The sequence below is a fragment of the Pholcus phalangioides genome, unplaced genomic scaffold, assembly GCF_987345545.1.
Source record: "Pholcus phalangioides strain wild (caught in Gottingen) unplaced genomic scaffold, Ppha-v1.0 ptg000024l_1, whole genome shotgun sequence".
NCBI lineage: Eukaryota > Metazoa > Arthropoda > Arachnida > Araneae > Pholcidae > Pholcus > Pholcus phalangioides.
In genome coordinates, this window is record NW_028301616.1 from 22,667,602 (window position 1) to 22,795,103 (window position 127,502).

The 127,502-nt window shown below is 35.2% G+C and overlaps 1 long non-coding RNA gene across 4 annotated transcripts; it reads right to left on the reverse strand.

The window, feature by feature from the left end:
- Positions 1–2,839: 2,839 nt before the first annotated feature.
- Positions 2,840–104,021, reverse strand: LOC149069002 (uncharacterized). 4 transcript variants are annotated; one of them, XR_016195123.1, is made up of 6 exons: positions 103,880–104,021; positions 77,065–77,135; positions 73,458–73,541; positions 22,215–22,364; positions 5,747–5,844; positions 2,840–3,030 (listed from the first exon to the last, which is right to left on the reverse strand). It is a non-coding gene; the product is annotated as an uncharacterized LOC149069002 (long non-coding RNA). The 4 variants fall into 4 exon arrangements; XR_016195122.1 differs by having other exon boundaries at positions 77,062–77,135; XR_016195121.1 differs by lacking the exon at positions 77,065–77,135.
- Positions 104,022–127,502: the final 23,481 nt, after the last annotated feature.

Genomic DNA, 127,502 nt, shown 5'->3' on the forward strand with positions numbered 1-127,502 from the left:
CAAAAAAGCGCGACTTAGAAAATGTGCTAGCATCTGAGTGACCAAAACTGTGTATAAGCACGAATGTGACAAATATGTGACCTAGAGAGCTAACCAGGTCAGTGAGTGAGCGACCAAAAGAGTGACACAGATACAGAAGATAATTGACGAGAGGGTGGGGGGGGGACAGCTTTTCTTTACCATTCATTTTTGCGTGTGTTTGAAAAATAACCCCATCAAATCATAAATATGAGCTCCAAATCGATTCATGTCATGATTCATGTCATACCCGCCTCTTCCTCCAACTTCACTTGTGTGTGCTTGCGTGTGTGTGTGTGTGTGCCGCGCGCACGCGGCCACATCTATACGGCTGTTGCCTCACAGTGAATATTCAAGAACATGAACATGAGCGTTATCCGAAAATACGGAAAACATATCCTTTAATACAAATATTATTTATTTTTGACAATCGAACAAGAAGCATAGAAATAATTAATTAATAAATAGCGAATATTCAATTATTCGCCAAGAAAACATTATTCCGGTAAAAATAATAATAATAATAATACGGTATTGTTCAACATCAGGAATCGTTATAACATGAATAGTATAATATGTTTTTTGCTCGTACATGAGAGCTTTAAAATGATAACATGTTGACGGAAATTGAAATAACATCGTTGGAATTCCAAAAGAATGAATTCGCATTTAGTTGCATGAAATGAAAAAAAAGAGAGAAATAGATATTTTCATGTAATTTGGAAATAGTCCATAATTATTTGGTTCCATAATTATTAATAATTTTTCTAAAGAGATGATAACGATAATAATAATAATGAAATTCCCAGTTTTGTTATCGCTTAAAAAAAGTGATGAAATTCCTACAAAAATTTAGTTCTTTTTACACATTTTAGAAATTTCTCTCTTACGTCCATGTTCAATTATCTCATTATCTAAGGAGAAATAATGTCTTATATACATGATAAAGAGGGAAAACATGAAGCATGTGGAAAATTATTATTATTTTTTTTTTGGTAACGCTGTAAAGAATCTAGAAGAATATACCACAAAAAATAATTATTATCATTATTATTATTTCTAAAAAGACAGCGGACACGGAGAAATAATGACAAATTCAGAAATTAATTAATTAATTAGTATATTTTTGACAGTATACAAAATTCGTAATATTGTTTATTTTTTGGATATTTTTGCTGTAATGTGATGAGATTGGAAATTAATTTTGTACGTGAGAGAAAACAATTATTTAAGTAATTAAATAATAAATATATTGTTAAAATTAACGTGGAAATTTCGAGAAAATTCCAGGAAAAATAATTACCGGGATGACGTCGTTTAAGAGAGAAAACAATAATTCAGAAACTGTAATTATTTGTAAAGATAATATAACAAAACAATAATATTTGATACTCACGTCCCACGATTATAGTAATTATTGTTTTCTACGCTGCAATTGTTAATTATTTCTCTTTATTTAAATTAGTTTATCAATTATATAAATTAATTAATATTTATTATTTAAATTAAAATTGATTTTTTTCCTTAATGAACATTCATTTACAATGTTTATAATTTTTAAGAATTATTTTAGTGTTGTAGGAAATTATTTAATTAAATCTCACTAATTTAATTAATAGTGTAATTAAACTAAATTATTTTCATGCATTGTGTGTGGCGTGTGTTAAAACTAAATGTGATTTTGTATTACGTACAAGGGAGTAGCGGGGGGACGGACTTGGGGGTCTGGTTTCCCCCCGCCCCCGCAATGTGAGAAAATGGCCGAAAAAAGAAAAAAGGTGGCCAAATCTATTGTTGTATCACTTTGCTCACACGCTCTCTGTCACTCGTTAAGTCACTCCCATGCTCACACACACACTCACATATTTCAACACTGTTTTGGTCCCTCACATGCTTGCTCACTGTTTTGGTTACTTCTATGCTCACACACTCTAAGTCTTTAAAACATGCTTGCACACTGTTTTGGTCACTCACATGCTTGCACACTGTTTTGGTCACTCACATGCTTGCACACTGTTTTGGTCACTCACATGCTTGCACACTGTTTTGGTCACTCACATGCTTGCACACTGTTTTGGTCACTCACATGCTTGCACACTGTTTTGGCCACTCACATGCTTACACACTACATGCACACACACACTCTCTAAGTCATTCACATATTTCAACACTGTTTGGTTTCTTCTATGCTCCCACACGCTCGAAGTCTTTAAAACACGCTTGCACACTGTTTGGGTCACTCACTGACACGGTTCCTTACTTTATAGGTCACTCTTTTGACCATTTACACGTTTACACATGCTCTATTTCATTTTTCTGGTCATTCACATGCTTGAACACGCTCTAGGTCACTCTTCTCCTCGTGATGAGTGATCACGTGCTTGCAAACTTTCTAGGCCATTCGTTTTGGTCACTCACTGACCCAGTCCCTCACTCTTTCGGTCGCAGAGGCGGATTTTATTTAGGACCATACACAAATTTTGCTGCCTTTCTCCCATTCAACTAATTTTCTTGGCTGGCCATTCCTCAAATTTTCCGCCCCTCTGAGCTTGCTGCCCAGGGCTCTAGCCCGCTAAGTGACCGCCATAAATACACCACTCCGTGTCTCACAATTGCTCTAACTATCTCTAATTATTTTTCTTTACTTAAATTAATGCATCAACTATAATGGATTAATATCCATTGTTAAAAATATTTATTTTTATTTGGACTTGATTCCCAAACAGTGCGTGGCGGCATTTCGGTTTCCAATTTGGAATCCGGGATGTACTGAAAGATATTTTGACGTGAAAATATCGCTTGGAAATAAGACAAGGACAACTACGAGACGCATTTGAAGTTTTAATCTCGTTCCCCATAGAGTACTGCAAATACAAAATCATTTACGAATTCCTGTGATGATTTATGAACATTATTTCAATCAATACTACTTTGCTGTAGAAACCATCAGTTTTCTTCCATCATGTTGACATGATCCGGCTTCGTCTTGATTATTTCATGAACATATTCAGCCTGGAAAAAAAAAATCATCAATTATTTTCAATCATCATCATTAAGTAAAAATTTTGTCTGATTTTGGGGAGCGGTAGAACGCACTCCAGAGGTCGCTGAAGTAGGAAACTCATATCTTTGCTAACCCTGTAGTTGTATGCAAAATCGTACTCCTAAGTACGCGAATTCGACACATCGTCGGTCCCACGTATAGCGTATATCTTTAGGGTATTACTGTCAGTGGCGTATTTATTTACACTGGGGCTTAGCGGGCTATAGCCCAGGGTAGCGACTTCAGAGGGGGGGGTGGTGAAATTGAGGAATGAGTGGTCTAGAAAATTGGTAGAATGGGAGAAGAGCGATAAAATTTGTATAACCCTTAATAGGAGAATGTGCAAGCACGTGAGTGAGTATACAGTGACCTATACAGAGCGAAGAATCAAGTCAGTGAGTGACAAAAAAAGTGACCTAGAGAACGAAAGACCAGGTCGGTGAGTAACCTAGAGCGTGTGAAAGCATGTGGATGTCCAAAAGAGTGACCTAGAGAGTGTGTAAGTAAACGTGCGAAAGATCAAGAGTGACCCCATAAAGCAAGGTACCATGTCAGTGAGCAACCCAAAGAGTGACCTAAAGCGTGTGCAAATATGTGAGTGATCAAAGCAGTGTGCAAGGATGTTGGTGATCAAAACAGTGTGCAAGCGTGTGAGTGATCAAAACAGTGTGCAAGCGTGTGAGTGATCAAAACAGTGTGCAAGCGTGTGAGTGATCAAAACAGTGTGCAAGGATGTGAGTGATCTAGACAGTGTGCAAGCATGTGAGTGATCGAAACAGTGTGCAAGGATGTGAGTGACCAAAACAGTGTGCTAGCATGTGAATCAGTAAAAGAGTGACTTGAAGCGTTTGAGCAGGAGTGATGAAAAGAGTGGCTTAGAAACACAGTTGTACTTGCAAGAGTAGAGGAGGACAAGAGGGGGTTATAGCAAAGGGCGGCGAATTCAAGGAAAGGGGTAGTCAAGAGAATAAGACAGAACGGGAAGCAGCAAAATTCATGTAGGCAAAACCATATAAATGCGCCTCTGATTACTGCACTGATTATCTGAGGCACAACCAGACACTCATACAGTATTTTGACAGCTATAAACTTTCAATTGAATATTGAAATATATTATTTGTCAAGATGAAAGACACTCGTTTGATGTCTTTCTATCTGCCCGTCATTCTAGGGATAGTGATGGGAGACCACACCGCTCGCGACAACGACCGCAATAGCCATTTCCACGACATCTGAGTGGATCCCACTCTCTGGTAGGTTACAATTGAAGAGGAGGGGGAGCAGCAGTTGGCGACGCGAAAAGACACTTGTCAAACGAATAGGCATCTCTACATATACTTTCACCACTTTGCTGCTGGATGGGTAAATTGCAGGCAGACAGAAACTGTCTGCCCCCGTAATAAGCGCATTGACAACTTTTGACAGCGGTCGGGGGAATACATGACGGGGATGAGACATCGTCAGAATAGACACATATGGATACATTGATATTCCTGGTGGAGAATCTCGCCTTACAGTACTATTATTATATCCCTCTCGAGACTGCACAGTCAAATAAAACGGAACACATCACTGACTGATCTTTCAGATAAAAATTCTGAGTGACTGCCTAGCGAATTTTTATATTATTTAGGGTGATTTAGATGTGCTTGAAGCTATCAAAAAGGTAGAAATACAGTCAAACGTCGGTTATGACGACAACTCGGCTAAAACGTTGGTAATCGACGGCTACCACCGATTTCTATAAGTAACAACGTTAATGAACTTTGATTACAACGTTAATGAACTTTGATTACAACGTTAATGAACTTTGATTACAACGTTAATGAACTTTGATTACAACGTTAATGAACTTTGATTACAACGTTAATGAACTTTGATTACAACGTCGATGAAACCGCAAAACGACGTTTCCCTCACCTTTCCCAGTAAAATACATTTCAATTCACTGCAAAATAGCTGTAGCACTTTTATTTCTTGTCAATCTATGAGCAAAATTGGCAATTTCACTAATAATAGGTAACATTTTTACCGAGAATTGGCAATGACCTGTATTCAAAATCCGAATTTTCATGCGAAGATATGGCTACCCCCCTAATCATTCAGATGACAACTTCATGCATAGTATTCGTTTGCATCTGATTATATCTTCGTTGTCGTTATAACCGAGTTTAATCGTAATAAAAATCAGGCAGAAATCTTGAAAATCTTTCTATATCATTCTGTTTTTCTTAAAAACAATTTCTTCTTTGCACATTATTTGAGATCAGACATATAATGCTACTGAAATCATTATAAGTTGGAAAAAAAATTTATTATTGCTATTATTTGTTATTGTTATTATTATTATTATTATTATTATCCTCAACTTATACTCAAAACTTAGATTTATAGGTTCTTTATTAAAATCCTTAAAAAAAAGACACACATTTTCAAATAAATTCTACTTTAAGAAAACAATGTTTCAGTTTCCATAGTGTTATGTTCGGTTTCAGTAATTACATGAATGTAAAATGTTTCATAGCATTTCTCGAATATCAATCTCACCCTATGCCACATATAAACATAATTATGTCTCAAATTAGCTCGAATTTTAGGTTTTTGATTTCAAATGAACTCATATATCAACGATATGCAAATGATCATTCAGCGGATTTTAATTGATAACGAAAATTTCCAACTTACTGGTAACTTTCCACTGGATATTAGCAGTGCTTTTCGTTTTGAGTTTCCTCCAAATGGCTATTGTCTCGATTGGGAACAGCAACGCTTTTCCTCACGATCTATTGAAAAATAAATTCATTAACAGTTCTGTTGAGAAATGAAGCTCATGATTCCACAAGATTATGGTACGAACTACCAACACGAATGAAATGAAAATATCAAAAGCATTCAATAAATATAATTCCTTGCTTATAATCCACGGATAATATGTTAAAAATTATCTGAATTTCTTAGAGTATATTATATGCTGCCGCATCTTATCTGCATTCATATCCATTCATTCATTCATTCGAACCGAGCACAACTCCGGTCTATCGCCCTAAGCAATTTACCCCCCAAAGCGGAATATGCCGAAATGTGCGACGTACGTCGCAGAACAACCAGTGCTGTTGCAGAACAAATCTGGAAGAATTTTAGGAAAAGTGTAGAAAAACGCTTCTATGTATATATGTATATGCGAATTTTTACCGCAGAACATTTTCAGTCAGCTGAAGGCTCGTTGCAGAACATCGCAAAAAAATTCTGCTTTGGGACAATTTACTACCGATTGAGTTGTGCCGGCGTCTTACCCCCAGCTATTATTCCGAGAGTTTACAATAGAAATGAATACTTGAAAAAAAAAATTTTTTTGAAAGATTTGTAGATATGGCGTATAGTGTGGAAAGAAAAATAAACATTTGTTCTGCAAAAACATGACAAATTGCTCCTTAAATTTTTAAAGAATTATTTCATACACCGTAGATTTCCAACTGGGGTTCCGCGAGAGCTTTTTTTTTTGGGGGTGGGGGGGTTCCGCGGAATCAAACGTCATGGATTTATTCTGTGGAATCAATCCGTGACGTTTGATTTACGTTTTGATTTTTGACAAGTAACTGCAAAAACCTCAGAACCCGGAGAGCTTTCACAGGATAGAATTTTCTAGTTATTGGTACAATTAAAGCTATTCTTTATGGGAAATTTTGAGGATAAAGTATGTAAATTAGGCAGTGGAGCATCAGCATATCATTTTACACTAGATCCTTCATTATGTCAAGACGGGCTTGAGGATATCACTTCAATTAAAGAAATATCCAAAATTAGCCCAGGTTCTGTGTCGGACAGTTATATAACCATCAAGGGTTACGTGGAACGATTTCATAATCATCAGGGGTTCCACAGAACTGCATCATAGTCACTAAAGGTTCCGCGAGAGCTTTCACGTTGGAAACCCCCCGTCATATACAGTCAATCTTGCTTAAGCGGGAGATATCAACTGTTTCAGCACATAATATCCGATTAACAAGGTATTAAATTATGCCGGATTAAAATCATTATCATATTTTTTATCGTTCTTCCAAAAACACAAACATTTATATAAGTAGAATCGGTAACATTCTATCAAATGCAATCCATCACGTTATTGGTCGTATTTTTCGAGTTTTATAAATGAACTTTTATGATCCTTTATAGTGTTATCCCAGCCTAAAAAAATCCTGAAAAAGTTGAAAATGACCAAAAAATGAGAAAATATGCATTTAAATAATCACAATTTAGCCTCGTGGCATACTCTGTGGAACACGGGGAGTTGTTTCTGAAGGACCCAAATAAAAAAAAAAAAAATAATAATAATAATCACAATGCAAAAAAAAGCAGATATGCTTTTAAAAAAAAATTTTGTTTTCTATTTCTTATAATGCATATTCATTTGCAAAAAAAATATCGCCACATATGTGCATGCTGCATATGCAAAAACTTCTACATATTTTTTCTTAGGCATTTTTCATTTCTAAGTTGTTGCAGCTGCTCTGTAACGAAATACCAAGTAACAAAAGGATTTCGACACTATTTCTAAAAAAATTGAGCGTTTTTTACGTATCCCTAGGAATAGTCTTAAAAATAAAACACTTGATATTTGGAAAATTCGAACACATCTCTGTTAATTCACTAAATTCTACCTGCGTCAGAAAATCCGATATTTAAACCGATAAAAATACAGAGAAACCTCCTCTTAACTAAAACCCCTTAGATGCGGTCGCACTTCTTTTACGTCAAATAATGTTTTCTCTTGTACTATAATAAAAGTATGCATTTCAAACCCCTGATCAACGGTCACCCCTCTTTAACGAACGAATTTTTTTTCCCGCCGGTTACCGCAGAAGAGAGGTTTTACTGTATTATTAGCGCGATATTTATCTGGAAAATTATAAAAAAGTGATTACGCTTGAATAAACCTTCAAAAATATGCACTTATACTAAAAATTCTTTGATTCTATGCATTTATATACATTAATACTAAAAAGACCAAGATACGTAAATGCATGTGCACTCCGGACTCTATTGATAAGTATGCATTTGAAGATGTGTCGAACGGTATGTGAGAGGAAAAAAACTAAAGACTAAAAGAATAATCGTATCAAACGACGATTTTTTTGGCTTTATCAACAATTAATTCATATTTTTAGCAGTAAATATTGATGGATTTGAAAATGGATGCGTAATTATTTCAAATAAATTATAAGAAAGAAGTGTGTAAAAATTGAAGTAAATTGAATGATATTTGGTTCGCGCCAGGGACATTATGAATAGCAGTTCGTGATGAAAAACAAACACAAGGTGAAAACTAGAAATGAAGATATTTCTCGTAGAGAATAATCATTTTTCGATTATAGAAAATCGTAGTAGAAACTATTTAAGAAGCGGATTTTAATGCTGTTTGTTGAAAAATATTTTACGCAAATTTTGCGGGTTTTTTTGTGGGATAAAAAAAAAAGCATTCGTAATTTTCATACTTTTGAATGTCAAGTATCTCCTTAAACGGAACAATGTGGTTAAACGGAAAAGCACACATTGAGAAGTTTTGGTATCGGAGGGTTTCATTTCAAAAAGCGGAGTACTACAGGGTGTTTCAAAAAAAAAATCATAACTATTTAGCTTCTAATCCGTTTTGATCCAATAATGCATAGGTAGAAACAGGGAAATCTCGAGTTTCTCTCACGCAGTTGCCGACAGGTAGCGCTATCGCTGTTCCTTCGACCGCCACTTAAGTGTTTGTCAAGATCGGCCCAAGTCTTTTCCACACTTCTTTCGAAATCCCAGGCTGTGGTCTCCGGTCCTTATGTGCCACTGGGCGCGCGTGCAATTTTTCTCCCTAGACATTGGATTCAGTCACCCATTTTTGTCAAATGGCTTATATGTTGCATTGAGTTGATGGCTGTCTTCATGGGGAGAACGACGCGAGTAATTCGAAACTTGCGAGCACGGGGCAAGGGGAGCCACCACTATAAATCTTTGCTAACTTTTCCGACACAACTCTGCCTCTTTTGAGGTAACGGAAGTAAGGTGCTTTGCATCAGTCCGGGGCTGTGAGTAGTTCTATCTATCTATCTACCTATCAAGATCGGCTTTTCCCAAAGTTAGAAACCGATTCGGATGACTTCATTTTCCAGGAGGACGGAGCACCACCACATGGGAGCTTGGACGTTCGAGAATTTTTGAACAATCGCATTCCTAAACGATGGATCGGCCGTACGAGACCTGACGATTCAGTTAAACACATGGGCGGAGATACGGGGGGGGGGCATTGTCCCCCATCGTCAAAGGTGGAGTCAACTGTATATATGTATATAAAAACTGACATCATTATCGTGCCCACCACCCACCGGACTTCCAAGTCTATCTCCGCCTATGATTAAACACCACTGGCCTCACAGTGTGTGGTTTCTTCTTGTGGGGGGGGGGGGGTTTATAAAAGACTACGTTTATGTTCCTCCCCCCTTTCAACTGCATTAGCCGAACTGAAGATACGCATAACAGCAGCAGAGGATGCAAACATGCTCGCAAAAGTTTGGGAAGAATTTGACTACCGTATAGACATATGCCGTGCATCCCAAGGTGGACATATTGAGCACCTTTAATTTTTTTTTTAATGTAAAATGTGATACATCTAAACACATGCAAGTGAATCGATATATATGAGTTAATAATCAAGGGGTAATTATGCCCGTACTGACAACCAATCAACGAAATTAATGATCATAGTCGAAACAATTTTCACAGTCATATATAATGTACATGTTAATAATAGTCATAAACAATAAAGCGGCAATTTTAATTCAAGTACCGTATTCGCATAGTCTCGTGATATACATTTAAAAATAGTCTTCAATGGTTAGTGATAGCAGCAACGTAACTAAATAATTAATTTTTAAATTTAGAATATGAAGCTATATTTGTTAATTCGAATGGCAAGGCATTGTAAATGTTGGGAGCTAAATGGACGAGGTGTTTTTTAAATATCTCTTTCCTATGTAAAGGGATTTCAAATATTTCACCTCAGAGAAATGGATTTTTTAGGAGTGCATAAATTCTTATTTTTTTATGAAATGTCAATATCGATTTGTAGACAACCAAGTGTCGTAAACCCAAGATGTCTTTGACGGTAGCACCAGAAGTCAAAATCGAATAGTTTAAAAAATCTATTTTCAGAGGTTATGATAGAAAATAATTTGGTTTTTTAATCACATTCCCAAGTTGTTATTCGATATTGTAATGAAGATTGTATCCTTGCGTAGTATAATGTTCGTAAAAAGGAAGGATGGACAATTTTATGAAGATCGATCGTCGCCAAATTTTGCATATATCCCAAGTGAGACCCGACTTGAACGATAGGCTACTTTAAAATTTCGTCAGACCAGAGCAAATGCCCCAAATGGGCAAAAAACTGTCCGGCAACAATGGTTTTTGGGCCTCAAAAATCACTTTCCGAACGTTTACTTTGGTTACCGTGGTTCCCTAGCGATGAGTTTAGGACGTGTTTATGCCTTTACAATGGTTTGTCATTTCTTCAACGCTGTCAGTACATGTATAATATTTATGCCTTTATAATGGTTGGCCACATTTTCAATACTCCCAGTAATGAGGTTTTTTGAATGGCGTCGTTATCATCATCAGCATCGCTTTGAAGGTCAGGGAAAGGGTGATCCTCATAGAAATCAGTGTTGAAATTGCCGATTTTAACGTAGAAATACAAAACTTTGGTGGGGGGTTTTCTGTCACATCAATAATTTTAAAAATTGTATTAAATACTCGATTTTTGAAATATCGAGTTCGCTTAGAGATATACGAAGCCCAGGAGATTAAACATGAAGTAATCAGCCGGGCCTACTTTCGAGTTGGATATCTAGGCAATAACATTGATTTCAACTTTTTATTTACGTCTTCTCAAGCATGAAAATTAATGCCTCCGTATTGTCTTTTGATATTAAATTGCATAAATTCATGTGGGTTAGGATATTTTAAAATTAATTATGGGCCCGTAGAGTACATTTAAAAAATTCCACAGCTTTAACTAAGCATTTTTGGAAGCTGAAACAGGCAGAAATAGATAACTTGAAGGTCAGGGGGAGGGGGAATCGAAATTCCTAGCGCCCTTAAAAAAGGAAAAGAAATATATATTCATTTCTACGTTTCCTTAAATCTAGATTTGTTTATTTCATGAGTCGCGCAGTAAGTCGCCATATTGGTTAACTTAGGCACGGTTTGCATGTTCCTCAAAGAAAGAGAGAGATAGCACGTGATCCAAAAAGCTTCATTGAAGAAAACCCCGGGCAACGCCGGGTATTATAGGTAGTGTTCAATATTTTTCGTAACATATGGTATTTCGAATCGGGGGGTGATTCTTTTCGAAGCACCCTGTATTTCGTCACCGATTAACCACTTGCCCGATGGGTTTTTAATTTTTTCTGCACAGAAATAATGTCAGGTTTTTACAATTTTTTCGTTCTATTCATATGTCTATGACTAGGACTAACAAACAACTACAAAAAAAATCATATTCAATTTTTTAAATTCAAAAATATTAAAATTTTGATTCACTTTATATCACTTTGTTTTAATTAATTTTTTTTCAAAAACACTTATTTTAGTTTTTTCTGCATGGAAAATATATAAATAATCTAGTTTTTAGATAGATTATGTGACTGGATTAGATTTTGTATATCTATGTAATTAAATAGCAAGATTATATCTATAGATGTCATTATATAATCCTGTTGTCTGAAGCTTTTGTGCAGATTTATTTAATGCTTACTGTTGGAAAGCGCCCTCTAGGGGCATAGATTACGATGCCCATGCTATGCACAGGCAAGTCAATTTTGTGGAAGAAGCGGACGCTCGTGTTAGACTATGGCATTTCAGGCAAATAGTTAAAATTGTGTTTAATTGTTAAAAACCTGGATTTGATTATCGGTAAATAAAATTTTTCACATACGATTAATATGATAATAATTGTTAATTAATTAGATACTTTTTATGTAAAATCCTCTCTATGGGTTCGTCATCCATCGGTTTTTTGATGGATGTTCTTCAAGATTCTCGTTAAAGGAGACATTGTACAAGGCAGTGGTTCCTGACGTGGGCGATGAAAAGTTCCAGGGTGTAAAAGCTACGGGTATAAGGGACCATTCAAGTATTACGCCAGCATATTTTTAGCCACTTTTGACCCACCCCCCCCTTGTCAGCAAAATTTCGTCAGCAGCTTAGAATATTTCATAACTTCAAAAAGGGAGGTTGATGACGAAAGCAACCTTCAACCCCACCTTGTCAGCAAATTCGAAACCCTCGATGCTGACGTAATTCTTGAGTGACCCCTAACATAGGATCCTATGGGCTGGATTGCGATGGGAGAAAAAAATTTCTGAAGAAGGGGGGGGGGGGCGATGGGACAAAAAAGGTTGGGAAACTAGTATAAGGTGTTCTGTATGGGGGCGTTCAAGTATTACGTAAGCAAAGTTTTAGCATTTTTTGACCCCCCACGGTCAGCAAAACTCTGACCCCCCTCCCCCCTTGTCAGCAAAATTTCGTCATCAGCTCTGTCCCCTCTGAATCCTATCACCATATTGGTGGGATTAGGGACACAAACAGGTGGGGAGGGGAGCTCGAGGCCCCCCCCCCCCCCGATGTTATTTGAAGGCTATGAACTCATTTATTTTTATGATAAATTCAATATGGATTTATATTTAATAATAAATTCATTGCGACCCACCATCTAAAAGCCATATAATGATAAATCGCATAAAGGCCCTTGGACCAAATATAGCCCTGGTAGTTATCTGATACGGCCTACCCTCCTCAAACCTAATTTTGTAAAAATGAACTAAGCGGCACATTTATAGATCGCTTAAGTGTCCCGTGGTATAATCCCAAAGCATTTAAGCGATCCGTGACGCATTTAGAGATCCCTCGAGTGACATGTGACGTAGCTTTAGAGTATTTAAGTGGTCCCCAGCGCGGTTCTACATCACTCAAGTTACCCGCGGCACATTCTCAGATTATTTAAGTGATCCGCGGTGTACAATTACTGATCGCTTGAGTGATTGCGTGGCACATTTCCGGATCACTTGGATCCGCGAAACATTAAGAGATCATTAAATTGGTTTCTGTAGGGCACTTATCAACTTACTGCGGCCTTTAGCTCATCATCCGTCCGTGTCGTAGAGGTTTAGTTTTAATTTCAAAATTGCTCAAATGGCGTCCAAAAATTAGCATGTACCAGTTTTGAGAGTGAAAATACAGTGTGTAACAAAATGAAAAATCAAAATTTTTATACGGTCCCTGTTGGGGATTTAAGCAGAGATATATATATATATCATTTGGAAGCATGGACTACTCATCAATTAAACAATAATGACTATTTAACGTAAAGCAGAGATTAACATGATCACACATGTGAAAACAACACGCGACCATTTTCGAATTAAAATACCTCAGGGAATATTGCACTTGGAAACATGAAATTTTTCTCATAGCCTTAGGAGATACAGGGCAACAACTTTCTAACGGGAAGGTAGAGGACATAGGGACCGTATAAAAATTTAGATTTTTTTTAATGCTGTATTTTCACTCTCAAAACTGACGTTATAGTAATTTTTGAACGCCCTTTGAACATTTTTTTAAACTGAAACTATACCTCTACGACGGACGGTTGATGAGATAAAGACCCACATTAGCACTTACAGGACACCCTTTATATGGTCTAAAGCAGTGGTTCCCAACCGGGGGTTCGGGAGAGCATTTTTGCGGGTACGAGATGGGAAAAAAAATTCAACGTGTTTATTCAGGAAAATTTAAAGATGATAAAAAGTGAATTTTTCAATTCCTAAAACAAAATATGAACCACACCAATATTTTGACATTTTACACCAATACTTTGACATTTTACACCAATATTTTGGCATTTTACACCAATATTTTGACATCTCATTTTCTGACTTCTGCTCACAGAAAATGTGTCACACGAATTTTTGCGTTGTAAAAGTTTCTTTCTCCATTAGCGATCGTATTTGCTTAACATTTCGATTGGGGAAAAAGTAGTACCATTGCTTACTTAGACCAGGGGTTCCTCAAACTTTTTCCACCCACAGCGCCCCTTACCCTAATGAACGCTTATCCGTCTCTTCCCCCAGATCAGTTTAACAAACAATCTCTTCAGAAAATCTTTGTCATGCCTCCACTCAGAAACGCCCCTGACAAAGATCGACGGTGCACAGTTCGAGAATCCCTGACTGAAATTATTTCGTGGTTTGTTTACATTAGTACTTCGTATTACAGTTGAATTTAACGTTTTAACGAACACCGGTATAGCGGAAATCTCGTTTTAACGAAGTGATTGATCCGGTATCTTGGAGTTCGTTATAACGGAATTCGACTGTATTAGCATGTTGTGCTTAGATTCTCGATACTGTCTGAACACACATGACTCAGGAAGAACGTAAAAAATTCAGTCAAGTGTCAAAGAAACGTTAATATACAGTTGTTGCGGCTGGAATCAATATAAGTTGAAAACTATTCAATGAAAATGTTTTTCTTCTCCAAATCCCAAAAAAAGTTTTGAAAAATAGTATGTTTTTTAGTTTCGTTTTTGAATTGATATTCATAAAAATGAAGCCAAAATTAAATATTTAGCCGAAAATTCATTAAACAGTAAGTAAAAGAACGCATAGAAATTAATTATTGGATAATTAATGTAATCAATTACACAGAAACAAAACCCAGAATTGTTAATAGATAAAAAAACGAACGTATTATCCAACGGAGTACGGGAAGGTACGAACCGCATTGCTCTGGGGGTGCGGGAAGGAAAAAACGGTTGGGAACCACTGGGTCTAAAGCAGGAGTTTCCAACGTACAATTTCTCGCGGAACCCTTGATGGTTATAAGGCTGTTCAGCGGAACCCTTGATGATAACGAGGCTGTTCAGCGGAACTTAGACAAATTTTTGAATACTTATCCAGAATAAAAATTGTCCCTACTGCCGCCCCAACAGTATCGTAGCCCCCAGGGCAAAATAAAAGATGGCTTAGGCGCCATCTCTTAATCAGGGGCTTACTTATTCAGGATCAACACAAAAAACAGCTTTGCGAATATCGGCAGCGAGAAAGTTTTCTTCTTTGGAAACTCTCTGGGTTCCCGGATTTTTAAGGGTTCCGTGGCATTTGATCATGTGGAATCCCAAAAAAAACCAAAAAAAAACTGTTACGGAACCCCAGATTTTTATGAGTGTTGCAGTTGTCCATCATCATCATCCTCATCAGCCATCCCTCGCAGTTCTGATTCTCGAGTTGATGTATCTGTGGACGTTCGTAAATGGCAAACTGCTGTGTAGTAGACGATCCTTCGCCCCGGCAGGCACATGCCAGAATCTAAAAACTTGAATCATCTAATCTGTCCAGTGAGGAATATATTTTGAGAATCAATTTTCCTTAAATTACATTGATATTGTGCTATTTATCATACGTACGTGCTTAGGTGTTATTAATACTTTTCTTCCGTTAATGTTTGAAAAATTATGAAAAAAACTAAGCAATAAAGATATGCAAAAAGTTGTGTTAGCATATCACACGGTTCTCAACCTTTTTTTACTCTTCTTTCACCCCCCCACCTTTGACGCTATGGGGGGAGCCCCTCATGCCCCTCATGCCCCTCCCCTGCATCGCCGCCAATGGTAGAAATGACCTAAGTGGCACATTTTCAGATCGATCGAGTGACCCGTGGCACAATGCACAATTCCAGAGCATTTAAGCGCGTCTCGCGTAGCACATTTTCAGTTCACTCAAGTGGGCCCCATGGTACATCCACAGATCACTTCTTAAGTGACCCGTGGCATAGTTCCAGAATACTTAACCGGTCTCCGTAATATCAGGAAAGTATCTCGTGGTTCTAAATACAGCAGTACAGATTCTCGTGGCCAACACTCTTTAGCAAGTTTCTGTTTTATAATTAAATCGCGCGCGCGGACATTTTTAATGTTAACTAGCTATTTTCTCAAAATGGTCAGCGGGCCACGGCAAAATTTTCAGAGGACCCACATTTGACCCTCGGGCCATGGGTTGAACTACTCTGCTATATTAGAGTATTAAAAGTATTAGAGTACATAATACTTTTTTTTAATAATAAAACTTTTGCGTTGAGCATGAATTTGTTTTATTCGTTTGAGGCAACGGAAAAGAAACAAAAATTACACTGCTCAACACCAGGGCCGGAACTAGGATTATCGCAGCACGGGCAAACATGATTTTGCCAACCCCCACAACTTTAAAATTCGATAATTCTATAACGGTGCTCTTTGTGCCCACCTAAAACGGCTGCCCCCTAAATGCTTCCGCCCGGGGGCAGTTGTCCCCCGACCCCACTAATTCCTTCCCAGCTCGACACCGATTTTGTTCTCGAAGACATCCCGGTAATTTTAGGATGATTTTGGGGGCACTGACTTCGAATCTGGCATTGGTTTTTGCTGGATTAGCTCTAGTTTTAGAGATAAAGTGAAAATTAAATTTTCCAATGGTTATACCATAAGCAGTATAATAATCACATTGAAACTATGCAGTTCATCATTGGCGAGTGGCATCATTGTCATCATATTTCAGTGGTTTTAGAGTCGATTTGGGTGTTGTTTCAGAATTTGCCATTGGTTTCGTTAGATTAGCTCCAGTTTTTGATACAAAAGTGAAAATTAAATTTCACTGGTAATACACATGCATCGTGCAAATCACATTGCAGAGAATATACATTATCTCAAACACTAGATCCAGTTCCACAAAACTAGCACCGGTTTCGAAATCATCAGCAATCCCAATATACCATAAAACCATTAAAATTTCTTTAAGAACATGAACATTTGTTTTGGGCGGGCAATGTCATCCATCAAGACATCATTACTTCATTGACATATTTTACTTCCCCCGGGGTCTACCTTATTAATACACGAAAAAGAAGCTTCCTAATCCTCATTTTTGACATGTTTAATTTTTAAATCCGAATGTGTGTATTTAACCCAGAATCTAAAAAAACACACGATTCCAGATTAAAACCCGAATTCCTTAAGAAAGTGATTTACCGAAAAATGTCAACGCTTAGTCGACACTTCATCAGCGATAATCGGTTTGCTTTACTTTGGGATGTCGCAGGGCTCTTTACTCTCTACTCTCTCTTCCCGTTTCCTCCGGTTTTTCCTACCTTTTTTTTTTTTTACCTACTTTCTCCCGAAAACCAAACTGTTCTTTCCGTTCTAATAAGTCCTTCGGTTTTTATATTTACTTACACTTGCTTTATTTTATATTTTTTTTCCTTTCGCTGCTCTTCCTCTCAGCCCGATACGGATCTCCAACATCCATCCAATCTCTCACTTATCCCGCTTTTTTTCCTGTTTTTTTTACCTTTATCTCGTGGGTGGAGCCATTCTTTTTGTCTTGAATTCTTCCGGGCCACTTTACTATCCCTTCCACACCGCCCGATAAATCGCTAGAATGAACTCCCCGAGAGTCAGGTCAACTTCCACTCTATACCCCGGGTTTATATATATATATATATATATATATATATATATATACGCACACGCGCGCACACATGTGCGTGTGTGTGTGTATACCCCGGTGTATTAAAGGTAGGTGACGATGTTTGCCAGAGTGGTATTGAAGCGGAGGCGCACGTACACACTTACACACACATTGTGCAGTGGATGGAAGTTACCAAGATAGAAAGAGGTGTTATACATAGCTCCCAAGGTATTCCATGAGGGACTGGGTTCCTTCTCTCTCTCTCTCTCTCTCTCCCATCGATCCAACATCTTCTTTCCGCCATCCCTGCGACTCTTTTCGGCACCCCTGTCGTTCTTCTTGACTTTACCACGGTAGCTCTCTCTCTCTCTCTCTCTCTGACTCTGGATTTTCACCCATTTTTACCTTATTCCCTTTAGTATGAGCGCCTGTTACTCCTCACTCCATGCTTTACCCTCATTGACTCCTCCCGAACCACTTTTCGGTGGAATCCGGGACTTCCCATACAACCCCTCCCCCCCCCCTTCTAAGCCTTCTCTCCGGGAGAACTCTCTTTTCTCTCTCTTTCTCTCCTGATTTCTCCGGGACTCTTTCTCTCCTTACCCCTCCCCCCTCCTCTCTCTCTCTCTCTCTTGTTTCGACTAATGTATTTTTCGTGTCGTATTCGAAGTAGAGACACGTGTATCTTGAGTCTCGAAGGTTCAGCAAGTTTCTCTCCTGTCCAGCCCGTTGATTCGTGACAAGGATTTCCACTAAGGAAAAACCCCCCGGAACTTCCAGGGCGCATTACTTCCAGGAGGTACCCATCACTGGATTCTATCCACCCTTACCACGCTTTTTTTTTTAGTCTATATATATATTTTATCTGAGCCTTCTTCACTTCTTTTAGTCTTCGGCAAGTACTACCATCCTTAGTACTTTCAACCAAACCATCTATTCCTTTCACGCCCCCCTCCCTTTTTACTCCAATCTTCCTGGGGGCCTTCCCACAGGAACATCGATGCTATTCTCCTCCTTCTGTACCTTGACCGATTCGTCCATGTTCTTGTTCAAATTGGCTCTTTGGAAATTTTTTTTTTTTCCTTTTTTGGTACCTCCTCCAGCCACTTTGGATCCTTTTACACTTTCTAGAAGAGTTGTATGCATGGAGGTGAGCAGCCATCACACACGCTGTAGGTGAGTCCTCTTCTCCTGTTATACTGCCTACGCCAACCTCCGCGTCCCCGCACTCGATGCTACTTATTTGATTCCGCCGGACCTGGAAAAGATTCATGGACCAGCAGGCGTTTGCGAATTGAAGTTCCTTGTCTACAGAGTTGTCGAACGCGATTCAGGAGCCCATGCTGTACACGTGTACTTGCACTCGTTCGACAAAAGCACAAGCTGTACCTGACCGGGAGCAAGAAAAGAAGAGAAAAAAAAAACGTTTCCTGCCATTTATTGGCTGTACGTTGTTATGAACGGCTCCCTCAATGCTGTTCCGTTGATTTCAAAAGTAAAATCCACCGTTGCACTCTGTTTCTAAGGATAACTGATTTGAATTACATTGAAAGTTCCAGTATTTCTCAATAGTTGTACGCTAAAATATGCCTTTTAGGAAATAACCATACAGTGCAGCAGCGGTTTCTCAACCTATGGTCCGCAGGCATTCTTGGTAAAATTATTCACCCGTTGTAATTGATATTAGTAACATCCATATGGGTGCAAATAAAAAATAAAACCTTCATACTTAAGTTCACCATACATCACCGAGAAAAAACGCAGGAAATTGTGATCCTAAATACTGGATATCACTAAATTTTGCCAAAAATTGTAATTTATTGCTTTAAATGCAACTTGATAATTACTTCTAAACTTACAGAATGGTGTAGAAACAAAGGGCTGCTAGAAATAGCAGTAAAGAAAAATGTATTTCACGAAAAAATATTCAAATGATCTGATGGCAATATTTCATTGAGTATATACAGTATTTCATACTATAAAAGTTGGGATCATAAATAGTAATCCGTAAAATACGGGACATCGCCGATTGTCATCAAAAACATTTCCAGCAGTGGGAACAATCATCAGTCGTTATTGAAATTCCAAAAAAAAAAAAATTACGGACAAAACGTTAAACCTGAGAAACATGTGAGATAAATATTTAGAATTTTTTCCCATAATTATCATAATTTTATTTATACACTCATTATGAATACGCTGTGTACATACGACTTCAGAAAAATAATATTACAAACTCAAATATGTTTCGTTGAAAAAAAAGGGACAAATGTATAAAAAATGTGGAAACAACGAAAATGACAGGAATGTCCCGTAATACGGAGCGCAAGTGGTCCGTCAAATTGTTTCTGGTCCATGTTTTCAGAAACCTTTGAGAAACACTGCAGTACAGGATCTATTGAGAAACATCATTAAACTGAAACACCTTTCGCCACCTATCAAAGAAAGAACACAACTGTTATGATTCTTGGGTTGAAATTGGTGGCCGGTTTTTGATTAATGTGCCGCATGAAAAGATGCATTATACTATGATATTAATAAGTATTTTTTGAGCAGTAATATGGATAAAGTTATCAAGTTTACCTCAATACAATACTTTAGCAGTTAATGTTTGTGTGCAGTAGAGTAACGTTAGTAAACCTCACAAAGTATTAATTCCATTTTGCATGGTATATGGTATGGTTAATTTCAAGGTATTTTAAATTTAAATACCTTGTGGATATTTATTAACGTTGTTTTTTACAGCAAATAAGCAATAAGTGTTAAAATTTCGAGGGGAAAATTCATAACTTGACTAATATATTAATGCTTATAATGTATTTATTGATATCATACTGCAGCGTTTATTCTCACGCAATACATTAATCAAAAACCGGTCACTAAATTCAATCAAAGAATGATAACAATTGTATTTTTTATTTGATAGATAGAGGAATGATAACAGTTTAATGAAGTTTCCCAATATAATAATCCTGTATATTGTATATAATTTTCTAAAAGGCATATATTTTGGTTGAAAAACTTTATTTTTACCCGTTTGTTGGTTATGGACAAAAGTAACTAAGAAAGGCATTAGAAAATACAAAATTATTTACTTCATTGATTTATAAATTAGTTCTTTTTCATTAGTTCTGAAATTTTTGTTTTTAAAAATTCAAAAACTATATATTTCAGTAATTATGAATTTTCACCAATTCCGAAATTATTTCTTTCATTTATTCCAAAATTATTTTGCATTAATTTTGAAGTTATTTCTTTCATTTATTCTAGAGTTATTTATTCTATTTATTCAAAAATTAATCCTTTTTCCCATGTTTTTTCAATTATTTTCTAAAAATGATCGACAAAAAGTTTCGAGGGCCATGCGTTCAATACTGCCCTGGTTTTAAGATAAGCTTTTTGTGCAATGAATACGAAATTTCAAGACTGAGAATTTCTATAGATTTAAGTTGATATCAAAATTAGATTCACGAACGATTTATGAGAAGTATCTGGAATTATTATTATTATAAAATATGACTTGTTTAAATAGATATATTTATTATATGAAACAAATTATTAGGTGAAAATCTTTCTTAGAAGTAGCATTCATGGGACCTCTGTTTTCTCTTAATAAAACTTAAATGTCTCTGAGTTTCATATTCATTTCGCAAAATAAATGTCCAGTTTCTGATTCTAAAAAATGTATGAAAAATGTAATTAGTAATGCAATTCTGTTCTTCAAGATGGTTATTTTTTAATCATTTAAAATGGGAAAATAAACGAAACATCTGATTTAAAAATGTAGTAAAGTCTTGAGAAGTATGTTCACACACAAAAAGAAAATTAAGTTTTTAAAGACATGTACATTAATAAAAAATACTGTTTTATGAGAAAGTCCACTATGTTTCATTAATAATATTTCCAATATTACTACAGCGGGAAATAATTTTAATTTTTCACGTATAAAATTGTGAAAAAAAAAATGTTTTATGATTAATATTAAATAGAAATAGGAGCGAAGGATTCCTACGCATTCATTTTTTCGATAAATGTTTAAATATTCTAATAAACAAATATTTAAATAGTCTATTTATTATGTCGAAACTGATTCCTTCAGTTTCGGCATAACATCCAGAAAATTCAATTTCTCAGTATATTTCAGGCCGAAAAAATACCATCTCTTCATTTAAACAGTCTATTTAACAATTATTTGAATATTCTAATAAACATTTATTTAAATATTCTAATAAACAATTGTTTAAATATTTTAATAAACAATTGTTTAAATATTTTAATAAAAAATTGTTTAAATATTTTTATAGTGAATTATAGCATTAAAAATACAGTAGTATGTTAAAAATTCATGTTTTTTGAATGTTCTAATTAGAACATAGACATATTTCTGAATAGAAATAGGAACGAAGTATTAATTCGCATTCAATTTTCCGACAATTGTTTAAATATCCTAATAAACAATTTATTTAAATATTCTAATCTCGAATTGTAGCATGAAATACAAAAGTAAGTAAAAAATTCATGTTTTCGAATACTATATTAAATCGTGCTTAGTTTTAAATCTATTCGGTGGCAAAATATGAATTAAATGCTACAAAAAATACTAAAAAAAAAGTTATTACTTTTCTCAAAAAGCTGCTTTTAAAAATGTGTTGCATCGACCAAATATCATTGTAATCCCCATCACTAGTAGCCAGAAATAGACATCGGTATTGGAGCGCCACCTATAGGCGAACGTACGAAACCTTTTCTCGCTCTCCGGCTCGTGTAACCTGAAAAGAAACAAAATTACAAATTACGAAATGAAAATCCGATGCTAGAAAAAATTGGAATAATTCATTTTGTTTATCTATAAATATAGAATAAATTAATATTCATTAAAATTGTTTTAATAAGAATAATTAATTTAATTTGTATCGTTATATCTCCTTAAATAAAATTCTAAAACTCTAATAATTGGAATTTGTTTCTAATTATTTATGTAAAGAAATTATTATTAAATTTAATTATTATTAAATTAAATTAAGTTTTGCTTCCTTATTTTTTTTTTTTTTTTACATTAATACATGTTAAAAAACGTATTGAAGAAATAATGATGCGAATTTTTTATTGCTTGTACTATGTAAGAATTGTTATAAGAGTAGAGCCTGAATTATATGCACTAAAAAAGTGGCAAAATATGCTCTAAAAACCTGCAAATACACTAAAAAAGTGGCAAAATATGCTCTAAAAACCTGCAAATACACTAAAAAAGTGGCAAAATATGCTCTAAAAATCCTGAAAATTTGAAAAATTCCGGAAATATGTACCGAAAATGGGAAATGTGCATAAAAAATTCACCTTATTAAAATTGCAGACATGTTTCTAAAATGTATATTTTCTATTCCTTAATGCACATTCATTCACAAAAAAATAGTCTCACATATACATACTGAATATGCAAATAACTTCTACATATCTTTCTATTTAGGCCGGGATCACACTATAAAAGTTTTATTAAAGTTCTATTATAAAATTTGCAAAGTTCGACCGATTAGCCCATCGGTTACATTCGAACGAATGCTACCAATAGGATTATTGTTTATTTGGTTTTTTTTCAAGTTTTATCAAATAGCTTTTTCAAACTTTTAAAGTGTAATCCTGGCTAATAATAGAAGAATTTTGACACAATTTCTGAAAAATTGAACAGTTTTGATCTATCTCTAGAAGTAATCTTACAACAAAACGATTTATATTTGAATAATACAGTACTACAAAATCTGTAGTAGAAACATCTCTGTGAATTAACTAAATCCCACCAGCGGAGAAAAAACCCTGGTGTTATGGAAATAGTATAAACAATATTTATTTGAATAATTATTGAAAAAAACAGATTGAGAAACCAACGTTCAAAAATATGCATTTATTCTGAAAATTCTTTGATTTTATGCATTTAAATGCATTAATGCTAAAAAGATCAAAATACCTAAATCAAAATGCTAAAAAGATCAAAATATCTAAATAAAAATGCTAAAAAAGATCAAAATCATATATAACTAGAACCCAGATTATATGTGCATATGAATTTGCATATTATCCGGGCTCTAGTTATAAGAAATGATTTTAAAAAGTCAAAATGATTTTAAAAGTCACTATCAAATAAGTTGATATCAAAGAGATAACTTTCTTTACGTTTTCTGTATACATTTTTTGAATATGTCTTTGTGAATCCCACACACATCGGAAGATGACTCAAAATTCGATCAATCAAATCAATATATTAATAAAAGCACATAGTGGACATTCAAACCCCATAATCTAGATAAATATGTAATTTTTTTAATCAAAAATCAATCAAATCGAAGCATATACAATTATATTTAGAGTTTTTGGAACCCCCCCTTCGACCAAGTTCCCTTGAATTTTCAAATCCAGCGCACGAAATTAAAATTTTAAATTCTCTTCGTGGTAGCCACGATCGACCCTCAAGTTTCATAAGTTTTCTGAAGTTCGTCATAAGTTTTTAACAGTGGATTTTTACGATTTGTAGTTTTTCTGAATAATACATAAATAATGAAAAAATATTTTATCACCATTAATGTTGAAAATATTCTCTGTAAATATTTGGTGATTTTTTTTTTTTTTTTTGTCGGCATTCCCTTTCCTCTTAAAATTTTATTGAATTTTTTCCCATTAATGATTGATTTCTAAGGATCACACTGTAAAAGTTTTAAAAAGTTCTTTAATAAAACTTGAAAAATGGCACCAATAATCGTATCGGTTACATCGGATCGAATGTAATAAATAGATGCACTTATTGGTTAAATTTTCAAGTTTTGTAAAAGATCTTTTATCAAACTTTTATAGTCCAATCACGGCCTTAAATGCAAGAAAATAATGCAAGAAATAAATGTTTAAGACAAACTGTTCCGTTCACGGGCTGTTTTTTCACTTGGGAAAATTTTTGCGGACTATATGAGAGCTTATTAACTTCTTTGGTAGCAAAATAGAAATCAAAATACTAACGAAATCAATTCGAACTATAGTTTTAATTGATGCAGAAATCTTTCTAAGGCCGGTATTACACTATAAAAGTTTGATAAAATCCCTTTTATAAAACTTGAAAAATCTAACCAATAAGGTTATTGGCTACATTCTAGAAAATGCAACCGGTGACCTTATTGGCTGCATTTTTCAAGGACTTTCACCAAACTTTTATAGTGTAGTACCGGCCTAAAATAGTTAATATAATCTAGTGATACTCAACCTTGTGTGCCACCCACAGTTTCCCTTACCACAGTTATCGTTTAGCCGCTATTGCGCAGAATCGTCTAGAAAATAACCACGTCTAAGCATTCGATAAGCACACTTAGATATCTACATATATATCACTCACTTTTTATAATCAAATAGGTACAGTACCCGGCACTGTGCCCGGGTTTTCTTCAATTACTGGGACGATTGAAAAAATGACAAACCATTACAAAAAGGAATAAACTATTATGCATAATACTGGCAGCATCAGAGAAGTTACAAACCATTGTAAAGGCGTACACACAACATTGTATATAAGCATATACATAGCATTGTATATAAGCATATATAACATTAACACAACCCATACACTACATATATGAAACTCAATAATAGGGAAATACGGTAACCGAAATAAACATTCCGAAAAGTATTGTTGAAGCCCAGGAACCACTGTTGTTCGACGCCTTTTCTGCCCATTTCGGGCATTTACTCAGCTTTCACAAAATTTTAAAGTAGCCTATTGTTCAAGTCGGTTCCCATTTGGTATATATGCAAAATTTGTCGACGATCGGTATAAAATTGTAGATTTGTATAAAGAACACACGCACCCACAGAAAATCAATTTTATATACATAGATAATTCAGAGACTAAGGGGGTAATCTTAGTCCTAAGCCCCCCAAGTCATGCAGGGGCCCCAAACTTTTTATTTTTTATCCTGTTCATATCGATCTCTCCGCGTAAGAGCAGGCCGGCCTTCATCACGATACTTACATAACATGAAAATTCAGACACTTGTCTTTTCCACTTCAAAATACGGAAGAAATGGCAGCACCCGTATAACGCGAAAATGCCCGAGTGGCGCAGTGATAAGATGCTCGTCTTCTGCTAAGAAGGTTACTGTCAAGGTCCATGCCATGGATTGGAATCCGGACAAGAACATAAAAAAAAACCTCTTTACCTACCGAGCCCGGAGCTGCCATCGATAGATGGCGCCTTCATCCCCGACTCCACTGGTTGGAAATTGCAGTATGACGATATATATGACCTATATATATAAATATATACATACAACTATACATCATATAAGTATATAGTTGGTGTGCGGTATAGTAGTGAAACAACACTCACAAGCATAACTCTAACTATATAAATACGCTAGGGCCCCACATATATGTATATACACACAGAACCCGTTCCTGCGTGTACCAATTCATTAGAAATTCCCCGGAGGAATACTTACGAGGAGCATGTACACTTATATATAGTAAGTAGTAGTGTGCTCATGTGATTGACTACTTTTTTACGACGTATTTACACAGTGTTATTTTTGTGTGGGTTTTTTTTAAACATTTATGGACATCCCAAGTTTTGCTTGTGTCTTTTACATACAGTCACAGTCTCATCTACACAAAATACACGAATGGGGGAAAAGAAATTGTTTGTGTGCACCCCAGGTACACCAACTCGTTGAAACGGCCTTGGATGAATTACATAATTGATCTCCCGCGTTCACTTATATATAACATTGACACAACCCTGCCTCTTTTGAGGTAGTAAAGGTTAAGCACCTGAAGTAAGGTGCTTTGTATCAGTCAGGGATTGTGACAGGGCCGTCATTTCAATTTTTCCCGGGGGGGGGGGGGAAAGCAAAGTACATGTACTTAATCTATGTATGTATATATTTGTGTTATGTGTTTCTATGTATATATAATGGTATATATATATACCATTTTTAGTGTATTTTCAAAAGCCAGGTAGGGGGGCAACGGCCCCCCCCCCCAAATGATGGACCTGGGTTGTTAGCGGTTCTATCTATCTATCTATATATATATATAACATTTACAAATACACGGCTACAACAGGCAAAATGCCCATCGAAGTGGCTGGAAAAAAAGATGTCCATAACAAATATGGAGATGTCATTTTTTTCTAAAATACATCAACAAAAATAAATTCAATTATAAAAACTATATAAGTTTTAATACGTGATAAAATGTATAATACACTGTCCATAAAAAATATTTCTGGTTGCCTTATCACACACACACACACACACACACACACACACACACACACACACACACACACACACACACACACACACACACACACACACACACAAAGTGTATGGATAGTTTCTCGATTTATCCCAATATGTTTAGCGTATTTCTTCTTTAAACATGCCAATTGTGTTAGAATTCATTATCCCACGGGGGTAAGCTATTCCATTTATTCGCAACCCCATTAGGGGGGAAAACTCCCTGCGACAACACAACCTGGAGTTGTCCCTTACCAATCGATACTGGCGTCCCCTTGTCGAAACAGTCGAATGACTGCGTATTAATAATTCACGGTCCATCCTATTCTTTCCGTTGAAAATTTTGAACACTTCGATCATGTCTCTCTTCATATCTCAAGTCTTGCGTACCAACAAAAACAACGCGTAGCTCTCGTCTGCATCGCTCCCCCCCCCCCTTAACCAAGTCTATGCCCCTCTGTAGCCATGGTCTAATAAACCTTTCGTCATACTCCGGTCCAGGACGAACTAAGCCTCAGAAAAGCGGAAGAATGACTTTAGGAGAACGCGAAGACACCTTTGTGAGAATGAAACCGAGAGTTTTGTATGATTTTTTCACCACCGCTGAACAATGTTCAGAAAACGTAAGCCGTTCACCAATAAGAGTACCCACATCGGTGATCCTCGTTGCATTTGGAATAATAACACCATTCACCTCGTAAGTGAAACGTGGGTTGTTCGAACCAAAATGAGCGACCATGCACTTGTCAACGCTAAACGTCATGCTCCATTCATTTGCCCATGCTCCAATCTTGTTTAGGTTGATCTGGAGCAACTCCCTGTCGCTTTGATTCCCGACTATCCCCAATTAGCTTCATGTCATCTGTGAATTTGCTAACAATCCCATCGATACCTTAATACCTCGTATATCCTGTATATATTTCCACGATATGATACGTATGCTTAAAATTGCTTTTCAGGCAAGATAAAAATCTAGGGTTGACAAGATTTTGTGTATCTATCGGTCAACCCTCTCACTGGTTAGTTATTTCGTCAGTTAAAGATTTTTTTTTTTCATTTTAGCAATGACAAGCCCAGATAAAGTGAATTCCGCTTACGACGTTCCCACTTAGCCCGGCTTATTTTCATAGTCCAACTCCAACTAATACTCGTCGAGATTTCTCCTTTAAAGCTCCCCTCTAACAATGTTTTCCCACGACGGTTTATTGGAAAACGTTATAAGCGGGATTCACTGTATTGTGTAAAAATGGTTCCTCAATGCAACTCATTTTCTATCCTTTTTACTTTGCACCTTCTGGAAATTTTAATTAAGCTTACTTACTTCTTGAAATTAGGTGTGCCGTTTTGCGTTGGAAACAGAAATCACTGTTTGTTCAGTGATTTCCGCTATACCGGGGAAAGGGTTAAGAGGCAAAAACTAACGCTATATAAGAAAGACATAGGGGATGTTTCTGAAAATCACACAGTACTATAATTACGATTCGTATGGCAACACCATCGGCAATTTAATTTTTTTTATCAATTTTACGAAACCGCGTGACGTCAAACTCCGTCTGAGATTGACTGCTCTGATGTCTGTGCAAAATAAAATATTGATTCTATGCAGATGTTTTTCCCTCTCCAACGATTCTCTCTCGAACTGACAACGAAAAAGGACAGACGTAATCGGTAATTTTTTCCTCACCTTTTTACTTATATAATGCTTACAATTTTGTGACTGATTATTGGTTTTGTGAATGTTATTCCGTCAAAATGCATATCTTATATGGATATTTGAGCCTTTTTTTTCCGGGTATGTAGGCTTTTGAAATTCAACTTTCCTCTAATTTCCAGGAAATATTAAGAATCGTGGTACGACATTACTACCAGAGAAATTAGTGATACCAGGAATATTTTTACAAGAAAATTGCTTTATTTTCAACTCTGAGAGGATCTAAAACAAATGAAATATTTTAGTTTTTTTTATGAATAAAAGGGTTTCTTGTCAATCCACTATTTGAAGGCTTAGTAAATTTTGATTTTTATGAAATGCGTACGTGCATTTTTAGAAGTTATAACGCGTAATATTTCAAATTATGTTCATGCCTGATTGTAATCGCACAAGAACTTTTAAAGGTTCGTTGAATCGAAGAATTTGTTAAATGGGAGTTCGTAATATCGGGCCGTAATCGTGAAATTTGTCCGATGAGAGTTCATTATTTTGTTATACCGAGGTCCGTTAAATAGGAGTTTGTTTTGTTATGGTCCGATTGTATTCGCACCAAAACTTGCGAAAGTTCGTTAAGTCAAAGAATTTTTTAAATGAGAAATCGTTATATCGAGGTGCGGTCATAAAATTTGTTAAATGGGAGTTCAAAAAGGGGGGTACGATCGTGAAATTTGTTGAATAGAAGTTATTCGAGGTTCGTTATATTGAGGTCCGATTTCAAAATTGGTCAAACAGGAGTTATTTCGTTGTATGGTCGGGAAAATTCGTTAAATCAGCGATCGTTATATTCGAGATTTCATTATGCTCAGACTCACAAGTACGGTCATCTAAATTATAAATCCTATTACGTCAATGGGACTGATTTACCATTTATCATATTTACAATGGCGATTATGAATAATAACCGGCAAATTTGATGGGTTTAGTATGATTTATCAAGTTTATCAACGATGCTTAAGTATCGTGCATTATCGCCTGTAAAAGGGATAATTTTTTAGCCCCTGTCAAATTTACCAACGCGCTGGGTGTACTGCGCATAATTGCAGGTAATGAATTGAGGGAAATTTATTCAACTTAAAAAAATGGTGGGCGATTATGAATAATAATCGAATTTGCCTCATTTACCGTAGCATACATATTTCGTTTGAATATGCCTACTGTTTAATAATTTACAAAGATACGCGCCTCTAAATCGTGTGTTTTTCGCAATCCCAATAGACAATATTTCATTTTTGTTTAATCATCCATATATGTGCAAAGCAATTATTAGTATTATTATTTAGAAGTTATTAGAAGCCATTTCTTGGACTTATCTAATCATCTGTGCAATACCGGGGTTCAAAGAAAAATAGGTGTTTTTTCATAGGTGTTTTATGAATGCTTTAGAAAGGTTTTCTTTCTGTCCAATTGAAAAATAAATTCATAAACATTTCAACAAATTTAAGGGAATTTTTTTGCATAAGAAAAGCGTAATGTCGAAGCATTTCGCCAATAATTACAAACTAAACAAAATGGGGTAGCATCAGGAAGATATTGTGAACCTAACTATATCTCATTAGTTTCTCTAATCATATAAATTGTTTTTATTAAGCTTTTAATTAAAAATTTCTGCATGTTTAATATTCGAAAACTCGACTGAAATGAAGTAGAAAGAAGGAAAAAAAAGCTCACATAATAGTAGCGTAAGTTATAGAAATGCTGGAAATAAAAAATCCCCAATGAAAAAATGTATTCCAGAATTAATGAAAGATGTAATTTAAAAATTACTTTTAGGAATATTACTTTTATTCAAGGAAACAGTTATTTTCCGGATATTATGCTGAGGTGAGCTCGGAAAGAAAAGTCATCACGTCTCCGCCGGGACTCGAACCCAGGCCCTCTTGCATACCGGGCAAGCATGCTACCATCTACACCACTGGAGACACATGAATCTGCCTTCCTAATTTCACGCACTGTGTCGTGAGGCGCTGATATCTCTGGCTGAGAAAAAAGCCATCTATATTACTTTTATTACTATTTAGAAACTATTTTTTTACTATTTAGGAAAATTTTATTTTTAAAAATCACTTTCAAAATTAATAATAGAAATGATTTGATTGATTGAATGATTGAAAAAAAAAATTCGGAATTATATAATGGGAAAAAATTAATTTTGTAATTCCATGAAAATCCGCAATCAATGAAAAACATTTCCAAAATTATTGAAATAAATATTTTCAGAATTAACGAGAAATGTTTCCGATATTATTGAAAGAGATATTATTTATTATGACATGAATGTCGCTCTCCACTTGTTAATACAAGATATACAGAAGACTGGATGTTGTGAAGATATTTATTATTTGAGATGTTAATTTTTTAAGGAAGGAAAAAACTCATTTCTGTCTGACCACTAAGCTACAGAGGAGATAGAGATTTTCCTTCACTAGAGCGTATATATGCCGGCAATCGAGGGACCCGGGTTCGACTCCCGGTAGAGGCAGAAATGAGTTTTTTCCTTCCTTAAAAAATTAACATCTCAAATAATAAATATCTTCACAACAACCAGTCTTCTGTATATCTTATATTATTTATTAATTATTGTTACCGGAACAATATTCAACATTTTCAATTGTAAGATATTGTAATGTTACTGAAAATATAATTTTACATGAAACCAAATATTTTAATTCTTTTCCTCAGCTATATTGAACTTCTTAACAACGGCAATCTCCCACAATAACAGCCACATTTTCTGAATCCCGTAAGTGGGAGGTCTCATTGTATATTTATTCAATAACAAGGCTATTTCCAATCATGGGCCTTCATACCACCGAATTCCTTCGAGATGCCGCTAGAAATTAAGTATTTGGATCTTATTCCCGAGGGTGCTTCGAAAAGTTCGAAAAGCCGAAAAGTTTTGAAACCCCTACAAATCTAATAATGCTACAAATACACCAAATTAAAACCACTCTATACAAGAACGAATTTACTCAAACACTACAATAATATTCACATCCAAAATGATAGGAATTTCTACACAACAGAGGCGACAACTAGAAAATCAATTCAAAACAGTTTCCATAAATCAAAAAAATAAATCTCTTGAAAAGTAAGAGACAAGGGAATTTTAATTCTTCAAACCAGGGATTAAATTTGATAATTAGACTGAGCGTGTGAGCTGCCACGCATTAAAAATTTTTCATCATCTCAAGAGCCGCATACGAAAGACATAATCAAAAGTGGCATAGTGCATGCATTATAATCATTACAAGGCAATAGAAAGGGAAGCAACAATATTCCACAACAATCGACATTAAAAAAAAAAAAAAGAGACTAGAATCGAACTTTTTGTGGTTGGTGATGTCCATATGTCCCACAAATCGTCCCGTAAATTAGGTAAATAATCGTGTAAGAGGACCCCTCTCTCATTGTTTATACTTTGGAAACAATCAATTAATTCTTCGAGTAACAGTCTTTTGAACCAATGAAAACATATGGGGGATGCTACAAGTTCCGCTACGGTAGGACCTTTTCCTGGACTATTCACAGAACTATAGGGTACCACAGAATTTCTCTGACACCAGATGCCGCTAAAAGTTAATACAGCGTTCTGATTTTATACGAAAGTATGCTTCTAACAAAAAAAAAAATGTTTAAAATCCTTATAAGCTCATCAGTGCTAATAATTCTTTCAAAATACATCAACCTAAAACTACTCTGTACAAGAACGAATTCACGTAAACACTATAATGATATTAACAATCAAAATAATAGGAATTATTTTTTTATCGATAAACTCGATCAGGGTATCGATGGAATTACTAGCAAATTCGCAGATGATGTGAAGCTAATGGGGGTAATCGGGAATGAAAGCGATAGGGAGTTGCTCCAGACCAACTTAAACAAGATTGCAGCATGGGCAAATGAATGGAGCATGACGTTTAGCGTAGATAAGTGCATGGTCGCTCATTTTGGTTCGAACAACCCACGGTTCTCTTACGAGTTGAATGGTGTCACTATCCCGGATGCAACTAGAGTCACCGATTTGGGAATTCTCATTGACGAGCGACTTAAGTTTTCTGAACATTGTTCAGCGGTTGTCAAAAAATCGAATAGAATGCTTGGTCTCATTTTCAAAAAGGTCTCTTCGCGTTCTCCTAAAGTCATTCTTCCGCTTTTTCGAGGCTTAGTTCGTCCTGGACTGGAGTATGCTGTAAGGTTTTGGAGACCATACCTACAGAGGGACATAGACTTGGTTGAAGGGGTGCAGAGAAGAGCTACGCGTGTCCTTATTGGCACACAGGGCTTGAGTTATGAAGAAAGACTTCATTTTTTGAATATGTTTACATTGGATGAACGCAGGTGTCGAGGAGATATGATCGAAGTGTTCAAAATTTTCAATGGGATGGATAGGATGGACCATGAACTTTTAGTACACCGCCAATCGACTGCTTTTACAAGGGGACACCAGTATCGATTGGTGAGGGACAATGCAAGGTTATGGTGTCGCAGGTTATTTTTCTCCAATAGGGTTGTTAATAAATGGAATAGCTTACCCCCGGAGGTAGTAAATTGTAACACAATTGACACGTTTAAAAAGAAATACGATAAACATGTTGGGGTAAATCGGGAAGCTATCCATTCTTAGAATAAGACAACCATAAGTATTCTTTATGGGCATTGTATAATATTTTATCATGTGTATATATTGTTTGTAATTTGTGTTAATTGCATTTTTAATTGGGTTGCTGTATTTTTGAAACATATGACAACCATATTTTTATGGGCATCTTTTTATCAGCCACCTCGTTGGGCATTTTGCCTGTTGTGGTGTTGTATTTGTATTTGTATTTGTATTTGTAATTTCAACACAACAAAGACGGAAATGAGAAAATCCATCCAAAAAGTTTCCATAAATCGCAAAAATAAATCTCCCAAAAAATAAGTGTCAGACGTATTTTTTTAACTCTTCAAACCAGGGATCAAATCTAACGTGTGAGCTGCCATGTATTATATTAAAACTTCATTACCTCAAGAGCCACATGCAAAAAACGTATAATCATGTGACGTAGTACATGCATTGTAATCATTACAAGGCAAGAACAATATTCCACAACAATCTGCATTTTTTAGGGGGGAGAGGAAAGAGGCTTGAATCGGAGTTGTAGTTAGCAATAATGTTCACGTGCCATAAAACCAGGATTTTTTTTTCGAACACAGTTACCGAATAGTTATCAGAAACCTCGAGTCGCAATGCGATCGCGTTAAGTAACGTGCAGTGTACGTACAAAATGATAGGAATTTCTACACAAAAGAGACGAAAACTAGGAAATTCATCCAAAAAAGTTTCATAGATCACGAAAATAAACCTCCCAAAAAATAAGAGACAAAGATATTTCAACTTTCCAAACCAGGGGTTAAATCTAATAATTGGATTGAACGTATAAGCTCCCGTGTATTACAAATTTTTCATCATCTCAAAAGCCTCACACAAAAAAGCGTACAATCAAAAGTGACGTAGTACACACATGTATTACAATCATTAAAAGCAGAAAGGGTATGAGCAATATTACGCAACAATCTACAAAAAAAGCTAGAATCGGGCTCGTAGTTGGCAATAATGTTCATGTGTTTTGTCGAGCAACACACAAATCGTCCCGTAAATTAGCGTATATAAGGACGTATCTCTTTAGAAAGAATCAATTCTTCTGGTAACAAGGAAATATCTCTACTCTATTATGGAATCACCGATATCTGTCCTTTATTATGGAATCACCGATATCTTTTCTACATTATGGAATCACGCCTTTTGAACCTATGCAAATATGTTTAGAATGATCCGTGTTCCGTCAGAAACAGGACCTTTTCCCCTGGACCATTCACGGAACTACAGACCCACCGAATTCCTCCCGAGACCTAAAAAATTTCCGCTAGAAATTAATTAATACACTTATAACATTAATACTTGTATACTTAACATACTATATCTTAACATTGTATTCTGATCTTATACACGAGGGTTCTTCGAACGCAAAAAGTTTTTGAATCCCTAATAAATTCTCTCAAAATCCATCTCAACCTGAAACCACTCAGTACAAAAACGAATTTACGCAAACACTACAATAACATTTATATCCAAAATGATAGGGACACAACTTATTTCACCACAACAGAGACGACAACTAGGAAAATCCATCCAAAACAGTTTCCGTGAATCACAAAAATAAACCTAAAAAGAGACAGACATATTTCAACTCTCCAAACCAGGGATTAAATCTGATAATTAGATTGACCGTGTGAGCTGCCATGTATTACAAATTTTTCATCATCGCAAGAGCCTCACACAGAAAGCGTATAATCAAAAGTGACACAGTACACACACGTGCATTATAATCATTACAAGTGTAGAGCAATACTCCACACAACAATCGGCAAAAAGAAAAACTAGAATCGGGCTCGCAGTTGGCAATAACGTGTCTTGTCGAACACCAAGACCACAAATCGTCCCGTAAATTGGCGTGTATATATAAAAAGGACCTCTCTCTCTCTCTTTAGGGAGAGAATCAATTCCTCTAGTAAAAAGACAGACGTTTTAAAATGGAGGACATGTTAGAGAGAGTGGGAAAAAGAGAGATACTTTGTGACGTACGCGGAATATCAATTAATTTTTTTATATATATATATGTATAATAACTGTGACGTATAACCTCGGCTTTCTAAAAGTGACCGAGCACTTTTTTTTTCTGCTTTTTTTACGTATCATAGAAATTTTCGTTTCCTGTGGCATTCATCCAAGTGAAACGTAGGTGTATGTACGCATGCGGAAAAGTCTGACATTATTATCATTATAGATATGTAATTTTTTTTTTTTTGATTATTATTACCATTTTTTTTTAGTATGGCGTGGTCTATTGCTCCTCCTCTAAAAATCATCATGATCTCTCTCTCTCTCTCTCTCTGTGTATTATATATCTCCGGCTCGTTTTGGTGTCATTATTATGAGTGCGGACGACGTTGATTGGTTGACGTCTGGCCATAAAAAAAAAATGACCATTTATTATTATTTTTTTTAAAGAGACATGATCGTGTTATGGATGGGTTGTAACGTGACTGAGAATCGGCTGTGACCACAAAATGGCACCCTTGGTGTGTATGAGAATGTATGGTAATGATTTTTGCTATGGAGATATTTGATTTGGTGGTTGATGATATATCGGGGGCGGAGAATCGCAACCATTCTGAAGAATCTGGGATTATATGAGACGAGGTATTTAAGATCTGATAGCAGGTGTCAAGACACGGTACTTGTATAAGGTAATAAAGACATGACAGAGCAGGTGTCGAAACACGCTTTTCGTATTAGATAATAAAGACGGAATAGTATGTGTTGAGATATATGATACATAAATCAGGTAATAAAGACATGATAGTAGGTGTGTGTGTAAAGACACAATACACCTATTAGGTAATAAAAGACTTGTATATTCTTCGAAGGTAATCAATACATGATTATTATTTTTAAAGAGACTTGATCGTGTTATGGATGGGTTGTATCGTGACTGAGAATCGTCGCGGACAAAATGGCACCCTTGGTTGTATGAGAATGTATGGTAATGATTTTTTATGGAGATATTGTATTGGATAGTTGATGATATATCGGGGGCGGAGAATCGCAACCATTCTGAAGAGAAGCTGGGATTACGTAAGATGAGGGATAATTAGAGGTGTTTAAGACATGCTACTCGTATTAGGTGACAAAGGCATGACACTAGCAGTTGGTAAGAAGGGCACGATTCTCGTTGTTGGTAATAAAGGCACGATTCTCGTTGTTGGTAATAAAGGCACGATGCTCTTAGTAAGTAATCAATGCATGATACAGTAGGAACCTGTCGATAACGGACATCCATGGGACCGGAATTTCTGTCCGCTAGAGAGGATAATATACAGCGACATATACATTGGAGCCCAGTTCCACGGGATCCAATAGTGTTTGTTAACGGGAGGTGTCCGCTAATTGGGAGTGTCCGTTATGGGAGGTTCCACTGTATCAAGACATAATGCTCTTAGTAGGTAATCAATACTTGATAGTAGGTATCAAGACATATTAGAAAAAAAGCAAAGCATAATAGCAGGTAGCAAGGCACGACACTCTTAAGTACGGTAGTAATCGAAACATGATTATAGCAAAGTGTAAGACATAATACTCGTAGCGGACAATCAGGGGGGATGATGCTTGTAGTGGACAATCAAGGCATGATGCTTGTATTGGACAATCATGTCATTGCACTCATCCCGAGCCATTACGAAATGATACTCTTAGTAGAGGCACGATACTCTAGTGGGCTTTAGGAAATAATACTTGCAGTAGCGTCGAAAGCGTTATAAACCTGTGGGTGCTTGGCTTGAGCTTTATATGGCATATTTTTATTTCTGAATGAAATGAATTCTGGGGTGCTCATACTAGTGACAGAAACTGTTGGTACCCACTACACCACTGGCTCTGACGCCGCTGAATACTGGCAGTGGAAAATCAAGGCATGGTGTTGGTAGTGGGCAATAAGGACGTGATACTCATAGTTGACGATGAAGGCATGATATTCGCAGCAGACAAGTGAATTCAGCAAGTATCAGGGTCGTAATTAGGATTTTTTCGAGGTGGGAAGGAGCGAAAAAATTTGCCCTTCCCCCCGTGTACTGTAAAAACCGATTATTTTATAATGTTGTTTTTTGGTTTCCCTCAAAATTTTCCAGCCCCTCAAGATTGTCACTCGGAGAAATCACCTCCAGTGTTACCCACGCTTTTCACCTTGAGTTCCAGTCCTTGCAAGTATCAAGATATGGTAGCCTGTAATAGAAACATGTCATGCGTACATTCAAGACGTGATGATAGTCATCGAAGTATGATATTAGGCATCGAAGTAGGATTTTAGGCATCGAAGTATGATATTAGGCATCAAAACATGATATAGTAGTAGGTATCAAACATTGGTAGTATCAAAACATGATATTTTAGTAGGTATCAAACATTGGTAGTATCAAAACATGATATAGTGGTAGGTATCAAACATTGGTAGCATCAAAGCATGATATTTTAGTAGGTATCAAACATTGGTAGTATCAAAACATGATACAGTGGTAGGTATCAAACATTGGTAGCATCAAAGCATGATATAGTAGTAGGTATCAAACATTGGTAACATCAAAGCATGATATAGTAGTAGGTATCAAACATTGGTAGCACCAAAACATGATATTTTAGTAGGTATCAAACATTGGTAGTATCAAAACATGATATTTTAGTAGGTATCAAACATTGGTAGTATCAAAACATGTTATAGCATAGTAGGTATCAAAATATCGTAATAGGCATCAAGACAAGATAGTCGTGTTGAGTAATGAAGAAATAATAGTCGTAGGAAAGAGAAATTGACAAAGACATAATATTCGTAGAAAGTAATCAAGACATGATACTCGTATAAATAAGCATGATAGTACGTATCAAGACTAGAAAGTCCAGATATGAAGACGTGTTAGTCATAATAGGTCGGTGAGACATATTAGTCGTATTATCAAAACACGGTACTCGCAGTAAGAGAATCAAGACACGGTATTTGTATATTCAAGTAGCGTGTAGGTATCAACCTGGTATACCTGCATAGTAGGTAACAAGACATGGTAATAGATAACAGAAACATTATACTCTCTTCATGGGTAAATCCAGAAAGAGAATAAGTCCAAATCATCAAAAATGTGGGTTTGAAACTCAATTTGATTCCAAACTCAACGTCTCATCACAGCTAGCAGAAAAAAAAATTTACTTCAAATTATTCAACCAGGGAAGAGCAGGCGATCTGGTTCCCCGGGTGCCGAACCAAGAAACCCGAAAATTTACCCTGTCCCTTCCTTTGACAACCTCGTTAAATATTATGGGAGTGGAAAGATGCCAAAATACATGCTCTTGCCCGGGGTGACTTGAGTAGATTTTTGCAACTGCCAGTTGCACGCAGCCTTGTATTCAACCATCGCTGAACATGGTATGAAGTTTTTTTTGTTTTTTTTTTACTGAAACATTAATAGAATGCAAGAAAACTCAAGATACTAATGGATATAGAACTAGGTTTTTTGTCATAGCACATTAATCTCTCCGGTTATCGTTTCTATCTCTGTCACAATCCAAAAAAATTATCGGAACATTATTCATTGGTTCTTCTTGCCATAGGGACGCAATTTTCTCCCTCTTAACCTCTAAGATATTTGCCGAATAAATTTCAATACGCACACACACACACACCCTGTATTGGATTCCGATTTGCCGAGAGACACGATGTAAGTCTGCAACCATCTGTATCCTTAATCGATTTCAGTGTTACAACTGCATAAATTGCCCCATAGGAATTCCCATGAAAATTCAAAATCCTCTTAATAGACAGTCCCATCACGTATCTATGGGAGGGGAATCGAATCGAAAAGAAATGGTTCTTAACGTATATATATATCTATGGGCCAATAAAACTCCTTATAATCCCCTCTTCCCTTCAAAAGAATCATCACCGGTACGTATTCGTGCATAACTAGCCATGAAAACCCAACGTGTTAACAAAATAGTCCGCGATGTACCCGATAAATGGACGCTTTTTTTTGTGAACCCGGTATCACCCATCAATGAATATCCATCACTCGTCCAGATACGCGTATGTTAACTGCAACTGAGAACTATAGTAGTTTGGTTCGTATTAGTTACCGAAAAAATGATGGGTGCTGATTGAAGATTGACTTAAGAAAGACTCAAAGTTCAATTATTTCTGGAGATTTGAGCCGCTTGGTGTATTTTTCCCGTTGTTATTTTTTGCGATATAATGGAATGGGAAGATCCATTAGAAACGTTGCCACTAGCACTTCAGCTGCTCATCCATGGAAATATCCGGATGGTGTGTTTCGGTTTTTCATTTTTCGGGTATAATCACGAGAAAAAGATCATTGCTGGGATTGAGTCGAGTGTGAATTTTAATGGAATTTCCTTTAGGATGTCCTTGTTCAAAGATCTATGACGTGTGCATATTCATCTTGATTCTTATTTGATGGCCATGGGTGAAGGATAAAACCATGTGCTTATGCACGTGTCGCTTAATTTCCTGAATTTTAAAAAGAATAAAATTACCACAGAGAAAGAGAAATCGTTACGTAGTACATGGGGGTAATTTTTTTCACAAATTGATTATTAATGTTTTTTTAGGAATTTTTGGATTTTCTTCGAAAAATCTGTTATGCTGTACTTAAAAACTCGATAATTTATTAAAATTTCAAAGATTCTAAGCACTTTTGAAGGAATTTGAATATTTTTCTTCGAAATTTTCAGATAGTTAAATATTATCTGAAATCTAAAATTTTGATAAGAAAATTTCCCGTGTCTTCATGCTTTCGAATAGATAGATTTGTTACTAAGTTCATGGCCATTTATATTTATAATTTTTAATGAATCATTTCGAATTCATATCCTGATAGTGTCGCAAAGAAATATACTTTAAATTCAAATTTCATTATCTGAAGACCCATGAAAGTAAAAAAAATTGAAATTTTCGCTTTAGTAAGATCAATGGTAATAAAATTAATAATTAGTTAATAAACTTTATAAACAGTGAAATTTATCAAACTTACCGAGATGATTGGTGATCATGCGTAATTGTTGATTTATCACAATTACGCATGATCATAGTACAGTAAATGTACTGTAATATAGAAGTACATCTAGAATTCAGGAAAAACTTCTGGAATTTTATTTATTTTTCTACCATGAAGTTTTTTAAAATTTTGAAAAAAAAAATTATATTCGTAATTTTTGTGATAAAACTTTCGCAAATGGAACTATCTTGATGCCTACGTGTACCTTAATTCCATAAATAAAATTAATATAATAAGAAACACCTAAACACTCCCAACTATGTTTTTTTAATTATTGTTTTTTTATTAGCCTGATAATACTTTGATAATAATAATGATGATATTATATCATCTTGATATTGTTTTTTAGAAACTATCTCGATATCAAAATGTACCTTAATTCCATGAATAAAAACAAATATCATAAGAAACGTCTTTACTCCCAATCAATTTTCTTACATAAAACTTCTTCATTAAGCTCGAAAATAATATCGATAATATTATTACTTAAATTTATTTACGTATTATTTTTATTAACAGCGATAAGATGATAATGTTATTCAAATCATACCATAAGCTCTATGACCTAAATAGAAAATAATAATTCTCATAAATATTCGTAGAAATCTGTTATTGAAATAAAATGAATCCCATTTATAACGTTTTACAAAAAAAAAAAAAAGAATCCTGAAAAAAACGTTGTAAGCGGGAGAACGCTTTAAACGGGAAATGTTAATGAGGATTATATAGTTATATTTAGGACCACGAAAATGAGTCGTACTAAGCGGAAACGTTATGAACGGGATCGACTGTAATACGAAATATTGACAATAAAAAATCTTTTTTAATTGAAACCTATTACTTATTTATAACTCTTATTAAGGAAATTGTATGATGATTATACATATTAAAAACGAAGCCCCGTAGGCTTTTTATTATTTATACTTTTTATTATTCAGAATACTTATAATTATTTTTTCAAATTTACTGGGTTTTTTTCTCTCGAGTGGCCGTGGAGCCCCTGGGAGTTCACATAGGGTTACGTGGAGCACCGGTTGAGAAACGCTGCATTAGAATATTCTAAAACATAAAATTTATAAACAAAATGCATTTGTTTTCATGAGAATAAAGTTTATGAGCGAAATTCATTACTTTCATGAGCATAAAATTTTTAATTAAATTTATCAAGATGATAACCGTATATATACAGGGTGCATAGCAAACAGGGGAATGGCATTTTACTGGAAAACCGTTGATCCTAGAGGCATACTTCCAATTAGAAAAAGTATCTAAATAACAAGTATAAAAAACTCAGATATGTCATTCATGTTTCGAGGGGTTGTATGGTTACTAAAATTTAAAAAAAAAAAAACTTTTTATAAGGTCCCCGTATGCTCAAAATCGCAATTAGAATGTTGTTTCCCTGTCTCTCCTGATGGCATGAAAAAAATGTCCACGTTTTTAAGAGCAATATTCACTGGCGATATTAGAATTCGAAAAACGGAGGAAAAAGGGCGCCAGCTATTATAAGAAGAGTAAATATATGAACAATCTGCACATCCACGCTAATGGCTTCACGCACATTCGCTAAGCAGGTGGCGAAGAGAGATGAAGGGGGGTATGGGCCGCTACCACAGTGGCGATTGGGACCCCAGCCCACCAAATATGGTCATGGTCATGGTCAAAACGGAGGAAATTTGAAAAAAAACAAAAAAAACAGCGTTAAGTATGTGTAAACCGTTTTGACCGCATATAATGCTGTTTTCCCCCCAACTTTCCTCCGTTTTTCGAATTCCAATATCACAGTGAATATTGCACTTAGGGGCCGTTCAAGTATTACGTCAGCAAATTTTTAGTAATTTTTGACCCTCTCCCCCATTGTCAGCAAAAGTCAGCAAAACCTCTGACCCCCCTCCCCCCCTCCTCCCCCTGTCACCAAATTTTCGTCAGCACTGCCCCTATCCCTACCTACTAACGCGTATTGATGGGATCAGAAACGTACGCGGGAGGGGGCATAGGGGGGCTCGTGTGCCCCCCCCCTTCCTCCAGACGAAAAAAAATATTTTAAAATAATTAAAATTTTGAAAGAAAATATCTTTATATGTGTGTGTTGTTAGAATCGATTTCTGTTAATTTCAATGCTATTTGAAGAGGGAAGAACTCAAAATTTCTCTTCAAGAAATTCATTGTGACCCGCCGTTTAAGCCATTTATGGTAAGCCCTTGACCCGCGGACCAAATGTGGCCCTGAAGGTTATCTGATGTGGCTTGCCCCCCCCCCAAACCCACTTTGGTAAAAATTAACTAAACGGCACATTTACAGATCGCTTAAATGACCCGTGGCACAATTCTAGAGCATTTAAGTGGCTTGTGGCACATTTTCAGATGACTGAAGTAGGCCCGTGGCATATTGAAAGATCACTCAAGTAATCCGCGACACAGTTCCAGAACACTTAAACGATCCGTGGCTCATGTAGATATCCCTTGAGTGACATGTGGCACAATTTTAGAGCACTTAAGCGGCCCCCAGTGCGTTTCTACATCACCCAAGTTATTCGGCGGAACATTACCAGATTACTTAAGTGATATGTGGCATAATTACGCACATAAATGTGGCACATTTCCAGAGCACTTAAGCGGCTCGGACACATTCGTGAGATCTCTGAAGTGGCCCTGTAAAGGATTTATCATTAGGGGGAATGTTAGTTCAGGTGCCCACAAACTAGAGAAAGATTTTTCTCGTTTTTGGCGTACCGAGTAAGATTCCATTAAGAATATTTCATATTTTCCATAAATTGCGGTTGATGACGTAAGCATCATCCAACCCCCCACCCCCTTGTCATCAGAAGTCAGCAAATCGGAAACCCCCCATCGATGCTGACATAATACTTGAATGACCCCTTAGAAACGTGGAATTTTTTTTTCTAATTTGTTGGCCCATCAGGAGAGACTGGGCACAATAACGTTCCAACTGGGTTTTGAGGCGCACGGGGACTGTATAAAAAGTTTTTTATTTTTATTTTAATAACTGTACAACGCTTTGAATGACGTAGGCCTTTTAGTAGTAACGTTTATCTAACTGGAAGTATACCTGGTTATGCTATTTGCCATAACATGCAAAATAGCATGCCCCTTTTTTTGCTATGCACCCCATATATAACCATATTATATATACTGATTAGTTTATTATTATTAGTAGTAGTAAGATAACAATATTAATCAAATTATATCATGCAATATGGCTTGAATAAGAAATTGAAAATAACAATTCGTATAAATTTTCGTGAAAATCTACGAGTGAAATAAATATACAGTAGTAATACAAAACCTAATATTTAGAAAATATTCATAGAAAAAAACTATATATTATATATTATATTTATAATATATTAAATTATATATTATATTTTTTATAGAAAAAAATATGCAATAATTACGGTTTACAAAATAAAAACAAAAGCATTATAATGAATATTCTAATTGAAGCCTATTATTTATATTACTTATTTAAAAAAATTATGCATTAAATTACGGTTGAAGAGCGATTATTATCTATATATATAAAATTGATTTTCTGTCTGTCTGTATGTATGTTCTCTATACAAATCTACAATTTTAGATCGATCGTCGCCAAATTTTGCATATATACCAAATGGGACCCGACTTGAACGATAGGCTACTTTAAAATTTTGTCAGAGCAGGGCAAATGCCCCAAACGAGCAAAAAACTGTCAGGCAACAATGGTTTTTGTGCCTCAACAATCACTTTCCGAACGTTTACTTTGGTTACCGTGGTTCCCTAGCGATGAGTTTCAGACGTGTTTATGTCTTTACAATGGTTTTTCACTTCTTTAATGCTGCCAGTTATGTATAATAGTTTATGCCTTTATAATGGTTTGCCACATTTTCAATATACTCTCAGTAATGAGGCTTTTTGAATAGACGTCATAATCATCACCATCATCGCTTTGATGGTCAGGAAAAGGGTGATCCTCATAGAAATCACTATTAAAATTGCCGATTTAACTGCATAAATACGGAAATTTAGTGGGGGGGGGGGGTTCCTGCCACATCAATAATTTTAAAAATTAAATTGAATTCTCGATTTTTGAAATATGGAATTCACTTGGAGATACGAAGCCCAGAAAATTAAAAATATGAATAATTTGCCGGATCTACTTTTGAGTTTGATATCCATGTGATAACATTGATTTCAACTTTTTATTTATATCTTCTCAAGCATGAAAATTAAGTTCTCCGTATTGTCTTTTGATATTTATTTGCATAAATTCATATAGTTTAGGATGTTTTTAAAATTAGTTGCGGGCCCCGTAAAGTGCATCGAAAAAATTCCACAGCTTTAATTAAGCATTTTTGGAAGCTGAAACAGGCAGAAATAGATAACTTGAAGTTCAGGGGGAGGGAATCGAAATACCTAACACCCATTAAAAAAAGGGGAGGGGGACTATTCATTTCTACGTTTCTTTAAATTTAGATTTGTTTATTTCATGAGTCGCGCAGGACGTCGCCATATTGGTTAACTTAGACACGGCTTGCATGTCCCTCAAAGAAAGAGGGAGATATCGCATGATCCAAAAAGCCCTCATTGAAGAAAACCCGGGCAGCGCCGGGTATTGTAGCTAGTACATATATAAAATTGATTTTCTGTCTGTCTGTCTGTGTGTGTGTGTGTGTGTGTGTGTGTGTATGTTCTCTATACAAATCTACAATTTTAGATCAATCGTCGCCAAATTTTGCATATATACCAAATGGGACCCGACTTGAACGATAGGCTACTTTAAAATTTTGTCAGAGCAGGGCACATGCCCCAAACGGGCAAAAAACTGTCGGGCAACAATGGTTTTCTTGCCTCAACAATCACTTTCCGAACGTTTACTTTGATTACCGTGGTTCCCTAGCAATGCGTTTCAGACGTGTTTATGCCTTTACAATGGTTTGCCACATTTTCAATACTCTCAGTATTTTTGATTAGACGTCATAATCATCACCAGCATCGCTTTGAGGGTGAGGCAAAGGATGATACCCCATAGAAATCAGTGTTATAATTGTCGATTTTACTGTAGAAATGCGAAATTTGGTGGGGTTTCCTGTCACATCAATAATTTTAAAAATTGTATTGAATTCTCAATTTTTGAAATATTGAGGTCGCTTAGAGATATACGAAGCCCAGGAGATTAAATATGAAGTAATTAGTCGGACCTACTTTTGAGTTAGACATTCATGCAATAACATTGATTTCAACTTTTTATTTACATCTTCTCAAGCATGAAAAATAATGTCTCCGTATTGTCTTTTGATATTCAACTGCATAAATTCATATAGTTTAGGATGTTTTAAAATTAATTATGGGCCCGTAAAGTACATCGAAGAAATTCCACAGCTTCAATTAAGCATTTTTGAAAGCTGAAACAGGCAGATGGATATATTAAAGTTCGGGGGGGGGGGGGGATCGAAATACCTTGCGCCCCTTAAAAAAGGATAAAAAGTATATATTCATTTCTATGTTTCTTTAAATCTAGATTTGTTTAGTTCATGAGTCGCACAGGAAGTCGCCATATTGGTTAACTTAGACACGGTTTGCATGTCCCTCAAAGAAAGAGGTAGATATCACGTGTTTCTAACAGCCTCATTGAAGAATACCCGGGCAGCGCCGGGTATCGTAGCTAGTAATTTATATTATTACGCAAATACATGAAACTTTTTTTTTTAAATCGTTGATTTTATAAATAAATATTTAAATTTTTTGGATTTAAAATTAGTCGTCGTTCTGTAAAATAAAAACTATTTTTTCTCTTATTATTCCTCAAATCTAATGGCGTTTCTTGATAAGAAATCCGTTTCTGATCGGAACGGCTCCCATTTCACACGCTAAGAAACGCCTTTTTTTTTTCCTATTTAATTCCGAAATCAACAAAACACCCGTTACCAAAGCAACTAAGTGTTTTAATTTTCTTTTCATTATTATTATTTTTTCCTAGCAAAAACAGGCGACGTTAAGTCGCCGAAAACTAAGAATAGCAATACCAAAAAAAAGCAATAATAATAAATAATAAAAATTCAGGTTTTTCGCGTCTCGGAAAAGCATCTCTGTTTCTCGCGCGCATTAACTTTTACCGCGTAATTAACGCTCTCGTATAACTAATTACGCCGAACCTCCTGAGAAGCTGCCGCATATAATATTATACATATTCATTTTTTTTTTTTTACTCATTCTTCATTATTTTGCCTATTCACCTACATAATTAAAGCGTTATAACTGTTATTCCAACCGGGGATGCAATCTATTTCCCCCCCAGCTCGTATAATTCTCTCTTATTATAAAGCCACTTTCCGCTAAAAATATTTACCCCAAAATGCTGGTTATTTTAATTTTTGGTTTCTAAAAGAGAACACGATTTCGATACCTGAAATTTCACTCAGTTAAAAATTATTCGTTTTACACATTATATGCATTTACTTCGATTATTATTATAAGCGCGTGTCTTATAACTTATGCTTCTGCTTTCAGAACTTTTAACGCGATAAAACTTTTAGCAATCATCATGTGGTCTTAGTGACTACTAATTTGGTTTTTTTTTTTCTCCAACAAACTAACGTCAAATTTTAATTAGAATTCACTTGTTGTGCCGTATGGCGTTTCATTTTTCGTGCAGTTTTGAAATCTTATCTATGTAATAACCATTGAAAGCTTGAATTTTGTAGGGAATGCTGAAATTTTTAACAATTCTCGGAGGCTCGGAATTTCGAAAGAAGTTAAACATTGAAATTTTCAAAAGTGCTGAAAATTTAACTGTGCAAACGCTTAATTAATTCACGGTTTCCTTACTTTCGTGAGGAAATTCGTGATTTGATAATTTTTTAAGGAGAATTATATAGTAAGTATAATTTCAAGTATATAACTTAAAAGAGAATATGTAGTAAGGAAGGGTAAAATTGAAATAGTAACTTTTTCTCCCAAGAATCATAAAAAGTCTATTGCATTAATATAAATGCTTATAAATCTCCACTATGCAATTCATTTAAAGTACCTACTAATAAATTTCATGACAGTTATAAATTTGCTTGCAACGATGGACCCTGTATGTAAAAAAAAGAGTGTGGGGGGGGGGAGGACACAGGGATGAATCTTATTAATTTTTTTACGCAATAAATTTAGACAAAAAGGCTTGTGAAAAATCCTGTTATAAAATCAATCAAAAAAATCCTGATCAGTTTCCATTAAACCTATAAATTTCGAAATTGTTTTGAAAATTTATTTTATTGTTTTAAAAACCGAATATAAAAGGTTCGTTCTCACGAAATTGGCCTAAATTGTGTCCCCTGTTAAAGTTAATTAATAATGTTCCACATAAAACTCTTTTTCCGTCACTTTATATTCATGTTCATGTTTCTCACCCAAAAAAGTCGTAATTCTATTTATAATTTTTCCATCAATAGATATTTTGAACTTGATTGAACAAATTTTCATTTGTTGAGGAATGCCCTTCTCGTGGCTGTCCTCAGCCCAAACTTCAAATTTTACAATGATAACTTCCTATCTTAAAACTGGAATATATATTCTTATTTATTTCAACTATAAATATTTTTTTAGGATTAATATACTTTTTTCATATTTCATCTTTTTTTGTAATTTTAAAATTTTAAAGTTTTTTTTTTTCTTATTTGTAAAATTTGGAAAACATAAGTGGCAACTCGTGTTGCAGGATTTGAACCAGTCAAATTTTGTGTTGAAAAGGTCAAGAGAAGAATGTAGCTATCACTTGAACTTCCTTTTAAATTGAAATTGCAAATTAATCCACAAATTGAATTTATTCAAGAAAAAAGAGGAGAATGTTTTTATTAAATGCTCTTCACTTGGCTACTTTTTTCTATGAGAAATACATAATTGAAAATTATTTTCACTTCTTACGGCATGCTTCGGTTCAGAGACTGCTATCACTTCTGTGAAGCACGTGCTTTCAACATGCTTATTGTGACATGCTGATCAGTGTTGCAAAACATATAAAATTATCTTTCTCCTGGCATTAGGTAACCAGAAAGAATATTTGATCATGAGTTGGATGGTAAAAATTAAAAACAAAAAAATCCAGATTTCTTGAAGGCAACATCAAAATGCAGTAGTTATTCATCTGAAGACTTTGCTTTGAAATAGTCACTCGTGTGATTAAGCAAAACTAAAACAAATTAGAAATCCACTGGCTCCTTCTTCCATGCAATTGGCAAAAAGAGAGCAAGAAACAAAAATAAAAAATAAATAAAAATGCAATTGACAAAAAATAAAAAATGATCAGATTATCAGTACGTGTCCAATTTGAAAATGAACTGCCAAAATAGCGACTGTGGCAAGTATCAATACCAAGTTAAATGCTAAAACAAGCAAAATGCCACGTCGGATTTGCTTGTCTTTTAACATGGTTAATCTTAAATTAACTTTTTTTTAACCATTTGAACAAACCTCATTGCTGACTATATCTTATTTGTTAGCGAGTAAAGAACTATCTCTAATAATATATTTTTGTTCTAATAATATATTTCTTCGGTTGACATTTATTTTTGATAATTTTTTGGTTATTTTTGATAATTTTTTGGTCATTTTTGATCATTTTTTGGTCATTTTTTTTGTCCAATTTCGTAAAAGTGACCCAAATGTATAATTTAAGAAACAATTACAACTACAAATACAATTGTTTGGGAAACGTTATTCTTGATATCTAATTATACTTAAAAGAATGTATGTATATATAAAAATTGGCATTCTCTAACTAATTTCTATAACCTGTTGAATAATGTTGCATTCTGCTGTGAAGACGTTTTTCTAATGGAGACTAATGTACAGAGAGTGTACGTAATTGAAATTTCTGCGTTCTGAGCTGTTTACAGACGTGAATATTCGTCTGAATTATATCTCAACTAGCTGTTACTCACGGCTTCGCTCGCGTGGATTTGGTCATCTGAAAATTGCTCGGAGATGATTTCAACCCACATAACATTCAACCCCCCCCCAGTAACCCCCTGGGGGTTCAATTTCCAGGAATTCCGTCTTAGTGAGTCTCTTTGTTATAGAATATAATACTGACCAAATTTCATATTTATAGCTTCAGCGGTTTCAGCTCGACATGATTTATATATATAACCTTTGATCCCTTTATTGGAAACTTTGAATTAAACTTTTAACTTTGAATTTAATTTACGTTTCGTAATTAGTGAACTACACCCTCAATCACTGGCGATAAATGCAGGGAACTTCAAATATCTCTGCTAACACTGCATTTAAAAACATCAACTTTTTTGCAAAGGGCATCTCAGAGCCGCATTTACATTTTATTGATTAATACCATACAGGGTCTACATAAAAAGTTAATCTTGATATTTCTTCTATGTGCAAGCTTCTCTGGGGGAAATTCAAGGCATTTGAAGTAACATGCACACGTCATTTGAAAACCGTTTGTAATGGAAAGTACACTTGAATACGGTTATAACGACCTCGGTTGTAAGACACCTCGGTAAAAACGTCAATTAGTGGTGGTCGTGACTGATCCCCCATGTTAACGAACCTTGCTTATAACGTCAATGAAAACGCAACGACCTCCAACATAACGATGTATTTTTGCCGTTGTTACGTATTATTTGTCATAATCAGGGTAATAATATGGCACGTATATAGAACAGTTCGTAATTTTGCCCATCTTCTTTCCGCCCCTTCTTTTCAACGAACCTTATTCGTAACCCTTACTAAAATCGGGGTTGAAGATAATTTTCATAATTTATCCATTATATTAATCAATCTAAAGAAACACCAATATCTGCCATGTGTTTAACTGTATTTTATTTTGTGAAATGAAACATTATTGGTGAAAATAATAATCATACCTCGTACTGCGTCCTACTGTTTGATAAACTTGTATTATTTATGTATATTTATGATGATGTGTGTATTGTGTTTCAATAGCCTGTATTTGCCAATCGATAAAGTTATTTGTGGTTTGACCCTGGGCGGATCATACAGGGTGATCAGCGAATAAGCCCTTTTTTCAAAATTAAATATCTCTACAACAAAGATCAATAGAATTATGCGGTAAACGGTACGTTTATTAGCAAAACTGTAAGAATGTTGTACAGAAATTTCGAAAATTTAGTTTTTTTTTAATTTTTTAAAATTTAAAAAAAACAAAACAAAACTGGAGATTTTGGGGTTTCGAAAATCCTCATTTGTGTGAAGAGAAACCACTGCATTCGCCTAAAGTTACTGCACGGGCTGCGGTATGCGCCAGAGGCATTATCGGCCCCTTCTTCGTGCGAGAAACGATTACTACTGAACGTTACGTTACAATTTTGGAACAATTTGTCAGCACACATGGCGCATATCGCAGCCCATGCAGTAACTTTAGGCGAATGCAGTGGTTTCTCTTCACACAAATGAGGATTTTCGGAACCCCAAAATCTCCAGTTTTGTTTTGTTTTTTTTAAATTTTAAAAAATTTAAAAAAAAACTAAATTTTCGAAATTTCTGTACAACATTCTTACAGTTTTGCTAATAAACGTACCGTTTACCGCATAATTCTATTGATCTTTGTTGTAGAGATATTTAATTTTGAAATAAGGGCTTATTCGCTGATCACTTTGTATATAGATCACTTGGGTCTATTATGGATATTTGCTTTTGATTCCCCCCCCCCGTTTTGTATGGTTTGTGTTAATAAATTCTATTATATATTATGACTGTAAATATCAATATTAATCGCACATATTTGTCATGTTCTATTTTTTCCCCTGTAATACTTTTTAAATGGCTGCAGACTTGCATTTCTCTCGCCAAGTGTTATTTATAAGAAATAATTGGGGTGATTTGCTGACAATTGGAAACATTTTTAGTGAGAATCGTATGATGATCAGTATTTATTATATTTATGATTTCAAGTTCTCGTATTTTTCTGATCAAATATGGTCACCGTAATTATAGTTTAACTTCCTGCACACTAATAATTGATTTTTGCTTCTGATTATATTTTCATACTTAAAGGATCTTGAAAACGTAAACCTAGCTTGTGTACAACGACACGCCGGTTAGAACTACAAAATTTCGCGGAATCATCAATGTTGTTATAACCGAGTTCAACAATGTTTTCAAAGTCAACTGTTGCAGAGATGTCTGCTGCGAATTTAGGGCAGCCTTTATAAATCTTTGAGGAAAATTATCGCAATGAAATGCCTCAAATTCCAATAAACTCCAGAAAAGAGCATATCCTAAACTGAAAATGCATGGACTCAATGCATTTTTTTGGCACCTCCGACGTCCCGGGGGGGAGGGCACCTTTACGAGCTGAGAGGTTTTTATATGAGCTCTTTTTTTTCCCTAGCGATATTCATTATGTCAAGAGCCATATGTCATCTATCCTACTCCAGTACTCAACATCAGCGGTACTCCTAGCTTAAACCTCAATTAAATGGAGTTTTAGTCAGAAGTAGTAGCAGTGTATAGTGGCATGTATAGTGGGAGGGGGAGGGGCCTCAGCGGGCTAGGCTATAGCCCATGGCGGCAAGTTCACAGGGGCGGAAAATTTGGGGAATGAGTGGCCAAGAAAATTAGTAGAATTATGGGAAATGGGCGGCAGAATTTGTATAACCCTAACTAAATTTGCGTGTGCCGTTGGCAATAAATGTTGAAAACTATAAAGTCAAATATCTTCATTACTGTTACCTTTAAAAATATGCATTTTTCTTATACATCTCACAGCCGCATTTACATTTTGCTAATGGGAAGTTTTAGCACATATGTGGTCAATACATGAAAAGTTTATTTATTTTTATTTTTTTTTTATGAATATGACACCTTAGGAAATTTGAGACATTTTGAGTAATCGCGCGTCAGGAAACTTTTCGTAACTGAGAATATGTTTATAAACTCAGTGGTTGCAGAGATATGCGGATACCCACCCTGGATTACGAATCTTTAGGTGCAATTTCACATTGTACCGCAAAAAATCAAAATCCAATCGAATGAATCATTTATAAAATTATGACAATAGCATACCTCTAATTCCAATACAATTCAATAAAAGAATGCATCCCAAACTTAAGGATCCATGGATATTAGTTGGCACCTCCGACGTCCAGGGCGATAACTTTCCAAGGGTCTAAGAGCTGAAAGGTTTTTGTGGAGCTCTTATAGGTAAGGTCTTTTTTAAATGATTCATCATTTCAAGCCATATTTTATGTTTCTACTCTTGTACCCAACATCATCACCCCCTAGTTTTATAACCTTAATGAAATTTAGGTTAGTCACAAATAGTTGTTGCAGTATGACTTATTGGAAGTTTTAGCACGCGGGGTCTACATAAAAAGTTAATTTTTCTATAGTTCTACGTATACGGCCCCCCGGGAAACTTAAGACATTCTGAGTAATCGCACGTCATTTGAAAATTTTTTGTAGTAATTGAATGTATTTTTCTAAAATCACAACGGTTACGGGGATATCCACTGTACAAACAATTTGGGACGTCCTGTATTACGAACCCCTAAGAGGAAAATCATCACAATAACATACCTGTAATTCCAATATACAATTTCCAGAAAAGAATGTATCCCCAGACTGGAAAAAGATCCACGGACATCAGTTGGCACCTCCGACGTCCAGGGTGGAAACTCTTCAAGTGTCTGGGAGCCGAGAGGGTTTTTTTATGGAGCTCTCATATATACGAAAGTTTTTTTTTCCTAACGATATTCATTATTTCAAGAGAGCCCATATTTTATCCATCCCACTCTCGTACCCAACATCAGCACCCCTAGCTTTAACCTTAATTAAATGGAGGTTTAGTCACTAGTAGTCGTTGTAGTGGGACGGTAACGTGTTGTTTGATGGTGGGTTTTTATGAATTTATCTTCGCAGAGAAGAAACCTGTCAGGGACGAGTGGGCTATTTGGACGATTAAGTAGGAGGCGAAGTCGCTTGTTCTCTATTTTTTTTTTCCTACCTTTTTTTTTATACACACATTATATACCTAGGAACGAGAACCGTTTCTATTCGCACTGCTTTGTAATTTGGCGTTTTTTTAGGGCCCTTATAATCTCGTAACTTCTTATTATCTCGTTGCGAAGACCTGTATTTACTATCCACTTTTATTTTTTTTTACCTCTATACCTAGGCATGCGACGACGATATGAACGCGATATATACATGTAACGTTTACATGACGTTATAAAAGAGAGAGAGGGGGGGGGGGGAGTCGGGGGTTGCCATATATAATTTGTCATTTCATTGGCGTGCAGTTACAGTCATAATTACCGCGCTCTTAAAAAGTAAAATGAATGGCCCTAAGGAAGAGTTTTTCGGTACTCTTCCCTCTCTCTCTCTCTCTTTCTCCTGGAGCATCGAGTAAAGTCTAACTCAGTTATAACGACATCGAAGATTCCGTGGAATTTTTATCGAAATAACCGAGTTTTTGTCGTAGGTCAATCGAGGTTGACGTTTTCAAGACGTCTTGAATGTGAAAATAGAGTGTGTCCCATAAATTGGTAAATAGTTTAAAAACTCGTAAAAATTGAAAGAATCGGTTTAGGGGCCGTTCAAGTATTACGTCATCATCGATGGGGGGGGGGGGTTCCGATTTGCGCTGACTTTTGATGACCAGGGGTGAGGGGGGGGGTTTGGATAATGCTTACGTCATCAACCACCCTTTATGAAAAAATGAGTTAGGATTCAGAGCTGATGACGAAATTTTGCTGACAGGGGGGGGGGGGGAAAGGGGGTCAGCGTTTTGCTGACTTTCGCTAACAAGGGGGGGCAGGGGGGTCAAAATTTGCTTACATAATACTTGAACGGCCCCTTATGTGCATGCGGTTTGGGAAAAAGTTATTTAAATGGTTATACATATATATATATATATATTTATTTATTTATTTATTTATTTATTTATTTATTTTATTTTATTTTATTATTATTATTATTATTATTATTATTTTATTTCTTTTTTTTTAAAAACCCACTTCTCTAATAGTGCTTATATCCACCAATGTGTGTCAACATCGCAATGGAAACTTTATATGCAAGTACCAGTAACAGGACAATTCAGAAATGAGATGTGTGTTGATCTTACACCTTGCATTTTATGGGCTGATTTGCATAGCTCTAGTAATTTGCTTTCGTGCAGCGCTTTCTATCGGAAAAAATTGAAAGCAATTTTTTTTTTTTGGTGCCAAAAAAAGCGTGCATTCCTTTTATTAGTTTTGGGGATTTTATATTTATTTTATTAATTTTTAAATTTAATTTAATTCTAAATTTTCTGATTGATTATTATTAATTACAGTAAAACCTCTCTTTTGCGGACAGCAATGAGATATTAACATTCGTATGTAAAAAAAAACGTTAATTAGGGTACATGTTATTGATATGACAAAGGAAATTATTATTTCACCGTACACTATATTTCTTTTATGAATTCTAAAATATTTTCTTTACATGTTTCTGAAATTAATCTCAATATACAATCGATCCCGCTCATAACGTTTTTTTTTCCTTTTTTTTAAAACAAGTAGCCATAAATAAACGATGCAAGCGGGAAACCTCAATAAATATTAATGATAGTTAGGACTCTACACGAAAATGAATCGTACTAGGCGGGAAAACGTTGGGAAACAAATGGGAACGTTATAAACGGGATCGACTGTAGTTATGAAATTTCTTCGCCTAATTCTGAAGTTATTTTCAATAATTCTGAAATGATTACTCTCATTAATTTTGAAATTATTTCGTTCATTTTAGATGGTTTTCCCCCCCCCCCACCTTCCCATATACCGAAAAGTATAAAATTAGTTATTACTACTCCAGTGTATTTACAAGCCGCTACGCCATTTAATTTCCGACATGATAATTAGCGGAATTCTAACATAAGTTCAGCGAGAAAAGAAATCAATCACCCCCCGATCATTATCTAATAAGACTTCATAGTCATTAATTTTCTTTTAAATGGTCAGTATTTCTCTGATCGTAATTCATAACATTTCAGACTGACCTTGAATATAGTATATGTGACCCTCTATAAGATTTGGCATTAAGTTAGAATCAAAAAAATTTATAAAATTGACACTCTTTCTCCTATCATTAGAGACATCTTAATTTGCATATGAAGGGAAAGCCAGTCGAAGCATTAGACAAGGTCTCGTCGGTATACAGTAGCCGCAATTTACCTAGTAACGATGATTTGTATTAATTATCATCGATTCGATAACTTAATCGGGTTCTAATGAAGCCTGATGTACTACTCGAATGCGCCGTTATATCCGTGGAAGATTGCTTTGACCTGCTCGAATGGAAATGATATTCGGCGTGAGGTCAATATTATTGCCCAGAGAAAGGTATCGAAATGATCAGAGAAACTATTAAGATATAGTTTTTTTTTATGATATGTGTAATATACACGTATATTATTGAGTTGTTTATGATGGAAGCTAATCTTCATAATCAATCAATAATTGAAATAATTATTATATTTCATCACATCGATGCAAGGAATTGAAACATATCAGACGCTGATCTAAAACCAAGGTGTGTGTGTGTGTGTTTTTTTTGGGGTATTCACTGACCGTTCCCTTGAACTTCTGTCACTAGATACAGCGCCGACGTTCATTATAACGACCCATATCATTCTACTGAAAACGAACGTTATATTGGGAAGTCGTTATATCAGAAGTTTGAAGGGAAAAAAAAAGATTCTTAAGAGAATTCCTATTTGGATGGAATAAAAAATTATATCATTCATTTTGCTGTAATGAGCAGTTGCATCAGGTTGGAAAACAATACTCAACCTATAATAATTAGGGCTATGATTTTTCTGTAGCTTTGCATATTTTTTACGCATTTCGATTTTGCATAGTTTGCTAGTTTTACGCGATAGAGCATTTTCTCATGATTTTCAGTTATTTTAAAGCATTTTTTTTTCATAACTTTAGGATATTTCTTATGATCTACAGCAGCGGTTCTCAACCGGTGCTCCGCAGAGCCCTAAGGGCTCCGTGTGAACTCCCAAGGGGCTCCGCGGCAGCTCGAGAAAAATACAAAAAACAAACAGTAAATTCGGAAAAAATAATTATAAGTATTTTTGAATAATAATATTAAATCAGTAAATCTTTGATGAATGAATGAAAAATAGACCTAACGGGGGCTCCTCCACAGAAATTATATACCAGAAAGGGCTCCGCGAGTCAAAAAAGGTTGAGAACCGCTGATCTACAGGATTAAGGGCAAATTTTCACATTTTGGAGCCTTATTTTGCATATTTTAGTATTACAATGAAGAGGGGGATTACCCCCCCACCCCCAACCCCCAAGGTCTCTCTTCCCCAGCTTCATTTCCCACAATTGTCGATTTTAGATATAATTGGAAATTTTACTTAAATTTGGCATCGTTTTCGACAATGATTTTAGTGATTTTTCAGCGATATTAGCACCTACTGGCAATTTTATTCGTGTACCTTTGACTACAATGATTGGCGCCTTAGCAATTTTTTCCCCACTTATGTTGTTCTTTATTTTCTTTGCGAATAGAATTGAACTGAAAGGAAAGTTGAAAATTGGTTTCCTGTAATTTCCCGTATTTTTTCCCGAGGGAATATTGCCTGTCTATTTTATAAGAGCATATTTTTAAGTTTTTAGGGCGTATTTTTAGTTTTTTCACAAAGGTTTTTACGTCATTTAAATCCTATCTCTAGTACTAATTAATATCCTTCTATTATTCTTCCATATATTACATGGAAATAACATGTGTGGGATGAATATGAAAAATATTGGACTAATCGTATCTTTATAATAGAAAGGAAGCAATAGCCGTTATAATGAGCGTCGACCGTATCAAGCAATAAATCGCGACAAGTGTCTTAAAATCACGCACACCATGAAAAATTTTCAAATACAGTGAAACTCGGTTATAAGACCCCGGTTACAACGACACTTCGGTTGTGATGACAATAACTGGTTCTTCCGACTGATTCCGAGAGAACCAGGGGTCTTCGACGCAATGGGTCTACGAAGCTTTTTGCAGTGGCCCACCGATGATTAAAAGATGATATAAGTGGATCCCACACTTGTAACATTTCTCCACTTGTATTGTTAGCACTTATAAAGTTATCCCCACTCAATATATATATACGATTTATTTTCGTGGCCCCAACTCTTACTACATGGTTCAATGGGGAATTACACCAAGTTTCTTATTCAAGATTTTTACTGAGGTGACGCGTGCACATCCTGACTAATTATATTTCATATTATTATATTTTGTTATTATATAAATACGAGAAACCGCGTCAAGTTATGACCTTTGCTGCCACCTATTGAATAAAAACAAAGCTATTGGTTATGGTTCTTAAAATAAAATGATTCTTGGTTTTTAACCAATGTGCATGAAAATACACAACATATGGTATGAAAATATGTGTACGAGGTACATGTACGGTTAAATATTAGAAGTATTTGATTGCATCTGATTATATATTTGTCAAAAAAGCTGTTATAAAATTGCTGCAACTTCGGTTCTAACGACACCTCGGTTATACATGCGGAATCTTTACTGTCGTTACAACCGAGTTATATTTCCTTTTCCTTTTTTTTTGCGCTTTTAATGGCAGAAGGCGTGCGAAATCCTTTAAGTAGGCTGGTTCACAACCTTGTGCCCGCCGGTCAAATGTGGTCCGTCAAGGGGGATCCATCTGGTCCGTGAAAGGTATTCCGTTACGAAGCATCAATACACACAACACGATAAATGCCTAGGCTGACCAATTCCCTTCATAAAAATACGGAACTCGGGGATACTCCATACGGGATATCACCAATCATTGCCCAAAAAAAAAAAAACTGTTAAAAGCAAGTAAAAGCAAGTTGGTAACTACAGCCTAAAACTGGTCGGAGGAAAATAAAATTGCCAATTACAGCCAGAAAAATGTCAAATGCAAGTAAAGTGTTCGTCTATTGCTAAAACTGCTCTAAAAAAATTGCCAATGTAGGGAAAAAAATGGCTACTGCTAGTAGCAATGATAAAAAATGTAGTTCACCAAAAAAACTTACGTATATATGTTTGACAAATATGTGATATATATTCATTTATATGACTACAGTTAAGATAAAGTCATAATTTTCATAGTATAGCTTATAAAGTCATGAAAATAATCTTTTTGATTTCAAAAATTCTGGTAAGCGTTGCTGGTAAAGGGAAGAAACGGGACATTTTTTATACAAGTGTCGGGGCGTCCAAAATTACAGGAATATCCCGTGAAATATAGGTCATATGGTCACTACATACACAACGTTCTGGCCCTTCGAGCGGCAGAAATACTGCATACCTGTCCCATGGGCATCCCCATACATAACTCTCTCGGACCCTGATGCCACCCCAGTTGCTTTTTCTCCCTGCAGCATTTTTCCTTTTTATCTCAGAGAGTTAAGCCATGACTTAAAGCAGCGATTCTCAACCTTTATTGACTCGCGGAGCTCTTTTTAGTAAAAAAAAAAATTCTATGGCGGAGCCCGTAGGGGCCAATTTTTTAATTATTCGTCAAAGTTACTGATTTATTTTTACTATTTAAAAATATTTATATAATTATTTTTTTTTAATTTTAATGTTTTCTTTTATTTTTCTCAAGCAGCCGTGGAGCCCCTGGAGAGTGCACAAGGAGCCCTAGGGGCTCCGTGGAGCACCGGTTGAGAACCGCTGACTTAAAGGATTGTGTAAGTTTTCAGTTAGAATTATGTTGAATATGATTTGGGAGAATTTTTCATCAGAGGGCAGTACTTAAAGTGGAATTTTCAGAAGGTTTTTTAAGATGGTTTCCAGGAGAAAGTGCGTCTATAGAAAAATTGTGATTTATTTCATATAGCAATAAAATTCTGGAAAAAATTATGTGTGAAGATGAATTTACGTTGAATAATCTTGACTGTAAAAAATTGAACGAAATGAATTATTTCTTGAAAAAAAATGCTAATTTCATTTAAGGTATCCGACTACCTTTCTTGTCACTTTTCTTTAAAATGGTTCTGGAGTGAACTTTAAATACATTTTTTCATAGAAAGTATCTGGAAATGGTGAAAACAGTGACAAATTTTGGTCTATCTATTATGAGAAGAGTCTATGAAAGAGTCATTTTTATGTCAAATTTTAGGCAAAATTCATGTGATATTCGAAACACGATTGCAAAAAATTTTAGTAATGAAATGCTTTGTGATTTTCACAGTGTATTTAGCTAGTAATGCTGCATGTTATGAACCAAAATTTAAAGGATTGCATGATATGCTCATAAGTTACACCCAAATACGTTTATGTACATGTGAATTTTTTGAAATTTCATCCTACATTTTGTCTATAAAACACTGTAATTCAAAAAATATATGTGATAGATCTTAGATTTTGGTTCATAATCACAACAATATATAGCGAAATATCACATTGAAATTTCGTAAGGATGCAATGCACCAATTTTCACAAATCATGTCACAAAGTCAAGTAAAATGTCGAAAATAGCATTCTCCGTAAAACACGTTTAAAGTCTTTATTCGCGTATTACTTGTATGTAAAAACGCAACACTAAAGTGAACGTAACTTTGATTCTAAGCATCATATAAACAAAACAAGGCCTATTTTGGAATCACAAGAAATAGGATTTTTATAAAAAATAAAAAAAATGAAAATCCATATTTTCTTCCAAAATGACGTTTTCAACGTAGCCGGATACCTTAAAATATTTGCTAACATTTATGTTTTTAATTCCTTTTTTGAGCATCAGAAATGCAGAAACATGGTGAAAATTCCAAAAAAAATTAACGCTTGGGGTGTCTGAAAAAGATTTATACGGTAACACTCTCCGAGGTTTATCCGATCTAATCTCTGTATAAGGTCCTTATCCATTGCTCAGCATACGACGAACGAATCTTATATATATTTCGATAAAATAATTTTCCCGTCATAACAGAGGAAGCCCATGATGGATGGACAGGGGGTCCAACCGGTCAGATCCTTCATTTAAATTCGCCAATCGTCGCGCGAATGGCGACAATTATTGTGTCAAAAAGGTGGCCATTTTTCGTCCGTGGCGTAATTAACCAACTTCTCCGGCTTTTATTTTCTTTTGAAATTCTCTACCAGGAATAGACCCCGACCCCCACGTCCACTCGCCCATCTCCACGCACTCTCCATGACCATATACTTATCGCCCATTGTTATGGCGTCGGCAAAAAAATACACAAATAAAATAAATTAATAAAAGCAAAAAAAAATGAAGCATTGTGGGTGTGGTTTGGAAAAGATGTTTGGCGCCTTCTGGCTAACATTCGAGATAATTTTTTTATTATTATCATATTCTCTCTCTGCCTTTTTATATAATCTATTAAATAAATATATATGCAGTCGATCATTGTCTGTATTCATATTATATACGTGCTTGGTCTTTAAACAGCTACGATCGCACTTTCGGTCGCTCGATCATAATCCATTATGATTAAAGCGATTTCCTGTCATCGAATCACTCCTACTTTTGTAAACGACTGTTAAAGCGATCTGTCCAAAAAATTTTGGCTGTCAATTCCCATAACACAGGTGAATGATCGAGGAATGTATATATACAGGGTGCTTCAAAAAGAATCACCAGATTTGAAATGCGTATGTTACGAAAAATATTGAACGTTGGCACTTGATTAATTTTATATTATATGGCTAATCAAAGTTTTTTTTCAAACCAAATTAAAAGTGTTCTCAATATGTCCACCTTGGGATGCCCGGCATATGTCTGTACGGTGGTCAAATCCGTCCCAAACTTTTGCGAGCATGTTTGCATCCACTGCGAGTGGATTTCTTTGGACTACACGGGTGAAACTCTGTCGGATGAGCTCCATATTTTCGTCTGACATGAGGGGTTTTCTCTTTACATAGACAACCCGTGTCTCGGAATTGTTTATACCAATGCTCTGAGCGGAAGGTAGTTCAACACCAGGGTATTGTTGACGGAAAGCACGATGAACAGTTGTTACGGACTCGCACTTCGCGAAGCTTAGAACACAAAACGATTTCTGTTGTGCATCGTTGCAATCGCCATCTTGACAAACACTGAAGTGGCAGCCGAAGGAAGAGAATTAGCGCTACCTGTCGGCATCTGCGTGAAACTCGAGATTTCCCTCTTTCTACCTATACGTTATTCGATCAAAACGGATTAAAAGCTGAATAGTTATGGTTTTTTTTTAATCGGATGATTTTTTTTGAAACTCTGTATAATTTTTAAATTGATTGATAATTTTTTATATTGAAAAAGTTGAAAAAGACCTGATACTTCTCAAGGTGCAAATTTTATCTATGTAAATAAATCGATCGATAACCTCTTATTCGAAGTTGGCCTAAAGCAGTGGGTTTTAAAACTTTAGAAATTAATGGCTCCCTTGTCAATGTTTATATGTGGCTTCCCAGAAGGGTCTAGCAAAGAAAGAACTGCTTCAAAGCACCGGATAGGAAAGTATCTATATCGCCAACTCACCGACACTCTGAGAACCACTGACCCAGTGTTTCACAAAGTAGGCAATACCACTGAGGGGGCAATGGAAAGGTCCAGGGGTGTTGTAGAAGCTTTGGCTTGGATCCTATGAGTTGACTTGAGTTGGAGCGCGATGGAATAAAATTTTTGGTAAACTGTGCACTAACCCAGTGATTAGCAACCTTTTTTTTATCCCATGGACCCCCATTGGACCATATTTTCATGTCGTCGCCCCCTCGTCTTACCCAGCCCCCCCCCCAAGTGAGACCCTTTCTATTTATTGAACTGAATTTAGTCAAGGCATAATTATATAACAATGGACAAATTTTTTTATAAGTTTGATAGATCTGTAAAACCCTGGGTCAGTCACGGACCCAGAGGCGCGAGTGGGAGGGGTATGACCGGTGTCGTCTTAACGCATGAGCCTTCCCGGACACGACCCGGGTGGGGGGGCTCAAGAGAAGAAGGGCTTTAGAAAAATGAGAAGTATTTTAATTTTTCGTTATTTTGCCTGGTAAGGCTTCCGAAAAATCACTTGACCCGGGGCGTATGATGCTCTTAAGACGGCCCTGGGGATGACAATTTCTCCCAAGAGCTGAATTATATAGGAAAGATAGATCTCGTAAGACAATACGGGACAATCCAACGAACGTAACAATAAATCGCCCTCCTGATGAATTACTATGGGCCCCCCACCCACACTGCGCTAGATTTCAGTGAGGTTATTTCTTGTGGGAGATTTTATACATGGTTGTCTCACTCCGGCCCGGATCTCAGGCAAACTGATGTTCTGGGGCCCCATACATAACTGGAAGTAACACCTTACATATCTACATAATTACATTCAAAAATCACTGTTCCAGATCTCTTACTGTGTAGTTTCCCCAATATCAGGGTCATGCCTACATGAGCCCATCGGTTATGATGGCCCAAGTTCTACGCACAGTTCTACTGAATTGTGGAAAAAGTGTGTGTGTGGAGGGCGGGAGCGCCCTGTAAAAGGACCACTTCTCAAAGCCACACAAATCAATGTCTCCAGCTCATCGCAATGCCCTTGACAAAGGTTGGTAACGCCCCTTATAGAACCGCGACGCACACTTTGAGAAACAGTTGTGGAGTAAAAATCTGGTGAATGCTGATGTCAAGCCTATTTTTACGAAAATACAGAAAGAAAATTAGGCAAATGGGAATGATTAAATTTATAAAGAGCACATTATCATGATAAAAACAATAGCAGAGATGAGTTTTAATCTAAGCCAACAAATGAGGGTTTCCAGCGCGGGTGTAGGGCGATGTGTCGGAAGGGGCGATTTAATGTTTAGATTCGTTGGATCGTCCCGTACATTACAGTTTTATATACAGCCATACGTTACCCTTTTGCCCGCATTTAACGCTGTTCTTCCCAAATTTCCTCCGATTTTTGAGTTCGACTATCTCAGTAAATATTGCAATTAGAAACATGGGAATTTTTTTTTTTTCGTTGGCATCAGTAGAGACAGGGCACCAACTTTCTAATTGGAAATCAGAGCACAGGGTTGGGGAACCGTATAAAAATTTAGATTTTTAGTTTGTTACACACTGTATTTTCACGCTCAGAACTGGTAAAGGGTAAATTTTTGAACGCCTGTTGGTTCGAATTCGGGAGGAACATCAGAAAGAGGTTCTTTACCTACAGAGAATGGGGCGACTATCAATAGAGGGCACTTTCATTTCCCGACGAACTCCAATGGTTGGAAATTGCCGTATGGCGATATTTGGCAGGAGTTCGCATGTGCGGTAAAGCAGTACAGATAAAGGGGGTGGGTGAACGGAAATTTACTAAAAAAACACACAATTTCCAATTTCTCAATTTTTAAATACTATTGTGAAATTTTCTGCGTCTAACTTTTTACAAGTTTTTGTTCCATCTGTACTAAAAATATTTTATTATAAGCTTCTGGCAGGCATTACACATGCTAATGTTTTTCACCAAAATGCTTTTCTCTCAAAAGTTTTTTGTTAGATAAAGAAAATTTTTTTCAAACATCACTCATTCAAATGTCTTGAAACTTTGTGTGTCTCTCAACAGTATGGTGTCACGTATTTTAACACAAGCTTTTAGAATTTTAATTGCTGGTTATTTTTTTTTTCTTGAGTTTTAACTTCGACAACATCTAACTTTTTCAAAAATCACCAAAATTTACTCATGTTTTGTGCCATAAAAATTTTTTAAATAATTTTAATAAAAGATCCTCATGTTGAATTATTTAACACCATAGTGTTGAGAGACACAATGTTTCAAAATGGTGTTCGAAAAAATTTTCCTTATCCAACAAAAAACTTAGTTCTGAGGATTTTAGTGAAAAACATTAGCATGTGTATATATAATGCCAGCCAGCAGTTTATATTAAAATATTTTTAGTACAGGTGGAACAAAAACTTGTACACGGTAAGAGGCAGAAAATTTCACAATAGTATTTAAAAATTGATAAATTGGGAAAAAATTTTTTTTTTTTTTTTTTTTTTTTTAAATTTGCGTGCACCAATCCCCTTAACAGGATAATTCGTACTTTTTTTCCCAGGGACTTTAGACTTCGAATTAATCAACTTCAACTGTATTTTGAATGCCTCGGCTATAGCGACAAAGTTTCGGGGAATCTCCGATGCCTTTATACCCGAGTTTGGCTGTAATTAAACGCAGAACGCGGATAAATAAAGGAAGCTACTAAATCTTACGAATGAGTTTACGACATTTTCTTTTCTCAGGATGCTCGTATATTTTCTTTTTTTTTTTGGGGGGGGGGGAGGACAATTATTCAAAACAAGAGCAAAAAATTGGGTTACATATTCGTTGAGGAAGAAGAAATTATACCTAAAAAAACTAGGCTCTTCTCTGACTTTTCTCTCATTGAATCTGAAGGTGATAATTGTTATCGATTGTGTAATCGAGCTGCGAAAAACCTTTCTTTTCGATCATTTCAAACCAGCTATTCATCACACCTGTTACAGAAGGATTCGCTGTTGATTTTTTGCAGCAGAAGTGCTAAAAAAAAACCAGTTTAGAAAGGCGAAATATGTACGAAATAAAAAAACTTTAATTGCACAGCAGCTGCTTCGCACAGAAACACGCTGGCAATCTGATCTGGCATTAAATAATAATTTCGAAATTTCCGTCTCCTTTTTTTCATTTTTTTCACCGCCCCCTTTTTTTTTTCCTCTTTTTATTAAAAGATGGGGTTTTTTTTTTTTCATTTTGAAATAAACGCATTATACAGGGTGAAAACTTTAGTCCGTTTCGGATCAAATGTATAGTAATATAGGAACATATTTTTAGTTTGAGAAGTGCGTCTGTCATTTCTTTTACTAACGGGACTTACGGGAACTTTGTCCCCGACATTTCGCCCCTAGCACGTTTCGTCCCTGGTACATTTGGTCCCCGTCAAACCGAAAGATACCCAGGCCACATCGCTATATGGCAATACCTCGTATCGGCTCGTTGTCCTCACGGGCTGGATACCTCTTGTAATTTATTTATAAAAAAACACATACATTACAAAATATACATTACAATCAAATACTATAAAATCATAACTATAAAATCATAACTATAAAATCATAACTATAAAATCAATCTAAGTATAAAATCATAATCTAAGTAAATATCAATTCAAGTATAAAATCATAATCTAAGTAAATATCAATCTAAGTATAAAATCATAACAACTATAAAATCATAATCTAAGTATAAAATCATAACAACTATAAAATCATAATCTAAGTATAAAATCAGTTGCGAGATTACAAGCTACGTATACAATCGGAAATCAAGCATATAATCTTATATTCCATATTAAATCTTAATTCGAATATAAAATCTTAAATCGCATATTGAAATCGATAATAATCAAATATAAAATTCATAATCGATTTCATCCTCAATTTAAATCGTTCGATTTCTACGGTATTATACTGTTGTTGTTGTGCCATCAGTCAGTCTTCTTAATAGTTGATCAATTTCTTTTTTCTTTGTGAACGGCGAGGTGGTGTAGTTTGTACTTGTGCTATTGGTTGATATGGCGTCTGTGGGATCACTTTGTCTTCATTGTCCAACTAATTATTTTCTTGACTTTATTCACTCTACTTTTGTTTTTAAAAATCTCTCTGATCCAGAGTGGGGTATTTTTAGCAGCGGGCACAGCCAGCACCTCCTAGAGATAGAAGGCCTCTGCATTGTTTGCCATAAACGTCATTCAGACTACCTAGAAAGTTTGCCACATTTTGAAACAGAGCATCCTATTTCGTTTCTTCTTATTTTGGCGTAGAATCTTAGATTGGCTCACAAATACCGCATCGTGATTGGTTGTGGGGCATAGAAATCGCCAATTCTAATCCCGATCATTTCTTTTCCTCACAACGAGGATACTGGCTCGAGCAGGGAATTTTTTTCCCTGAATATTCTTAGGGAAAATAGACTACTTACTGACGTCACAAGCAGAGTGCGGAGGCTTTTTATCTTTAGTAGGTGCTGGCACAGCCGCGTGCTTTAGATGCGCAATTAATTTACATGTTGTCAAGTAATGGACGGGAGTGTCGATTTCGCCACAAAGGCAATTATCTGTTCCTCGTTTTTGGAAGTGGTGAAGGTAAATTGGAAAAGGTCCGTGATTGGTTGTAAAAAATACAAGTTCTCTGTTCCAATTTTTTGCGTTGTATGAAACGTTTGGTACTATTTTGTGGACACTGAGGACATTTGGTCTCCGGAAATTTCGCCTGCCCTGACCGTATGAGCGACCCAGTAAGTGACCCTGTGAACTGGGCATTTATCCCATGGCATTTCGCCTGCCCTGACGTATGAGTGACGGTCACTCACAAGCACAATTACTGTCTCTCAATTGGATATTCATACAGTCGCTCACTTAAGCTTTGATTAGGTCACTCATTCAATTGCACACTCACATAACGGTCACTCACTTATTCATTTATACAGTCGCTCACTTATTCATTTATACAGTCACTCACTCAATTTCGCAGTCACTTTGTCATTCGTACTACTTTATCACACACCAACTCCGGTCATATATCGCCATACGGAAATTTTCCACCAGTGGATTCGGGTGGGAAATGAAGGCACCGTCTATCGGTGGTCGCCCCAGGCTCGGATAGGTAAAGAAATACAAGGCCACAACATGCAAAATGCCCAACGAGGTGGCTGAGAAAAAGATGCCCATAACAAATATGGATGTCATATACTTCAAAAATAACAGTACCCAATTAAAAATGCAATCACAAACAATATACAACTATGTGCAACAACAAACAATGTACAACTATGTACTCAGCTACCAAGCAGAAACAGGCTTACGGCCTTACAATAACATAAATTCCTGTCTGTCTTTTACCCGAACTTACTCTAAAGCCCATTTTTTTCCCTTCCGATAAAATTCTATAAAAACATTAATCACATACAAAATGCATTCACCTTTACTATACGGTGCCTTGACAAATTGCTTCATCAATTCTGATACGTAACGATATTAAAGTTAATTATTGAAATTAATTCCCTACGTGGTACTTGGTGAATAGAATTTCTTTGATCCTGGATTTCTCTCTGTTAGGCTTTCTTTTCTTTTTCTTTCATCGATTTGTGGTTATGAGCATGAAGCGTGAATGCTAACTTTATATCTTTGAATGCTAACTTTATATCTTTGAATGCTAACTTTATATCTTTGAATGCTAACTTTATATCTTTGAATGCTAACTTTATATCTTTGAATGCTAACTTTATATCTTTGAATGCTAACTTTATATCTTTGAATGCTAACTTTATATCTTTGAATGCTAACTTTATATCTTTGAATGCTAACTTTATATCTTTGAATGCTAACTTTATATCTTTGAATGCTAACTTTATATCTTTGAATGCTAACTTTATATCTTTGAATGCTAACTTTATATCTTTGAATGCTAACTTTATATCTTTGAATGCTAACTTTATATCTTTGAATGCTAACTTTATATCTTTGAATGCTAACTTTATATCTTTGAATGCTAACTTTATATCTTTGAATGCTAACTTTATTTCTCTGAATGCTAACAAATCATTTTTATTTCCCCCTGAATGCTAACAAATTTTTATTTCCCCCCTGAATGCTAACAAATTTTTATTTCCCCCTGAATGCTAACAAATTTTTATTTCTCTGAATGCTAACAAATCATTTTTATTTCTTTGAATGCTAACAAATTTTTATTTCTCTGAATGCTAACAAATCATTTTTATTTCCCCCCCTGAATGCTAACAAATTTTTATTTCTCTGAATGCTAACAAATCATTTTTATTTCCCCCTGAATGCTAACAAATTTTTATTTCTCTGAATGCTAACAAATCATTTTTATTTCTTTGAATGCTAACTTTATATCTTTGAATGCTAACTTTATATCTTTGAATACTAACTTTATATCTTTGAATGCTAACTTTATATCTTTAAATGCTAACTTTATATCTTTGAATGCTAACTTTATATCTTTGAATGCTAACTTTATTTCTCTGAATGCTAACAAATCATTTTTATTTCCCCCTGAATGCTAACAAATTTTTATTTCCCCCTGAATGCTAACAAATTTTTATTTCCCCCTGAATGCTAACAAATTTTTATTTCCCCCCTGAATGCTAACAAATTTTTATTTCCCCCTGAATGCTAACAAATTTTTATTTCTCTGAATGCTAACAAATCATTTTTATTTCTTTGAATGCTAACTTTATATCTTTGAATACTAACTTTATATCTTTGAATACTAACTTTATATATCTTTGAATGCTAACTTTATTTCTCTGAATGCTAACAAATCATTTTTATTTCCCCCTGAATGCTAACAAATTTTTATTTCTCTGAATGCTAACAAATCAATTTTATTTCTCTGAATGCTAACAAGACATTTCTATTTCTTTCAAAAAAATTTTTTTCTTTCTATTTTATATCAGTTTCGGGGAACTTATTTTTAATATTTCATTTTTAAAGTTTCTTTTCTATCTAACTTTAATTTCGTCGCATCATTTGCGTACTTAAACGAAAATCCAGACGTTGTTACGTCAGAACGGATGCCATTGTTAAAAAATCAGCATATTTGGTTTACATTCAATTATTTGATATGCTGCTGACTTTAGGTTTGTATTAAAATATACATTACAATCATAACTATAAAATCAATCTAAGTATAAAATCAATCTAAGTATAAAATCAATCTAAGTATAAAATCATAATCTAAGTAAATATCAATCTAAGTATAAAATCATAACAACTATAAAATCATAATCTAAGTATAAAATCATAACAACTATAAAATCATAACAACTATAAAATCATAATCTAAGTATAAAATCATAACAACTATAAAATCATAATCTAAGTATAAAATCAGTTGCGAGATTACAAGCTACGTATACAATCGGAAATCAAGCATATAATCTTATATTCCATATTAAATCTTAATTCGAATATAAAATCTTAAATCGCATATTGAAATCGATAATAATCAAATATAAAATTCATAATCGATTTCATCCTCAATTTAAATCGTTCGATTTCTACGGTATTATACTGTTGTTGTTGTGCCATCATTATATCGGGGTCCAACTATATTCACCACCCACATACTGGACTCATTTTTTTTTTTTTTCATTTTTATCAAATTCACCAATTACACTACGATATTATGCATAATCGCAGGTGAAGGCGCGATAAATTTCAAGTATTCATCAAATTTACCCACGATGTTTTCTCTTAATGCTAATAGAAATTTTATTTCTTTTAATGCTAACAGAAAATTTATTTCTCTTAATGCTGTTAGAATATTTATTTTATTCTTATTTAAAAAATATAATTTATTTTTATTCTTTTCTAATGCTAACTTAATTTCTCTAAATACAATTTTATTTCTCTGAATGCTAACAAAACATTTTTATTTCTAATGCTAATAGAAAATTTATTTCTATTAGAGCTAACAGAAAATTTGTTTCTTTTAATGCTAACAGGAAATTTATTTCTCTTAATGCTAGCAGAAAACATATTTTTCAATGTTTACAGAAAATATTTCTTTCAATGCGAACAGAAAATGTATCCTCTCTCACCCAAATTTTTCTTCCAATTTTATATCAAACATTCCAGACATAACATAATAAAAAAAAATTGTATTTCGTCGAGAAATATACTTTCTAATAATTTATTTATATTTCAACATAGTATAAATATATTTTTAAAAATCACATTGAACCGAGTTGCACGTGCAGAGGATAAGCATTATATACCAGGATCCGACTGGTCACGGACTCGTGGCTACTAAACCGTGTCAGCACATATATAGGCATCGTTAGAATCCCATCAGGAATTATTCTCAAAGCCCAGCGCGAACAATTTAACTCGCAACTGAACCATGCAAGAGAATAATAATAATAATAGCACACACACACAAAAAAAAAAAAAATAATAATAATAAGAGAAATGCTTTTGTACAAATGACAACATTTTATGGCTCTGTGACTCCGGAGAGTATCAATCAAAAAACAGAATCACATTTTTCCTTTGCCTCCGGTTCGATCGAAAAGGTGGGTGTCAGATGTCAGAATCAACAAATCAGCGGTCAGATCTCATTGCCTCCGCCTTTTTCAGTCACCTGGTCACGCAGGACTGGCCACATAAAAAGGCCACTTTTTTTGTTTTTCTTATGTCTTCGCACGCTAATGCCACTTGGAAACGTGAGTTTCGACCATTTGAACAGAACACAATGGCCACGGCTCTTTCCCTCCCCCCCCCCCTTTTCTCATCTCATTAATGTTTTTTTTTTCCTCTTACATGATTTGCATTTATGGTATGTGGGTGGAACATGAAATTCGTGTGTGCGTTTTCCAATAATTTTCTCCTCCTTTTTTTTTTTTTCCCGAGGACCTGTTAATATAGTCGCGATTATGAGATTTATTCGCGATTGGGATTTTTTAAATATATTTGAATGTATTAATAATTAGGGCTGGTCCGGTTAATCGGGTCGGTTAATCGGTCATTTGTTAATCACAGTTAAAAAATTTAATCGACTCGATCACAATCCGATCAGTATTCGATTAAAATTTTTATTGACAGTTTATAATTTTGATTTATTCGACTAAGGGCCGTATTCACCGACATGGTTTAAATTAGTCACAATTTTTTGATAAGAGATCAACATAGATTGGTTGGAAACCTGAATTTAACCAATCCGTGTCGATCTCTTATATCAAAATATTGTGATTACTGTTTAAATTTTAAACCATAGTTTCCCAAACTTTTTGTTCCATCGCCCCCTTCTTCAGAGTAATTTTTTCTCTCATCGCCACCCCCAACTCAAGCGAACCCATAAGATCCCATGCTATACTCGTAGCTTCTATCGCCCCCCTGGACCTTTCCATCGCCCACCAAGGGGCGATATTGCCTACTTTGGGAAACACTGGTTTAAACCATGTCGGTGAATACGGCCCTAAATGTCTTAAATTATGTTCCTATACATAGCATTTCAGATAAGTGACCGTATTTAAAAATATTTCGGGGTGTCCAATGTCCAGGATAGAGAGATGTCCGAGATACAGAGTATTGTGGACATGCTTTGATCTAGGATTATGGCCATCAAAACTGTCCAATATCTGGAAGTGTCCAGGATATGGAGGTGTGACAATTATACTGTACTTGGCTGGAGAGAAATATTTGCTAATTCCCAAACATTTGAAGCATGAAATATGCTTGCATTATTTTAAATTTCCATAAATCATATGCTATACTTCAAAAAGTGCTCGAAATAATTTTCTAATAAATTTTCCTCCTCGCCAATATATGGAGAGATACAACATGAATATAATAAAAAAATGGGGCTGATCCGATTAATCGATTGGTCGGGTCGGTTAATCGACCATTTGTTAGACGCAGTTAAAAATTTTAGTCGAGTTAATCGACTCGATCAATTCGATAAAAATTCGATTAAAATTTTTATTAAGAGTTTATAATTTTACTTGATTTATTCGACTAAATCGATTAAATGTCTTAAATTACGTTCCTATACATAACATTTCTGATAAGTGACTTTATTTAAAAATATTTACAAATACAAATACAAATACAAATACAAATACAACGCCACAACAGGCAAAATGCCCAACGAGGTGGCTGATTCAATGTTTTTAGATTAAATTTTTCGACATGAGGAAACACAAGTTGGTTCAACGAAAATAATCGATGATTCTTAGAATTACTGATTTAAAAAAAAAAAACGACACGATCCAAGTTAAATTCCAGGATATATGGCAAGCATGTTCAGCATATCGTCCCCATTATGCCGAAGGCATGAATGTGCGAATTTTCACTTTTGGGTTTGTCAGCTGATTGGATCACTTATTTTGCTAAGTTTTGTGTATCCCCTATTGAAACCCTTTAGAAGAACTTCCATAAAATAACATGGGTAGAGTTCAAAAGTCGTTTTCCAAGTTCTCGAAATTTGCAAATTCATGTTTCTGGGACGATACTAATTTGCTTCAAGCGAGGGCGGCTTTTGTTTCTTAATCTATTTCTATGTTTGTTTACATCCATTCAGTGGATAGATGCGTGAAACGAATACAACATTTTCTCATAGCATCAATTAATATTACATAGTTGCCTACACTACGTTTGCTATAAATGAATAGCATTTGAAAATATTCGACTGAAATTCGATTAATCGCTTAAACATTCTTGATTAACCAGTTAAAAATTTTAATCGATTCCCAGCCCTATTATTAATGTATCTTAAATCTGTGTGGTCTCTTTAACGCGTGGCCCTAGGAGCGAAGTGAGAGATGACAAAAAGGCTTATGTATTCACAGAATTTGTAGAAATGTCGAAATATTTAATTTTAGAAATAATTTAAAAATAGATTAATGAGAAATAATTAATAAAAAAATAATCTCTATATTGGTTGAATAAAGTATTTCGCGATTCACAGGAGCGGATTAAGATCGGTTGAGGCCCGGGCGCGGAAGAAAATATTGGGCCCCTTTCAATTAGAACAAAAGTGTAAAAAAAGTTAGTGTTTTGCAGGACCCCCTTAAGAAGTCGGAGCCCAGGGCGCGCGCCTGCAGCTAAATTTGCTTCTGGCAATGTGAAAACTCATTATTATTTTAAAATATTTTCAGAAACATTTTCAGAATCGATGCAAATTCATATTTTATAAAAAAAATAATATCAGAATTAGTAAATTAATATTTTTTTAATCATTTTTTGTGTATGAAATGTTTTTTGTTATTTTTTACGCATGGATTTTCAATGCATTTTTAAATTTTTGTATGTACGAAATTTTGTTATTAGTTTTGTGTTTATGGTTTTTTTAAACTTGTTGTGTATGAATTCACACATAAATGCATGATTTTTTTTTCATAATTAGTGAGCCATATTGAAAGCCGAAAAATTAATAAAAAAATCTATTTCGAATTATATTATTTGTATACGGTATCCAAAGCCCCAAAAACCGTACATAAAATATTGAAATAAAACTTGCACTCCAAATAGAAAACTTATCTTCTTTGTGACTCAAACTATAGTAAAAGAAAAAAAATCGGATTCCAAACTTCCAATAAATCATTTTAACAAATTAGTGAAATCACAACCAAATACGCTCTTCAACAAACGAAGAGCTATTGTTATTCGCGACATATACCAGCAAAATCAAAATATAAAATGAAAATAATATGAACTCACCTTATGTGCAAAGACGATTCTCAATTTTTATCTTCAATGATGATAATAACGAGCGTTTAACCCAAAAAATTCCCTTTTCAAACACTGAAAATAAACGATAAATGAAAGGAAAATTAGTATAGGTGTTACTTTGAACCACATCTTTGTCAACACTAGACAACATGACCACACAAGCCGATCCATACTTTTGGCCTGTGTATATTTTTTGAAACCCTTATTTTTCAAAGAAATTGATTCAAATGTCAAAGAATTTCTTCTTTTGGGAATAAAAATGATTTCCGGAAAAAAAAATTATATTATTTTGTTGATTGTATATATACACTAATCTGTTTATTCCGTGTGAGCTTTAACCTTTTACATTCAAAGCTGGCCTAAAATCAATTCCCGGATTCAAGGCTGGGCACACCCTACCGAAATTAAAACGGTGAGTATGATCTTTGCAAAATGATACATGCGCACTCCTCTAGACCTGAATAGACTGCTTACAAATTTGCTTTGGGAAGTTCCAACTTTAAAGGGTAGCGTGCCCGAAAGGGTTAAAGAATATTTTGGGCCGGGATTACACTATCAAAGTATAATAAAAGATCTTTTATAAAACTTGAAAAATTCAACCAATAAGCACATCGGTTACATTGCAGCAAATGCAACCAGTGATCTTATTGGTTGAATTTCCAAGTTTTATCAAAGAGCTTTTACAAAACCTTTATAGTGTAATCCCGGCCTTGCACACATGCGAAGATACGCAGGGTTAAATGGAATTTATCAAAGTTAACTGGCTTGGTGGGGGGTCATTTTGACCCCCATGCATTCTTCATCTTGCCACCCCATTGAGAAAAAAATGCATCTGGACCATCTTATTTTCGGTACCTTTCAAACTAGTTGTTTACACGTGTTTGACAAATTTATAATGTTATTCTACTTTTTCTTCCCTCTATATCAGTGTTTCTCAATCTATGGTCTGCGGATCAGAAGTGGTCCGCGGCGACGGCATAGGTTGTCCGCGGGCAGACTTGATAGTTTAATTCTAACTGAATGGAAAATTATTCGTAATTATTATTAGTAATAACGGTATGGGCTCAAAAAAAATATTACACGTTTGTACTTAGGTTCAACGTACACCATCGAGGGAAATGTGATCCTAAAAACCCGATGTCACTAAATTTTGCCAAAATAAGCGATTTATTGCCTTAAAGGCGATTCGGTAATTACTACTGCTAAAATTTCTGAAGGAGGGTGGATAAAGGGCTGCGTCACAAAAAAATGTATTTCACGGAAATATATTCAAATGATTAGAATACCATATTTCATTGAGAAAAATACGGTAAACGGGATTTTAAACGGGAAAAAGTACATGACATCGTCAGTTGTCATCATAAATATTGTCAGAATTGTTATTATAGTTTCCAAAAAAACGTTGAACCTGAGATGAATATTTATATTTTTTGCCATAACTATCATCAAATAATTTATATATTACGAAAACACTTTTTATTCACAACTTTAGCAAGCATTAGAAATTCCATATAAACTAGAAAAACGGGAGAAAAATGTGATAAAAAAAAAATCGGAGCAGACAGAATTACAGGAATGTCCCGTAATACGGGACACAAGTGGTCCGTCAATTTGTTTCAGATTTTTTGCTGGTCTTTGGGTTCAGAAAGGTTGAGAAACGCTGCTCCACATCATTGATCAAAGTTTCCGTAGGGTCAAAATGATCCCTCCACTTGCGTAAGACTTTTTTTTTGTCTGACGGCCGGAGTGTTCAGATCGAAATGTTGTATCGGAAGAGCGCCAGTTTTCTCGATAAAGGTTTCAAGTTAATGGTGAAACATCGGATATCCGAAGTGATCATGAAGATAGTGTTGTTATAGCGAATTGTATTCTGTCTGATCAACATGTCATGTGTTGTTTGCAAGTACAGTGTTTCCGACTTGGAATAAGACTAATTTCGGTGTTTGTGAAAATATAGTAAATATTAATTTAATTTGTAAATTTTATTTCTAAGTATATTCTAATCTTATCTGTTCGTTTTTTAAACATGAAAATTGCATTGAAAAAATTTAATACAGTCGAATATGGTTTCAACGAATACCGATATAGCAAAAATCTCGTTTTAACGAACATATTTCTAATCCCCCAGATAAGTTTACATAGGAACTGGAATTACTTTATAACGCAATTTCGTTTTAAAAAAGTGATTTCTCCGGTCTGGTTGGAGTTCGTTATAACAGGATTCGACTATATATAATTTTAAAAAGAATTTCAAAAGTCATGCATCCCTCCATTTCTCTCGAATGTGTGTGTCTTAGTAAAGGACCATTTGTGAGGAAAATAATTAAAGAAATTTGAAAAATTATTCAGTCAATTAAAATTAATAGATGAATGGAACCATGTAAAAAAAACCCATCGCTTTCATGAAAATTCCTTTTGCTGAGTTTTAAAATGCATTAATGACGCTGGGATCAAAATGGAACCACTACGCCAGTTACGCACAGAATTTTCACACCGCCAGTTAAGGGTTAAAAAATTCGAGAAAAACCATAGCGATATGGGGGAAAATCGATTGCGTCTTTTAATCCAAATTTATAAAAAAAATATTGGGGAGTTTAATTTCATTTTTATTATTTTCTCATTTCGTTCTTTATATTACATTTCACGCTCCGTTTTCAAGCAGTTCTCTACCACTCGTAATAATCGAGTCTTCTTCAACATTATACAAAATAACAGAAAATAAAACCATTAGAATTCGCATAAGGTCTGAATTCCTCTTCCTAATTTTAGTTTCCTTCATAATTTATCCGGATTATCTTTAGATATTTCTAGCTACATCTTTTTTGTACCGTTACTTGAGCAATAACTGCCTTAATTTCCTGATTATAAATAATCAGTACGCGTAAATTTCTTGTATTAATCTGTGAAATCAATTGAGAAATCTCGAGGTGTCGAGAAAATGTTTTTAGTCACGTTTTTTCATTAACAAATATCTACCCACATTTTTCCACTCGCATCTGTACGCAAATTGTTATACTAAAGTGGTTATTTTGTTAAATATGGCATTCATTGAAATTTCTCTGAAGGATAATAAGCAGTGGCCAAGTTTTTATTTAACATATAATCCATGGCTTATCAACAGAGAAACACGATAATAACATGAGAAGGAATGACTTAATCTATTAGTTTAATCTCGTATCTAATATAATGCCAGGTAAAAAAATATATTGAAAAATGTCAAGAATTAATTATTGAAATTCAAAAATAAAATCATGTTATCGGTATTCAAATGAAATTACAGGCATTTCACCAATTACGAATGATTAAATTTTTAAGAACTAATTTAATTTTTTTATGAACAAAATGGGGTGTTGCACTAAATACATCTCTTGCTTCATCTTTTAATTAATGATAATAAAAACTCAATTTAAGTGCTAAAAAAATAATTTTTCGTTTTCTATTCTGCACGATTTTCACATAATTAGTCTCACGTGTTAAACCGATATAAATTCAACAATGATTATTCTTTCTATGGGTAAATAAAAGAATAAGAATAGAGTGTGAGCGCTGAGTAAAAATTAATTAGTTAATTAATTACAAGTCGCGTTCTTACCACCTTTCAAGCATAAGGACGCCTTGTTAACTACTCTTGTCAGCAGCTAAAAGATCACCGCCAAGTTGTACATTCTGCAAACACAATTAATAGAACAAACTAAACCAAAAACACTCATAAGTATACATTTAATTACAATGTTGTGAAAGCTGGTATGTACGCGAATTTTTTATACATATATCCGTCATATATTTTTCTTATGGATTCTTGCAGTTAATTATCACCTCGATTTCATTCATTTCTAAACCAATCAGTACATTCGTGTATAGTTTTCTTCGATGTCCTCCACTTCAGAAAATGATAGATTGCTGAGCAGAAAAATGCTCGTTATTGATTTCGGAAGAAATAATGCGGATCCCTTTCGATTCTCAACGATTTATTTTTTTTGTATTATATGTATTAGACGTTCTATATATTTTTTCATTACTCTTTTCTTATACTAGCTATTTTTCCCAATACATTTTGTCGTTCAGAATGGTTTCTTTTGTTTCCCGTGAAGAAAAATATGTTTTAAACTTCAATTTAAGTATTCAAAAAAAAAAAAAATAATTTTTCGTTTCCATTCTAAATGGTTCGCATAATTAGTCTCACGTGTTAAACCGATATAAATTCAATCGTGATAATTATTCTTTCGATGGAAAGAGGAAAGAATGAGAAGAGAGTGTTGATGTTAAGTGAAAATTAATTAATTACAAGTCACGTTCTTACCACCCTTCAAGTATAAGAATGCCTAGTTAAATACTCTTGTAAACAGCTAAAAGATCATCGCCAAATTAAACACTACAAACACACAATTAATAGGACAATTGTTAACTAAACCAAAAACACGAATACGTATACATTTATTACAATTGTGAAAGCTGATTGTATATAAACGAGGTTTTTTTTTTATACATATATTAATTATATATTTTTCCCATGGATCTTGCATCTCGAAGCTAATTAATCATCTCCATTTCATTAGTTTCTTAACAAATCTGTAGGCATTCGTGTATAGTTTTTGTTTTTCTCCGCTTCACGAAATGATAGATTGCTGAGCAGAAATATACTCATTATTGATTTCAGAAAATAACGCGGATTCCTTCCGATTCAACTATTTATTTTTTATATTACATGCAATAATACATTAAACATTCTATATATTTATTTTATTACTCCCTTCATATACTCTAAGCTATTTTTCTCAATCAGAATGGCTTCTTTTGTTTCCAAGCAATTTGTGAACAAGAAAAGATGTTTTAAACTTTAATTTAAGTATTAAAAAAATGATTTTTCGTTTTTCCATTAAAAATAATTTTCTTAATTAGTCTCACGCGTTAAATCGATATAAATTCAACAACGATCATCATTCTTTCGATGGAAAGAAAAAAAAGAATGAGAAGAGAGCATGAGTGCTAAGTAAAAATTAATTAATTAATTACAAGTCGCGTTCTTACCACCTTTTTAGTGTAAGGACGCCTTGTTAACTACTCTTGTAAACAGCCTAAAAGATCATCGCCAAGTTGAACACTATGCAAACACGCCATTAATAGGACGATGTTTGACTAAATCAAAAACACGCATAAGTATACATTTATTACAATTGTGAAAGCTGATGTAAACGAGGTTTTTTTTATACATATAAACCTATTATATATTTTTCCCATGGATTCTCGGCGCTAATTAATCATCTCCATTTCATTAATTTCTAAACAAATCCGCGTACGCATTCGTATATAGTTTTTTTTTTTTTTTTTTGTTCTTCAGAAAATGATAGATTTCTGAACAGAAAAATGCTCATTATTGATTTCAGAGAATAATGCGGATCCATTTCGATTCACAACTGCTATTATTTTTATATATTATATGTATAGCAGGAAACGTTCTATATTTTTTTTATTACTCCCTTCTTTCTATATATCTCTAAGCTATTTTTCTCAATGCATTTCGTCATTCAAAACGCTTTCTTTTGTTTCTAGGCAATTTGTGAAGAAAGGTGTTTCGCCACCTGTGGACGATTGATTATAAATGATAAAAACGTTTTTTCTTCTTAACTAACACAAAAATATACATTTTTTTTTCTCTTCTATTCATCACATACACACATATCTAATCCATCTCTTAGTTTTAGTACTATTGAATTATGCCGAATGTATTTCTAAGCAATCATTTCGGACGAATATGAAAGAAAAAAATAATAATGCTCTTTTCTTCCATTTGTTATAACCTTTTGTATGATTGGTTGGCAAACCCCGTTAATCATGCTATATAAGAATATATATCTGTCAATGGAGATTTGATATGAAAGCTGCATCCCTGTATGGTTTCATAATGATAGAACGCGATAGCGTGAGACCACACACACACATACACACACACGCAAACTCGTATACATCGAGTTGTTTTTGTGTATTACAATAAGCATTCGTTCATTTGTTGATTTGGAATGAGAGAAATAGTAGGAAAATAAATAAATAAATAAAACAAATACAATCTTTTTGTTCTCTCTCGTCAAATTTGAACAATGAATAGATAGCTATTCACGCCAACATATATACATTAAAAACAATGGAAACTTAATGAACGGACCTTTCTATTCATGAACTTTTGAAACCTTGGCTTAATTTCGTTGCTTTCATGGAATTCCGGAAAATCCTGACGTTTTTTTGTTGTTGTTGTGTTTTTTCTCCCCTTTGGATGTTTTTGATGGATTGGAAAAGTACGTGAGGGGAGAAGTGTCCTGTTTATTTTTTTAGTTTTTTTTTTTCTTGAAGTTATATATAAAAATTTATATTCAATTATATTACGTTATCATTGAACTGTAATTTAGCTTTTTCTTAATAAACGTGTAATTCACGGGGTTAATGTCAATCAAAAATTCGCCGATTTTTGTTTTGGTTGGTCACCTTAAAATTGATTCTCTAGACACGATTTTTTAAAAAAAGAAATGAATTACAGCAGTGGTTCTCAACCGGGATTCCTGGTTCACTTCCCACCTTCCCACGGGCTCCGCGGCCGCTCGAGGGAAATAAAATAAGTCAGTAAATTTGACGAATAAACAAAAAACGAAACCCAAGGGGCTCTGTCTTAGACATTATATATTAAAAAGCGAGCCACAGAAAAGGTTGAGAAACGCTGAATTATAGTTTACATGTATACAAGACTAAAATCTCAGTAGCATTTGAAATTGTTCAACTCACTTGTAATTTCAGTAAAATTGTACAGTGCTTGCGTTAGGAGTTACCTTGACGAAATAGAAAAAAACCATAAAACTTTTTAAAGGGAATTTTCCGATAAAGATCAAATACACCGGGTTATATAATGCAGGGCCGTAACTAGGATTTTTGCCACCCGGAGCAAACAGTATTGTGCCGCCCCCACACCTTTAAAATTATATAATTTTGTAACGGTGTTCTTTGTTCCCACCCAAAACTGTCGCCCCCTAAATTTTGTCACCCGGGGCAGTTGCCCCCTGCCCCCCCCTTTAGTTACGGCCCTGTATAATGCAATATGAAACCGGACGGGAAACTCCAAAGCAATCAGCAATTAAATTAATTTTAAACCTATGGGTTCATTCATAATCTTGGTGACAACAGGCTGATTGAATTTTCAGAAAAATTCAGAAAAATTGCAATATAACATTCGGTTTCTCAAGTCCAATATCAAAATATGGCTATGATTATGTATGGTCTTTGTCTATTGCAAAAATCAAGCAGTCCATTATTTTTAATCATATTGTAACTTGCGATTATCATAAAGGTTATAATCATATTCTAAATTCAACATACGCTTTATAATTCTGGACTCAATGGCAATATTGTGCATATCCCCTATTTCATTTCTCCCCTTCCCATGTCTTAATGTAACATATATTTGCCATACTGTGAATTAATTAATTATAGTGAGAATGGGTTACATACAATCATTACATATTTGCTCATTCAATAGAAATTTTATACTAGATATGCACAATTTTTTTCAACAATGCCTGTTTACTCTTATTTGAAATAGATGGTTTGATTCGATTTTTTTCCCTTTTATTTTATCTTATTTATTTTATAAACAATTAAAATTATTATGGTTTCTTGAATTATGATGCATTCTTGTGTAATCTTTGTAACGGACCAATGGCTAAAATCCACACGAATAAAAAATGGTACTATTATTATACAAGACTAAAGCTTTGAACGCGATTTCTCAGGTTGAAGTTTTTAAGCTTTGGCGTAAAATTAACAATTTTTACACGTGTCGAGTAAAAATTGTCACAATGTTTCAGCATTTTTGGTGCAGTATATAGTTGTTGTTGTTGTTTTTTTTAATCCTACGGATGAGCTGCGACAACTTTAGAAATTTGATACGGAAAAAATAAACACGTTCAAATTTTCTTTCTCGAATGAAAATACACTGTCATTCATTAATTATAATTTCGATTGGTAAGAGACAATTCCACGTTGCGGTGCCGCAGGGAATTTTTCTGTAATAGGGTTGTTAATGTGTCGCGGTGCTTTAGTAGGCCACGAAAAACCAAAAACGTCCCAATGGGGTTATCCGAATGCAGTTAATATGAGAAGGATAAAAGTCTAACCATTTACTTGTATCAGTTAAACCCTTGTAAACTCGTCTGAAGAATGAAAAATAAGTCGCATCATGCAAATCTGAAATAAATTATATATCATCATAATAAACCCCATCTATCTATTACAAGGACATTTTGTTGTTACTGCATGTATAATATGCTTTTGGAATATTAGTGTATGCTGAAGAGCATTCACGTTCCATAAACGATTGAATCGAAAACCCCTGAAGTATGTGATATCATACCAAATCACGAAATATGCACAATTTTGACAACATAAATGCGTTAAGACCACACACATACAAAAAAATGTGAGATAAGTTTTCAACCATGAAAATCTCAAATCCTAACCTATCTTTTGGATATTAACTCTTTAATACACCAATTTATTAAACCACGGTATCACACAATCCATATATAAGGAGAAGAAAAATTTCATTCATACAAGAATTCTTCAATTGCAATCAATAGCGACGTAAAATGCATCCTTATTTCGAAAATTTTGTGCTTCTGTTACAAGGAAGAAAACCCATTTTCAAGTTAAGCCATGTACGAATATGTCTTCTAACAAGGAAAAACTTCCTTTAACCCTTAAACGCACCATTCCTTTTCGAGCTGATAAATTTTTTCATAGTTAATGACACGTATAGAAAAGTAGGAAAAATCCTTTTAGAAAATCTATTTCGAATCGTACTACCTATACGGGGCCTTAAAGAGGACGTACAGAGCCTTAAAAATTGCATATAAAGTAATATTACTTCACAAATATATAACTACCTTCTTTGTGATTGAAAACTATTGTTAGAAGAAGAAAATTGATGGTATTGAAATTCATTCAAGGTTGAAAAAAAAAGACATGCAAACAAACCATTTTAACAAAAAAAATCACAGTCACACATGCTCTGCAACAAACGAAGAAATGTTGTCAGTTGCGATATCTACCAGTAAATTCAAAATATAGAATGGAAGAATATGACCTCACCTTATATGTGCAAAGGCTGTTCTGAATTTTTATCTTCTGGCTATGCAGTAATGAAATTTTAAAGGACGCTTTACACATATGCAAGACTATGCATTTAAGGGTTAGTAAATAATGATTATTCATTCCAGAATATTCCATTGAACTTCTTAAAAAAGAAAGCATTGGATATTTTTAGTATAATCACTAACGAAACTTATTCTTACGCATATTGTTTTCCATAAGTTTCATTTTTGAAGATACCTACCGTTATTCCTTCGACAAGTCAACGGAAAAACGTGAACAGGATTTTCACATAAATAGTAGTCAGTTGTCGTGACATTTTTGAGATCCATGAAACTGTACCTACACATAAGAAACTCTCAAGAACATTTCCATGTCATTTGTTGAAATGCTCCTTCATCCTACAAATGTGAATTTCCTCCGAATGTATTGCAGATCACTCAATCCACATCGACTATGTTTCTAAGACATTTTTCCTGCACGAATAACAACAATTAAATACAGAAATCCAGGGCTCCACACTCTTAAGGATGTCTCTGAACACAATTCTCAAGAACCGACCGATGAAAAATGACCGGTGTGAAGATGTTAAAGAAGAATCTTTTCGTCGGAGCCAAGCCCCTGCAATCTTAAGATCAAAACCATCTGCCAAAACAGGGCATTATTCCAGAGCGTTCCCCTCCTGATGTGCATATTACTCGTGCTCACGTATATCTCAATTATATTAGGGGGTTGACCACCTAGTGGTAAATTTTCAAATGTAATTCAGATAATTGCTCAGATGGTACTCGTGATAGCATGCGTTTCTATCTTCGGGAAACTCTAAGAAAAAGAAAATGTTGCTTATATACAGGCTGCCAAAATTGATTGCACGGCGGATATCTCTGCAACCGTTTAATTTCAGTTCCAAAAAAAAAAATTCCATATGACGTGAGGTTACTCAAAATGTCTTAAATTTTACTAGAAGTCGTATACATGAATATATGTAAAAGTTAACTTTTCATGTAGACCCTGTGTGCTAAAATTTTCAATTGATGAAATGTAAATGCATCTTTGTGAAAATATGCATTTATGAAAAATTTCATATTTTGAAATGCAATATAAATGAAGATATTTGACTTTGAAGTTCTCTCAGCATTTATCGCCAATGATTGGGAGTGTGGTTCTCACGAAATTCGAAACGTCAATTTTATTAAAATTTCTAAAATTGTCAAAATAATTTTAGAAAATGTAATACGTATATATATATATTGTGAATGAAAAAAAATTAAAATGATTGAGTTGATTCTGGTTGTGCGCAGTCTCTAAAAATGGCAATTTTGGAGCCAATCAAAACTTGCCAACACAGTGATAAGTTGCCGAAACATACTGATTATCTATCATATCGATAAACATTGCATTTAAAAATATTAATTTTTTTTTCCGAATGACTTTTCATAACGGGATCTACCGGGGCCTCCGTGATGTTCGTTTTTTACCTTATTGCGTAAGAAGGAAAAAATTCGCGAAGGCCCCGGATCTACATGCCAATAATTGGAACTTTTAGCACACGAGGACCACATAAAATGTAAATGTCTTTATTATTTTATGTATAATGAAACTAATTCTGATATTTATTTATTTTTTGAGTAACTGCATGTCATTTGAAAAGTTGTTGTTATTGGAAGTATGTTCCTAATTTCAACGGTTGCAGAGGTATCTGCTGCGCAAAAACTTCGAGGAAAGCCTGTATAGGTAGAGTAAGTAAATGTTTCTTGAGATTCACATGCTATGATAATTATTTAAAAAAATCCGCTTGTGTAGGCTTCGAAACCAAAATTTATACGATTAATCATTAAAATAATTCCGTATTCTTATTCGGTTCATTGAATTGTTTTGAACAAATCGGATTTAAATACAGTATTACCAATCTGTGGTATCTCTTATTTATTTGGTAGAGTATGGAAGCTAAGAGGCTTGCAATGCAAACAAACTAAATAAATAAATGAGCTAATGGCATCTATATCATCTCAAATGGTAATTTACACCTCGAAATGTCGTTACTTTCTTAATTCCTAAAGTAGAGTTCCTTAGTAAAAAGCATCAAATGAAATGGCGTAATAAAGAGCGCCAATAAAGAAATTTTAAAGTGTATGCATGAAGTGTACAAATGAAATTGTAAAAGAATCAAATGAAATTGTAAAACCATCAAATGAAATTGTAAAAGAATCAAATGAAATTGTAAAACCATCAAATGAAATTGTAAAACCATCAAATGAAATTGTAAAAGCATCAAATGAAATTGTAAAAGCATCAAATGAAATTGTAAAAGCATCAAATGAAATTGTAAAAGCATCAAATGAAATTGTAAAAGCATCAAATGAAATTGTGTAAAAGCATCAAATGAAATTGTAAAAGCATCAAATGAAATTGTAAAAGCATCAAATGAAATTGTGTAAAGGCATCAAATGAAATTGTGTAAAAGCATCAAATGAAATTGTGAAAGCATCAAATGAAACTGTAAAAGCATCAAATGAAATTGTAAAAGCATCAAATGAAATTGTGTAAAGGCATCAAATGAAATTGTGTAAAGGCATCAAATGAAATTGTAAAAGCATCAAATGAAATTGTGTAAAGGCATCAAATGAAATTGTGTAAAGGCATCAAATGAAATTGTGTAAAGGCATCAAATGAAATTGTAAAAGCATCAAATGAAATTGTGAAAGCATCAAATGAAACTGTAAAAGCATCAAATGAAACTGTAAAAGCATCAAATGAAACTGTAAAAGCATCAAATGAAATTGTAAAAGCATCAAATGAAATTGTAAAAGCATGAAATGAAATTGTAAAAGCATGAAATGAAACTGTAAAAGCATCAAATGAAATTGTAAAAGCATCAAATGAAATTGTAAAGGCATCAAATGAAGTGTAAAACAAACCGCATCAGATGAAGTTATAAAAATCATCAAACGAAGTTAAAACAGCACTTAATTACGTTATGAAAAACATTGAATGAAGTTAAAGAGAATTGAATGAAGTTAAAGAGAAGTGAATGAAGTTAAAGAGAAGTGAATGAAGTTAAAGAGAATTGAATGAAGTTATGAAGAGCATTGAATAAAAATTCAAGTAGCATCAAATGACGCTATAGTGCGCATCAAATGAAGTTTGATGATCATTAAATTAAAAAATTGTTATCGTATCTATTTATTTATTTTTTAAAATGATATTTAATAAATTATTATTCTGTTGGTGTGCAAGGGGTTCTAGAAAATTTCGTCCGTTCAAAAATTCCACATTGAATGCAAAACAAACGTGGTGTTTTATAAATTATTATGAATATAATACAATATTCTATGTATCAAAAAATGTACCGAATTTTTTTGTATAAATCCGCTACTTTATACGAATTTCAATTTTCATCTTTTATGACTAATTCAAAGCCGCGGCCTATAATCAATTTTTTTAAATAATATTCTCATTTCGTGAGATTCTAATGCATTATTATTAAACTTTTTATACATTAAATATACAGTTTGGAAAATTATTTTTTTACTCCAGGATGATGTCCAATTTTATAATCAATAATATTATAAAATTCTCAAAGACAACTCAAAACGTAAATCAACATACAAAATTTATTTTCATTCCAAATTTATCACTATTAATATCAGTCTTTCGTTCTTAACTCATTAGCTGCCACGATCCCCATTTGGGGATTTTGGAATTTTACGTGCTTTTCGTTTACAACTTTTTGTGCATAGGCCTATATATAATTTATCTGGCCAAAAATTTCAATAAAAAAAAAAAATTGGCAGTTAATGGGTTGAATAACAATTTTATGCGGCCTATACGAAGCTGAATCCATAACATTCACAAAATTTAAGTCTATAATTGTATAAAACTCTGTGCATACAACGATATAAATCTATTTGAAACAATAAAAATTATTAATTACACTTAACAAATTTATCTTTAATCTGAAATTAATGTCATATTTCTAATTCAATTTTATTTGAAGTAGAATGAGACGGGAAACTGAGATCAAATTAAATAGACTGTAATGAGAAACCACGAATTTCAATAATCATTAATTAAATTATGTGTAGAAACAACTTGATTATATAAACCAAACTATGAATGAAAATCCCTTTATTCTTCTCCCTAGTGATAATTATTCGATTAAAAGCTGAACTTATGAACTTTTCATTTTCCCCAGAAAAGAAAAGCTGAATTTTGTTCCGCTAATTAATCTTAATTATCTTTATAATTCTATGTGTGGTATAATTTCATTAAATATTTTCATCGGTTCTAATGAGCACCCGTTAACGAAACCTATTAATTATTATTCTGCTGAGCACAAGATATTAACAGACCTCGGAAAAGTTTTAATTTATGAACGCTAATTTTTGTAATTATTATTTTATGGATTATTTCAATTCAATTTTTGTTTTTCAACTTTTCTTTATAAAATCAATGCACTTATTGGTGAATACAGTTAATAGCGCTTTTTTGGATTTTCAATGTAGAGCAGAATTGTAGAAACTTTTCAGTCCGTGGGCCACACATACCGTATAGTATTTCGGTCTCGCGGGCCAGAAACTTGTAAAGAATGACTATATGACCCGTATTTTACGATATACAGTAGAACTCCGATTTAACGAATTCCTGTATTCAACGAATGTTTTTAGAACTTTCTGTGTACATACTTGTGTTGCCTCAACCTCGATTTAACGAATACAAATTTCGGTTTCAGCTGATTCGTTAAATTGGGGTTCGACTGCATTTTGGCCGCCCCAATTTTTTATAAAAAAATTTACCTTTTTTAAAACGTACACATTTTCAACAAGGCTTAGTTGAATTTTTGAAATCAGAAAAATTAAGATTATTTTTATGATTTAATAATAATATTATGATTATTACGACTCTAATTACCATAATTAATTGTAGTCAAATAAATAAATTGCATGCTTTTGATAACTTTTTGGCTATAAATGTCAACTGTACTTGCCTTTCACAATTTCTTTTTGGTTGTACTTTAAATGACAACTTTACTTGCCTCTGACAATTTTTTCGGCTGTAATTGGCAACTGCACTTGCTTTGATATACCTATTGCCTTGAAACCCAGGGCCGTCATTTCAACTTTTTTCAGGGGAGGGCAAAGCACATGTACTCAATGTATGTGTGTATATATATATGTATATACCATTTTTAGTGTATTTTTGAAAGCCGGGGGTGGCAACGGCCCCCTGCCCCCTCCTAAATGACGGGCCTGTTGAAACCGTATAAGGCCCAGGCTTTTGGGGCTAATTTTATTCAGTGCCTTGCCATTTGACACTATAAATTTATTGGAAAATTTCTTGGGTTATGCACCTCCGGTGTGTATGTTACGGAAAGTGTGATAAATCCGGTTATTATGCATAATTGAGGTCTTAAGTTTGATAAATTTCACTGAATTTATCCCTTTTGCCGCGATGAGTAAGATACCTAAGCGTCGTTGGCAAACATGATAAATCGTACTAAATTCATCGAGTTTGCTTGTTATTATGCATAATCCCAATTCCGAGTAGGAAAATATTATACGATAGGTCCCATTGCCGTTATAAGATTTATTATATTTAGATGACTGTACTTGTGAGCTAGTCTCAACCGGATATAATGAACTCTGATTTAACGAATTTTTCCGAACATTCCCTGAAATAATTCCTGTAATTAACTCCCATTTAACTAAATTTGTTACCGTACCCGGATATAATGAACTCCTCTTTAGCATATTCTTCGCATTAACGAACTCTTTAATCATGAAATCACGATTTTAATCGTTAAATCATGAAGTTCTTCAAATCGTTGCATCCCGACTATATTTATCAAACATACTAGACTCATTTGTGAATTATTTTTTTTTTCATATTTATCAAATTCAGCAATTACACTAAGGTATTATGCATAATCACGGGTAAAAGCGATGAATTTCAAGTATTTATCAAATTTACCAGGCACGCTTGGTGATCATGTATAATCGGCTGTAAAAGTGATAATATTTTTAGCATCCATCAAATTTACCGACGACACTTCGGTATTACACATAATCGCAGGTAAAGGCGATAAATTTATCAAACTTGAGACGGTTGATGATTATGCATAATTTAACCGATTTATCACATTTTACCGTGACGTATAGGTCTCTATACGAAAACGACAATCAAATTGTCAGGGGTTTCAGTCTATTGTCCATCTTATGGTATCACGTTCTTTCTTCTCGTCATTCGCTGGTCCCGAAGAGCGATGGTCACTTCACACGGAAAGTCTGTACAAGTGAGTGCGATGTGGCACGTTTCTCTCTCTCTCTCTCTCTCTCTCTCTCTCCAGAGTTATTTTGCGCCTAATAGCAGCTTGTTAACTACAGGGCGTAAATACGCAATTTTATTGGTCAAACTCCATGGGAACAACGCAATCTCGCATCATATATACGTGAGAAGAATCGCATTCGAGAGAGAAGAGGCAATTTTCTTTCGATTGTGTGGCTTATATTCACCGGAGGATTCAAATCTACTTATTCCCAGATTTTGAAACGCAGTTTTCAACAAACACGGGAAAATGACCTTAATGCACGCATTTAAAAATAAAAAAAGCCATTGTATTTTAATAACCTGGTTGTTGCCATGGGATTCTTTGTTTAATTTTATATATAACTACTTGAAGTAATTTAGACTCTTCTATGCGGAAACAATGAAAAGAAACATCCATTATTTTGAGTTATTTTCCTCATATTTTAAGATCTGTGAAATAAAGGCTGAACCTTTATAATGCTTTTATATGGGATTATATAGATTATATTATATTTTGTACAGCTCTAGGAACAAATCAGGACTCATGCTTTGATGTATGAGTTCGGTTGCCCATCTGTTGCGTCTGTTGTTCATCTAAAATTTCAGAACAATTTGAAAATAAGATCTATCCTTATACAAACTGTCACGAATTGTTTGCATAGTGGATATCCTTACAACCGTAGACTTTAGAAACATACTTTCTAAGTTAGTTATTCAAAATGTCTCAAATTTTTCAAGGGGTCATATCCATAAAAAAAATTAAAAAATTAACTTTACGTACAGTCCCCGTGTGATTAGAGTTTCAATTATTGAAATGGAAATTTCACTCTCAGTCTTTTGCAAAAAATTTCATGTTTTTGAATGCAATATTTATCCAGGTATATTAAGTATACCATAAAATCAATATGTTTTTCGTCAACATATATCACTTTGTTATGGCATGTTTTTATTTGCTCAAATTTGGCATCCTTAGGGACTGTACACAAACAGAATGAACTCAACCATTTTGGTTTTTTTCTTCACAATAATTACATTTTTTGGCATTCATATTAACAATTACAGAATTTTTTTTCAAAACGAATTCCACTTACGTTTCGCAATTTGTGAACCAATTTGTCAACTGGCGACAAATACATAAAATTTGATTAATCTATTCATAGCGCTTTGCCATGTCATGTCAGATAATGCTTGAGATCCGATAAAGGTTGAATTATCCTGAGTCAAATCAATCTCTTCGACTAAGTGACTACGACTAAATATATTTTTTGTACTGACATGCTGTATAAACTCACCGCGCAAATTAAACAAGAATTTTTTCCAGGTTCCCAGAATTTTTCCAAGTTGTAAAGTTATGGAGTGAATTTCTCTATGCTTACTTAAATCTGTAGTAAATTACTATTTATCTATACTAATACTGAATACCCAAAATTATCTTTCTCATCATCAACCATTTTCAATCCACTGCTGAATGAAGGTCTTTTCTAGATTTTCCCATTTTACTCTGTCTGATGCTTTTGCCATCAAGCGACTTTTCGGATCTCGTCGATCTACCCATTTGTTTGGGGACGTCATCTCGGAATACCACCACAGGTGGTACCAATCTAGAATACTTGTGGTCCATCTGTTGCCCTGTGTTCTTGCAATATGTCCAACCCGTTTCCATTTTAAACGTTTAATTCTTTGCATGATATCATATAACTTTGTGCGGCTTCTTATCCAAGTGATTCATTTTCTGTCTCTCCTTGCGATGCCTAACATATATCTTTCCATGCTCCTTTGTGTTGTCTGTAGGCTTTGTAATGTCTTGCTTATGAGTGTCCATGTTTCAGCTCCATAAGTCAGTGCTGGTAGCACACGCTGGTTGAACACTTTTCTTTTCAGGCATAATGGCATGTGGCTCTTCAGCTAATTACAGTTTTTGCCAAAAGTGCTTCATCCAATCTTGATTCTTCTGTTTATTTCATTAATGATTCCGTCCATGGTAATTTCTTGCCTCAGGTATACATAGCTTTCTACTTATTCTATTTCTGTGTTGTTTAGCAGGATCTTCTTTTTCAAAGCAAAGAAGTTGAACATATAACTTCAGACTTTTGCAAATTCATTTTCAAACCTACTTGAATACTTGCCTTCGCCAGTTCTTGCATCATTTCTTCTAGTTCCTTTGGATTACTGCTGACAATAACAATAATAAACTTACGTAATACTAATATTAACACAATTTGTTTGCCAATAAATTTTGAAATAATAAATGCATTGCTTTAAGATACTGTTTATTACAGTCATTGATTTTATGTAATTTTATTTCATGGTCAATACAGCTAATACCCGACTACTTGTAACCTCTTCAGCCGAAACTAACTATTAAAGAAAAAAATTCAATTATTTGTGTTTTCTGTGTGTCAAAAAGGTTCTTTAAAAAAAGAAAAACTGTTTAGTTACAGTCGAATCCTGTTTTTACGAATAGCATTATAGTGAAAATATCCCGTTTTAACGAACACTTTTCTAATCCGTAGAAAAGTTTAATGGGAACAATGCATAACCAATAATTCCTTTGTAACGAAATTTCGTTATAACGAAGTGACTTCTCGGGGCTCTTGGAGTTCGTTATAACGAGATTCAACTGTACTTAATTTATTAATTATTTTGAATGTATTTACTACAGTCATTTGAGTTAGGCACATGTATTTGTGCCTCAGGTCTTGACTTGAAAAAAGAATCATATAAAATCATTTAAAAGTAGATAAATTGGTTCAAAAATGGACTGACTGAATGTGGATTTGAACGACCCATCTCGGAATCCCTTGTGAATCAAGTTTGGGTCTTGACTCATAATTCAAGAGCCCCTGGCTGAATGTGGAGTTGAACGACCCATCTCGGAATCCCTTGTGAATCAAGTTTGGGTCTTGACTCATAATTCAAGAGCCCCTGGCTGAATGTGGAGTTGAACGACCCATCTCGGAATCCCTTGTGAATCAAGTTTGGGTCTTGACTCATAATTCAAGAGCCCCTGGCTGAATGTGGAGTTGAACGACCCATCTCGGAATCCCTTGTGAACCAAGTTTGGGTCTTGACTCATAATTCAAGAGCCCCTGGCTGAATGTGGAGTTGAACGACCCATCTCGGAATCCCTTGGGAATCAAGTTTGGGTCTTGACTCATAATTCAAGAGCCCCTGGCTGAATGTGGAGTTGAACGACCCATCTCGGAATCCCTTGTGAATCAAGTTTGGGTCTTGACTCATAATTCAAGAGCCCCTGGCTGAATGTGGAGTTAAACGACCCATCTCGGAATCCCTTGTGAACCAAGTTTGGGTCTTGACTCATAATTCAAGAGCCCCTGGCTGAATGTGGAGTTGAACGACCCATCTCGGAATCCCTTGTGAATAAAGTTTGTGTCTTGACTCATAGTTCAAGAGCGCCTGGCTGAATGTGGATTTAAACGACCCATCTCGGAATCCCTTGTGAATCAAGTTTGGGTCTTGAGTCATAGTTCAAGAGCTCCTGGCTGAATGTGGAGTTGAACGACCCATCTCGGAATCCCTTGTGAACCAAGTTTGGGTCTTGACTCATAGTTCAAGAGCACCTGGCTGAATGTGGAGTTGAACGACCCATCTCGGAATCCCTTACGAATCAAGTTTGGGTCGTGACTCATAGTTCAAGAGCCCCTGGCTGAATGTGAATTCGAACGACCCATCTCGGAAGCTTCCTGCTACAAATACGTTAAGCACCCCCGGTGTACGTAGTCAGAATTCTGGCAAAAAGAATTCGCTCTTGTATTCATGAAAAAAACAACTCACATTTTGAACACACGTCGGGACATTTTGAAATTAATTTTGTATGCATAAATGTTGATTCATTTGAACTAAGTTTTTTTTAGTTATTCCTCTGTAGTATTATAAAAAAAATACTTCAGAACGAGTTGCGTGACTTTTGGATCACTTTGAATCCTTATTTGGGAAAGATCTTTATTTGAAACACGAAATAGCTTCCAAAATTTCGATTCGCATGGAATTTCTTTGAAAAAAAATTAGCATTCGTACCGACACATCTGTGCTAAACATTCAAAGAAAATTCCGACAAATGTCTTATCAGAGACATGAAATGACTCACTTTTTTTTTCCATTACCATCTTAATTAAAGACATTAATCCTAATTACAGGTCGATATTTTATCTCCGATATGCGAATGATACGGGAGACGACAGATATCAGATGCAGAAGCGTCAAAAATTTGCCGGAATCAAACGACGCATCTGATTCCCGATTAATCATCACTTAACTCCCAGAAGGAAAACCAGATAAAAGTGAATGATAAAATGTAAGTAACAGATGAAATAACAAACCGCCGCCGCATGTCGTATCAAACGAGAATGTTTTCGAGAGTAGCATGTGAAAGAGAGAGAGAGAGAATGACGACTGCGTGTGTCCGCGGAATGTACCGACATCATGTCATCACGGGACGTGACATTCATCCGCTAGAAGAGACATCAGGTTCGTCCCGAACAACAAGACAAGGGACAAGGCAAAGGCGTTTCCTGATTACGATTTCCTACAAATATTGCGACGGAACCGCCGGATGAAAAAAAGCAAAAAGCAACACGATGCAGAAAAGAGAAGATAATCTTTTTCCACACGGGAATGACTCCCTTCATTCACCTTTCTTCCTCTCAACCCGTTCAGATATCCAATGACAATCGCATTATTCCAGTCACAGAAGCAGAAACAAACATCAAATAGAAATTTACACGAAGTTTGACACGAATGCATTTTGTGACACCGAATTGACAACCCGTGTTTTCTTTTGTCCCTTTTTTTAATCATAATTATTGCATGGGATAAAATCGATGAACATTTCAGAAATGATTCATTTTTATGGTTTTTGATTGAAATCAATTTCTAAATTCCTATATCCTGTATAACAATATACAGGGTAACAGTTATTTTCCGAGTATTATGCTGAGGTGAACTCGGAAAGAAAAGTCATCACGTCTCCGCCGGGACTCGAACCCAGGCCCTCTTGCATACCGGGAAAGCATGCTACCATCTACGCCATACAACATAAACGAGAGGAAAGGAGCGTTGTCTGTTAGTTTTTGCTGTTCTTTCATAACTTTTCTCCGATTTTCGGATTCAAATATCTTGGCGAATATTTCACTTAGAAACATTGAATTTTTTCCTGTTGGCCTCGGGAGATTCAGGGCAACACCTTTCTAATTGGAAGTTAGAGGACAAGGGGACCGTATAGTAATTTAGATTTTTTTTTCCTAAATTTGTGACGCGCACTACATTTTCACTCTCAAAACTGGCACAAGGTAATTTTTGAATGCCTTCTGAGCATTTTTTTAAATTGAAATCCTACCTCCACGGCGGATGGTAGTTGATGAGATAAAAGCCACATTATCACTTACAGGACACCCTGTATATAGGAGAGAGATATTTGGCATTTTCTCAGCTCGAGATATCAAGGAAACAGTTATTTTCCGGATATTATGCTGAGGTGAACTCGGAAAGAAAAGTCACCCCGTCTCCGCCGGGACTCGAGCCCAGGCCCTCTTGCATACCACGTAAGCATGCTACCATCTACACCACTGGAGACATGACACTGCCTTCCTTATTTCAAGCACTGTGGCGGGAGGCGCTGAAGAAGAGGCATTAGCCTCTCAACTTCAGGAAATTGCCCCCGGGTGAGACGGTTTAGAGAGAGATACATGGCTTTTTCTCAGCTCGAGATATCAAGGAAACAGTTGGCCTGGGTTCGAGTCCCATTGGAGACGTGATGACTTTTCTTCCCGAGTTCAACTCAGAATAATATCCGGAAAATAACTGTTTCCTTGATATCTCGAGCTGAGAAAATGCCAAATATCTCTCTCCAATATACAGGGTGTCCTGTAAGTGCTAATGTGGCTTTTATCTCATCAACAAACATCCACCGTGGAGGTAGGATTTCAATTTAAAAAAATGCTCAGAAGGCATTTAAAATTACCTTGTGCCAGTTTTGAGAGTGAAAATGTAGTGCGCGTCACAAATTTAGGAAAAAAAAAATCTAAATTACTATACGGTCCCCTTGTCCTCTAACTTCCAATTAGAAAGGTGTTGCCCTGAATCTCCCGAGGCCAACAGGAAAAAATTCAATGTTTCTAAGTGAAATATTCGCCAAGATATTTGAATCCAAAAATCGGAGAAAAGTTATGAAAGAACAGCAAAAACTAACAGACAACGCTCCTTTCCTCTCGTTTATGTTGTTCTTCCCAAACTTTTCTACGATTTTTGAATTCGAATATCTCGGCGAATATTGCACTTGGAACCTTGGGATCTTTTTTTTCGTTGGCTTCAGGAGAGACAGAGTAACAACTTTTTGACAGGAAGTTAGAGGACATGGGACCGTATAAAAACTTAGATTTTTCACAAGCACACTGTGTATTAAAATTACTGTAATCTAAAGTTATTTTAGATTTTTTTTTTTTTTTGTTACGCACTGTATTTTCACTCTCAAAACTGGGACAGAGTAATTGTTGAACGACTTTTGAGCATTTTTTAAATTGAAACCGTACCGCTACTATGGACGGTTGAAAAGATAAAGGCCGCATTAGCACTTACACCCTGTACATTGGACAGCTTCTGTCGCTGAAATTGATTTAGCTCTACAACTAAAAGGTTGGTATTTCAGTAAAATGTAAGTTGGTGACACACCCACGGTTTCATTAAAATCTGTCCAAGGAATTATTTTGTTGTATCAATGGTTGAAAATGGCCATTCGCTTTCAATTTTACGTCGTAATCCAAACAAAGTTTCAATTATTTCTGGTTGATTCGAAGTCACCAAGCATTCAAACTATAAACTATTCTTTTCTTTTCGATGGCCAATTCTACAAACTTTTGTTCGTCGGCACCCATATACCGCAGCAGCGCCCTAGGGCTGGGATCTCTGGAGGACTTCCGGGTAAGATGTGAAAATCTTCTTCTATAGCGAATATATGATGTGAAAAAAACGGGAAAATTGATAAGAATCGTTCCGCGCCCCCGGGGCTGGAGAATTGTCAGCCCGCCCCTTGTTGAGTTAATGATTTCGCTCACTCATAACGCCAAGTTTCACACTTGCGGGATGTCAAAAATGATACTTCATATACAGAACGCTATTAGAAACTGAATGAAAGTTTAAAATAGAGATTAAAAAAACAACACAATATCTTATAGAGTTTGCTGGCTAGGGGTCATTCAAGTACTGTATTACGTCAACATCGCGGGTGGGGGGGGGGTTCGGATTTGCTGACTTTTGATGACAAGGGGGAGGGGGGTTTGAAGGTTGCTTACGTCATCAACCACCCCTTTTTGAAGATATGAAATATTCTAAGCTGCTGACGGGGGAGGGGGTCAGTGTTTTGCTGACTTCTGCTGACGGGGGGGGGGTCAAAAATGGCTGAAGCTCTGCTTACGTAATACTTGAATGGCCCCTTATCAATAAACCTCTTTTTTAAATATGCTTGAGTGCGGGAGAAAACCTACTCTCCCAACAACTTCATGCTCAACACTTGAGCACATAATCAGCAGACAATGAGCTGTACCTGTCGAAGAAAAGAAATCAGAGGATGTAGAATGTTCGAGATATAAAGTATCGTGGACATGCTTTGATCTAGGATTATGGCCATAAAATCTGCCCACTGTATGGAGGTGTATGGGATATAGAGGTGTCCAAAGTGGCAGCTTATACTGTACTTGGCTGGGGAGCAGAAATCGTTGCTAAATCCCAGAAGTTAGGGACATGAAATACGCTTGCATTATTTTTTTTAAATTTCTGTAAGTCATATGCGAAGGTGCTCAAAATTTTTCTAATGATTTTTCTTCCTCATTTTCGATTATTTTATAAGAACGTAGAAAATATGCAAAACGCACGCCATTGTGTTGTGACCTTCTATGACACATTCCAACGATACTCAGCGCATGTTGTTGGACCAATTTCACTCAACAACAAATTTTGACGAAAAAAAATAGTCATTTCTTATGTAATTTGATGTGCTCAACACGAATTTGACCATAAAAAAGCTGGATTGGCCGCGGTTTTCTCTGAAATCGCGCATTTAATACACACATAATTAGCACAGTATAATACATTGACACACATACGTATACAGGGTGCATGCATAGCCAACAGCATGCATTGTAAAAAATTACTAGTGAACCGTTCATCACATAGAGTGCGTACTTTTAATTAGGAAAAAGTATCCGAATAACGTGTAGACTTCAGATTTTCCATTCATTTTGCCAGGGGTTGTATAGTTATTAAAATAAACAACCTTTTATACGGACACCCTCTCCTCAAAAATTCAATTTGAAAAGTTGTTGCCCTTTCTCTCCCGAGGCCAACAAAGAACATTCCACTTATATAAGTGCAATATTCGCTGACACATTTTTGAATTCAAAAAATCAGATAACAATTGGGAAAGAACAGCCTAAACCATAGTTTCATCAAACTTTTGGTTCTATCGCCCCTTTTTTTAAAAAAATGTCTCTTCTCATCACCACCCCCAACACAAGTGGACCCATAGGATCCTGTTAAATCCGTGGCTTCTATCGCCCCTGCACCATTCCATGGCCCACCAGGGGGCGATATTGCCCACTTTGGGGAACACTGGCCTAAACTAACGGACAGCGGTCTTTTCCCTTGTTTATGTTGCCCTTTCCCAATTTTCTTCCGTTTTTCGAATTCAAATATATCAGTAATTATTGCATTTAGAAACGTGGCTTTTTTTTTTTTTTTTTTGCATCAGAAGAGACGGGGGCAAAACAACTTTGAAAACCTTCTTTTGAAACAACTTTCTAATTTGGTTCTTGAGCACAGGGTGTCCGTAGAAAAAGTTAATTTTTATTTCAATAACAATACAACCCTGCAATATGAATGCGATATTTGAGTACTACACGTTATTTGGATACTTTTTCTAATTAGAACTATGATTCTAGAATCAACGGCTCGCCAGTAAAATGCGGGAAAAGGGAATTAAGTAATCACCCTGTATATTTATTCATGTTATATCACATTCATTACTTGCTACGTAAGCTCCTTTTGCCCACAACAATCTCAATTATGCATTTCATACAGATATACTATAGAAAAAGTAAGCTAATTTCAAGACCTCACTTATAACATACACGTCGGATGTGACATGCACTTCTGGAATCGCCAAGAAGTATGCTTTAATCCAGGGGTTCTTGACTTTTTTTTTCAACCGCGACCCAGAATCAGCAAGACGAGTTTCGGAACTCATCGGTCTAGTTTTAATTCAAAAGTTTTTTATTAAATATTTCTGATTAACAAGATGTGTTAAGTTTTTGAAATCAATGAAATCAGACGTCTTGAAAAGTGGACCAACAGGATCGTGCCTAGAATCAAACGGGGAGCCCCAAACAACTGTAAGTTCTGACTAATCTAAAATTATTCTTTTCATTAATTCTGAAACTATTTTTTTCATTAATTCTGAAACTATTTTTTTCATTAATTCTGAAATTTTTTTTCATTACTTCTGAAATTTTTTTTCATTACTTCTGAAATTTTTTTTCATTATTTTTTTCATTAATTAATTTATTTTTTCATTATTTTTTTCATTAATTTATTTTTTTCATTAATTCTGAAATTTTTTTGCATTAATTCTGAAATTTTTTTGCATTAATTCTGAAATTTTTTTGCATTAATTCTGTGATTATTTCTCTCATTTTATATATATATATATAATTTCTAATTTTTTTTTCTTCAATTCTAGAATAATTTTCATAATCAGATTTGTAATTATTTTTATAATTTTTTGAATCATTTTTCATTGTTTACGGAACTGTTTTAATTTACGCTGGAATCATGTTGTTCTTCAATTAATTTGAAATTATCATTATGTCTGAATTTCATTGATATTTGTTTAAATATGTTCATATTTTTGTGTATGTCTAGATGATTTTTAGCATTCTTGTGCATTCTTTGATAATATCATGCAATTTCAGAAGAAAATATCGTGCATAAATTGATGACTCAAGAGGTTAAAAAAAATGCCTGGATCCCAGCTCATTTAACCGAAGTAGCTTAAACGTCCCTGAAACCAATAAATGCATTTATAACGGGCGTGTGTAAGTGCATTCGTACGACCCATCTCAGGAGCACCGGTGACCCATAAGTTAAGAACCCCCCCCCCCCGTCATAACCGATATCGACTGTATATGGGAGTTATTCAAGAGACAGCAAATGGCACTGTATCGTACAGAAAGAGACCGATGCCCGTTTAGCACGTAAGTCAACTTGCATTATTTGGCAGCGGTGATGATGATAGTGGGAGACGCGGGCTTTCTCTATATAGCAGACAGAAGTCTAACTCGCCGCAGCGTGAGATTGTAATTCACATGCAAAACGCGCCAAGAGCAATTAGAGTAATCGGCTTTCCTGCCATTCTCAAAAAGGATCATCAATTTTCACGGCGGCGGCAACCAACCATCTTTCTCCTTGTCTCATTGGAGTTGAAAAGAACAAAAAAAATGATGTTATTTACGACGTGGAAAAAAAAAAAAGTTATGGTGAATTGTTGGGAAATGATCCTCCCCAGGAAAAGAAAATACAAAAAAGAAAGCTCTATAAGCTATTATCATCATTATAATAATAAGAAAAAGGAACGTGTTTTGAAAATATTAAAGAACATCTAAAGGAATTAGCATTGTGTTGCGTACTAATAAAGTAGAGGGAAAACAAAAAACGCGCGTAGAAAACAACGCCATAGTGGGCTCCTTTAGTGTTTCTTTCGATGGTCAAGATCGGTGGTTCTCAGCCGGTGCTCCACGGAGCCCTTGGGGCTCCTCATTCTCCAGGGGCCGAGGAAAATGAAAAAAAAAACCCAGTAAAATTTAAAAAATAATTATAAATATTTTGAAATAGTAAAAATAAATCAGTAACTTTTCGATGAATAATCAAAAAATTGGACTACGGGGCTCAGCCATAGAATTGTTTTACTTAAAAGGGCTCCGCGGGTCAAGAAAGGTCGAGATCCGCTGGTCAAGATGAATGGTCAAGAACTTTCCCAAAGAAGGAAAGAAAATCACATGAAATTAGGACATAAATCTGTGATTTCGCATTTTCTGATTTGAAATATTTGCGGGAAAATATTCGGTTTGAATCTCAGAAAAATATTAAATCTCACTCTCATAGGAAAAGTTATGGGAGATATGACCATATATGTACCTCTTTGAATCTTACTGGAAAATATACAGAAAGAAAAATTCATTAGTCCAGCTGGAAAATTTGGAGAGGAATATTCGATTCGAACCTCACAAGAAAGTTTACAGAAAATATACGGTTCAAATCTCTCTTATTGGGAAATATACAGAAATATAATCGTTTTAAATTTTCAGTTTTTAAATCTCACTGAAAAGTTTACATAAAATATTCGCTTTTATTCATGATGTAAAATTTACAGAAAGATATTTGATTTGTATGATGGGGTAAATCGAGAAGTTATCCATACTTCGAATGAGACAACCATAAATATATTTTATGGGCACTGTATAATATTCTATATGTGTATATATATTGTTTATGGTTCTTGTAATTTCATTTTTAATTGGGTTGCTGCATTCTTGAAAAAAAATATATGACATCCATATTTGTTATGGGCATCTTTTTCCTCAGCCACCTCGTTGGGCATTTTGCCTGTTGTGGCCTTGTATTTGTATTTGATTTGAATCTTATTGGATAATATGCAGAAATATATTCGTTTTTAATGTCACTGAAAAATTTACAGAATTAATTTTAGATTATTATTAATTTTTTTAATGTTATTATTAATTTTTTAATATTATTATTTCATAATTATTCGGTTTAATGGAAAATTATACAAAAATATTTGGTATAATACAAAATTGCACAAAAGCACTTGGTTTAAATTTGCCTTTAAAACCTGCCGAAAAATATTCTGTTTAAAGCTCATTAAAATTGTTTAAAGCTCACTAAAATTGTTTAAAGCTCACTGAATTGAAAATGTTTAGGAACATGTGATATATCTGCATCTTTTTATATAAGCAATATTCGTAGCAGAAACATCTTGTTTTTCTTGGATTTTCCTGGAGCATTAACATGAACGGGTTACCCCCACCCCCGATCATGACTGATAAGGTCATAATCTTTATAAATTTGAAAATACTCTGACAGAGATTATTCAACTTCTTTGTTGTGTATTGACGAAAAATATTTTTATCTGTGTCCTAAGATTAACTCAAAAATTATTAGTTTCGAGTCATTGCTGGAAAATTCGAGTTACATTTGAATAGTTTGTTTTTACTGCTCATACAGTTAATATATAAAGAGTAGCCCTATAAGTTCAAAAATTCATAAAAATTGAAGAAAATGTTATATTTAATGTAGTTTTTGCGAAAAATGTATTCTCTATAAATATATATATATATATATGTATTGAAGATTGAAAAATTGAAAAATGAAATTAATCGAAAAATTGGGAAAGGACAGCATAAAAAATGAAGGATGGAGCGTTGTCCGTTAGTTTGTTTAACTTTTGTTGTTTGTTAACTCTTTCATAACTTTTGTCCGATTTTTTAATTCAAAAATATCTCGGCGAATATTGCACTTCTTAGAAACATGGAATTTTTTTTCTGCTGGCCTCAGAAGAGACAGGGCAACATTTTTCTAATTGGAAGTTAGAGGATCAAGAGATCCGTATAAAAATTTAGGTTTTTTTATTTCGTGACACGCTGTATTCTCACTCTGAAAACTGGTGCAGGGTAATTTTTTAACGCCTTTTGATAATTTTTTAAAGTTTAAATCATACCTCTACGGCGGACGGTTGATGAGATAGAGGCCACATCAGCACTTAACGGACACCCTGTATATACATGATTATTAGAAATGTATAAAAAATGGCGGAGATATAATGAGTAAAATGGGAATGCTTATAAAAAATATTCCTTTCCCACCCCCCCCCCTATGAATTTTTTAGTTCTGAAAAATTTAAGGCGATCATAATTTATCATTTTTAACTTTTTCTCAAGATAATCCATTGTGTAACATATATCTTTGAGAACAAACAGCCTTGTCATGATTATTTTCTATGATTTATCCTTTTTCATTTTCAAAGATTTTACTGTTTCATGAGAAACTATTATCTATCCTTTTCTCAATGAAAACCACAAAATAAATTTTTGCTGAAGTTGTACTGAAAAGATTAAACTCTCCTCATTAACCCTCTATGGCCCGTGAATGTACATGGAAATGGTCGAAAAACAATCTATTGTACTAATTCTTTTCTTTTTTCTTTTTTGATATTTTAGAAAGTGTATATCTGTACATCATTTTTAGAGAGCTGCAGAAATTTTACGCTAATTTCGTGCGTGCGGGTGTGTGTGTGTGTGTGTGTGTCTCGACTGGAACGATAGGCTACTTTAAAAGTTTGTCAGAACTGGGCAAATTCCCGAAATTTGCAACAACAAAAAAAAACTCTCGGGCAACAATGGTTTCTGGGCCTCAACAATCACTTTCGGAATGTTTACTTCGGTTACCTTAGCTTAATAGCAATGCTTTTCAGACATGCATATGCCTTTACAATGGTTTTTCACATTTTTAATGCTGCCAGTACTATGTATAATAGTTTATTCCTTTATAAAGGTTTTGTCACTTTTTAAATCCAATACAATACAACTTTGTTAAGCAAGATTTTATCTGTTGATAGATAAGAGAACTGGAGGTGTGCCGCGGGTCACTCAAGTGATTTGGAAAATGTGCTTGGGGTCGCTCAAGTGATCAGGATATGAGCTGTTGGCAGATTAGATGTTCTGGAAATGTGCTGTGGGCACTTAAGGTACTTGATAATTCTCCGTGGGCCACTTGAGTGGTTGGGGCTCGGTCGGTTGCCCTAAAAGTCTAAGGATTGGAACTGTCAGTGTTCTCGCAACAGGTCGATTGCCTTGCGACAAAATGAAGGGTTTACTTATAATTCTTAATAATTGGAGTAAGGGAAAACGAATTGTCTTTCTGAAAGCGTGGAGGACAATTGACCTGTGGTCCTGGACGTATTGGCCTGAACGTGGCTTGGATATCTGTCGTAGACCACATCAGATGATTCTGAGGGTCACATTTGACCCACTTATCATGGGCCGAGCATATATGCTCTAGAGAATAAGGGATCTTCAACGTTTTCCATCCGAGGGCCACATCAGTATTTCCGTAAAGTTACGTGGACCCCATTTAATGAGAGGGGTGAATCACAGAGGGGTTGGGCAGCCCCCTTCCTTTCTGTGACTATATAATGAGCTGTTATAGCAAAATTTCAATTTATTTTGCAAAAAATAAAAAAGATATAAATCATATAATTATCAATTTTAATTAATAAACAATCATTAATTATTAAGTAATTATGAAATAGTTTGGCAAATTTAGAGCGTGCTAACTCTCAGAGTTTTGTACACTAATACCCAGGAGCCAGGACTATCAGTCTGATGTTGAAAAAAAAACCAACTTTCATCTTCAAATAGTAAATTTATTCCAAGGTCTTAACGCCTCGACCACTATTGGCAAGAAATTTTGCGATGAAATTCGGAAAATCTTAAATTATTCTGTTATTTATAGAATTTTGATCAATATTTGAATTTTCTACAGATATACCAACTGTTCGCGCGATTAGAAAGAGTGTCCAACACTAATGATAATTATGATCAAAGTTTCAGATAGTGGAATGATGATTTCATTTTCCACTAGTCGGTGTCTTGGCGGGCCACTAAAATTCCATCGGTGGGGCCACCAGTGGCTCTCGGGCCGCGGAAAGAATATCCTACCCTAAAACGTCGAAACTGACTTCTAAACTAAATTCCAAAATTCGCATGGACAATCGAAGCAGAATTTATACACGTATGTATCAGTTGGTGTCGTGACCCCCCTAATTTTCACTTTAAACTCCTCTCATACATTAAATATCAAATAATAATTACCATAATAGCCATACTACTCACTTTTCACACCATTTTTTTCCACGGAGAGAGAGAGAGACATCCGTGAGACATCTCGACATTTTTATCGACCACAGCTACTGTGGATAATTTTTACCGATGCGTCTTCATCTTCAGATAATTCCATACTAAAGATAGAGAGAGCGACTCTTCGAATATATATATATATATATATATATATGAGAGCGTACGAGATAAAACCTTATGATATAAAGAGCCACCAGAAGGAGCTAGAATTCGTTTCACATACACATTATGTCTCATCAATTACTTAGGTTTGGCAGAACTTATATTTAAAAAAGAAAAAAAAAACTATATAAAGAGCACACACACAAAAAAAAAGAACAGGTCTTGAGATGAACGCCATTTAATTTTTGCCAATTATATCGATTATCTGTTCAAGAGAAGAAGAAGAAAAATAACCATCTGGGAGAGAATTTCCAGAGTCGTGCTGTTAATATGTATGGCCCCATTTAGAAGTAATAGCGGTGGTCTGGTCTTCTATATGTATCACGTAAGAGAGAATATACCTTTTTATATATATGTTACATATATACGTTAGTACGTGTCTTATCCTCCACACCCTGTGTTTTTTTATTCGTTTTTTCCCCTTTATCTTAGAGAAGTTGCGAAATTTTAAGTGTTTTAGATGTGCCAGGTGCAAGAAAACCCCTTCAATGTGTATTTTTTGTTTTATTTGTTTAAGTTATTTTAATGCGAGACTGGAAAAATGGCTCAAGTTATAGCAACTCTTCATGCAGAATTTCTATTTTTTTTTTTACTGGGCATCTTCAACCCGTTGCTCGCGAGCACCGCGATGCTCGATGCTTGTTTGTTGGATTTCGTGCTCGCGAGCATTTTATCAACGTTGCAATTAAGAAAACATAATGTCTAAATTGCTTCTAGGACTGAAATCATCCTGCTTTCATGCATAGTAGTCGTGTGTCGCCCTTGCCGAAAATGGTGCTCTTTCTTTTGATGATGGATACAGGAAGTGCTCACGATTAGAAAACGGTTGAAGACCCCCCACTGATATACCGGGTGCTTATTATTGAAGTTCCCGTACTCTGAGTAGTTTTTCTTAAATTACTATATTGACTATCCATTCGAATGTAGAATATAGTCAATATCTATGTCATTTGAATATAGTCAAACTTTATCTTAAAGGATCTCATACCTTTTAATATGGTGAAAAACTATGCTCTCTAACTGAAATATCATTAGAGATTGAAGATAGTATTTAACCATTGATTTACTTCAAATTTTTTATACATATTTTTGATTGTATGCGTTATCCTATGTTGCAAACTTTTACATATCTTGGATACCTTATTTTTTTGTAAATTTGTAAAAACAAATGCATTAAAAATAGCTTGAGCTCATGATAAAATACTGTGACATCAATGTAATTGAATAAAAATTTATTCAAAATAAAAGAAACTGTTCAGTTCATGAAATCGGACTACAAGCGAATAAATCAACAAAATAATTCTGTACTCAGATGGCGAAATGTTGTCACTTTTTTCGAAATTTCACGATGGCAAATTTGCGAACAACATTGTGTCAAAATGCTATACTGTTGCTTTTCCATTTATTACAATTTGACTCCATTGTTTCCTCAGAAACCGAAAGAGGAAGACAAAATTTTTCCACCTTCCAAAATTTTCAATTATGACACTCCGGAATGCGAACATCTCAATTTTTTTTTTGGAAAAGTGATTTATGACATTTTGCCATCTGAGAACAGAATTATGATAAATCGTCTTCTGAGAATCCAAGTGTAAATTAACACATCGCATCGTCCTTAGCACGTCTGGACTCGGTAACCAAAGTTCCGTTGGTGGCGGTCCGTCCGCGTGCATTGGATGTTAAATGTTACGTGTGGCAGTAAAATGTGGCTAAGGGTCACTTAAGTGATCACCCAGTATACTACTTTTATTAAAAATATCAGATATTGAACGTCTTCGAGTATGATCCTAGGAGACATCTTGGATAGCTGAAATGTTAGAAGTAGTTGTGCTTGTTGTGACAGTTACAGAAAGAAATCATATCATTCATGTCCCCTCTCCCCCCCCCCCCCCATGCGAGGAATCAAACCCGGATCATTATACAAATACAAATACAACGCGCCACAACAGGCAAAATGCCCAACGAGGTGGCTGAGAAAAAGATGCCTATAAAAATATGGATGTCATATATTTCAAAAATACAGCAACCCAATTAAAAATGCAATTAACAAAAATTATAAACAATATATACACGTGATAAAATATTATACAATGCCCATAAAGAATGCTTATGGTTGTCTTATTCTAAGTATGGATAGCTTCTCGATTTACCCCAACATGTTTATCACATTTCTTTTTAAACGTGTCAATTTTGTTACAATTTACTACCTCCGGGGGTAAGCTATTCCATTTATTAACAACCCTATTAGAGAAAAATTCCCTGCAACACCATAACCTCGCATTATTCCTCACTGATCAATACTGGTGTCCCCTTGTAAAAGCAGTCGATTGGCGGTGTACTAAAAGTTCATGGTCCATCCTACCCATCCCATTGAAAATTTTGAACGCTTCGATCATATCTCCTCCTGACACCTGCGTTCATCCAATGTAAACATATTGAAAAATGAAGTCTCTCTTCATAACTCAAGCCCCGTGTGCCAATAAGGACACACGTAGCTCTTCTTTGCACCCCTTCAACCAAGTCTATGTCCCTCTGTAGCTATGGTCTCCAAAACCTTACAGCATACTCCAGTCCAGGACGAACTAAGCCTCGAAAAAGCCGAAGAATGACTTTAGGAGAACGCGAAGAGACTTTTTTGAAAATGAGACCAAGCATTTTATTCGCTTTTTTGACCACCGCTGAACAATGTTCAGAAAACCTAAGCCGCTCGTCAATGAGAATTCCCAAATCGGTGACCCTAGTTGCATCCGGGATAGTGACACCATTCAACTCGGATGAACCTCGGATCACCATTCATTCGGATGAGAGCCAGGTATCCTGTGGCACGTCTGAGTTTCGTTCAAAAAGACTTTTTTAGATATTCGAAATACAATTAGAAACGGGTGCGTTTGTTCACATTAATTAGATTAAGCGTTTTTGTGTATTTCTTGATCAAGTGTGTTAGAATAAGCAGAGCACCAAATTAACCCCTTTACGATCCCGCACGAAATATTTTGTCCAAATCCCACTGGATAAGCACTCATTTTTCATTTTTAACATGTTAATATCAACTTGGTGGAAAACTCCGATATTAACTGCAATATTAATAATTATCAGTCTACGGAGTAAGTGCAGGAAATTTTTTCGCCAGTTTTCGGGCCCTTAAAAACCCCATCTTAATTGTTAGTTATTGTAACTTTTTTGTAACCATTAAATGCTCTTTCTTGGAGCCAATTTCAAGATTTTTTTGTGATTTTTTTTTATAAATTTGGTGTATAAAATTCCGTTGCTATGAAACAATAGACGGAACAAATCTATTTACTAATTTTTTTCGTCATTTTCTTCGCCTTTAAAAAACATCATTCTAATTAATTTTTTATTTTCCCCAATTTCATTATAAATGCTCATTTCAGTGCCTTTTTTTAAAAAAACACATATTGTGGTATTTTCAATAGTTTTGGTAGCTAAAAATACCGTTGTAGTAGATAGAGTAAGTGCAGAAAATGTTTCCAATAGTTTTGAGGACCCTTAAAAAATCTTAACTTTTAGTTATTCCCCCCCCCCCATATACTATAATTTGTGGGAAAAAAAATCAAAAATCAAGATGTTTTTGGCAAAATTGGGGGAGGGGGGACCCGGAAAATTAGCCACAAACTTTTCTGCACTTTACTACGTCTACTGTCTCTGAGCAACGGAATTCTAATCACAAGAATTGCGCAAAAATATTGAAAGTACAGTGTAGAAGAATAATAATAATGCTTGAAATGAGCACTATAAAAAGCATTTATAATTTATAACTAAAGGGGAGAAGGAAATAGAACTAAAAATAATGTTTTTATAAAAAGGTGAAAAATCAGCAAAAAAATTTTCTGCACTTGCTCCGTCTACTGTTTCATAACAATGGAATTTTGGACACAAAAATTGTAAGAAAATCACAAAAATGCGTAAAAAATTGGCAATACATAATTATATAAAGTATTTATTTTAGTTCCCACATTTTAAGAATTTTATTCATATTTTCCGGTGGCTAAATTTCCGAATTTATTATACATTGAGCATTATAAAGCGTTAAAAAAAAAAAAAATTCAAGCTTTTTATTCATTTCTCGACTACAAATTTCTAATCTTTTCTCTTCCAGCAGCTCACCATAACAATGTGCTTATTATACATCCTGGTATCGAAAAAGGAATAGGAGGAGAGAGGGGGAGGGCGGTTCAGCGCCCTTACAAATAATACCAAAGCGATTAGATGAGCAAGCCTTTTAACCGCAACCACCCGCGGATTCTCCGGCGAAATATTTGGTCCTTCTCCAAGTTGCTTCTCTGCAGGGATTCTGTCATTTTTAGCTTTTTGTGGGCTGGCTAGAGGAAAAAGCCATAGCCGGGAAAAATTCGGCATTCACTCTCTCTCTCTCTTCGGTATATAGACACACACAAATACGCCTTCGCCTCGTAGTGGTAGGATGCCGCAGCCTCAGAATAGAAGGTTCGCCACATACACACAATCCCAATCTCTGTGTGTGAGTAATCAAGGGCTACCGGGTTATTATTATTAAGAGGGAAGGCGTCACAGGATATAAAAGAGGAATGGGAACGACACATATGCACGCCGGGAAAAAAAAAAAAAGTGTCGTTATTATTAAGGGGGATACGGATAGAGGAAAAGCACTGTATTATATGCGTACATATGTTTATAAAAGCTTACGGAACAGCAATTTAGCTCTGTCCAAAGAGAGGGGGGACTCGGACTCCCCATTGAAAAAACAAATAAAGCGAAAACATTTTTGCGTTTGGAACAAATCGGCATCGAGTGTGGGACAAGAAAAACGCACAGGGTTGTGATTATTACAATTAAATTTTTCAAGATTTGGATTTTTTTAATGACGCTGCAAGATATGAACCACTGATCAGAATTACTTGAAAATTTGCGTGAATACTCCTGAAGCCAGTGCCGTCTTAACGCATGGGCCCATCCGGGGACGGCCTGGGGGGCCGGACCTTGAACAATGTGGACCAAATGGCTGCAGAAGACACCAATGTTTTGAAGGGGCCGATTTTTAAGCATGATTTTTAGGGCACCAGCTGAAGAGGAGCGATTTTTTTTTTATTTCGCCGTAAGCGAATAACATTTAGCCAAAATATTATTAGCTTACACTTGGAAAATGCCCAGAACCGGCCCTATATTTGAAAGATGAGTTAGTTGAAGAACTCGGTTTTTGATCCGAGTAATGTTCAGGCCCCAAATAGGACTCCTATTGTCCACTCTGTGATCCATGGATCAGCAGGTCATTTCAAACTTTAAGAAGCACTTCATCAGATAACTTTTTCAAAAATGTTTTACAGTAATTTTTGGTGTAAAACTAACACCCCCTCAATCATTTCTCAAAATATAATTTCAGTGTTCTTCATTGCGCAATGCAAATTGCGTATTGCATTTGCTATCATTGACAAAACCTTAGCAGCAAATATGTTACAGAACTATGAATTTGGCTTGGAGGATATTGCCGTCAGATTGTGTTGCTGGCAGAGATTTTGAAGGCTTTGACAATGATATTAATGAAACTAGATAGCCCTAGCGTCATTTCCTTTTCGTCTCTTTATGGTTGTTTTTTCAATAATTTATTATTTTAATGATTTTTATTAGTTTCGCGTTATGCACAGGAGCCGCTGCAAAAAATTTACTCTAAAAATCTTCGGGATGCTAGAAACGGATTGATTCATTTTACATTGATTCCTATGGGAAAAAATCCTGGTTCGGGCGTGGATGTCCACTAACAAATTTCCTGGACGGATCATGCTGATCCCTTGGGAATACGTGATTATCACGTATAAATCTTTCAAAAAAAAAAACTGTTTCGGTTTGTAAACAATCCGGCTTACGAACGGATGTCGGGAACGAATTAAGTTCGTAAACCGAGGGTTCACTGTATACGGCCTCTATACTTCGAAAAATTTCCGTCCAACAACATATGTAAGGGAAATTACGGGACTAAAAAGCAAGTTGCACTTTAAAATATCATCAGTAGATAAGGGATTAACAAACAAACATGTATATTCTGACGTGACAAACATATTTTTCCGCATTAGAGCGGAGGAGGGGGGGGGGGGAAATGGGGGCTCCCGATAACCTACTTCGCCCAGGGCCGCATCAAGTCATTCCTTGTGTCCACAATCAAAATTCACTACCATCACGTCTCAAGAACTAAAATATAAAATTAGCAAATAATTTGTGAATAAATTTAATGGTAATTATTTTTCCATTTCAATATCAATAAAAAAATAACGCGTGGCGTACGTTTCACAAACTAAGATCAATCATTGATTTGGGAATTTCGGCATAGAGACTAGAAACGTGATACACAGAAGCATTGGTATCTGATTTTTCCAGAGCAAACAATATCGATTAGATAACGGGAAAAGAGTACAGATTCTTTTGTCTTATTGCTTATTTATCGAAACTTGTATGTCAACGAAAATATCGAGAAAAAAAAATACCGAGATAAACTAACACATACGCATTTCTTTCTCATCTGGACGCAATTCCTGTTATATATAACAACTTATTTCCGATATTTCTAGAAATTTCGCACGAATCTACAAAGCTAAAAATTTGCATACAAAATAAACCGAGTTCTCTTTTCTTCAGCATCTTTTTATTAATTTTTAAAATTAAATAAACTTTCTCTTGCGCTAATTTTTTCGTTGTCACAATTAAGAAAAGTGGCTGAATTTGCAAATGGATCAAATATGCACATAGAAAAAAAAGTTAATTTTCAATGTTAAAATCTTCATAACATGTTTATTTATATTTAATTTTTATTTATATAAGGGGCCATTCAAGTATTACGTAAGCAGATTTTCAGCCATTTTTGATCCCCCCCCCCCTTGTCAGCAAAAGTCAGCAAAACATTGCCCCTCCCCCTACACCCTGTCAGCAGCTTAGAATATTTCATATCTTCAAAAAGGGGTGGTTGATGACGTAAGCAACCTTCAACCCCCCCCCCGTCATCAAAAGTCAGCAAATCCGAACCCCCCCCCCCCCCCCCGATGTGGACGTAATACTTGAATGACTCCTAATTGAAAATTAAATTGCGCTGAAATCGAATCATAACGTTTCTTGTTAATAAACAAAAAACGCATTCAGGGTGATTCCATAATTCCCCTTGCCACAGTGTGCCGCATTAAAAGACTCAAAACAGTTATGATATTACAAGATATACAGAAGACTGGATGTTGTGAAGATATTTAAATAATAAATATCTTCACAACATCCAGTCTTCTGTATATCTTGTATTAACAAGTGGAGAGCGACATTCATGTCATAGTTATGATATTGACAAATAGTTTTTGAGCAATAATATTAGATGAAACGTTGAATTCGCGTCAAAATTTTAACAATTGCTGTTTGCGTGCGGTAAAAAAATGTTAGTACGATGCGCAAGAGTAAATTTTTACGCATTTTACTAATGTTTGTTTACGGCACACAAACAATAACTGTTCAAGTTTTCAAGCAAACTCGGCAGTTCAACCGACATTATAGCGCAAAAAGTATTTGTTAATATCACACTATATTGGAATTTTTCTTTGCGGCACGTTAAACAAAAACTTGTCATTAATTTCAATCGAAAAATCACAAGTTTTATTTTTTATTTGATAGGTGACAGCAGTAGTGTTCCAATTCAGTAATGTGATTCCTACGTGTGATAATGATATTGTACTGAAGGCTTGTCATTTGGAGGAGTCAGGGGAAGCGTGGCACCCCATGCTTTAGAATATACACTAGAAAGGGTATATATTTTCTAGTATGCCGGAGAAATCACTTCGTTATGAATGAATTCCAGACTTTTGCATTGTTCCTATGTAAGCTTATCCAGAGGAATTAGAAAAGTGTTCGTTAAAACGAGATTTTCGCTATAGCGGTATTCATTAAAACGGGATACGACTGTATATACAAATATATATATATATATATATATATATATATATACATTATTATGTTGCATACATACATTATGTTGCGAATTTAATTAATTCTTGTTGATACTCACCAACACCAGCACCATAGGCAGCTGTAATATGCAGTGCAGGGCAAAAACATTGTTAAATAATTTACCAACATAGATTGGTTGAAAACCTGAATTTAACCAATCCGTATCGATCTCATCAAAAAATTGTGACTAGTATAAACCATGTCGGTGAATACCGCCCTTAGGCGCTATACTCTGGCTTTGAATTTTGAATACGGGAACGTATTCAAAATATATATATATATATATATATAATTAAAATATAAAAATTAATTAATTAATTAATTAATTATAAAAATTAATTTTTTATACGCATACGCTGTGCTCAAAACCCAAATTAGAACGGTGTTGCTCTGTCTTTCCCGAGGCCAACAAAAAAAAAAAAATTCTACGTTTTCAAGTGCAATGAGGTACTGTATTGAACTCATTGAGATATTTGAATTCGAAAAATTGGAGAAAAGTTTTAAAAAAAATAGCATAAATGAAGGGAAAGAAACATTTTGTTCATTAGTTTATGCTGTTCTGTCCCAACTGTTTTCCAACTTTTGAATTCAAATATTTAAACGAATATTGCTCTTGGAAACGTGTTTTTTTTTTTTGTCTCACTAAAGACAGGGCAACAGCTTTCTATAATTGAGTATTTTAGTACAGGGTGATCAAATAAAAAGTTATTTTTTAAATTTCAATAACTATGTGTAACCCCTCACACCATGAATGACGTATCTGAAGTCTGCACGTTATTTGGATACTTTTTCTAATTGGAAATATGCCTCTAGAACAGTGTTTTTCCAAAGTCGGTAATATCGCCCCCGGTGGGCGATGGAATGTTCCGGGGGGGGGGGAGAGATAGAAGCTATACAGATTTAACATAATATCCTATGGGTTCACTTGAGTTGGGGGCGATGAGAGAAAAAAAAATTCTGAAGAAGAAGGAGGAGATGTGCGGAATGAAAAGTTTGGGAAATTATGCTCTAGGACAGCGGTTTTCAACCGGTTCTCTGTGGAGCACTAAGGGCTCCGTGTGAACTCCCAGGGGCTCCGCGGCCGTTCGAGGGGAAAAACCCAGTAAATTTGAAGAAAAAAAAATAATAATTATAAATATTTTTGAATAAAGTCAGTAACTTTCATGAATAAATAGCAAATAGGCTTACGGGGATACTATAGAAATTATATACCAGAAAGGGCTCCGTGGGTCAAAAAAGGTTGCTCTGGGATAACGTTTCGCCAGTGAAAGGCGGCAAGGGGAAATTATGGAATCACCCTGTGTTATATTCTAGCTCAATTTATGAACATTTATTTACATTCATGTTAGCAAATGAGAATCGAATCTTTAAAAGCTCAAAAAGCTAGAAAAATATTTCTTGAGTGAATGAAAAAGATAGAAAAAACAAAACCGAAACTAGTTTAAATTTATGTGTTTGCTAAATTAAATTGTATTACGTATTTGAAAATAATAGTATAAATGAGAAGATAATTTTGTAAAAATTGAAACAAAATAACCAAAAATACTTCTTTTTTCTCTTGTAAAAGTGAGAATATTATCTACAAAAATTATATAATTTATTCAAAAACCCATTTCTTTCCATTATGTCATTCTCATGCTGACAATCCTTCCGCCATCTAGCGACCGTTACCAGAACTATCCCCCCAGAGTGTTTGCACATATTAAGTATACTTTATTTAATCTAAAATTTCATTTACAATTTGATTGAATTTAAGTTTTAATTAGATTACGATTTTTTTTTAACGTAAATGAAGTACTTTTTTTGACTCACTATTAGTTATTGATACTTTATTTCGGGTGTGTTATATTCGGCATAACCTGTGGTAGGAATGTTCTATCTCATTGATGGGCAAATTTATTTTTAGGAGCGGGCCGAAAAACAAAAATAAAGAAATTTGGCGAGCCGAGACATATATTCGGGCATTGATTCATGATTGGAATTTTTATGCTTAAAAATGAAGTCGGGTAATGGGTTGTAAAGTCTGTAGACTGCCACGATTTCATTGCAAATGAGAGACAACGGTTTGTCTTTTACAACTGTAAGAAACTAAATAAGTATATTTAAATAACGCATATTTATTACATGTGTTTCATTTTTCTGTAGGGCTGGGAGTCGATTAAAATTTTTAACTGCTTAATAAATTTTTAATCAATTGTTTTAATCGCTTAATCAACCGACTTTAATCGATTAATCAACCAATTAATTGAATCTTAATCGAATATTTTTGAACGCTAACTATTCATATATAACAAACACTATATGATATTCATATGTAACAAACACTATATTAATTGATGTTATAAAAAATATATTTTATTCATTTCTCAAGCACCCGTTTTCTAGATGTGAACTAAATATAGGAATAGATCAAGAAATTCTGGTCGCCCACATGATGCAATTTAACATGCTGAGCATATTTTGGAATTTCTTAATTCGGAGCTTGTCAACTTTTTAGAAAATTTATTATTTTTGAGGTTAATCACTGATTTCTAAGCTACTTGTACTACTTCATACTGTTGCTTGTTTCCCTTTAGAAACTGTAGGAAATATCTAAGTGGGGGGAATCCGCTCCAATTTGAAACGGGGCATCATGCTTCCCGAACGCCAAAACTGATGTTAACAGTGGAGACAATATATTTTGAGCTTTTATTTTAAAACTCCAAGCAAACTCGATTTGGAACTGAAGCTTCCCCCCCCCCCCCGCTCCAGTGTTCGTTCAATCGACTTGTATATCACAATCCCAGAAAATTTGATAAAATTATTGTGATTCAAGAACATTCAAATGCGATTGCATATCTAAAAATGTTATGAAGAGCAGCATCATTCAAGACAGCTAATCGATTTCGTCATGTAAATAAAGGTAATTTGCATACTTTTGATGAACATTTTAATTGAATTTTATTTGGATTGATCGAGTTGATTAACTCAACTGAAATTTCTCATTAACAATTGATAAATTAATCGACCCGATTAATCGGACCAGCCCTAATTTTTTGCGCGTGCAATAAACGTGCGGCACCTCCGTTTTCTCGATTGGAATTTCAAACGTCTCGCGGTACTACCCCCGCCTAGTCTTAAATGCAATATAGTGGCATCCTAACACATAGATAATCACTTAAATGACTACTGTCATTTCTAATGTCTCACGCATGCTGGTTCGTAAATTATTTACCAAAGTGAGAGACAGATAGCGTTTCCCCAGCCCAAGATATGAAGAAAACGGATATTTTCCGGATATTATGTTGATGTGTACACAGAAAGAAAAGTCATCTTGTCTCCTCTGCATATTCCAGAGAGTATGCAAGAGGGCCTAGGTTCGTGACCCGGCGGAAACAAGATGACTTTTCTTTCCGTGTTCACCTCAACATAATATCCAGATAATACCTGTTTCCTTGATATTTTGGACTGAGAAAAAGCTCTCTCTCTCTAAACCAGGCATCTTCAAACCCGTTGCTCGCGAGCACCACGGTGCTCCCTGAAGTACCCAGCGTGCTTGATGCTCGTGTCTGGCTTCGTGCTCACGAGGACTTGATCTACTTTCTGATTGAACAACGTTAGAAGAATTGAATTCAAGGTGTGAAATCATCGTCTTTTCATGCATTCGTATGTTAAATCTACTGCAAGGGTGCTCTTCTTTTGATGATGGCACTCAGGCAGTGCTCGGAAAAAGGTTGAAGACCTCTTCTCTAAACCGTAGCACCTGGGTGCCATTTCCTGAAGTTGAGAGGCTACCAGTCTCTACTTCAGTGCTTCACGCTACAGTGTGGGAAATAATGACGGCAGGGTCGTCTCTCCAGTGGTGTAGGTGGTAGCTTGCTTTCCTGCGTTGAAAGAGGGCCTGAGTTCGAGTCCCGGCGGAGACGAGATGAATTTTCTTTCCGAGTTCACCTCAGAATAATATCGGGAAAATATCTGTTTCCTTGATATTTACTGCATTTATTTTATGTCGGTTCGTAAATCATCTCCCTTATTTATTTTTTGCCAGTATGCGAAAACTATTTCTCTTTCATTTGTTTTCCACTGACCAGTGATTTATTTTAATTATTTTTTACTGGTTCACACACTATTTCTCCTATTTACTGTATTTATTTTTTACCGGTCCTCGAATTATTTCTACCATTTATTGTATTTATTTTCTGCCGGTCCATGAATCATTTCCTTTACTTATTTTTTGCCGGTATTCAAATTATTTCCCTCATTTATTTGTTTTTAGCTGGCCCGTGAATTATTTTTAATTATTTTTTTGCTGGCCTGTGAATTATTTTTGATTATTGTTTGCTGGCCCGTGAATTATTTTTAATTATTTTTTTGCTGGCCTGTGAATTATTTTTGATTATTGTTTGCTGGCCCGTGAATTATTTTTAATTATTTTTTGCTGGACCATGAATTATTTTTAATTATCTTTTTGCTGTCCCGTGAATTATTTTTAGTTATTTTTTGCTAATCCGTAAATTATTTCTAATTTGTGTTTTTGCCGGTCTACAAACTATTTCTCCTATTTATTGTATTTTTTTTTTTTTTTGCCGGTCCATAAATTGTTTCTCCTATTTAGTGTATTAATTATTTTGCTGGTCAGAAAATTATTAATTTTATTTATTTATTTTTTCCTGTCCTTAAAATTATTTTTTCCATTCATTCACTTTCTTTCAACCGGTCCTCAGATTAATTCTCCCACTTTTCCCGGTGATACCGCAAAATTTTTCAGCAGCTTTCGCCGGTCCACAATGTTAAAGAGATTCAAGATCACTGTCGGACAGTCTCACGACACAGAATTCTGCAACAGCCATAATTCAGTCAAATTTTTGAATTTATTCAAATTTCAATTTATTTTCGGACGATTACAGACATCCAATTCAACATCAAAAAAAAATTGCATTTATTCACTTGATACTAAGAATAAAAGACCCCACAGAAAATTTCCGCTCTGGAATTCACGTCGATCTGGCATTGCACCAAAAAGAAACCCTCCCATACCCGTGGTGTTAAATCCCATTCTACGCCGGTTTATATTTTCATCCCGTATCCATCGACACACAAGAGAATTCTTTAATAATAATTCCCCCTTTTTTTTTTCCGAGGGTACAGAAAAATACTGAAATATTATTCTTCTTTAATGAGTCATAACCTGAAATACTGCCAAGAATCATAGAAAAATTTAAAGAGAGGGGGGGCACATTCATATTTCAAAAATGCATCCAACTATTTTTTCCAAGCGAATATTCGTTCGTTCGTCAGTATGGGAAAGAATATAACCCCAAAAAATATGGTGATTAAAAAAAAAATGGTGGAAAGGACGGGATCTATAATCTCTCCGGGAAGTCCACTCGATAATGCTAGTCGCCGCGAGAACCCTTGTCCCGACATTCCCATTTTGTTCCAACGCAGACATTTAATGTTGACCTCCTACTAAGAAGCTACTCCTCACGCTCCTTTTTGCTATCCATTCTGGGAGCTAACTACCCCCGCTAGGCTAGGAAAGATTCTTTCTCTCTCTCTCTCTCTCTTTAAACCATACGCTGCCCAAAGATCATTAATTGAATGATCCCGGCTTCCTTTTTTTCCCGAGGTCCCTCTCCCCGCCCTTCACATATTCCTAAATACGCCTCGTGAATGTATACGGCAGCGGTTGTGCGACCATGGGAAAAGTAGCTGCAAGTTTATAATATGAAAGGCAAAAATCCCCCCGGGATATAGATTCAGTCTTATAATTCACTCCTCTCTCTCTCACATACACATTTACGTCAATGGGTGGGCAAGTTCCAGTTGCGGGGAAAACTCCGGTGTGTGGAAAAAAAGCAGGAGAAAGAGAGAGGATAGAGTGAATGTGTGGGAGACTCTGGAACGGCAAAAACATCAAGTGCGTGGACGCCTGCACTTGCATTTGCGCATTTTGCCACAACGCCCTTATTTTCGCTTCGGTTTTCGGCGGAAATCGCTGCACAGTGAGTAATTGAATCTCGTGACATTTTGCCACTTAGTTTCTGGGGGGGGGGGGGGACTTTAACTACGGAACCGTGGTTGGTGCCCGTGATCAGTGGAAAACACAATGGTGTTGGAGGCTCTTCCATCCGGGCAGAAGAGCCCCTAACCCAGTATATAACCTGCCTCTTTCTCTCTCTCCCTTCCGATATACCCTTTATTTTTCCAACCCAGCAATCTTCTTGATAATAGAGAACATACGGATGACTCGTGGTTGACCCTCGGTTTTATTAGATCGGTCGGTCTCGTGAGAGACAGAGAGAGAAAACGAAAATCTCGTGCGCAATACAATAAGGTACGGTACGGGCGTGTAATGAAGCGTTCTTCGATTCATCGTGACTTTTTGATATCTTTTTGAAACATGGTTGTCGTCACTGTAAAATCAATCCACTGAGTGGATTCATTTCGAGAGCTCAGTTCTGGAGATCAGTAATGTAAATCACGTGATTTACTTTTTTTTTTCCTTGTTATAGTAATTTGAGTGATCATTCTCAGAGAAGAATTTAATTTCATTTTAGGTTGCTAAATTTCCACTGGTAATTTATACAGCTGGGCCGGACGAATGTCCAAAAAATTTATACCCCAAGTCGAGCACGTGACTCAAAATAATAGATGCCCGCAAATTAACATATTACATGACCAATGAATGAATGAACGCCAGAACTTTGCCACTGGACTTATCCCGTTGCCGAGATCTCTTCCAGCCCAGCTTCGTGGCAGAGTCTGGAACACTTTATTTAGTGTAAAAAAAAAAAAAACATACAAACTTTTTTACAGCATATTTTCCCCGGACAATTGGGTACTATCGCGATTAACAAATTTTGTGGTGATTACAGACGAGATGGGATTAGGAGTTGGAGAAGTTTCGGGGTTTAGTTAAGATGAATGTACACATATTAGGATGGAGGTATGTTTTAAGAGCAATTGAGCGTACCCCCCCCCCCCCCCCATGCCATCTCATCTGTTATCTTACACTTGCCATATTATATACACAGGATACAAAAAGAAAAAGAAATCATCATTAACAACACCACCTATACCAAACTGTTCTACAGAAAGATCATTATTCTTATTAAAAGTGTAAAATCAACAGTTCCCTCAAGTCTTCTGAAAGAAAAACTCTCATCTCAGCTCTGGGCGTGAGCGGTCATCAATCAATCAATCTCATCTCTTCAGCTTTAGTGTATATTGAAGCTGAGATAACTCAAAAATTAAATTTTGATTATATTGTCAATGATTTTGCTCATATGAGTGCAAAAAAAAACCATTTATTGTCAGATATTTCATGTGTGAAGAATTTACTCATTTAAAATAGTGCATATCCTTTTTTGATATCTTTACAAACAGCATGTACTGCATTTTCTAACTTACCAAATCTCTTTGACCACATTCGAAGGGGAGGGGGGCCCTTAATACCTGTTTTGCCGAGGACCCCATCAAGTGAAAGTCGGGCCCTGATTGTATGGTATACTCATAATTTACACCCAAATCTGCTGATGTACGCATGAATTTTTTGAAATTTCTTTTAACACTTATATAAAACACTGCAATTAGACGAATACATGTGATAGACCTCAAAGTTTGGTTCTTAGCCTTAAAAAATATATGGCAGAATATCATATAAAAATTTTGTAATGATACAATCAATAGATTTTCAGGAATCGCGTTTCAAACTCAAGTAAAATGCCAAAAACAGCATCCTCCAAAAAGCACGTATTATGTAATTTTTATTCACAGATTGCTTGATGTAAAAACACAACACTAAAAGTAGGCTTAACTTCGGTTCTAAGTGTCATGTAAACAAAACAATGCCTGTTTTGCCCGGGCATATAGAAAATAAAAGAAGGTCGGCGATGGTGCGAGTGTTCCTATACACACATGCGTCGAAATTCCACAGATATTCTTTCTTTGGCAGCCATGATGCAAATGTGTAGTCAACGTATTTTAATCTATATTATCGGTCCCAATATTTAGCAGCCCGGTGCGTTCATGGGCCCCCACATATACTGCAACTGGGCCGATCTGGGAAACGGAAAACCTCTCTTCCAGCAAAATAATAAATCCTGATGATATTCATGGGGGAAAAAAGAAAATTCTTTTTAGTTTGCATAAAAACGTAAATATATATTTTTTTCAAAAAAGTTATATACTTAACTATATGACCCTATTTTATTGCACAATAAATAAAGTATCCGAATGGGATAAAATTCTGCTATCGATGCTGAAATTGTAGGAAATAGTCTCATCCGCATTTTTCTTCTACACAAAAATATCGGGAAAAATATTCACATATCAAAAAAATATGGCAACCCGCTGCTAGATATCAAATAAGAACTAAACCAAGTAAACTTAGTTGGGGTTTCGAACCTGTATGCCACATCAAAACGAATGAAACGGTTTTGACAAAATATTTTGTTTGTTTTCGTGCTGCCTACCGGTGTAAATTTTATGCGTCACAATACCGGTTAATCTGTTTATAAGTTTGTCACGAAATTATTTACACTAAAAAACACTAAATAAACACTAAAAAACATATTAACCGCTATTTTGGCACATAAAATTTACACCGATATGCAGCATGAAAATTAAAAAATTATAGTTTCTTGCCACATGTTGTTCATTTTCATTGTTCACATTGATTTAAAACAAACAATCATTTTATTTAGAGAATTGACACAGATAGTTGTGTTTTTATCCAATAGGTGGCAGCAGGAGCTTATAGCGGTTTCTCGTATTTATAATAGCATAAGTACAAATATGAAATAAATCAGGAAGTTATATAGAAAATTTTCCTCTTTTCTTACACCTGTACGAAAGTATTTCTTCCATTTATGCCGACTCGCGAAAATTTTCGCTTAATTATCAGCTGTCTGCAATGAGAAAAAGAGTTAAAGAACACGGAACTAAACCGTACAAGGTCCAGGCTTTTAGTGCCAATAGGTAATTTTATCCATGGCCTTACAATTCAGCACGATAATGCCGTCTGAAAAAAAAATTAAGATGTCTCGGTTTTTGTCAGGGAATTTGCGCGTTATGTCCCGGTTTTTATCATGATTTGTCCAGGTTCCTCAGCCCCATGATCTGGCCGACCTATCTTAGGCTCGCGCCTGTCTCAGGCTTAAGTCCATTCCCGTAGTATAAATCGTCTATGATCCAGTAAGCGAATTTAGGTGAATTGTAACTTGGTGAGTTGTTTCTGATGCCAACTGCGCAGAAAATTATAATTAGCGGTTTAACTAATTTTAGATTTTTAATTGGTGGCCACGTTCTCTCTTTTTTATTTCTTTAAATTTATTTCAAAATTTCGATTAAAAAATATCGATATCACTTTCGATATTTTTTGTGCTAATAAATGAATTTGTTTTTAACATTTTTCGAGTTAGTAGGTCCACAGCATTGACGTAACGATCCCCCCAGGTGAAATTATAGTGTTATTTTGCAGGGGGGGAAAATGACCCCCCCCCCCACCTCAGTGAAAATGCTGCGTACGCATATGGATGATAGTATTTTTCACTGCGTACGCAGTGATAGTATTTTTTCGGTTTTTCGGCATGTAAAATGTTGATTCTAGTATCTATTATTTTAAGTTACATGCCCGACCGGGCATTTAAGATTTGTCCAGCCTTGATATGTGACGAACAGTACCGTGAGATGGACGGTAACAGATATCAACTACTACTACTAAATCAGGGGTGGCCAACTTCTTTCTGTTCACGGGCCAATATAATGTTCAGCTATAACGTCGCGGGTCGCATCAGTGGTGCAATTTCGATGTATAAGTCGCTCCATTATTAAGTGTATTAATTAGTTATTACATTAATTTCGTCACTAGTAATGAAAAGTTTGTAAGCAGTTTGTTAATCAAGGAATCTGCTGTTGGAACCATTATTTCAAGTAATGATCACAAATTTAATTTTTTCACGGTACTTTTACCTTGTTGCGGGCCGCACAAAGTCACTTCTTCACGGGGCAGCTGTTGACCCCCCCCCCCGTACTAAACTACACTTCCACCTCGTCCATATTCCCCAATGGAACGAACGTGAAGTTTGTTTCTATGCAGTTTTTGTTGTAGTGCTGCCATCTGCCACATATTTTTTGAACTATGAGTAACGTGTAATGATTGAATATTCGTACCGTTGCAGGCTTGTTGCTCTCTACGGAGAGATTTTAACATATCACCATGGGAAGTATTCTGTATTCTAAATGGGATTATATTCTCTATAGATACGAGCATTTGGTCACCCTACACATCGAAGTTTTCGCATGAAATTTAACAAAGTTCATAAAGGACTCGGCTGTACACGAATACTGCATTGATGGATTACGATAGCCCGAATGGTGCAGGTCGAAGCAGGTCGGTGCAGGTCTGAAGCCGAAGTCATCATCACCTGCGGCTTCTTATTCATTCGTGGGTGAGCACTTGATTGCGATCAATTTCGTTTCTCTCTTGAGAAAAACGAATCTGGTCACGAAGTTCCTCTTCGAGGTTTTATTTTTTTTTTAACATTGTCTTGTATTCTCGAACTCATCTCTCACTTCCCGTCTATTAAGTCTAATTGGACCCCCCTCTTAAAAATAATGACTTCTCTTCAGGAGGTAACCACCATCCGTTTTGTTATCACTCGGGGGAAACCTTTTTCTTGCCAGATTCTCTGGCGACATCCTGATGTCCGATGCGGCCCTTGGAACACGTGCACATCCTAATGAGTTGACGGGCAATTTAAAAGATCGTTTCGAACCTCTCGTGGGTTTCACTGGTGGCTTCGAACATATTGATTAATGATCGAACTTTATTCCCACCTCTCTTTTTCTTACAACGAGTTCCAGTCATAGGTCTTGGCAAAGAGTACATGGACATCAAATGCGTATCGTATCAGTTACATGGCAATTAACATAACTGTAACCAATGCGGTTATTGGTTGAATTTTTCAGGTTTTATAAAAGATCTTTTATCAAACTTTTATAGTATAATACCGGCCTTAGAGTCATCTTACAGCATTGGGGGAAAGTTTTAAATAAATGAAAATTCTTTCAGTCATGAAAGATGGCAGCACTTCTCGAAAACGACATTGAAGCCATGGTCGGTATAAAAAGATAGGGCTGGTGACAATCTAAAGCTGGGACTACACTATAAAAGTTTGATAAAAGATCTTTTACAAAACTTGAAAAAAAAAACAACAACCAATAAGCCTATTAGTAACATTCGCTCGAATGTAACCGATACGCTTATTAGTTGCATTATTGAAGTTTTATAAGCTAACTTTTATCGAACTTTTACAGTGTAATCCCGGCCTTAAGTTTTGTAAAAGCTGTTTAATAAAGTTTTAAAAATTTCACCAATAAGATCACTGGTTGCATTTGCTCGATTGTAACCAATGCGGTTGGTTATTGGTTGAATTTTTCAGGTTTTATAAAAGATCTTTTATCAAATTTTTATAGTGTAATACCGGCCTTAGAGTCATCTCACACCATCAAATGATGAGGGAAAAAGTTTTAAATAAATGAAAATTCTTTCTAATTTTCACCCTGGTAGTTACCAGACCCACCTCACGAGAACTAAATCAAAAAACATGTTATAATGAGAATGCAGATATTGGTGAATAATATGCTTTTGCCAGATTGAGATAAATTAGGTTGCCTAAAACATTGATGAATGAGTTCAAAATCTTGTCTCTTTCCTGCTCCGACATTTTTGTATGGAGGAGAAAATGCTCATAAATATTTATTGAAACTTTGCTCTGAGACCCCTGATGCCACCTATTAAATAAGAACTAAACTATTTGTTCAGTTCACCAAGTGAAGTTGGTTTTACACCTCCTCTGAACCAGATATGGCCCGTCGCTCTGTTTCGATGAACAGATAAGCAGATGGTCGAAGACCTGGGCCATACTGTAAAATGTGCGCATGACCCAACAAGGGTGGGGCTGGCAGGGTTCCGGCCCTGGGGTTCGGAGTGATTCTGACTATTTTTTTTTCCACGCTATGAATTCTCTTTTGAGGGGCCCGCCAAAGATCCCATCCTGGGGGATATGAGGGTCATGAATATGCGTGCATGTGTTGTGAACCTAACGTGAAGTTTGTTTCAGTGTAATGTATAATATAGTGCTGCCATCAATTTTTCAAACTATGAGTGTTATGATTGAATTATCGTACCCCGTTGTAGGCCTGTTTCACCCTCTGGCGAGACTTTTTTTAGCAAGGATGTAGGCTCGCATTCACACCTCGAAGTTGATAAGCACAGAAAACCTACTTCAGCCGACCAATCAGTGTAGCGACGGTGGGGTTCCAAAACGGATCCTCGCGTCGGGAGTCCTTGATGTTGGGAGTCCTGTCTTTATTTTGTGTCAGATCGTGAATCATCTCCCTCATTTACTTTTTGCCAGTATGCAAAAATTTTTTCTCGCTTTCATTTTTGTTTTCCACTCATGGGTGGAGATACGGGGGGGGGGGGCGTAAGGGCAATGCCCCCCCCCCCAGCGTTAAAAGTGGAGTGGACAGATCTAATGTATATATATATATATATATGAATTGACATCATCATCATCGTGCCCCCCCCCCCAGACTTCCAAGTCTATCTCCGTCTATGTTTCCACTGATCAGTGATTCATTTTAATTATTTTTTACTGGTTCACACACTATTTCTCCTATTTACTGTATTTATTTTTTACCGGTCCGCGAATTATTTCTACCATTTATTGTATTTATTTTCTGCCGGTCCATAAATTATTTTTGGCATTCATTTCTGCCGGTCCATGAATCATTTCCCTCATTTATTTGTTTTTAGCTGGCCCGTGAATTATTTCTAATTATTTTTTGCTGATCCGTAAATTATTTCTAATTTGTGTTTTTGCCGGTCTACAAATTATTTTCCCTATTTATTGTATTCTTTTTTTGCCAATCCACACACTATTTCTCCCATTTACTGTTGTTCTGTTTTTCAAATTTTTGTCATTCCCCGATTCCTCAGGGATATAATAAATTTTTAAAAAAAGGATGTCTTTTTAGGGATTTTGTATCCACTGTAAGTGAGGATTCTTGGATTGCAGAATTTTCGTGTACTTTACGGAACACCCAGAACCATCTAGACCAGCGTTTCTTAACCTTTATTTGCCCGTGGCCCCCTTTGAAGCACATTTTTTTTCTCGTGGCTCCCCTGCCTTACCCAGAGTCTTCGACCCTCATCTAGAAGCAAGATCCTTTATACGTATTGAATTGATTTTTTTCAGTGAATTTATACTGAACGAAAATTTTGCAAATAAGATTGGCCTCCAGACCACGGGCCTAGAATTGATTGAGCTCCCCGCTAATCCGAGTTCTATTCAGGACCGGCTCAATATCATGGGCCCCTAGGCAAAGTGATGTTATGGTAGTCCCATACTTAGCCCGAAATAAACAGCCTACATATTTCCTACTTATTTTCAAAATTTATTGTACTTTACAAAACATCATAAGGTGGGGTCATTTATGGACATGAGACCCTTGAGCATGACCCCTCACAAGAGTAGGAATGACAGAGCTGCAGCCCGGGGGTCCTGATATGGTTTTTCATCATTTTTTTGTTTCTCACACTATAAATTTAATATAGAAGAGGGGTCTGTGAAAAACCCCATCCTCTAGGGAACCTGCTGCAAAATGTAGGTGGTGAGGCCCGGGGGGGGGGGGGATCCATTCCCTAAGACGGCCCTGGTTTTGTGGGTGGTTTAGTTAGATTCTGTAAGTGTATAGTCACTAATATAAAAGCATTATTTCTTCACACCTTAATTTTTCTTCTAAGCTCTATGCAGCCTTCCGAACCACCTGTCATGGTCCCTTTCTAAATTTTCGTCCGTGGCCCCATGAAGTATCCCAGTACCACTAGGGGGCCATATGGCCCCCCGGTTGAGAACCACTGATCTAAACCATAGTTTCCCAACCTTTTTTGTCCCATCGCCCCCTTCTTCAGAAATTTTTTCCCCATCGCCCCCAAACGCAATCTAACCTATAGAATCTTATGTTATACTCGTAGCTTCTACCGCCTCCTTGGAACATTCCATCGCTCCCAGGGGGCGTTAACGCTCACGTTGGGAATCACTGATCTAGACACGCAAGTCCCACCCGGGGTTAGCCACGGGAACCCATGGCATGGGCTCCACTAAATGCCGTAGGGCTCCTAGGTTGGGAATCTTTGGAGGGCTTCCCCCTTTCCTCCAGATCAGACTGCTTGGTCGAGTGGTCATAGTGACGGACTCGCATCGCGATGATCCGGGCTCAAACCCCACCGTCGCTGCAATGGTGAAGTTGGTTTTCTGCGGTTTTCTCCCAACTTCGAGACGCGAATGTGAGCCGATCTCCCCGTTAAAAAGTCTCGCCGCAGAGAGCAACAGCCCTACAACGGCGCAATTATTCATTCATCACATTTCACTCGTTGGAAGAAAGAGTTAAGAATTGATGAAAGAAAGAGTTAAGAATTGACAGAAAGAAAGAATTAACAATTGATGAAAGAGTTAAGAATTAACAATTGATGAAAGAGTTAAGAATTGACAGAAAGAGTTAAGAATTAACAATTATAGAAAGAGTTAAGAATTGATGAAAGAAAGAGTTTAGAAACAGTTATTTTCCGGATATTATGCTGAGGTGAGCTCGGAAAGAAAAGTCATCACGTCTCCGCCGGAACTCGAACCCAGGCCCTCTTGCATACCGGGCAAGCATGCTACCATCTACACCACTGGAGACACATGAATCTGCCTTCCTAATTTCACGCACTGTGTCGTGAGGCGCTGAAGTAGAGGCATTAGTAGCCTCTCTTAACTTCAGGAAATGGCCCCCGGGTGGGACGGTTTTAGAGAGATATAGATGGCTTTTTTCTCAGCCAGAGATATCAAGGAAACAGTTATTTTCCGGATATTATGCTGAGGTGAGCTCAGGGGGCCATTTCCTGAAGTTAAGAGAGGCTACTAATGCCTCTACTTCAGCGCCTCACGACACAGTGCGTGAAATTAGGAAGGCAGATTCGTGTGTCTCCAGTGGTGTAGATGGTAGCATGCTTGCCCGGTATGCAAGAGGGCCTGGGTTCGAGTCCCGGCGGAGACGTGATGACTTTTCTTTCCGAGCTCACCTCAGCATAATATCCGGAAAATAACTGTTTCCTTGATATCTCTGGCTGAGAAAAAAGCCATCTATATCTCTCTAAAAGAGTTTAGAATTGATGAAAATTTTCAGAATTCGAAAAATGATGAAAGTTTAGAATTCCAGAATTGATAAAAATTCAGAATTTCTTTAAAATAATTTCATATATGATAGAAATTCAGAGTATATAAAAGAAATAATTCCGGAATTATTTTGTCTGGATGAAAATGCAGAAAATTTCAGAATTATTGTTATTTTTTTGATGAAAATGAAGATTTCCAGAACTGATAAAAATTCAGAATTTATGAAAGAAATCATTGTGGTCGTAAATGCGGAGCCCAGT